The sequence below is a fragment of the Eulemur rufifrons genome, chromosome 15, assembly GCF_041146395.1.
Source record: "Eulemur rufifrons isolate Redbay chromosome 15, OSU_ERuf_1, whole genome shotgun sequence".
NCBI classification, from domain to species: Eukaryota; Metazoa; Chordata; class Mammalia; order Primates; family Lemuridae; genus Eulemur; species Eulemur rufifrons.
Window position 1 is genome coordinate 40,395,902 of NC_090997.1, and position 144,179 is coordinate 40,540,080.

Sequence of the window (144,179 nt, forward strand, 5' to 3'; positions counted from 1 at the left end):
ATTCGATGCCGGATAATCTAAGGTGGAGCCAAAGCGGTGATGCTAGCGCTGGGGAGCAGCTTCAAATACAGATTATCATTAGCAGAGAGTTTTGCATAATTATTTCATTATATATTACAGTGTAATAAATAGAAACACAATCAATGTAGTGCGCTTGAATCATCCCCAAACCATCCCCACTTCTAGTCTATGGAAAAATTGTCTTCCATGAAACCAGTCCCTGGTGCCAAAAAGGTTGGGGACTGCTGCCCTACAGGAAAGCAAGGTGGCTTAAAAAGCATCACAATACAAATGCATTGAGCTGTCTCATATTTTTGACCATGTCAAATAATAAAGTATACTAAAAAGCTGTTCATGAGACAGCAGCTTAAATTATTCAACTATGGGGGAAAATGTTTGGTAGAGATAAAAATTCTAAAATATATGTTCCTCCTTTTTTACAAAAATGTTTAAAAGTAAACACATTTCTAACAAAGGTGCTCAGAAAGCTTTTCCAGTTGTATATATGTTTGACGTAGTCCTTATATGTTGTTCTTTTTAGTGTGCCAAGTAGAATTTTAAATGACAGTGTGGGTTATGGTATTTGCATTTGTGCTTGGACTGTTAGAAATCTGAGTCACCCTTTCCTTCTCTTCCTCTTTGGAAGATATGTATATTCCTCTAGCGAGATACCTCTGAGGTAACATGCTTATGTTCAGTTATGTTTTAAATCATCTGTAGGAAAAAGGATGTGAGATTGGAAAGCTGTTGTGTGATACTAGGCTAGTAAATCTTAGATGTCCAAATCCTCCCTTGTCTCAGCCCCCTCTCCTCCAAGTAAGGTCCCCAAGGGAGATATAAATACAGGGAAAATGGTAGAGCAAAATTCCACTTGCGTTTTGTTGAGAAGTGACCCAAATTCAAACATAGCTATCATTAAAAACTGCATGATTTAGGCCTAAAGAGGCTTCCTTCCCTCTTTTCCTAAAACTTGAAACCTAAATCTGAGCATTTTAACATCTTTGGGCCAGGACATATGGGACAGGATAATGAAGAGATGAGACTGATGAGCTCACTAATGATAAATGGCCTGGTGGTCCCCTAGGTGGGAGATATTCCCAGCCTATTACCACAGGGAAGGGGTCAAAAGTTAACTGGTAACTCTCTGGGCTTCTTTGTAGCTAGATGAAGGGAGAGGATAAAGCCAAAGAGAAGATGTTACCATGGGAAGCAGAAGGAGGCAGGGTGTGTGTGAACTTCAGTAAGACCAGTAACCCAGCCCTTCTGGAGGAGTGACAGCTGGAGGGCTAAAAGACGAAGCCTCTCTGGTGAGAGAAGCTAGCTCCACTCTACTCTAGAGGCCTAAGGGCTACAATTTACTGGGACCTTGCTAAATGGCAGGCATTTTTCATTAGCCACTTACGTGGAAATAAACAAAGACCAACCAAATGAGAATAAACAAAGGCTACTTATTCAGAGCTTTCTATAGCAAAGGGAATCAGCCACTATCTCTTGCATTCAGCAGACTAAAAGGCAGGCTGAGCAGTGGGGAAGCTTTATATTGAAAAAAAGTGTGCAAGTATGCCCCGATTGGAGGCTCTTAGCATACGGAAGCTGTAGGTGGGCTAAACAGAAATAAGGCATCTTATGTGATCAGTTAGGAAATACATTGGCTTTCTCTGGTAGGTCCAGAGTTGGAAGTGGGGACAAAAAATGGAGAAGCTGTCACTTATTAATCAAGTCCTGGACATGTGGGGTTGATTGCTACAGAGGTTATTGTTTGGCTTCCTGGATTATTGTTAGAGATATCAGTCTGACTTCCTACAGGTCTGATGGAGCAGGTTGGTTTCCTGGGCTAGTTATATAATCAATAAAGGCTGGCTTCCTGGGCAGGTTGCTACAGGTTTTGAATCAAAGTTCTCTTTTTATATGTGGTCTGCCATTGTTTGTATATTCATTCTCTCACTTGTAATTTTGCTGTTCAAAGAGTGATATATAAACCAGTGGTCAACTGTGAGCTTGTTAAAAACGTGGAATATCAAGTTCCTCTGCAGATCATTGTATCAGAATCTACCAGGCGATTCTTATGCACATTAAAGTTTGAGAAATACTGGGCCATAATTCACTCATTGTACCATAAGCAGGTACTATTCCCATTTTAAAGACCAGGAAACGAAAACTTAAAGGGGTTAATGATTGGCCCAGACATGTGTCTAGTAAGTGGAAGAGCTAGGAGGTAAACCCAGCTGACTTTCAAGTTCTACGTTTTGTGCTCAACTGAACAAAATCACTAAATTTTCTCAAGAGAGGAAGGACTAATCAGTGTCATAAGATGATGTAGAAACATATGCCAGAGGAAGGCAAGATAAACTCTTTGGAAAGCACTGGGCAACATAATGAAGTATCAGTGCTTCATTTGATAAGGTTTCATTCAGGGGCATCAAAATTAGTGAGCATTGGGTCCCCAAGCCAAGGACAATCCTACTGTTATGTGTAATCTTGAGAGAGCTCTCATTGGACCAAGGACTATTGAGCCTTGACCCAAGACATTACTTCCTTCTCATAGGAAACAAATGGATTAATAATCTATTATCAGTATTCTTAAGCAAGGCATGTGCCTTCAGAGAAAATAAAATCATACAGATTACAACAAAGGTGGAATCATGTAATGTATACAAAATTTCTGAATTTTTATTCCCTGCTTTAGGGAATAGAGGAAGACTCGCCCTTGATGTTGCAAAGAGGTAGAAAATTGTGATTATAAATTTCACCATTGAAATTGCCTCAAACAAAATTAGGAAGTTATAAAAGCATGTCACCAAGGAATACAATCGATACACACAATGAAGCTATAAGAGGGATGAAAACTTTTATTTTATTTTATTTGTCCTCTGAAATAGTGACATGGCCATGCCTAAGAAGCTTAGCTGTGGATTGTAGCAGACCCTTTCAGGTTCCCAATGGCCAAGTGAGCTACAGCAGCTCCTAGAAATACCACAGGTGACAGTTAAAGGTTAATTAGCAAAGATTGCCATAATTTGAAGTTTAAATTGAAAGTAAGGGTCATTGGACTTAAATTAAATCTTGATTCTTTCTCTCCTTGTCTATGTTCTACCAATAGTGACACAAGTCAGATTAGAAATGCAATTAATTAATTGACAATCTTCTTTGGATAAAAGGTTATATGTTTTGTAGAAAAAATGTGTGGCTAAAAGAAGGTCTTTTTCTCTAATTTCTGTTAACCACATTGGGAGAAAAATAAAGCTTTCTATCCATTCATATTTTTTTCAAAACATTTATAACCAAGGTACCACCCTTCACCTGATGGTAATTCTCACAACACTGGAATATAAAGACTCCAGAAATAAGCAATTTAAATAGGGAGTGATCTCTAAATCCATCAGATGATGGCAGATACAAATTTTTTTTATTATTTTTTATTATTCTCTACTATAAAAATATAATCAAAGACATTTAAAAATTTTTTTTTATTTTTTAATCCCAGTAGAGAAAAAAATATGATTTTGTATAAATACATAAAGATCCAGATGAACATAGCTGAAATATTTAATAAAGAAACACAATACATTCTGTTGGGTAAACTTTCATAACAAAACTGAAATTCATCATAACTAATATACCAATTTTAAGAAATAATCCTTCAGTAAGAGTAAAAAAAGAGGAATGTTCTAATTTCTCTTACTCTTTCTCTCTCTCTTATAGACAAGTGTGGTTATATGTATATATACACACATATATGTCTTATGCAAATATATGCATATGTATTTGTCTTTTCCTGAATACAATTTTAAGTTTTCATTATTTTTCCATGGGTTGTGTAGTCTCACACTTTACATACAGGAAAAGACATTAGGAAAAAAGAAGCTATTTCACTTCCTCTGAGACTAGAGCCCTTCCCTAGGACATTGTGTTCAGTCAGGTTCATGTTTTATTTGTACAGAAAGCTCAATACTGTAAGGTCATGGAAACTTTGGTGATTAATTTTCACGCATTTGAATACCAACCTATAGAGATGACAAACCTCCAGGTGAAAGAGTAGAAATGATTCTGTTGGTCATGTCTTTCAAAAGTCTACTAGAGTTTCAGGAAATCCCGGCGCTAAATGGAACTTAGTTTGAAAGTTACAAATCAATGTGGCAGCAGAATATAATTAAGTACGTTTCATGTCTTTTTGGTCTTTTTGTCACATGTATTCTTAAAAAATGTTTGTTTTAAAAGTTGTAAAAGCCTCCAGAATATTACAATTTATGTATTTGATATACTTCTACTTAACATCTTTTCTGTAAAAACTTAAATACTTTTATATAATTATATTAAAATTATAGGTAAAATATTTTTCCAAAGCAGATAGAGCAGTAATGATACTGTAATACAAGACACACAGGGAGCCATAGGGAAAAGCCTTAGATCCTGGAATTCCAAATGACACCCAACAAAAGTTGTGTCCACACACATCCCCAATTGGAAATGCTTTATTATTAATGGGAGAAAAGTAAACATACATATAGCACAAACATCATCCAACATGTAAAATCCCCAAAATGACAGAAAGCATTTTAATTTCAAACTCAGTTTGTATCACTTACATTTATTAAAGAAGTCAAATTGCAATGTTATTTTTACTTTATGAATTTTCCTTTTGGTATTCAAACCCACAGAAGGCATCGTATTTCCACTTTGACTGCAAATTCGGTAGTCCTAAGGGATACTTAATAGGTGCTTGTGGTGGTTTCAGGGTAAATTCACAGAAAGTAGAATCTTGGATGAGTCACAAAGACAACAACTTTAAGTACAATGGAAAATGGGTTACATATGGTGAGCATTTTTCGCATTAAGATGATAGACATTCTAAAGTTCAGTAATATAGAAAATAACTAGATATAATATTGCTTCATCTGTGACTATAGAACAATAATTCATTCATCCTGCATTTAAAATGTCCTTTGCCCTAAGCAACAGGTACATAGTTAATTGAGCTAAAAGGTTATATATGATAAGGACATAGGTCTAATTTGGAAAACACATGTTTTGTAATGCTTATGTTTCCTTCTAATTCTCAGAAGAATAAAGCAATCAGAATTTTGGGAAAAGGCTCTAAATGAGAATTTCTCATTGTAGCATCTAAAGCTTAACCAGACCCACAGCTGATATTGGAATGAACTAAATACTGACTATCAAAACCCGAGTGCAATGGCTTCAAGTGGTACAAGCTCTTTTCTTTTCAACTTATTTCTCAATAAGACTCCTTGTTGAACTTAGAAGCAATGAGACAAAGACGGGAAAAACGCTGGACAGAGAGTCAGAAATCACAAGTTCCTGCTACTAAAAATTTATGTAGTTTAGGGCAGGTCACTCACTCTACCTTACAAGTTCAGGAAAGGATGGCATCAGTGTTTAAGTCATATGTTTTATGACGCTATTTAATTTCTTGAATGCTTCATCTTTACCATAATGGTAACAATAACAGCAATAATATCAATAATAACAACAATAAGTTAGAACAACACAACAATGGAAGTCAGGCAATTTATGTTCTAACTACTTCTCTGTTAGTAGATTATGGAATGATCAAGCATGAGTTACTTCTCTGGGTCTTAATTTTTTGTTTTTTTTCTTTTTCTTTTTTTCTATTCTTTCTTTCTTTCTGGTACGGGGGACAAGAACAATGCTTTTACAATCAAATTCTACTTAACTGTAAGAGGCAAATCTTCAAATATGCACTCATGTGCAGGCCCACACACCCATACCTAGATATATAATAGTTGAAAAGCAAAATGAAGCAACATGCCTACATAAATATGTATTTTTCCAATTATAATATCCTGGAACCCATCAATGTATTGAATAGCCCTGAAAATCAATTATCTTGTTTTGTGTTGACCCCCAAAGGAAACATGACCTGATATTTCTATTTAATTGAAGAATATCCTGAGATTTTCAGGAATTTGATTTTAAATATATCTTCCTACAAATACTTTTTTAACGAACCATAAGGAAACGAATTGCATGATTTCCAATATTTGTTTTATCAATCTATTTGTTTTTACTGAATGACTTTCCAACAAATAAATTATAGAATCAAACATAAATCATGCTAATAGCATTGCCTTTTTTGTTTTATATACTGAGATTTCATGGAAAATTTTATGTGACTAAAAGAGTCATATTTTTTAAGCTTGAAAATCTTGAATAAACTGTTCTATAAATTCTCTTTTACCTCTGACCTTGAATAACTTTAAACAATGGGCCAGAGAAGAGATCTAAAAGTTATCTTAAATTAGATGTGGAGAAAGCAATTTTATATTCTCTATCAAGGGTAACTGTCTGATGAGTTTCTTCTATGGAAGCTTTGAATGTAGAGAATGCCATTCGAATCACTGGAAAATCCTGACAGGAATCCAAAGTCTTTGTTGGTAAAAGAATACTTTTTAATCCATAAGAAATTCTGAACTAAGCTAGTTTCTTCTAGTGGAAACAGAAAAGAACTGACTGGAGGACACTTTCCTGGGAAAAGAATATGCCCATCATGGAATTAGTAGAACCAACTTCTTTACAGTAGCAAAAGGTGGCAAATGCTTTTCTGGCTACTGTTTTACTGGGGAGAAATGGCATGACCTTAGTCTGTTTTAATTTGGTGAAAATTATCATGCGTCATTTGTGTAAAGTTTTGTGCACATTTTATTTTGTCACATTATATTAATGGTTTTGGACTACCTTTGTCTATTTAGTAGTCAAATTCTCATGAAATGGGACACAAGTTTTAAGGTAGAATGGAAACGGAAGTGACAGGCTGGATAATGGAATTATTTTTCTCTCTTTTCTAAAGAAATTGGGAAATTGGGCAAGACAATTGACAAGTTGCCAGTTTAATACTTGATTCCTCATTGGATTTGTTCAATCCTAGGAATTCGTGAAGGACACTTATTTGCCATAACTTTCTGAAACAATTAATATTCTTCTTTTAAATTTCATTACTTCTAAGAGTTTCTCTTGCTAAGCCATTCTGGGTCTATCCATCTATTACTTTTGGAATGTAACCTTGTTTTCAAAGCTCAAATCAAGTGCCACCTCATCTACTAAAGCTCTTTTGATTCTCCCAGTGTTCTAAATTTGCCTCTTTTTAACACCAATCAAAGCTCTAGCAGTGAGATTAATAGGCTTTTAATTCTGTTACATATTATTATTTTAGGGCAAAACAGAGGTGGTTTTTATTTAAAAATGAACAATTTATGTTTTTATAAAATATGAGCAACTATAATGTAGGTAGTGAAAACAGAAGAACTAAAAATACATTTATACATGCAAAGGAAGGACTTTAAAGAGAGAAAGAAAGATAATGAATGAAGGCAAAGAATAATCTGAGTAGTTAAATAAAAAAATTAGGATTCAAACATGTGTAAAGTGACTTCTAAAGAGTACATCATTAGAACTATTTCTGGTGTCCAACAAGGATCAAGGAATTGTGTGCCTTGTGGAAGAGTGGTGACTGCGGCTAGGAAGGAGCCTCCCTGTGACTACAGCCCTCAGCACACCTGCTCCGTAGCACTGTGCACATCTCTCTTCTAAGTAGACTGAGAGCTCTTCCAACCAGGGCAATTCTTGCCATAGGAATCCCACACAGTAAAGGAAAAAGAAATGAGTGAATAAAGTAATGCAAAAATGCTCATTATTCTTAGTATTTTACTTTACAAAGAGTTCACAAAGTTTCAAATACTCATTCTGAGTTATTTCACGAAATACTTTGTTTTTACAAGTTATTTGTTAAGTGATGTCCGATCCAAAACATCCCTTCACATCTGCTATCCTGTTAGTAGCTCTATAAAAAATTTTCCGGTTTCTGTGGGATTAAGGCCTAAGAATGATTTCTGCCTTCAATCCACTCCCGTAAAAATGGAGCTGCAGTCAAGCATTGCAAACCTGTATCTATCTTTCTGAGACAGATGAAGGCAAAGTAAACCCGATGAACTTCTGGCTGCTTTGACTCAGTCTGTTTTGCTCGGATCTTGGTATCCAGGCTATCTTTGAGTGCCATGATTCAGGCTGAAGTTCTCATGGAAGTTCACATATGAGTTTCTTCTCAGACTTGAAAGTAACAGCGTAGCAACATGAAGACAATAATAATTACTGATGGGGATTCTGACAATAGCCTGTTTGCTTACATATAAACGAGAAAAAGAGTCCTGTCTCCTTTGTGATCTGTATTATTAAATACAGATATTCCAGTAAAGGTTGAGAGGAGGTGAGTCAACCCTTCACCAAAATCTATAGAGGTAATCAGTGCAGAAAAGCTGCATCAAACATTATGAGATTGTTTTCCTTTTAATATTCTCTGTTTCCCAAGATCACTGGTTAGCATTAGAGCAGTAAGTGGCTGCAATAGCAATGTGTCCCCTTGTGCTGGTAAGACTAGAAGTGCAATAGCAAGGGTAATGGTCTGTCATCCCAGCTTATAGATGTTGTTAACTCCTAAGCAAATTGTGTAGTCCATATTGCTCTGAGTTCTTATGTGGAAGTTTGACATTTAACCCAAAGCAAACTCTGTAACTCTATCCTACTGTTATTTCTTTAAGGTTGGAATTAAATATTATTCTACTTTCCCTATTTCTCAACATCTAATAATTTCTCTTATCTATAATAATCCACAAAGCATATTTCAAATACTTGATGGTCACTACCCGCCTCCCCACCACACACGTACATGTTTGACACTTGCCATAGCTCTTTGCCCTAGCAACTGTTTCTCAGAGAGACACCTGGAAAATATAAATTTTTTTTATATTTCATTTTTGCCTAAGGCAGTAGTTGTTTTCAATATGAGGTCTGTGAACTATGTGCCTGAACTTCACTTGGGCTGCTTATTAAAAAGGCGAATTTCCCAAGCCCAACCCTTAATTTACTGAATCAAAATTGCTAGACTGGTTCCGAGAAATCTGTAGTCTCTAATAAATCAATTTCTTCAGGTGATTCTTACATAAACTGTATTTTGAGAGGCACTGAATGATACGAAACATAAAATCTTAGCCCTGAGTTTCCTTTCATGCCTGTTTATGAAACCAATCAAGGTTGCATAAGCAGTGTCAAATCATACACTCTTGTGTTTCCTGATGTCCAGTCAACAGATGTCCCCACCAGCGCTCACTACCTCACCTGGCCACCACCATCTTGTCTGCTGCTAGCTGTTGAAGGTGTGTTTCTACCTGACTCTGTGGCCAGGGGCCATTGAGAGTGGAAGCCTTTAAGTTGTGCGGTAAGAAGAAAGGATCCCCGCCCACCCCCCATCACTGGAAAGAGAGATCATAGGTGACTCAACAGGGGCTTGATCACCAGGTATTAATTCTATGGGCCCAATTCAGGTGATCACATTGTAGCTTGCACAACTCCCTATAAAGTGAGGCAGAGGGTTAGAAGTTGGAAAGTTCTGGTAAAGGAGGGAGGGTGTCAGCAGCATCCCTCAGGTCAACGTGTTACCCTTTTCATTAAAAGTCATAATTCCCTTCTTGTTTAAATTACAGGCCATTAACATAATTGCTTATACTTTTAGTAAACCCTGTAAAAGGAAAGATAAACTCACACGCTCTAGTGGGTGGGAGAAAATTACTAAAATGATGAGATGATCTGACCAAGGGTTAATGGAGGAAGCCTATGATTTTTTAATTGGAACCATTTATGGATTAAAGGATTCATTATGTTAGCTATTTATTCAATTTTAGAACACTATAGTTGAAAGAGTTTCCTAGGTTATTAAGTAAATTTCTCCTCTGACTTCTACTCTCTCTTTGAAGATCTTGGGATTCATGAAATTCATAATATTAAAAAGCATCCAATTCCAACACTTTGATTATTTCACTACAAAATTCTTCCTTAGGTTGGGTCAAATTTTTCCACTTTCTAAGTTCCACAGCTTGTTTTGGATCGGCTCTCTGGTGCCCTATTATCAATGCCAGTCTCAGACCTGCCAGATAAACCCACCATATAATTAAAGATAATGTTTATGCCCACACCCTAAGATACAGCACAGATTCCTCACCCTGTGACATTCTCAAGTTCCCTGTGTCCCCGCTGTTTACCTCTAGAGAAGTACATGTTACCTAGGTGTCTCTTAAAATTGAGACTCTGAACTGAACAGAACATCTTAGGTTTGGCTAGAGAGATAGTTTATCATTTGATATGATCTGGACACTGTTTTTATAATACAACCTAAGATACCATTAGTTTTATTTCAATCATTATGATAATATTCACACAGAATGTAGAGTCTGCTAAAACTTTCAAGTCTCTCCCCTCACCACACACCACCCACGTGCTGATATTTAGCCAAACCACCCATATTCTACACTGGTTCTTTTTATTTTTTAAAAAAATGTAAATGTAAAACTAAATGAATTCACTGATATATCTTGTTTTATCTTGTTTGTTTTAAATAACTTAGTTCACAGAATAAACGTTGATTCTTTTATCTGGTATGTAAACTTTCCCTCTCAACACCATGTCATCCTTAAACTTAATAGATCTGTCATTTTTGGTGGAAATATTATGTGAAGCAAACATTATTGCTAAATTTTCAGACTTTAAAACCATTTTCAAAATCTATTTCTTACAAAAAATTAATAGACCAAGATTTATTTACCAAATCATTTCTACTTGTTTTTAAACATATATATATGACATATACATATATCATGCATTAGTCTATTTAAATTTATTAATAGTCATTATCTATTTTAGATTAGATCTAAAGAGCAGGCTTATTTAATCTCATTTTAATACATCACAATTGGACATTTATCAAAGGCTTGTAATTAATATATTTAACAAATGTTTATTCCATATTTAACACAATGATAGACATTGGTGCTAAGCATATACTAGTCATGATGAAATAGCATAAAATAGTCATATTATCTGGTCTCGTGGAGCACATAAGTTACATTATTGTAGTGAAGACAGAAAATCAGCATGCATGAAAACAAGCACATATATAATTCAAATGTGGGACTGATGTGATAGTGGAAAGGAACAGGTAGAGAAAAGCAGGATGGATGGCCTAGTTAGGTAGGGTGGTCTGTATAACATTGTTAAATCCACCCAATACAAAATATTCATTATAAGAGAAATCACTTCCATTACTGAAATAGTTTACAATGGCTATTTGGAAATATGCATCTGTTCAAAGATTTTTGAGGCTCTTTGAGTAAGCCTTAAAACACCATTATTATAGAGTTTTGAGATAATGTATTTTGTCTGAAATATGGAAAAAATGATAGCTGAAATTATTCTACTACCTTACATAGGGTTTGGAATTTTCAGTTTTTCTGTGGAATCCCTAAGAGCAAACCCATAATTCATAATTGTAACCCTTTTTGGTTTGTCATAAGTGTATATATATTGCCAAATGATATCAATTTAGGAAGTATATTACAAATTCTTGAAAAGAGGTCTGGGAATTATGTGTTTGTAGTTACATCCCTTGATATTAGGTTTGCTAGGAATTTCAAAGCTGTGAACAGCAGCACCAGTTTGCTGTAATTTCTTTTTTTCTTTCTTTCTTTTTTTCTTTTTTGGCTGGAATTTCTTATAACTATCATTTGGCTGTATAATTCAGACCTTGTTCTCAATAAAATAAAATGAAAGAAATAGTATTAGCTAACTCCCTCTATTTTGATCAATGAAGATAGATGTACTGTGTCTGTTCTGTTTGCTACTATGGAGCAAGTGCTTACTCTGAGCTTAATTTCACCTGATCAATATCAGAGTTTGGGAAAAGCCAAAAGTTAGATTTAACTCAAGGACTGGTAGGTGACCTGGTAGGGAAGAAGCTAATCAGAGTCCAGTGAAGTAGGCGAATAACGAATTCTCAGAATTCAAACAATTATACCATGTCAGAGTGTAGACAATTCAGACCAGAATCACAATGAGGAATTTCTCTAATTCCAGAAATAACAAATGGGGATAAGATTTTAGAAGTGAATACAGAGAAAGGGAAGTTATCAGATATAAAGCAAGTTAATTCTAAGCCATTCCAAAAGACCATCAAAAACAGAGATTTTTAAAAGTAAATGAGGCCAAACTCATAGAAAATGGGCTTGACAATAAAATAGGTCCCAAGGTAGTAGGTTGAATTTAGGATTGGTCTCCCTGCTTCTTCTTGGCATAGGCTGAGAAAATTCCTGTAAGGAAAAGACACAAGCAGCAGAAATTAGCCAGGTGAACTGCCTTACCTTGTACCTGGCCGAGCAAGGTGGCAGTACGTAGCTCTTACTCTCATTAAGTTGCTAGTAAAGTATTGGTATAGACCAGACCACCCAGCTGCAAAACATGTTGGGCCCTGGGAAAGTTGTACTCATGGCAGAGACACCTAGGGGAATTCCTGGGTTTTAAGGAAATGAGTTAAACAGTAAAGCTCGAGAGAAGGACCAAAAATCTGACCAAGTCTGAACAAAGATATAGCAGAATCATTCCAGGAACTAACTTTTGGGGGTAAGTGGATGGGAGAGGGACAGTGAGGTGGGGGCCAGGGTGGCAGGGAGATCTAATTGGGCCTGGCGAAAAAGTAGAACATTCCAGAAGGGGGGAAGGAAATGGATTAAAGACTAAGTTCCAAGCTCCCTCTCCCCAGGACTTCTTTCCAGGCAGAAAACAGAAATATCAGGGTCAATTGTGCCCCAATTCCTGGTGATTAAACTCTAGAAGGAATTATGGGTTGTAACCTAGTCTGCTGACTGTATCAGGCCACTGGTTAAAGCTGGAGGAGGAAGCTATGGTTATATTCAGTTGGGGTCCGTAGCCTAGACATCCACAGAAGTATTCAAAATTGGCTACTCCATTGGAAATATTGTAGCAAATAGGGCACAGTGCAGACAAAACTAAATCCAAAAGCCTTCTGAAGCAGAGTTGAGGACAATCAAGAACTAATGGCTTAGAGAGTCCTTGGGGTTATAGCAGGCAGTGTACACCTCGACTAATGCACTAGTGCTAGGGGTCGTGGGGGTTGATTTACTGATCCATGGCCTTATCATTGTCTGGTGAGGAGGGAAAAGCAGCCCAAATAGCTCATTTACCTAATGGTACCCTCTGACACAGGCTGGCTGGCAACAAAGGCTAATAGCGTAAGCCCTGAGGTGTGATGTGGTTGGAGTCTCAGGAACTTGACATTTACGTAGAACTAACAACTGCATCATTTACCACACTCTCCTAGTATGCTGGGTATGTGCAATTTGATAACTTGGTGGCAGCGGTGTCTCCAAAGCACAGGTGAAGCATAGATTTTAAATTTCAGCTCAATGTAACCAAGCAGCTCAACAAATCACAAAGATTATGGCAAGGAAGCACAATTACTCCCATACTTTGGGCTGAGGAAGCATATTCCAGTCTTAGAGATGTCCTTGTCTACTGAGACAGGGACAGGGATGTGAGAGAGGAACGAGCAGCAGCCAAATCAGCTGGATTAGTACAAATGCTCAAGGAGGGGCAGAGGCCGGGCACAGTGGCTCACGCCTGTAATCCTAGCACTCTGGGAGGCCGAGGCAGGAAGATTGCTCGAGGTCAGGAGGTCGAGACCAACCTGAGCAAGAGCGAGACCCTGTCTCTACTAAAAATAGAAAGAAATGATTTGTACAGCTAAAAATATATATGGAAAAAAAATTTAGCTGGGCATAGTGGCGCATTTCTGTAGTCCCAGCTACTTGGGAGGCTGAGGCAGAAGGATTGCTTGAGCCCAGGAGTTTGAGTTTGCTGTGAGCTAGGCTGACGCCACGGCACTCTAGCCAGGGCAAAAAGAGTGAGACTCTGTTTCAAAAAAAAAAAAAAAAAGGAGGAGCAGAAATTGCAGAGGGATCACACACAACAAATGATGTAAAAACAAGCTTATGATAACAAAATCATAGCTTTTTCACAAATTCTTCACATCCACCTGCACACAACCAAGTGAAAAATTTAGAAATCTGTGTGTACATAGATTCTTCTAGATACTCAAATTCTGTACATTGCACATGTAAATCCGTATTACTTTGGCTTAGGAGAATTGTTTAGTTTGAGGTGTGTTTCCACAATGATGGAACCAAGCAACTGATTGGAAAGTAAAAGGGCAAGTCAACTACTTTTATCCAAAGAATAGAAAACTGTAGATTAAACCAGTTTTTTTCCCCCTCCAATGACATTAGTTTTCATTCTATTAAAAGGATTTAAAAAACACACAAAGATGCTTGATAAAGAAAAGATACTACTTTATAATCTAGTCTTGTTATATCACTTTTTGAAATAGATTTTGTTTATTTTTTCAGAAGTTAAATGAGGAGATAACCATATTTTCCAGAGTAAATTCAATTTTGGAGAAAAATAAATATCATCATCCCACGGTACTAGCGGGGGATTGGTTCCAGGACATCACTCCCTCCTCACAAATACCAAAATCCATGAATGCTCAAGTTTCTTATACAAAATGGGATAGTATTTGCATATAACCTATGCACACCTCCCATATACTTTAAATAACCTCTATATTACTTATAATGCCTCACACAATATAAATGTGATTAAATAGTTGTTATACTGTATTGTTTTTTATTTGTATTTCAGCTCTATTTTATTACTCTTCATCATATCCCCCCAAGTCAGTCTCTGGTTTTAATTTGTTATTCTTCCTCTAGACATTATTAGTTTATTTTCTAATGAAATCTGTTATCAATTTTTCAATATATTACTATAATTCTCATTATTTATAATTTATATAGAATTCCATAGTATAGAATAATATATTTTTTTATAAATCTAATTCTATACAAAACAACTAAAACTAGGCAATGTCATATTAAGTGGTAAATGTACCACAACTGCGTGAAAATTAATCCATTTCAATTAGGCAATTGTGAAGCATATGCTCTATTGATTCTCTATATGGTTTCAATCTTAACATTATGTTCTCCAGACTTTCTAAAATGTGTTTAAGATAATGAAATAACTTCATTTCTCTTTTTTTATTAACTTCCCTTTTATTAAAAAACAGGAAGAACCAAGAAGTCTTGAGCTTGCTTCCCTTTAGTTGAATAAAGATCAGGCTGCTAGAATAAGAGCTCAATATAACTTTATGTGACATTTAAATCAATCTATTTTCTACATAAAAATACTGGAATGTGTATATTTGTAGATTTTTAAGTGCTTGAAGAATACAAAATAGAACTTCTCATGCTTATGGACCACCCTTTAAGAAAACTGAATCTATTCCCAACAGCTGGTTATCAGGATGCATCACACCTCAAGCATTCTCAGCTTAAAGAAATATCCTCACATTTTGATTACATTTCATAGGCTTTATTCATGCAATGCCCCCGGAAAAGGAAAATAATGCCAGAATATTGTCCTAGCTTTTCTAGTGAAATAAATCTCAAGAAATGTAATCAACATGTTGTAAAAAGTTATTTTCTTTTATTTTTTAATTTTTGAAATTGATATGTTTTTGAGACCTGCTCTTGTTTTCTTAGTATCAAAATATTAAGGAGGTACAAATGTTTTTGTTATGGGGAAGTCAGGGCTTTTGGTGTGTCTGTCACCAGAATAGTGTTCATGATTTTTTTATTGATATGTAATAGTTATACATATTTATGGGGTACATGTGATATTTTCTTCTTCATTTATCTTTTCAACATTCATTTTCTTCTTTAGAATCATGATTTCATAATGGCTATATGTCATGCTAATCATTAGAAATAGAAAAGGAAAACAAATATATTAGAATCCAAATGTAATGTTTTCTTCATCTTTATCTTATCTACCGCTTTTCTTGTCTTTTCACCTACTACCTCCTTTTCATAATCTTTTTACCTACTACTAGCTGACCTTTTCTTTAATCTCCTGGTATTATGTGAAATTCACAGGTAAGGTTCAGACTTGAGCTAAGCTTGGGCTATAAAGCAGAGGTTTCAACAAAAAGGGTAGAATCACTCACAACAAAGTGGATAGGCAACAATTTTTCCAGGCTTCTCGTAATATTTCCTTTCATATGAAGAGAATTCTAATAGACAAGAAGGTGGAACTTAACCTGAAGCTATACCTTTAGAAGGAGAAACTGTGCGTGTGTAACCTTATGCATTTTTTTTCCTGGAGGCCAAACTGCCAAGAGAGAGCTCTGTTCTTCCAAGTTGTATGACCTCAAAGCTGTGAATATGCAGAAGTCTACATTGGTCAGCATAGCCTGACCCAGCCAGCAAGCTGTTATGGTGAGCTTTGATGATAAGAACCTAATGCTATTATGTGCTAAGTCGTGTTCTTCAGTATTACTTTTGTCAGTATAAAGCTAACATTTTGCCTCATTTATCAATTGATAGAGAACTTGAGTGGATAAAATGAGTGGACTATATTGAGCCTCCTCAAGCAATATATTTCTCTTTGACCTTCAACCTCACCCTGTTCCCACCCTCATTCAAGAGTTTAGAACAAAGAATCCAGAAATAATCTTCATTTATATTTTGGGAATAACCAATTAAAGTTTCAATTCTTCAATGTGAGATTACATTACATTTCAGTACCAAATTCCCACTCACCACCACCCCAAAACCATAAATATACCAATTACTCTCTCTTAGTTATAAAATCAATGGTGTCCTAGTCAATCATGGCATCTCATGAAAGAAAAATGGAGTTCCAAAGATTACTATTGCTTGGAGCACTCAATGAACATTTATCTTGCAGAGTTGACCCAGTCTGTATATATCCAGGTGACCTTCTGAGATGTATTAGTTCTACCTGCTGTAGTTTGATACTGAAATAGCAAGCCCATTAGAAAAAATTGCAGGCAACTTAATATTTATTCTTTTCTGTGGTATTTATTTTTTCTTATTTCATTCAAACATGTCCTGCTCTAGAGATAGTACCCAGAATCTCTCAACACAGGTATTGGAACAAATAGACCACAACCATAATTGGGGGATAGAGATGGATAGAGGCCAGAATCATCATTGCTTCTATTGCGGGCCGTTTAGACCCAAACCTATGGAAACTGGAAAATGCTATCTATCTACAGGTGTAATAGGTCTGCTCATTGGTAAGCCAATATCTGTTTCTCTTTACTGCCATAAAGATTTAACAATAACACTTTTTAACCAAGAGGTGAGAAATGATAACAGAGGTGTCGAGAAAAGTAAAAGATAATTCCATTCCTCTGGCTTGAGGGTGGTTATGGAGGTAAAAGCTAAAAAGGAAAAAAAGAGAGAGAGAGAGAGTGTCAGGAATGAGATATTACTTAGTGTATTACTTGCCCCTCAGACTTAGATCAGAACGAGCGAGGATTACTAGCTAGTTAGGAGAAACAGGGCAAGGGTGGGGGCAGTTGGCAGGGAGAGGAAGTTGAGGCCTGCTGTAAATGTGGGAAGCTGGGATGAAATGGCCTCATGGGCTGCCTCTGCACTCATTTATGGCCAGGCAGGAGGAGGGATATTAGAGCAAACTCAGAGATAGAGTTCATTAGGAAGTTGTAGGGTCTGAATTAACTTTCCAGTCTCTCTTCAATCCAACGTGGCACGGATGAGACACTAAACTCTCTCTGTTTCCTACATAGATGCACGGTGCCCACAAGTTGTATTTTGTATTTATTTGTTATTTATCTACCATCTGTATGTTTGATTTTACTGGCATGCTAGTTTAATGTCCACATTTTGAATAATTGTCATGGAATTTCTACCATAACAGGCAAATCTTGGCTTGATAGTAGTTCAACAATGTCTTTTTTCCCATGTCTTCTTCCCACTTGAGGAAACAGCTGCCTATCTTTAATTCTGATGACAATACTGAAAAAGGAAGAGAATTCAATCCCAAGGCCTCCTGGATGACTCTCTGGTGACTTAGGCACTTAAGGCCAATTCTTTCTGAGCAAGGGCTCCTCTGTCCCTTCTAAAACAGGCAAGCTCTCATGTGCCCTTGAGATCATTCATCAGTGAAAGGCATAACTAGAAATTTTGGCATTCAGAGTCATCAGTCCCTCAAATTCATTTGGACACATACAAGTGACTATAGTTCATAAACCTGATGACTCAGTGAAGGCCCTTGGGATACAAGGAGTCACATCATGCTCCATCTGGACATTGGTAACTCAGCTGAGAACCACTTGCCAGCAACAGCCCCGAGAGGGAAGTACCAACTGAAGGCTACTAAGAATGAGGGATCCTACAACTTCCCTTAGACAAATGCCATGCTCCCAAGGGCTCAACAATGCCACATCTTCTCTTTGTCATATCATCTCTTGACAAGGATTTTTAACATGCATATAAATATGCCACAATATTTTTAGTCCTTGTTTAGCAAGCACTTTGACAAATTGTTCTGAAACTTCCCCGTCAGCTGATACTTGAAAAATTCTCTATTTTCAGCAAAATCTATGGAAGTTTTTAAAAAAGCAGAGTATTTCAAAATTTTAAGTACTTATTAAGAAAGGCTTTGAATGATTTAAAACACTATTTCCACAGGATAAGTTTTTTTACTGGGAGCAGGTGGAAGTTCTTATACTGTCTTGACTATTCCAACAACCTCCCTGCTGCTTTCTGTGCTTCCACAGAAAGCTTCACACTTGCCCTACTCCCGACTGTTTTCAACATGGTAGCCAGAGTGTTCTGTGTTTAAAATACAAGTCAGATTGAGTTATTACCTTACTCAAAACTACTTCATGGTTTCTCATCATATCACACTTAAAATCACAAATTCTTGCCACAGCTGACATGGTTCTACATTAGCCCCCTTGACAATTCATCTCCTGTGTTCTCTTGCTCACTCTGTTCCAGCCACATTGTCTCTTTGCTGTACCTTTAACACATCGAGCACACTCCAGTCTCGGGGCATTTGTACTTGCTGTTCCCTCTGCCTGGAATTCTCTTCCCTCAGAAAGGGTCATGCTCACCCTTTCATTTGATTTGGGTCTTTGTCCAAAATCACCTGCTCAGAAAAGAAGACTCTGAACAATGGCCTTAAAAATACACTCTCTAGTCACTGTGTTTTCTTACTTTGCTCTATTTCTTTCAAAGCACAACCACTATCTGACCTGACATTATACTATATATATATTTCTTAATTTGCTTCATCCCCTAAAACAGGATAAAAATTCTATAAGATCAAGACATTTATTTAGTTTCCAGTGTATGAAATAATGCAATAGAAGCCACTCAATAAATATGTATTGAATAAATAAATTTTATTTTACCCATTATTGTAAATAAAGACAGTATACTTATGTGATATGATCTTGTTCCTTTTTTTTCTTTTAACTTTCAGCCAGGTGTGTCATTGGTGGACATAACTTTATCAAATTAGTTTTATATCATAAATGTCAAGCCAATTTGCTGACTATTTTTCAGAATTTAAACTATGCTAATTTCTGTGATAAAGTCAATGAAGAATTGGATAAGTTGATTTACACATAGATTTTCCATGGAGAAAGAATTTAATTACATCATTTGTTATAAAAATCATGAATCAGAGGTTACACATGATACTTACCAGTAGAATACAAACTGGAGAGTACTGGAAAAGATTGTTCCTCTTTGACTTTAACATAAATTATCTAATATATTTTGGTGGCAGATTTCCTTCTCATTTATATTTTATTTAGTTAATACCAAAAATAAATATTTCCCCAACAGCTTTGCATATAGAGAGCCAAGTCTTTGGAGAAAGACTGATCCTCTATCAGGGCACCAATTCCAGCACTCAAGGGTTGTATATTTCCATGTTCAACCAGTCTCAGTTTTCTCGTCTTAAGTGGGTATCACAATACCTACATTGCAGTGTTGGGGGTAGGGTAGTTATTAAATTAATAATATATAATGGATATAGCCTACAACTTGGCATATGGTAGACGTTAGACAATTTCCTTCCCTTTCCTTTCCATTTCCCTTCTCCTTACTTGTGCCTAAATTAAAACCTTGTCAGGAAAATAAGGACTGACTCACTCATATTTCTTCAGAGAATCTAGAAAAGTTAGTACATTTGTTTGAATAATATGACAGTCACATATCCCTCAATTAGCCGAATTCTTTGTTCAACTTATTGTATGTTTTTATAGAGTGAGAAGGTTAGCAAGTTGATATCAGCACTTTTTTCCTATCCCCATCTTCACAAATACAAAATTTTCTATGGCATTAAAGTTGTCAGTTGATGTTACAATAAGACTTGATATATTGGACACATTTGGTGACCTTAGCCAGAAAAATATAATTCTAATGAACACATCCTGGCTAGCCCCTTTCTCTCCTCACTGCTAGAACTCTAAATCCAAGGACATACCATTCCATTGTTTCTTTCCAAAAGATTCAAGGGCTTATATTTAATTACAGGGATCATAAATTATTGGTGGTGGTGGAGGTGGTGTTCTTAATCTGTTGAAGTTTTTCAGACATTTTGGATCAGTTGCTTTGTCTATGGATTTGAACATATGCAAACTTAAACTAAATTAATACAAATGAAGGCCTTTAAGTATTAATCAGTTATCTTCCTGGTTCTACAAAAATAATATCTGCTTATAATGAATTAAAATTGAACTAGAATACTTTGTGCATCTACAAAATATGTTATAGCAGTTCTCCTAGCCTGTCTTTATTAGCCTACATTACTTAAAATTTCAGGGTAGAGAAAATTGAACAGAATAAATACTTTTGGTGATAAAAAGGGAATTCCTATTCAAATTCCAATAGTGGCCCTTTAATTTTAGGTACTATGATTTCTTTCATCAATATTTTGTAGTTCCCCATGGAGACATCTTTTTCCTCCTTTGTTAAGCATATTCCTAGGTATTTCATTTTGTTTTTGCAGTTATTGCAAATGATATTGAGTTCTTGATGATTTGATTCACAGCTTGGCCATTATTAGCATGTAGGAACACTACTGATTTATGTACATTAATTTTGTAACCTGGGACTTTACTGAATTCATTTATCAATTCTAGGAGTCTTTTGAAGGAGTCTTTAGGATTTTCTAGATATAAGATCATATTATTGGCAACCAGGAATAGTTTGACCCCTCTTTTCCAATTTGGATGCCCTTTATTTCTTTCTCTTGCCTGATTGCTCTGGCTAGAACTTTGAGTAATATGTTGAATAGAAGTGATAAAAGTGGGTATTCTTGCCTTGTTCCAGTTATTAGGGGGAATGCTTTCAACTTTTCCCTATTCAGTACAATGTCATTTTTCACAGAATTAAAAAACGTAATTTTAAATTTCATATGGAATAAATTAAAAAAAACTCAAATAACCAAAGCAATCCTAAGCAAAAAGAACAAATCTGGAGGCATCACATTACCTGACTTTAAATTATACTACAAGGCTATAGTAATTAAAACAGCATGGTATTAGTATAAAAGCACATAACATAGATCAATGGAACAGACTAAAGGACCCAGAAATAAAACCATATACCTATAACCATCTGATCATCAACAAAACATACAAAAATATACACTGGGGAAAGGACACTGTATTCAATAAATGGTGCTGGGAAAATTGGATAGACACGTGGAAGAATGAAATTGGATCCTATCTCTTACCACATACAAAAATTGACTCAAGATGGATTAAAGACTTAAATATAAGACCTGACACCATAAACGTTCTAGAAGAAAACCTAATAAAAACTCTTCTGGACCTTGGCCTAGGCAAATAATTTATGATTAAGACCCCAAAATCAGATACCACAAAACCAAAAATAAATACATGGGACTTATTTAAACTAAAAAGCTTCTTCACAGCAAATAATAATAATAATAATAATCAACAGAGTAAATAAACAACATATAGAATGGGAGAAAATGTTTGCAAACTATATATCTGACATAGGACTAATATCTGGCATCTACGAGGAACTCAAACATATCAGCAAGAAAAAAAAAAACAAATAACTCATTTAAAAACCAGGCTAGACATGAGCAGACATTTTTCAAAAATAGATATACAGATGGCCGACAAACATATAAAAACCTGTTCAACATAAATTGTCAGGAAAATGCAAATTAAAACCACAATGAGATACCACCTTATCCTTGTCAAAATGGCCATTAATAAAAAGTTAAAAAACAATAGATGTTGGTGCAAGTGCAGTGAAAAGGGAATGCTTATACACTGCTGGTGGGAATGTAAATTACTAAAACTTCTATGGAAAACAACATGGAGATTCCTTAAAGCAATGTCCCAACCTTTTTGGCACCAGGGACCAGTTTCATGGAAGACAATTTTTCCATGGACTTGGGCAGGGGATGATTTCAGCATGATTCAAGTATATTATATTTATTGTGCACTTTATTTCTGTTATTATCACATTGTAATATATAATGAAATAACTATACAATTCACCATAATGCAGAATCTAATGCCACTGCTGATCTGACAGGAGGTGAAGCTCAGGCTGTGATGCAAGCCATGGCGAGTGGCTATAAATACAGATGAAGCTTCCTTCACTCACCTGTCACTCACCTCCTGCTGTATGACCAGGTTCCTAACATGCCATTGACCTGTATTGTTCCCAGCAGGGGGGTTGGGGACCAGAGCCTTAAAGAACTAAAAATAGACCTACTATTCAATCCAGCAATCCCACTAGTGGGTATCTACCCAGTGGAAAATAACTCATTTATATTTAAAATACACTTATACTTGCATGTTTATCACAGCACAATTCACAATTGCAAAGATACGGAATCAACCTAAATAACCATCAGCTGATGAGTGGATAAAGAAAGTTTGGTATGTATACACCATGGAATACTACTCATCCATAAAACTGAATGAAATGTCTTTTGCAGCAACTTGGATGGAACTGGGAGCCATTATCCTAAGTAAAGTATTTCAGGAACAGAAAAACAAAGACTGCATATTGTATATTCTTCCTTGTAAGTGGAAGCTAAGTGGTGGCTTAGCATGGTATTACAGAGTAATGTAATGGACATTGGAGACTCAGAAGGGGGGAGGGCAGGATGGGGTGAGGGATAAAAATTATTTATTGAAATAAAACAAGAAAAAAGAAATTAATTGAATGTTTAATACAATAAAACAAAACTCAATAGCTAAACATTTTAAGTTGAATGCCATCAAGATCTTTAACAAAGTCCTATACGAAGAAGAGACTATGGCCTATATAATTATACTTGCCAACATAAGAAGGGACATGATTAGGGATCATTACTGTACTTTCTTGCAAGGTCCTAAGATTAAAAATAGAATGCTCATGAAAAGAATAATTAGGGATTCCTCTTCTCTTATTCAAAAAATACCACAGAATATTGTTATCCTTTGAGAATTAATATATTCAACTAAACTAAAAACTGAGAGAAATTGAATAAATAAAAACAGGATAGATACATGATTCAATTCAAGGTTTAACTTTAAATAAAAAGAGTCAACTTAAAAACAAAAATGACAGTATACCACTAACAGGTAGCATCTATCTCAGTTTAAAAAAAAAAGTCGGAATTAAAATTCAGAAATATTTTACCAAGGTAGAACATATCAAAGTATTAAAAAAAACCCCAAAACTTTATTGGTAGTCATAATAAATACCACAAGTTACCTAATAAGATATGACATTCATGAATATAATCACAACTGTTTAAAAATTAGGAATGGAAATATATTTTAACATATTAAGGATCTATATTTAAAACCAATAATCAGCATTTTTCCCAGCAATGAAAATGCTAAGAATGTGATGAAACACTTGATATTATATTAATATTAAAATCAAGAACCAAAACCCAAAACTGTCCATCATGGTATGAAATAGAAACTAGTTATACGATTCTTGAAAACTACAGACATAAATATATGAGAACCCTACCATCACCCACTAAGTAAAACTTTTTAGAATTAATAAAATAATTTAGTAAGTTAGCTGATTATAGAAAATACAAATATCAGTAGCTATCTTCTATATCAGCAACAATCAATAAGGCCCATTTCACAATGCAACCATAATCATAACATCTAAAATTAGCTTTCCTTAAAGAATGGTAGAGAGAAAACTACAAATTCTACTATAAGAGATAGAACACTTTAATAATTAGAGGAATATGCCAAGTTCCTAGAGAGTAAGTTTGAATATTTTGAAAATATCATTTTACCAAATTGATTTTAGGTTTAGTATGAGTTCAATAAAAATTCCAATGGGATTGTTTTTGAAACTTGCTGGAATTCTTCTAAAGTTCACAGGCGATAATAATGGACAAGATATTCTAAAATATTTTTAAAAGATGAGTAACTAGGGGGAACTTGCCTGTAGATATTAAAAGATACTAGAAATCTATATTACCTTTTATGGCTGCTCTACTTTTGATATTTAGAAATAATTCACATATTTTATAGTTTTGTTTTTTTAATAAAAATCATATTATCTATGAAAGCTTGACTAAGTTACTTATATATGTTAAAATAAAATGACCAAAGAACCAACACTAAAAAATAAGAATTTCAGGCTTATTGACTCACACAGATTATAAATATATGGCACTTGGGAATACTATATAGGGATGGGTCAGGGCTGTTTTTGCTGCTGCCAGAATTCAGGCATCTGTCATCTTCGCCTCACTGTTAAAACAGTTATCTAACTTGTCTCTTCAGTTCCTTCAGTACATTGTCCACATAGCTGAGAAAGTCATCTGCACAAAAATAAATATCACATTGCTTCCAACCATCAGTGATTCCCTATTAACTACTTAGCTTACATTTATCAGGATACATTGCATGGCTCTAACCTCAATCTCTACCACCTTTCTGCCATGAACCTATAGCCCAGGTGCCCAGAACATCTCATGCACATTCTCTTATTTATGTCATAGTCACTGTTGTTTGCACATGATTTTCTTTCTGTCTAGAATGCTATTACAGTATCCTATTCAAACACATCCTAATGGTTCAAGTCTTAAAGGTCAATTTTTTTTTTCAATTTCATGAAATGTCCATGAAAGCAGGAGTCCTGGTGGCCACTGCAGTCCCAGTATCTAGACCAGTTTCTGCCACATAGTGGAAGCTCAATAAATATCTGTTTTATGAATAAATAAATGAACATCTGCTATAGCTGTATCACATTTCATTACAATTATTTGCTTATTTTCTTTGACACATTTGAGATCAAGAATGTGCTTTGAAAAGATTTGTTTGTTCATTTGTTTTAGTGCCTGAACACATGGTTAGCGCATAACAAATATTGGTTAAATGAGTAAATAAAGATATTTAAAAATATAATGTTACAGTAAAGGATATGGCATTGCTTATAACTTGCAAACACTATATATAATAATTACTTGCTAAAAGAGCCAATGAAAGAAATATATTTATATATTGCTTTATAATTAATTGATATTTATTGATAGTAGAAGTAGCAGTGTTTAGACAGTTTTGGAGTCAACATCCTTTTTATATATTACCTTACAATGAAATGACAACTTTGGCTCAATCAGTAGTCATTTTATACCATGATGCAGATGTTCTAAGCACTGCTACTAGAGGATGTATGTTTCATCTCTTGAATTATCCATTTGAACCTAATAGGGATATTTCTGGAAATCAGCTTTCCTAAGCAGCCCTTTATTGGACAGAATCTTGAGCTTCAGAACCAATTTTGATATTATATTTTTTTTTGTCAGGCCCTTAGCATTACTTGCATATCATACCACAGGAAATTGTTTTCTGAGTAAACAAAAAGTATAAGTGAGAAATTGGGGAAAATCCTAAAAATAACAATTTGTGAACATTCTCAATCATTTATCATCTTTGTCAACAGTAGACAGTCTAATTGCCAACCCCACATATCTCCTTTGTAATAATTTTATCAAGATCTCCCTGTACAGAAAGGTGAGTATGTTTGGTTTCTGTCTGTAAAGTCACTTGAGAGCAATAAGTCAGGCTGTTTTTTAAAGAAGTCTGTAATTAAAATTTATCCTTAATTCAGACTATTCAAATCAGTTCAAATTACTGAAATTTATTATACAAGCATGCCTTATTTTATTACACATCACTTCATTGCACTTTGCAGATATTGCATTTTTTACAAATTAAAGGTTTATGGAAATCTCATGTCAGCAAATCTATCAGCACCTATTTTTCCAACAGCCCGTGCTCTCACTTCATATCTCTGTGGCATATTTTGGTAATTCTTCCAATATTCCCATATTTCATTATTATCATATCTGTCATAGTGATCTGTGATCAGTGGTCTTTGATGTTACTATCGTAATTGCTTTGGAGTGCAACAAACTGTGCCCATAAAAGACAGTGAACTTAATCAATAACAGTGTGTTCTGACTGCTCTACCAATTGATCTTTTCCCCATCTCTCTCCCTATCCTTGGGCCTTCGTATTCCGTGAGACACAATAATATTGCCATTAGACCAATAAATAATTCTACAATGGCTCCTAAGTGTTCTAGTGAAAGGAAGAGCTGCACATCTCCCACTTGAAATCAAAAACTAGAAATGATTAAGATTAGTGAGGAAGGCATGTTGAAAGTCAAGATAGGCCAACAGATAGGCCTTTAGAACCAAAAAGTTAGCCAAGTTGTGAATGCCAAGAAAAAGTTCTTAAAGGAAATTAAAAGTGCTACTTCAATGAGCACATGAGTGATAAGAAAGTAAAACAGCCCTATTGCTGATATGGTAAAAGTTTGAGTGATCGGCATAGAAGATCAAACCAGCCACGATGAGCCCTTAAGCCAAAGCCTAATCCAGAGCAAGGTCCTTCAATTCTATGGAAGCTGAGAGAGGTGAGGAAGTTGTAGAAGAAAAGTTTCAAGCTAGCAGAGGTTGGTTTATGAAGTTGAAGTGCAAGGTGAAGCAGCAAATACTGATGGAGAAGATGCAGCAAATTGTCCAATATCTAGACTGATAATTGAAAAAGGTGGCTACACTAAACAACAGATTTTCCATGTAGACAACACAGCCTTATTTTGGAAAAAGATGCCATCGAGGACTTTCATAGCTAGAGAGGAAAAAATCAATATCTTGCTTCATAGTTTCAAAGGACAGATTGACTCACTCTCTTATTAGGGGTTAGTGCAGCTGCTGACTTGAAGTTAAAGCCAATGCTTATTTTCCATTCTGAAAATTCTATGACCCTTAAGAATTATGCTAAATCTACTCTGCCTGCGCTCTAGAAATGGAACAACAAAGCCTGATAGAAAGCACATTTGTTTATCATATAATTTACTGAATATTTGAAGTCCAATGTTGAGACCTACTGCTCAGAAAAAGAGTTTCCTTTCAAAATACTATTGCTCATTGACAATGTACCTGGTTACCCAAGAGCTCTGATGGAGATGTACAGGAAGATTAATGTTGTTTTCTATGCCTGCTAACACAGTATCCATTCTGTAGCCTATGGATCAAGGCATAATTTTGACTTTCATGTCCTATTATTTATGAAATATATTTCATAAAACTGTAGATGCCATAAATAGTGATTCCTCTGATAGATCTGGGCAAAGGAGATTGAAAATCTGGAAAGAATTCACTGTTCTAGATGCCATTAAGAACACTCACGGTTCAGGGGAAAGGGTCAAAATATCAACATTAACAGGAGTTTGGAAGAAGTTGATTCCAACCCTCATGCTTAACTTTGAGGGGCTCAGGACTTCAGTGGAGGGAGAAACTGCAGATGTGATAGAAATAGCAAGAGAACGAGAATCAAATGTAGAGCCTAAAGATGTGAAAGAAATGCTGCAATTTCAAGATTAAACATTAATGGATAAGGAGTTGCTTTTTATGTATGAGCAAAGAAAGTTGTTTCTTGAGATGAAATCTACTCCAGGTAAAGCTGAAATGCTATGAACCTTGTTGAAATGATAACAAAGGATTTAGAATATTCCATAAACTTAGTTGATAAAGCAGTGGCAGGATTTAAGAGGGCTGAATCTAATTTTGAAAGAAGTTCTACTGTGGGTAAAATGCTGTCGAAGTGCATTGCATGCCACAGAGAAATCATCTGTGGAAAAATCAATCAATGAAGAAACTTCATTGCTGTCTTATCTTTAAAAGTTGCTGCAGCTATCTCATCCTTCAGCAACTACCACCCTAACTAGTCAGCAGTCCTCAACATGGGGCAAGACCCTCCATGAGCAAAAAGATGACATCTAAATAAAAACAGAATGTGAGTAGACATACTGGTGTTTGCTTTCCTCTATCTCATATTAATATGGAGTCTCCTTTGACACTTCCTTGATTATAATCAGTAAAATGTCCCCAAATCATTACTATCATTGTATAGCAGTTTTTCATCTAAAGTTGAAGAAGCTGATGCCTACTAAAAACGAGAGGAAAAAAAGACCTTCTAGAAGTAGCTCATGTCTAAGAAAAGATGTAATGGAATGTCACATACTGTCCAGCAAAACCCTTGAGAATACTAATACCTGGTGTTTATTTTATTTATTTTTCCTTTATCTTTATTAATTTAAAAAAAATTTTTTGTTCATGTGACAAACAGAAGTCTTGGACTTACCTATATTTGTTACAGTAAGACAAACCCATTTGGTCCCTTTTTCTAGTCATATAGATTAGACACTCTAGATTTAGCATGAACACACACACGTACCACATAGACAACAGTAGCTACAGAAAATGTTTATGCTAAAGAGAATTTCACTGAAGGCTTCTATTTGCTTTTTAAAAGTACAAAATGTCATAGAAATTATTGTGTTCAGATGTTGCTAATGGTAAACACTTCTTTGATTACTCATCTCTTTAAGAAAATGAAAAGTACTAGGACTCTTAGCTTCTGAAATTATGAAATGCCATCCCCATACTTCCCTGGTGTCTATGCCCTGGCCTATATTTTTACTGCCATGAGAGATTGCTATGCCTAAAGCAAAGGATCACCTTAGCATAGGGAAAAAACAAAAGCTACAAGTAGCTATCTAAACCAGAAGCCCTGGTAACAAATTAGAAAAGTGCATCTGTTAATGATCAAAGAGGAACTTCTACTATTATGCCAAAAATGTCTCAAACTATAGTAAAGATTTCTTTTGTTTATGTTTCTATTTGCTTGTAGAAGTAGCCAAATTCCCTAATTGGGCTGTCTTCCTGGAATGAGTTTAAAGTCTAAAGTGTTCATATTTGTCTTGCCTCTGCTTCTCTTAATACTTGCTTTGCTTCACACCAGTTAAAAGTGGAACTGGTGAACACAAGGATAATCCAATACTTGTTGCATTGATGAATCACATTGATTTCAAATGTTGCCAAAGGGGCCAGAAACAAGAGAGCAGGTGAAATCATCCAGATCAAGCTGATAGGATTGATGAATATGCTTCCGGGATGGAGTTACATATTCAGAATTTATCTATGATGGGCCCAGGTGTTCTACCCCACTTATTACTGAAGATGCAAGACAAAGAGATTGGGATTGTTTCAGCTGGAGCCTATACACTTAAATGCAGTGGCCACAAACCCCTGTATCAATTTTGAATAGTGGCAAATTAGCAGGTTTTAGAACTAGGCTAAGGACTAAGTTATCACTACCAGCTGATTCAAGACTTACATGTGTACACAAACTGATATAAAAATCAGATTTAACTCTGTGTGAAAGAGCTTTTAGGATGTAATAATAGCTGCTTCTAAAAGATAGGAAAAAAGTCCCTGGACACAGCTTCTGAAGTAGATGATGAGCATCAATGTTACTAACAGTCAAACCCAAGGCAACTTGAACTTGGCAAATAATTTTGTTGAGAAAATGAGTATTGCTGAAAAGAAGTTTTGGTTGCTGATCAAGTTTCTTTTTATTTTTTTCCTCTTTTCACTTGATACATTTTGAAAATAGACATAGAAAGCCCTTGGTTGAACCAAATAAACCCTGTATGTAGCAGATTATTAGTCTCATGGGTTACTTCTGGCTACATTTTTGAGGATAGCATCCATCTTAAGGCATTTTAAAATTAGGGCTCTCTCATGAATGTGGTAAAAATGGAATTTATAACAAGGTCACTAATGGAATGTATTTGCATGACTCATTTATCCTTTTATAGGATATGCATGGCCAGACACAAGGGTGTTATCTACAGTGTTTCTAAAATTACCTCTCTGGAACTTTCGTCCAGCTTAAGAAACTTCAAAGAAAGAGTAAAAGAAACATATTTCTCCTGGGTAACTTTAAAAACAGGTAAATAATTTTTAAATGAAAGAGAGGATCTCTTGGGAATTGTGTGCAAGAATCTGTACTTTGACAAATACTTATACTGGGCAATGCAGAAAAATTGGGGAAAATCAAATTTAAATGAAGACTTTCAAATTATAAAGGCTCCAAAAAGATGCTCTATATATTAGGAAAATATAAGGAAATGTTTCTTACATATTTTATATTTTAATGGTAGCTACAACTGGAAAACACAAAAAAATAAATACAAATAGAAACGTTTCTTCAACTTTAAGAAAGAAGCAATTTGAGCTGGCAATGGCTACATATAAAGGAGCAATTTATTTTGCCCTCCCGGTGAGTTAGTGATAAGAAAAGGCTTGAGCCAAACATATAATCTTTTTACAGGCTACCTGAACATTCTATAAGTATTAAAGAATTTATAATTTTAAATCTATAGTGAACAAAAGATAGCCTGTTGGTGCTTTAATTCTTCGGGTGTAATGCTAGTCTTCCTTTGCATTTTGGTGTTTCATTTGCAGCTGGACATTTGGTCACCACCAACACTGGCCCTACGTATTATTATATCATCCATATGGAGAAAATTTATTCATTGAACAAATTATAGAAAAACTGCTTTGTCAAATTTGGGATTATATTTTATTTCTTTTTTAGTATGAAAGTTCTGTTGCTTTCTGGTTATATGAAGTTCGAGGCAGGAAGCCACATAAAAAATAAAAAGAAGTGAAGTTGATGGTCAAGGTCAAGTTTGCCTTTTCTTCAAAATGAGTGGGCATATGCCTCTGACTCTCGAGTACCTGAGAAGCCTATAGTAAGGAACTTAACAAGTCCTTCCAGGCCCTCAAGACTCCTGGGGCAACTCTCTCATAGTTGTGAACAGCCTTGACACACAGAGGTCACAAGGAGAGAAGGAGATCCCTTTAGCCTCACCTCACAGACTGCAAGACAGAACCCCTGCAGCATGTTTCTTTCCCAAACTAACTGCATGTAGGAAAACGAGGATAAGGGTAGATAAAGCTATAAAACGGAGAGTGGTAAAAGGCAAGGCTGGACCCCATCCTGCAGTCCTTCTTCTGTGTACGCCAGTTTCCAAATGTTCATGGCATCAACTTTGCCATCTGCATCTCTGGGATATAAGACCTACGGCACTTCCTTTTATCCATGACAGAGAACTTTGGTACACTGGCCCTGGGAAGAGAGTTCTAAAATAGTCTGCTCTTCAGTCTTTGCCCGAAACTTGGTTAAAACATTTGACATTTTAAAGAGTTGGTTTAAAGGGTAGGTTAAATATCCATTTCTCCAGCTTTAGCTCTGTTTTAAGTTATATCTTAAGAAAGCAATGTTGTTAGATTATATTATCTTAGCTGCTTACAGAAACACCTGATAAAGTTTAAGATTTCATGTTACACCTTCAGCTTTTATAAAGGTGGAATTAAAACCTTGGACAAGAAGACAGAATAATGGCCAGCAAACATATTAAAAAAGTGATCAACATCTCTAATCATTAGGGAAATGTAAATCAAAACCACAATGAGATGTCACCTAACTCCAGTGAGAATGGCCTTTATCAAAAAGTTCCAAAACAACCAATGCTGGAGTGAATGTGGAGAGATTGGAACACTCTTACACTGCTGGTGGGACTGCAAATTAGTACAATCTCTGTGGAAAGTAATTTGGAGATACCTCAAAGAGCTAAAAATAGAAATACCATTTGATCCAGCAATCCCACTACTGATGAACTAGCACCTCTCATATTATCCTGGATAGAGTTTGAGCCCATTCTTGGAAGTGAGTTATCACAAGAATGGAAAAATAAGTACTACTTGTACTCACAATCAAATTGGCACTAACTGGTCAACACTAGGGTGTTCACATGGCAGTAATACTCATCAGGTGCCGGTCAGTTGTGGAGGCCAGGGGGGTGGGTAAACTCACAACTAACGGATGCAGAGTGCACTGTATGAGGGACAGACACACTTGTAGCCCTGGCTTGGGTGAGGCAAAGGCATTATATGTAACCAAAATGTTTGTATCCCCATAATATTCTGAAGTTAAAAAAAAAAAAAAAGGAAAAAACCCACCTTGGACACCTTAGACATATAACTGCTTACTAATTGTTTCTTTTGTAAGAATCCCCATGATAAATTCCTCCTAAGCTTCAGTTGGGAAAAGTATTCTCTTCAGAGAGATTTAAATATTACTTCTGTTTGGCAGGGAGAAATTGAATAAATCATTTTGTTTCTCATTTGAATTTGGCTGCCAAATTCACTATGAAGCTACGGTAACTAAGCCATTTTAAGTTTCTATTATAATAAGCTAGCTTTAGCACCCTCTATTTTTTTCTAATCAGTGTTATTCATACTTGTGATCTATAGATTACTTGTTTCAGAATCATATAAGAAGGCCTTTGGAAAGGACAGGTCCCCAAACCATACCCCAGAGATTCTGAGAAGTAGTTTTCGAAAGGGACATGGGAATGTGCACTTTATTCAAGCAAGCCCCATCCTAGTTATGGACCTCTGAGTTTGAAACTATTCTAAGTGGTTCTGATTGGTCTTTTAGTGGTGGGATTCAGACCATGATTTATTTTAATTGAGTCATATGACTGACATCAGATATTCTCACACACACACATATGTTCTTTTTTTTCTCAAAGAAGTAAGATGTTGAGGTAACATGATCAGAGAGAAGTCATAAACACAACAGAAGATCTTATACCTTGGAAATGTGTACGATTATCACTAAGGCCACATTAAGTGGAAAAAAAAAAAAAAAAACATACATAGGGAAACCAAGAAGTTCTGCAAGGAAACCTAGGAAGTCTTTTTTCAGAAAGGGATAAAACTTCAGAGTTCTAGTTTCCAGGTACTAAAGCATAGGATCTCAAATTATTTAAAACTTTCTAATGCAAAAGGTTTGGTTTGGGTTGTAAACTAACTTCAGGAGTTTGATTGCTAGATACTTTTAGAGCTTGCCTCTGCAAATGTTTTTTACAAACATTAGAACCAAGGTATAGCTGCTTTATAGTGAATGCCATTGGTAGAAATCTTAGACATCTATATGACGTCATTGTTTTTCTAGCACAATTGTTGATTCTATCCAGTGTAGACACAAGCTATAAGTATAGAGAGTTAGCATACAATTCAGTTGACCCAAGCAAATTAAAAAAAATAAATCATACAAAACATTATTTTAAAGAAATGGTGGGTACTTTACAGCATAATAAAAATTACACAATAGGTAATATAGACTAAATTTATTTTTAAAACTATGTGAATGCAATCTTATATATTCTTTATCAAATGAGTCTTTCCTTTTTGTAGAGTTCACACAGCAAACTATCTCACTCTTCTCACTCTTCCATGAAGAATTATACAGAAACAAATGTCACTAACCTGTGGTCACAACTTGTCAAATAAGTTTGAAATGAATACAAAATAAAAACATTGTAGTTAAAGGTTTTTAAATCTCTATTTTGACTTTGGAAAAACATAGCAGGATTAGCACAAATATTCAACCTCCCCTTGACTATAACTGAAAAAAAATAACCAAAATGGCAAAAACATAGTAATAATTATGATTAAAAGAAAAATTCAAATGGCTCTAAAAACTAGGGAAAGTGACACCCATGGGGCACAAAATTTAAGAAACGTCTGCAAGTGGAATCAGAAAGAAAGGAGATATTTAAAGGAAACTCAAAACTCCCTTTCCTAAGAAAGCAATACAGTGTCACAAAAAAAACAGCAGACAGACTAGGAGAACTTCATTTATATTTCCTATTTTTAAGAAGCAAAAGTTGGAGAGCCCTGAAAAAGGGAGGGACTCCTAGCCCTGCTATAAATCAGAATCAGCTGAGTAAGGAAGTACCCAATGAAGCCCAGCTATGCCTACAGGAAAGCCAGCTCTTGCTGGTTTGGTCAATGGATTTTTATGGTTGGATGAAGCCATTTCCTCACACAGAAAAAGCTAAGACCTATAATCAGAGACTATTTAGAAAATAACAATAATGAAAAATGTTTCACATAAAAATGTTGAGATGCAGCCAAAATTACTCTCCAAAAAGACATAGTAACTTTTACTACTTTAATGGTTGAACAGGAAGGAATAAAAATAAATTAACTAAATATCCAACTCAGTAAATTAGGACTAGAGCAAGAAAATAAACCCAGAATAAGAAGAAATAAATAGAGGCTAATATTTGAGTTTTTACTTTTCTAGTTTCTTTGCATGGAGAATTTTATTTAATCCTCCCTACCACCCAATGAAGTAGATATTGTTTATAACACTATTTTACAGATGAGGAAACTGAAATGCAGAGCGTTTCATTTAAAAACTGCAAAAGTGGGATAATTGATAGATAAAAGCAATGCTTAGTTACTAGCAAAAATAAATGCAACACACAAAAAGAAACTATATACACCCATTATTAGGCATGTGTATGTAGACATGACTACAGATACAGGGATATTCACAAAGTTTCAAAGGATATTACATTTGGCTCTCTTAATATTGAGAATGTCAAATAAATTGATGAACTTTCAAGTAAAATGGAAATCACCAATTTTGGTTCAAGAAAAGGTATCTGAACATCAAAAAATTGAAAATATTGTCAATAAATTCCTCAAAATGTAATAGGCCTGGATGCTTTTAAGGATGGGTGAGTGAAGAATCAAATATTACATGTTCCAGATTTCAATTGGCCTTCCTGTAAATAGTCTCACTACTTGTTGCTCCCCTCTGTTGCCTCTTCCAAACTTCTTTCAAATTTTAAAGAACAAAATATTTCCAGGCTATAATTGTGTAATTTCCAGGTCAAGATATGAGACTGAATATATGAGGCCTGTCTAGAAAGTATCCTGCCATTGTTAACATAATGAGCACGGTTTGTGCAACATCCATGTAGCTGGCAGCCAAGGCAAGTGGACTGGAATGTGCGTGCGTGAACACTGACGACGTCACCGTACTAGTCAGTGGGGCGCTAGACACTGTTGAGTGCTGAGTGAGCATGTGTACTGTGTGGCCGTGGCATTCACAATGACTCAGCGAGTAGAGAAACGAATCTGCATCAAATTTTTCCTTCAGCTTGAGCATTCCTCCGCAGAAACCATTTGAATGATTCAGAAGGCTTTGGGGAACAATTCAATGAGTGCAGCGCAAATAAAAGTGTGGTAAAAATGTTTCAAAGACAATCCAGAATCTGTTGAAAGTGATCCACATTCTGAAAGGCCTGCAACAAGCAGAACACCTGAGAATGTTGAACGTGTACGGATGAGGTTAAGAGACGCTGGGAGAACTGTGCGAGGTCCCAGGGTGCCTACTTTGAAGGGCACTGAGGTGTCATTATCCTATGTACAATGTTTCTTGTATCTTGTATTTTCTTCAATAAATGTCTCTATTTTTCATATGACATGGCTGGATACTTTCCAAAGAAACCTTGCATATGTGAACTCACTCTTTCTCCAGGGGCTAGATTAAATGGCAATAAAGGAATGCAGAATATTCCTAAAACAACACACAAAATAGGAGGGAGGCTAAAAGTAGATGACATTATTTTTCCAGAACTTATTTCTAGAAGGTAGAAGATAATCGCGTGTTGACTAGTGAGGCAAGGTTTGGCAAAACTGGCCTGAGGTAGGTGGCACAATTGAGGAAGCCACCCTGCCCGGAAGAGCCCAGAGGGTACAACCTCCTGGAAGTCAGGACCAGCAGGCAGGCAGAAGTGGGGCTACTTATAGCAGAACTAATTGAAATTCAAAATATGTACAAATTGATCCCTCTACCCACCCATTCTTCCTCTATTCCTATCGCCTCTACACACACAAAAGCTGGGAGCCAGAAATTAAAATAAAAATAAAGTTTATGAAAGCAAGACTGAGAGGAGAGAGAGAGAGAGAGAGAGAGAAGAAGAAGAAGAAAGAAAGAAAGAATGAAAGAAAGAAGGGGGAAAGGGAGGGAAGGAGGGAGGGAGAGAGAAAGGAGCGAGCCTGGGGAGAAATAGGGCAGGTAGGATAGACGTTCATGCCCTAAAGCGCTCTCTGTCCTAGCGCTTGGGTGTCATCAGTTTAATGGAGCAAGCCCTGCCTGCCCACCCTGAAACAGCTGCTGTCCGTTGACAACCCACGCAGATACACTAGGCTCTCAGTCAGCCTTTCTGCTGCTTTATTCTTAAAACACTAAGGGATAATCCAAAATCATTGGCTATTTGAAGAAAATCAGCAACATGAAAGAGAAAGACTGAGAGACACAAACTGAAAAATTATGGCAGAGGGAAGAGCAGTTGTTTGGAGGACAAGAAAGGAAAAAAAATAAACCATTTGCAAAATCAGATTCTCCCAGATTACCTGTACTGGATGGAAAAAATGCTATCAATTGATGAAATTGTGATACAGATGGTGGATTCAATAAAAATTTTACATCAATGATAAATTTACTGAAGTTGATAACTATACTGCAATTATGTAGTAGAATATCCTCATTCTTAGGACACACATGCACACATATTTAGGGGTAAAGAGCTATACACATATACATAACAGTCAGCCCTTTGTATCTGCAGGTTCTGCATCCATGGATTTAACCAACTGTAGATGGAAGTATTAAAAAACAAAAAGAAGGATGGTTGTGTCTGTACTGATGAACATATACTGACTTCTTTTTCTTGTCATTATTCCCTAAACAATATGATATAACAACAATTGTAGTTTTGTTTACATTGTATTAGGTAGTATTATAAGTAACCTAGAGATGTTTTAAAGAATGCCAAAGGATCTGTGTAGGTTTTACGCAAATAGTATGCCATGTAATATACAGAACCCGAGCATCCCTGGATTTTGGTATCTGCAGGGGATTCTGGATCAAATTCTCCACAAATATCCAGGATGACCACATATATGTACATATGCATACACACACACACACACACATAAACATACACACACAAATACATACACACAGAGAGAAACAGAGACAGCAAATAAAAAACAAATTTAAAAAGTGATGGTAACAATAAATGATTCTGATTCTGAGTAGAGGGTGTATGAATGCCCTTTGTATTTTTCTTGTTCTTACAACTGTTCTACAACTGTATTTTTTTGTTTTGTTAAATTTAAAAGTTAAAGTTTGAAAAATTTTACTTCCCATGCAAGTTTCTCAGCAAGGTATTGAAGTATACTCTCCCCAAAAGTAAGAAAGTAAACTAAGGAAAATGGAAACATGGGATACAAGAAACTGGAGCTTTGTTACAGGAAAGAGGTAAAGAAAATGCCCAAATACAGAGAAAGAAGATTACAGATTGAAGGAGATCAGAAGTCTCAGAAAAATATTTCCTTTAAGAAATTAAAACTCATGGAATGCTTTATATGAATACATCCAAATCTATTGAAAGAAAATTTAGAGAATTTGTGGATAATTTAGTTTCTGATTAGCAAGTGCATGTATATAGAAAACTAGGTAAAGAAAAAACCCAATATCATTAATAACTAGAAAAATAAAAAGTGTCTTGGAAAGCATAAGTTATCTTAATTTTCTTCTACATGGCTTTGCTATGAAAAGTGTTTATATAGCAAAATAGAGTACGTGAAAATTGATCTCACAATATTAGGAAGACAGGAGACATATGTTATATAAAGTGTGAGCAGGGAATAAAAAGAAGCTCAACCCCTTTTATCCTTTTTGGAAAATCAAAATGGAAAAACCCATGAAACAGCAAGATAAAGATGTTAGAGATTTTTGATGTAAATAACAAAAGAATCGGCCAAGAGAATCAAAACCAGTGGCTTCCAAATGGTGAAATTAAAAAGGAGGTAGCAGTCAAGCGCTAGTTTGCATAAAGAACATCATAAAACTACCTGATTCTAAACTTTGCATTTGTATAACTTGAACAAAAAAATAAAATGAATGAAAAGACAGCTGGTGACTGGGGTATGGGGAGAATGAGGGGAGGAGATACAGAATGATGTGTGTACTAATATCCACAGTGTAAGAGTGGGGCCTAGAGGTGGTATCCACAGCTGACAGAACAAGAAACAAGAAGTTTCAGTCAATGGTTTAAGAATGCATCCGTGCTCTGGAACAGAACAGGGGCTACAACTACACTGAAAAGAAGGGGTGCTGTATGCAAGAATGTAGTATGTGTGGTAAAATCTACCACAAGTTAATAGATAGTATCCAAGTTAGTAAATGAAGAAATATTATTAAAAAATATAAGGGAAACTTACAGAACCTATGGAACAGAAATGGATAAAAGAGCATACCTCTGGAGAACAAGACTCAGTGTGAGGAGAGACAGAAAAGATGGTTCAATTTTATTAAGAACCCTTCCTCACAATTTAAATTTGTGTCTGTGCACTTGTACTACTTTGATAAAAATGCAATTTTTAAAAACCTATTTTTAAAGCATTAAACAAGATAGAAAGCTTTGCAATGCATTTTGAAGCTAGAATAACCCTGATATGGATAAAGATGCAATAATAATTAAATTACACATCAATATGTCTATGAATATAAATGAGAAACTTCTAAATACAATATAGTACTGGTAAATTGGACTCAAAATTGACTTGTTAAAGTTAATATAGTGTGACTGTTTTAGTCTGTTTAGTTTGTTTTCTGTGGCTATAACAGAATATTACAGACTGGGTAATACATAAAGAAAAGAAATTTATTTCTTATAGTTCTGGAGGCTGGGAAGTCCAAGAGCATGGTGCTGGCATCTGGTGAGGGCCTCCTTTCTGCATCATAGCATGGCAGAAAGCACCACATGACAAGAGGACAAGCACATGCTTGTCAGCTCAGATCTCTGTTCTTCTTCTTGTAATGCCACCAGTCCCATCATGGGGGCCCTACCATGATTACCTTCTTTAATCCTAATTACCTCTCAAAGGCCCCACTTCTTGTCAGCATATAAATTTGGGAATTAAGTTTACAATACATGAGATTTAGAGGGCACATTCAAACCTTAGCAGTAACCATGCATAGTTTCTTCTTGAATTGCATTGTTCATTTAATATTTGAGAATATATTAACACAGTATAACATATAAAGTCATCAAGAAAAGCCAGGAGATCATTGCACAAGATTATAAAATGACATTTGATAATATTAAATATCCTTCTTATTAAACAAAAAGACTTCTTAGGATAGCAGAACAACTCTAACATCCCCTAGCTCAGGTTAATACTGTGCCCCAAAATTTGTTCCTCCAACAAATACAATTGAGTGTAATACCTTGCTATCGTGGTGGAAATTTAGCAGTGAACAAGACAAAGTTTTTGAACTTGTGGAACTTACCTTCTAGTGATAAAGTTGGTAAATAAATAAAAAGCAATATAAGTTTAGGTTGCATTAAGTTAAAAATAAAACAGAGTGAGGGATAGAAAGCAATGAGATTTCTATTTTAGCTGAATTGGTGAGGGTCTGATTTGCTGATGCAGTGACATCGGAGGAGGGAGTTTGCCGTAATCCAGGTGTGAGCAGTTCAGGCAAAGGCACAGCATAGGCTCTTGGGGGTGAGTGAGAGGAAGCGTGGTAGTGAATGGAGTTTGAGAGGGAGCCGGTGCCAGAGCATATGTGGTCTTGCAGGCCACAATCAGGACTTGCTGGATCCATTGCCCCACATGCCACAGGGCAACATCTTAGTCCTGCTCCTGTTGCTCCCCGTAGGTCTCTTGATTCCCAGTGAGAATTTATCTGTAAAAATAAGTAAATAAACAACACTTTTGTCCATGCTTCTGCTTTCTTTCTGCTCCAGATGTGTCTCTTACTTGTGTCTCCCAACTGTTCCTGTCACCTTTCCACTGTATTATAACCTCTCATGCTGTTAGCCCCCCACCCATACCCCAGCCATTGCCTGATCTAAACGCAGCTGTGCTGACCCACATTGCCTAGAGTCCTGCCACATCACAGTTCAGCTCTGCAGGGCATTGCTTTGCCTTGCCAGCATTAGTCCTGTTCCCAAGAGACGGCATCAAAGTTGTTGCCTTCCCTCATTAACTTCCTTAACTTATAATATTTGCAGACAATACCTTCACTACACGGGAAGCCTAAGAAAATCAGCCAAAACTATTAGAATTCTTTAGAAAGGTCAGCAATCAGGCTAATTTAAAAGCTCAATATTCAAAATCAGTGATTCCTGATGATAGTAACAAGCCATTCAAATAATTTCATAGCCATAAACGCTACAAATGTATCAGGAATAAATCCAACAATAAATATACATTTTATTGAGAAGATCTGCATGAGTGAAGAAGACATGTATTTTCCTGGATAGAGAAAGAAAAAGCTCAAAAGTCTTTTTGAACTTGATTAACTGAGTTTAAATTTTATTTGAGGGAAAGAAGAAAAAATGAGCAACATAGGAAAATATTCTTACAGACTGTCACTCTCTCTCTCTTGGGGTATATATATATAGTGTGTGTGTATACACACACACAAATACATACATATATTTGTATATGATATATAAATAAACATATATCATTTTAGTTTAGTAATTAATTAGTAAGTTAAACTGTGTAACTGGCAAAAGAATACATTGACAGATTTGTGCCATGGAATATGAAACCCAGGAGTACAACTGATAATATAAAACATGTTAGAAGTTATTTCTAATTACAGGTATAGAAATAATTAATTGATAAACTAGCAGATTGGTTGGATTTTCTGAGAAGTAGAGATTGAAATGGATTTAGGAGTGCAAAAGTTTATTGGGGAGTAACACTTGGAAAGGAAAAAGTAGAAAGCAGGATTGGACACGAGGGACTGTCAGACCATGATGCAGACCTGACCAAGCCTCTGTCAGCCCAAAGGGGAGCAACAGAGCATACATTGCTCATTGCAGGAGTCTCGCATTGAGTGGAAAAAGCCAGGCAACTTAGACAACTGCTTTGCCCGTCATTGGCCAGGGGCCATCCCAAGAAGAGTATGACCTCGCCTTGAAAACTGAGGTAAAATCTGGAGGAGCTACCAGCCGGAGGCTGTCAGCTAACCACACTCCTCCCAGCTAAGCAGTGAGTCCTCTCTTAAAGGGGGATACTGATAGTGTGTCTCTATGTCTATAGAAACCAGTGAAAAGAAAAAGTTATATTTCTACCTCACTCCATAGGCTAAAATCAATTACCAATGGATTAAAGCATTAAATGTGAAATGCAAAACAGTGAAAGAAACAGTAACTGTTTTTCAAGACTTATATGATATTCATCTGGGAAAAGATACAACATAAAAAGCAGAAAATGGAAAAATAATAAATCAATTACATAAAACCCACAAAACCTATATATCTTAAAATAGCATAAACAAAATTTAAAGGCAAATGATAAATTTGAACAAAATAATTAAAACATATTAAAGATAATGATCACTTATTTTGTATAAACTTTTATTAAAACTCAGTGAGAAAAAGATAAATATTTCAATAAAGATGGCTAAGGACATGAATAAGTCATTGTTAAAGTAAAAACCCCAAAATAATAAATATGGAACAAATATAAATGTTATCATAATAAAACAATGCAAATCAGATTAAGACACCTTTTCCTACCAGATTGGTAAAATAATATCTAGACTTGGCAAAGATGGCAAAATGAAGATTTGTATATGTCATTTAAAAATTATTTTTTGGTGATATTGTGCCCAAACTAAAACTCTACATTTTGTTCATAACATAATGTGTTTATGAAGATACAGTCATGCTAATAGTTTTCTGATAGCTAATGACATATCATTGACTAAAAGATATTTAAAAGAAAAAATAATTATAAAAAGATAACATAACAATAAATAATATGTAGTTTTAAAAATAAATAATCTTGAAGTTTAGATTATGCTTTTACACAATGATTATAACCTAGTGACCTAAAAGAACTGATCCTAACAGGCTTTGAAAAGGCAGCAACAGACAGAAAACACCAATTCTCCTTGCAAACTCAGAATGGCTAAAGATGGTCCACAGGAATTAGCTGAGAAAAAAAAATTCTTCATTAGGAAGAGCTAATGCTGATGTAAAGGGTAAAATTAATGAGAGTAGTCAACCAGGCATTCTGGGACCAGGAAGCAGTACTTCCTGGAGTGACTCTCTGGAGTCTTCCAGTTCCCTCCGTCATTGCTGCCTAATGCCCCAGTGCCCACCCCTTGCTTTTTTTCTTATCTTCTCATCAATTATTCTTCATATAGCTGCTAAAAGCATCTCCCTGATTTCTCCAAAGAAGAAACTCCCTCAGTACCCTGTATGCACACTGAGGGGCTCACATGCTGAGACCCATGGGAGTGACTACTGTGCCCAGAACATAAAATGTGATGTCCCTCATATCCCACTGTGGCCTGCTCTGCCCCTCTACAAATTCTCCTGGGTCATTAACTCCCTGGTGATTTCAGCTGTTCAAAATATTACTTGTAAATTGCTTTTAAAGGTATTCCTTATCCTTGGAACAGTTGAGAGAGTATCTGGTTTCCCGCTTCTTACAAGGGCTATCACTTCTATGAATCTTCCCAACACAAGACACATTTTCTTTTTCGGTTCCTGAGAGGCAGCTTCTAACTTCTTTCATTAAAGAAAAAAAAAATCACTAACTTAATCTCAGGAAGGGCACCCTGATGTGACACTTACGTGGTATAAGTTCCATTCAGAGACTGTCTAGAAGGCCTTTGTGACTATTAGAATAACAAGGATAGTGTAAACAAAAATGGTGATGGAAGTGGGAGGGTGGTCAATGTAACAGAGATGGTGGTGGGGGCAGTGCCCACAGCTGTGAGATGGCACACACAGTTTTTCTTTCTATTTTTTTAAAAGTTGCTTCCTTGGGGGGAAAATGCTATTTTTTACTTAGTTGTCCAACAAACTGAGCCAACAAATTATACTGATTATACAGATGTTTTTATGTACTGTCATTATTTCTTGTGTTGTCTGAATTACTACATACCTTCTAAAACATCATGATGTGATGTTACAAGAAAACTAAGAGAAAGTGGGCTCTGTGTGTGTGTGTGTGTGTGTGTGTGTGTATGTGTGTGTGTGCTGCGGTCATTATAATGAATAAGAGTGGAAATATACTTCCTGTTACTCCCAAAACTATTCCTTTAGTGATAATGCTATTTCTCTCCTTCACATACTGGCCCAAGATATAAACCAAGGAAAGAGAGTGTTCAATTTCTCCTCTATAATATCTGGATCTAATTGCTTTTCACCATAAAGAATTATTCCTGTTCTTCTCTTGCTCACACACTAATAAAATATAATTCTTCAATGATCTCCCCACTGTCCCATGTCTAGAAGTTCTTTGAGGTCAAGGACTAGCTTATTTATCTTTGTCCTGATGGAATCATAGTGCAACATTGGAAACCCAATAAACATTTATAAAAGCTGGACAAAATTTAAAAACAAACTACTTATAGGCAATGAAAAGCATCCAAAAGCAGACAAACCAGGAGAAGTGTTTATTCTTTAAGAAACTGCTACTGTGAAAGGCAAGAATTATAAATTTGAAGCTTTTTTCTTCAGAGATCCTCCTCATGGAAAATTGCAACCTTACTAGCTCAGGGTGGCAGGTAAAAAGAGTGCAGGGAGATTCCACAGATAGTAAAAAGTAAGCATAGACTCTAAAACTGGACTCCACTAGCAAATGAAAAGATGTTCAACATTATCATTCATCAAGGAAATGAAAGTTGAAACACAATGAGATATCATTAGACACGCATTAGAGTAGAATGGCAAAATGAAAAGACTTAAACTGGATCTCTCAAATACTTTTGTTGGGAATGGCATTAGTACTTCGGAAAACTTTGAGAGTTTTTGATACAGTTAAATATAAACTTACCATATGACCCTGCAATTCTACTCCTATTTATTTACCTAACAGAAATGTATACGTTTATAAAAACACTTTGAATAGAACGTACATAGTAGCTTTCTTCATAATATTCAAAACTAGCAAAATCATGTCCATCCGGAGGTCAATAAATAAAAATTTGTATGATTAGAGACTTCTCAGCAACATAAAGAGCAAATTATTGATTAATGCAACATGAATGGATCTAAGTGTACATTTGGGAATAACACCAATTGGGTATCAGACAGAGGTGGGGGGTGGGGGAGGAGATGGGTGTATACCTACATGATGAGTGCCATGTGCACTGCCTCGGGAATGGACATGCTTGAAGCTCTGACTCGGGGGGATGGGGGGGCATGGGCAATATATATAATCTGAACTTTTGTACCCCCATAATAAGCTGAAATATAAAAAAGTAAAAAAAAAAAATCATGCTGAATAACAGAAGCCACACACAAAAGAGTATATACTGTGTGATTTCATTCATATAGAATTCTAGAAAATGCAAATTAATCAAAAAGAGAGAAAGTAAATCACTGCAGATCACTGGAATCCCAGACTTAAGGGGCAGAGCTGGAAGGACAGGGGTAGGGGGGCACATTGACTTCCAAGGTGCACAAGAGATTTTTTTTTTGGGTGCTGAAAATCTGAACTTGATTGTGGTGGTGGTTACATGGTTACCTTTGTCAGAACTCATTTAACTACATGCATAAAGTGGGTGCAGTTTACTGTATATAAAGTATACCTCAATGGAATTTCATTTTAAAACAAAGAGAGAGGGAGAGGAGATGCGAAACATAAAACTATAATGGTTCTGAGTAGATATAAAGTATCTTCTTAAAAATGGATCAATAGGGCCTCCTCAGACCTTCCAAGAATCCCAAGAGCTGAGATTCCCAGGCTTAGGCTATAACCTTCAGAAATAAGTCCATAAACCCCGCTCTGTCTGTTACACTGCTTAGAACTTGGTGAGCAAAAGTCAGAGGATAATTCTGCCTGCTGTCGGCCAGGAAAATGTGTTGTTTTAGTCTCTTCTTTCATATGTTGAAGATTTAGACATAGGGTTAAGTATAGGAATACTGATTCTGGCTTCAGATCTAAGCTCATTTCTTCATCCCAGCTTTACCAGTTTAAAAAATAAATAAATAAGGTGGTGCTTGACTGAAGCCAGACTCGATTTAAACTGTTTAAAAGCCATGGGGACTCATGGGGAATAACGGCTAATTTTATGTGCCAACTTTACGGGGCAATTGGGTGCCCAGATATTTGGTTAAACATTATCCTGGTGTGTGTCTGTGAGGGTGTTTTTGGATGAGATTAGCATTTGAATCCATAGACTGAGTAAAGCAGATCGCTCTCCCCAATGTGTGTGGGCCTCGTCCAATCCATTAAAGTCCCGAATAGAATAAGAGGTTGAGTAAGGGAGAATACGTTCTATCTGATTGTCTTTGAGCTGGGATGTTGGTCCTCTCCTGCCTTTGCACTCACACAAGGACTGGCACTTACACCATTAGTTCTCCTGGGACTCCCACTTGAGGACTGTATGTCTTTGGACTTCTCAGTCTCCCTAAGTGTGTGAGGCAATTCCTTATAATAAACCTCCATAAATATATACACATACACACATATATTTATATATGTATATCATATAAAATAAAAATATTATATGTAATATATAATACAAGTAACATGTATATTGAAAATCAGTGGCTGGACTAAAGTGCTCTGAAGCCACCATCTATGTGAATTTTTCATATTCTGTATTTGATATTCTTTGGTATAAACACTAAGAAAATAAAATCTTGAATAATATGAACAAAAAGTAATTTGAAGTCCTAAAACCAAAAGAAAGGGCTGCCTTCATATAGTTATAAGTTGGACTTATTCTCTTCCTTGGGATTAATATATAATAATATATTAGGATAATTTCTAATTCAGGAATATAAGTAGTTCAGAGAGTGAAGATTTGGCCTAATCAAAGAGCTATAATAAAGAATTTTAGAGTCACAATTTTAGGCTCTTCAGCACTATGTGGTAAACTGGCTCATGTTTTCTGTTTCCTGCTCTTCCCCCCCCCCACACCCACCCTACTTCACACAGACTCTAGGAGGTAAAATTCTCAGTTCCAAAGAGTTTTATATATTGTTCCCATTCTTCCTTTATGGGTTCCCTTATTCTTTAATACACTCCAGAAAAGTGTGAGTCAAAATGAAAAACATCGTGAAGTGGTCCACCTGAAAGAATAAACATGAGTTGTGAAGTACATGTATATTTAGCTCAAAATGTGTAAAATAAATGAGTAAATCTTTACACTAGTATATTCTGTTCTAAAAGTACATTACCATACTATAAAAAAAATCACATAACTTTGATTTGGACTTATCTTTACAATTTTTAAACAATGCTGGGTAATATATCTTTTATAATGCTTAAATCAAGCATAAATTCTCCTAAGAATTGTAAGCAATTTTTCTGTTACTCAGTATGCCCTTTCTACAGGGTGTTAGAGCAATAGCCTTTTTGATGACTGATGGCCAACTGCAAACAGACTGTGCGTGTGTTAAGATGTGGGAGCTTTTGAAGGACCCCCGTAGGCTTTATGTCTCTTTGTTAACATTCGTGAAACTGGAAAATAGCTCCTTCTAAAGTCCCTTCTTGGTAGCCAAGATGACTGTTTTTATTGGTAAATTCAGAAATAGTAATAAAATAAGAAGATCTGAAAATCCTCAAAAAGAACCAGAGTGAACAGTCTCCCTGATTCAACCACTGTTTGCAAATATTTATTTTTCATCTCTAAACCTCAGAGTGTGTTTGATTTGAAACACTAAAACAGCAATTGCTCTGACCCACAGAAAATTTTTATGCTGAATGAACCACCTCATAAGCTGAAACTTAAACATTTAGTGTGGATGTCTTCATAAGCATTTCCCTTGTGAAACACCTGGAATTTTGGTTTTCAATTGACTTGCCATGTCAGTTCAGAACACTTCCTAGGACCTTGAGGAATTTAGGCCTTACAATTTTGTAACAAAAATTTCCAAATATTTCTTTATTAAAAATACAATTAGGCTTTTCACATAGCCCCAGATTTTCATGTTAAAGCTGGAAGAGGCCTTGGAGATCATCTCATCCCACTTTCTTATTCAAAGAGCTTCTTATTTGTTAGTCCTTTTTTGTAGGAAGAGCTCTGGATAGTGTTTTCCTAACATACTTAGCTTGACTAAGTGAAGGGAACAGTCCCCTGTGAATGAGAGACTCCACAGATTTCAGAGTGTTGGCAAGTAATGGACCAAGGTCTTACACTGGACTCTATAAATCCCTCCATCCACATCCCAGCTCTCTCCTCCATCCTAGACACAATCACAATTGTGCGGCCCTAGAATACTTTGACTCAATTTTTGACCCCGGGCTGTACTCCAAAAACATTTGTTTTCTTTCCTTTCTTGTTTTTTAAATGTATTTATTTTTATTGAGACATAAGAATTGTTCATACTTATGGGGTACCTGTGATATTTTGATATATGCATATAATGTGTAATGATCAAATCAGGAAACTCAGAATATTTATCACCTCAAACATTTATCATTTCTTTATGTTGGGAACATTTCAAATCTTCTCCTCTGGCAAATTTTGAAATACACACTACACTGTTGTTAACTGTAGTCACCCTACAGTGTTATTGAACAACACATCTTATTCCTTCTATATAACTGTCGTTTTCTGTTGTTGTTGTTGTTGTTGTGTCCTTGTTTGGTTTTGGTATCAGAGTAATGTTACAGGCCTTACATTTTTAAGGTGCAATTCCTTATGAGATGAATAGTATTATGTTTATTTCTCTGAAAAATGAAATTGTTTGCTCTTGATGAAAAGTGAATTGTTTGCTCTTTCCTGAGCTAATTTTAAAAGATGATGTAGAATGTTGATACCTATTGGATATGCCATTACTCTTCATTTACAAAAGACAAGGAAAAAGCTGGACAATTCACTCTATGTCAGTTTATTTCCCCAAAATTTAGTTTTTATTTTTTTAGAGAGCATATTTTCCTCTGGTCATTATATCCTCCTCTACAAATTTAAGAATAAGAAGATATTTCCATTTATACTTTAGAATCAACTGATTCTATACACTAGCTTTAATCTATTGAAAAATGCAGCTTTTTCATTGTCAGTATTCACAGTACATAGATAGCTAAACTAACAAGCTGTGGTGACTTAAGAACATGCCTTCTCTCAACATTACATTTTATAACTTTACCTTCCACCATTGCAGCAATATTCTTAATTCTGTTGATATTCACCTTTGTGACAACAGGTATATTTCACGTGAGTGGACTGAAACTGGATCAAGAGACCAAACCAAAAATAGCACTTTCAGCCATCTACCAACCAACTTGCAAGGTAGCAGCAACACATTCAGGAGATAAGGTCTAGGGAACCAAACAGGTATTACTAGGCATAACAGAATCAAAGGCAAACACTCAAATATCTTTATATGAGCAAGTCACAGCTTGTTTCCATTGCCTGAAATGCTCTTTTTCCTGCTAATCTTATGATTGCTGTCTTATTACCCTCTGGTCCTCTTCTTCATGTCCTCTCCTGTAAGACCTCCCTCAACCACACTGACCAAGTGGGTCTCTCTCCAATCCTGTTATTCGCAATTATGGCACCATTTTTGTTTGTTTGTTTTATATCAGTATCACAATTGGCAGTACTAAATGTATCTTTGTTTATGTTTTGATAACCAGTGTTTCCAACTAGCCTGCAAACTCTATTAACAAAGAAACACTTTCATGCATCAGAGTAGATATCCAGCATGTTAGTATCTGGCTCGTAACAGCCGTATAATAAACATTTAATAAATGAGAGAACAAATAAGAATGTTCATTAAAAAAACTGAAAGGATGGATAACAATCTTTAATTGTTGGAGAATTTTCGTTTATTTTATTTTTATCTTTATCTATTTCTGTAGTTTTCCAGATTTTCTATATGAAGATATATATCTTGACAATTTTGTAGACTTTGCAAAATTTAGGGAAAAAATAAACGAAAATATTTCCATAAAATACAATCTAATTCCTAAAAAAGAAGCAGAATTTAAATAAATTCTTTTGAAAACAATTCTTATATACCAGTGAGCATAAATTATATATTTGCTGACTAAGGGATTAAATCAATTATTGGTCTCAACCAAGAGTCGCATTAGAGTGATGATCCATTTCTACACATTTTCTATATTGCCCTTTTTGGCTCCTAGGATAAGATAATTATTCCCTGCTGTTTTACATTTATAAAAAAAGAAATTGTCTCAAGGTAAAATGATAAATATTTTAGAGGGTGCAAAGAAATGATGAACTTGGCTTCACATTTTCAACTTCCTATACTTGGTAAGAGGACAGTTTAGCACACATTACAAATGAAATGATTAAAAGTCAGATTCTCATTACTTTAACATTTTATACTTAAGAAAAGTTATATATCATTAGGTGTATCACAAGCAATAAAAGCCAGTTAGCAATAAAAGCCAGTTAGCACTAAAATTGGATGAAAACAAAACTCAGTTTTGTTTTTTGTAATTTAAAAATACAGATAGTGATTATATATGGTACAGAAAACATTAATATATGAAGCTTATTAGATAAATAAATATAGGTATGTGGATTAAAAATAAAACATACGATTCCCTGAGGAAGAGAAACATATTGGGTATAATTGATAGTTTCATGGCCATTGTCTGGAATAGGAAGGATTATTTTGAGGAAAACACTGATCTTTTACTTATCAAAACTTAAATAAGAGAAAGAGAGTATAGCCACAGGAAATTTGATCAGATACAAGGAAGACTTTTTTCCCTTTTATCTATCATCCTTGATATTTACTTTTCAAGTTGTTTTAGGAAGAATTTCCTATTGTAGGATGGGTCAACACTGAAAGGTGATGCTAGAAAAGTCATGGTGCTACAGTCCTTGGAAATCATTTAAAATTTAATCGTTTATTACTAAAGCACAAAAGCTAAAACTCTGCTGTTGCTGTGTCAAGAAAATCAACACAGTGAACACTTCCAACTCTAATATTCTATTATATCCTGCTAATATGTGATAAGGCTAAAAACATAGAAGAATCTAGGACAAACTGCAACTAAATCCCCACCCAACCACTCTCCTCCACACATTTCCCATAAACCCTGCCCCAGGACCACTTTCCGATTTTCTTCAAATCGTTTGTCTGACTCTCCCAGTGAACTTCTGAGTATTTGAATGCTCAAACATGAGAATGATCAAGAAAATCTGGTTTTAATATTGATTTGGCAAATCATGTACCAAGAAAAGTAGAAAGGGTCATTCTGAAAATTAATCACAGATTGTTGGGTGATAAACATACAATGCCACACTTGCATTAGCTGAGCCAGACAAAGCATAAATGTTTGACTTTTTACATCTACAGTGACATAGAACTCAGAGATATAGACAAGAAAAATTTCCCAGTTTGTGGTCCCTTTTTTTTTTTTTTTTGTAATATTACCTACTATTGCTTGCAGGGCAAACGCTTATGATTTGTTTTAAGCTGAATTTCACTCACTCTGCAAAAGGCCAGAAATTTAATGTTAAGATAATACACACTACACTGAGTAAATTACTTTCAAATCAATGAGATCAATAAGTATGTTGTAATTCTGATACGTTTGAATCATCATGATTGCTGTTCATATCTCTTTTAGTTATCCATTACATACCGTAAATCTTATTTTCAACCAAACACATCTTAAGTCAAGCTAGAAATATTTAAACCTTTTAGGATAAGTGTTTACTCATAAGACTTTCATCAACAAATTACAAGGCACTGAAAACTAAAGGAACCAAATCCATCTGTACTATGTGTATATATTTGATATACTTCATGGCCATGAATATTTTCTCATTAGGTCATTGTGTTTTTGATTTTCAAGTTTCTTTACATTCTAGGTCAGCTCTTACAAGATGTTGAACATTGCCAAAGTAACTATAGGCCTGCTATTCTATGGAGGTCTTTTTCTCCTACAATGTGAGCCAATGGTGATTCTGTGGTCCTTCATGATGAAAGCATCACTGAGAACCTTAATTTATAACTTGTCTCCAAGAAGAAAGGAGAGATAATATATGACATAAAAAAAAAAAAAAACACTGAAGTTCTGTAAACCAAGTAATCTTTTATGATGAGTTCTACTTGGAATTAATTAAGAGAAACTCACACTAAAAGGTATCAAGGGGGGGCGGGAGCACTCTTCTCACTTGGAAATGGAGTCGCCTTTTATGATCGATATATAAGTAATGTATTTTCTACCAGGAGAAAAACAAACTCAGAAATTCTCTAGTCATTATCATTATCTAACTCTACAGTGGATCTCAATCCTCCCTAAGAAGGATGTGTTCTTTGTATCCTCATACAGTCAAATTTATTCCTACTGGGTCTGTGGTAGCCAAATTTTGCCTTTTTAATTTCTAAAATAGGATATAATAAATATATTTTTGAACTTTCCTAACTGCAGAATTTCATTTTCTAATGCTAGAATGTTCCCATTTTAGGATTGCCTGTTATTTCATCTTTACCAATAGTAGTTCAAAATAAAAACATATTATTGTTCTAAAGTCTCTGACTGAAGAAGAAGAAATGTCAAGAAAGGAGTATAATATTTACATCTGATGTCTCCAAATTATCAAAATGAATTTATCTTTTACTTACATATTACTATAAGCAAAATATATCAATGCACAGTTGATCAGAAGACTGATAAATATTTACTTTACCAAGATAAACCAGGATAAATACTCTTTGAGTATAATATTGGCTCAAAAACATGTATTTTGAAATAGTTCCAGGTTTGGGAGGAGATTAATGCATCAGAAAGTATCTCTGATAGGTACAGATTTTCATGAGGAGAAATTTGAAAGATTCTAAGAGAGTTTGTCCCCTATCAAGACTTACATATTTTGGCATGGATTCTCATGGCTCTCCTCAACAGACACAGAAAAGACAAACAGTTCTGTAACCCTTGTACCACTTAGTAGTTACCCAATGAGGTTAGAGCTGATTGTTCTCTACTCAAAGACCACAAAAACCAAAGAGGAGATTAAACTCTCTTATAGATAAAAAACTGGAATGACAGAAAATCTCTTGTGTGACCAATGTTACACAGTCTTAGAGCTTTTTACAGCAGTAAGCTTTAATGGCAACCCTCCTCCAAAAAAAAAAAAAAAATGTTAGATTTCTTACCTGCTCAGTTCACTTTGTTTAATGCTAAATTCCCACCATTCAAATCAAACTATTGTAGTCACAGCTCTTTTTCTCTAGTTAAAAACTTTACTTTGTTCCCATTAGGAATTTGTAATGTGTATATACTAACACTTCAACTGTGATTTCCCTTTACTTTGCCCAAACTATTTCTTTATTTGTGTCATAATTCCTTCCTCTGAATGAGAAGACTCTCATAGCAGGTCCCTAGGCCAGTGCCCCACATTTCCAGATGGACTCTGAAAGCCCTGAGCATTGTGGGAGTCATAGTCTCACCCGGTACCAGTACCAAATGTCATAGAAAGAGTCATTAACTAACCACAATATAGACAGGCCACAAGAACTACTTACATTTCACACATGCATTCAATGAATTATTATTGAAGTCTTCCAGTACACAAGAACTTAAAAATTTGGATTCAGGCCCCAGTTTGACACTTATTAATTTATGAATATGAGCAAGTCATTTGTCTCCATTGTTCTGTTTTCTTCATTTTGTAATTATTAAGAACTGTGTGTACTGCCTGGGCTCCATAGACATCCAGCATGTCTGGGCCCCTGTATCAACCCCTGGGCTGTTGTTAACTCAGGAGGAGATCATGTTCCTAAAAGTACTTGGAAAGTAATTAAGTGCTGTATCAATGCATGTGGAATTGCCTCCCACAAGTCACTGTTCTAGGCACTATGATGGATGCAAGGAATTTACAACCTAGTGAGGGAGAGAATGCGTGCATTCAGGGATGATACAAAACAATTAGCACCACATGGGTAGCAACCCGTCAGATAGTGCCAGAGTATATTGCCTAAATATCAGTCCTAAATGCAAAATCAAAACAACATGTTATACAGTATATAGAGGAAGGTCTTGATTTTCACGATCATCTTTGTGACCCATTCTTTTATACATTGTCACTCCTATATTATAATGGCTGAATTTAGACTTTCAGACAAAGGGTAAAGAACTAGTATTTGAAGCTATCACATGCTACTCAATGGTCTAATTCAGCAATGTCCCTCTTTGTCCGTATAGCAATGCCTACTTGTGGAGTTATCACAATATTAATTCCATTTTGACTTACCATTTCATGATAAGTGGTAAAGAAAAAAGTGGAGACAACCAAAAATTCAGAATTACTGGTCATAAATTCAATAAAATTGAAAAAAGACATTATCAGGTGTGTCCAAAATTTCAAATTGTAACTTATACATCTATAAAATTATCTTATAAAATTAAGATAATAAAACATATACTCCACCTTAAGTAAAAGATTAGCATGCTTGGAAAATATTAAGAATATCACTATGTACTAAAGAGTGAAGTAGATATTTAGATTTACCATTTATAATATGTTTAGCACACTGGAAATGAAACATTTAAGCCTATTATTTGATTTCTTTTACCTTTGATTTTTCCAACCTGTTTTCAAGTATGCATTGGGTATGAAAGCAGGAGAAAACTGATAGAAAAGGACTGTGGGAATTGGTGAAAGAATGAAATTTCTAGATGGGAGGATAAGAGCTGAATCCCAAAAGAGAACTAGAATTGAATTTATGAAGACAGGGAGAATATTCTAGAGATAGAAATCTACTTTCTTCGAAGCATTAAGGTGGGAAAATATAGGGCATATTTGAGGAACAGTTAATCCTGGTTCCTGACAAGAGAAGGGGATGCTTTCCAGGGGGCAATATTGTGAACTATAGTTGGGAAGTTAGAAATAGTTGCAAAATAGCAAATAAGTTTTCATAAACTCAACCTATATTTTTGCAAACATCTTCTTAATTCTGCCTAAGTAGGTATTCTTTTTCCATAGCAAAAGACACTGATTATCAAATGCATGCTCAGATCTCCACTCCCAGTTTGAAGATATCTCCTTAATCTGAGCAAGGGGAATTTAAGGCACTCAAATCCAGAACACTGGGAGCAACAGCAAGTGACCTTTGCTGTCAACACATAAACATTTGCCATTGGTAAATAAGCAAAATGTGACTCTTAATTTTGGGCTTCTGACATAGTTGGGTCTCAATTATAGTAACATGGTCATCTCTTATTCCATGGTCTCAGTCATGATGGAAAAACTCTTATAGACATCAGCCAAGGCAAGGAATTTATGAAGAAGACACCAAAGGCAATCACAAGAACACCAAAAATAAATAAATGGGACCTTATCAAATTAAAAAGCTTCTGCACAGCGAAGGAAACTATCAGGAGAGCAAATAGAAAACCTACAGAATGGGAGAGAATATTCACATGCTACACATCTAGTAAAGGGCTGATAACTAGAATCTATTTAGAACTCAGGAAAATCAACAAGAAAAATTAAATGACCCCATAAAAAGTGGGCAAAATACATGAACAGAAACTTTTCAAAAGAAGATAGACTAATGGCCAAAAAATGTGAAAAAATGGTCAACATTTCTAATCATCAGGGAAATGCAAATCAAAACCACAATGAGATATCACTTATCTGCAGTGAGAATGGCCTTTATCAAAATGTCCCAAAACAATAAATGTTGGTGTGGATGCAGAGAGATGGGAACACTCATACGCTGCTGGTGGGACTGCAAACTAGTGCAACCTCTTTGGAAAGCAATATGGAGATACCTTAAAGAGATACAAGTAGACATACCATTTGATCCAGCAACCCTATTCCTGGACATCTACCCAAAAGAACAAAAAACATTCTATAAAAAAGACGCCTGCACTCGAATGTTTATAGCAGCACAATTAACAATTGCAAAGCTGTGGAAACAACTCAAGTGCCCATCAATACATGAGTGGATTAATAAAATGTGGTATATTAATAAAATGTGGTATACCAGGAGTACTGCTCAGACACAAAAAACAATGGTGATCTAGCACCTCTTGTATTATCCTGGATAGAGCTGGAGCCCATTCTACTAAGTGAAGTACCACAAGAATGGAAAAACAAGCACTGCATGTACTAACTATCAAATCGGTACTAACTATCAAATCGGTACTAACTGATCAACACTTACATGCACATATGGTACTAACATTCACTGGGTGTTGGGAAGGTGGGGGGGGGATGGGTATATTCACACCCAGTGGGTGGGGTGCGCACTGTCTAGGGATGGGCATGCTTGTAGCTCTGACTCGGGTGGGACAAAGGCAATATATGTAACCTAAATATTTGTACCCCCCATAATATTCTGAAATAAGAAAAGAATAATTGTGTATCAAACGACTGGAACAGAGTTGGAATGGAGTTGTGCTTTCCCCTTTGTGCAGCTCAGTGGTTAAGATCCTGCCACGTCATCCACATTTTTCCTGCTACCCACAGCCTTTCTATACCCAAAGATCTCTAAATATCATAGATCCTTAGTTTCCAACAGCTTTCCTCTGTGCATCTATTGAACCCCAATTGCCTTCACTTTCTTGGTCATTGTGACCCCTGCCTAGTCTTGAGAATATCATATTCTTCCTGTTGATCTGGCCTCTATCCTGGGGTGATCACAGTTAACTGAGTCCAGTACTAGGTCCTACTGCCCTAACCTACCATAATTAATAGGGTCATTCTCGGTCATGAATTGACATATGATACTTTTCTTCCTCCCTTTTTCTAACTTCCTGTAGTTTATAAAATATAGCCAACACATTGTACCTTTTTTCAAGGCTTTTTTGTACACAACAAATCTCTTGCTATTTGTAATGTAGGCACTAAAATAACTCTTACCTTTAAAAAAAAAATTCTTGAGACATGTGAGCACCTGTATATGATTCCTCCGTAATAGAATCAGAAACGTAGGTGTTCCGATCACTGCCACCGATCGGCATTTTGCTCTGTCCGTGACAGAGCAGTTACTGCACTTGGTTTTCTGGGGCCCGTCCTTGCTTAGAACGCAGAAGTGAACGGTAATTGATCACATGTGTTTTATAAGTACATGAGCATATAGCAGGGAGCGAGGGTGGATCAGTTGCTCAGACAAATCCCTGAACCTAACCCTGCTGAAGGACTGGTAGCAGGCACTGAGAGAGTGGCAGCAGAAGTAAAATGCACAGCCTCCTTCCACAAACATCCAAGAGCAGTGGTGACAGTCCTGGCTGGGGATCAAGATCAGCGGGGAAACTTTGAAAAGTAACAGATGCCCAGGATACCCCCAGTGTCTTGAGGTAAGAGAAGCCAGGGTTGAGACTCACTGCTCTATGATGAAAGTGGGGAGTAGGCAAAGATTTATGTAACCAACATCCAAAGACAGGTTAATAAGCACACCAGCCAGTAATGTCTGCTTTCAACAAAGATAAGGCATGTGGGGATTTAAGGAATTCTATTATGTTACAATTTACCATTTGTTCACTTCCTGTTTTTCATATCAGCTCAGAATTATCCAAACATTGTATAAATCAATGAATCACAAACAGCACAGATGATGAAAAGCACCTGGAGTTCTCTTTAAAAACACAAATTCCAGGGCCCTACTATGATCCCACTGAACCAGAAATTCAAAAAATAAAAGATCCTGGGAAACTGATTTTTAGCAAGTGCTCCAGGTGATTCCCATCATCAGGGAAGATTGGAAAACACTGATCTGGACAGTGAAGATGCTGGTGCACTTTGACCCGGGCTGTGATGTGGGGCCCGTGCACCCACGGCAGGCCCTCCGTGACCCACCTCATTGTGAGCAGCACATATCACCCAGACTTCTCACGGTCCTCTGACTATTCCAAGCCCCTTCCCACATCAGGGACATTGCACCTTTGCTTCACCAGCCTGGAAAGCTCTTCCCTCAACTCCTCAACTGATGAAATCCAACTCATCCTTTGCTACTTTTTCAAAACAGCCTTCCCAGCTCTGCTCAACTAAAGCAGGTTCCCTATGAAAATTTCTTTATGCCCTTTACTTTCCTTCATGATAATCATTAGTGTTTGTGGTTATCTATCTCTTGTAATAATGTTTTAGGATATGCTCCTACAATAAACAGTACGCTCCTCTGGGGTAGGGCATGACTTACACATACATTCACAACCGTATTCCCAGCCTGTCGCATCATAGATCGTATAAGCACCTTATAAGATCGGATTGTGTTGAGTAAATAAATAAACAAATGCATAGAGCAATAAATTAATATATGAATGAATAAAAGTGCTCAGTGGTAGCATGTAAAAATAGAGCAAGGTTGTAGGGAGATTTGCTGGAGTAATAGAGATGAACATGTGCAGAGCTGGAAAGCCTTTCAGGGAGAAGCCAGGCTTGTGCTGGGCCCTGAAGCAAGCAGCAGGGAGAGTGTCATAGCAGAGAGGAGCGGAAACACGCCAGGTGGGCGGCAGGCTCTGCAGATGCCCTGGAGACGCGAGACGGCGTTTGTGCGCCTGAACAAGGAGCCAGCCAGCTTGAATTAAGCAGAGAGAACAATCAGACTGTGATGAAAGTGGAGGACAGTTAGATAAAGAGTGACTCATGATCAGTTTTGATTTGACGTAAGCAGAAACTCAGAGATCCTGCAGGGTTCACGGAAGGAGAGGGATGATCAAAACAGTGCTTGCGCTTGCCGGGATGACTCATGCTCTTTGTGTAGGACTGAATGAAGGGACAGGACTAAAGATATGTGAAACCAGCTGAGTGGCTGTAGCCATCAGGTTGCAGTACAATTAGGAATCGAAATGTATGCTTTATTTTCTTTGGGTATGTCCTGCCCTGTGCCACAATAAATTCGATGCACCTGGGTAGAAATAGGATAATAGCTGTAGACTAGAGGAAGGGCAAGAAGAGGTCCAAAGAAGGAATCAGTAAGATTTGGAGTGATTGTCATAGATGAAGAGGGAAAAGAATCAATGAAGATACTAATTTGTAGACACAAAAGTCTGCATGCTGACTGCGTACAGAATGGGATGAAGAATTAGGCAGGGAAGTCTGAGAGGCAGAGGAAATAATAAACCCTGTTCTTAGCATGAAGCCACAGTATGACTTTTAAAGGAAGGTTATACTTTATTGCATGAGGATTACAGGACATGAAAAGGGGGCTGAGAATAAGAAAACCTCAGTTACCCAATGACCACGATCTCTGAAACTTGAAGAGACACACGTCGCTATCGGGGTGCTGGAGGGGATAAAGATGAATCCCAAAGGCATTTTCTAGAGTGCCTTATCTCTCTAGTGTGTTCAGTTCCATTTGATGCTCTTGACAACTACCCTCTTTTTATCATTATATTTTTGGTAATTGCTGAAATCCTCCCCTTCCTGTTTTTTTCTCTTTCTCCTGTAGAATATGTTTAGCTTTAATATATTTAAATTCTTTTAATAAATTCATTTAATATCTCCAGCCTGACTAATCAATGTACATTCAAATAACTCCATAAAACCCTCTCTTTCCCTGCATAGTTTTTCTTCATCCAGACCATCCTGACGTTCTTACCTGTCTTACTGAAAACAGTTTCCCAACTGGTCTCCCTGCCTTTCCATTTCATATTCGCCCAGCAGCCAAAGTGCTCCTCTGTCATTCAGATATCCTCATGCCTCTTCTCTGCTTAAAATCTTTAAGCAATTCCTTAAAACTTTCAGGATGAAGGGCAAATAGATTTGTTAGCACAAAAGGCCTTTGAGAATGTGTCCCCTGCCTTTCTTTGTCTCTTGTCTCCATCGGCAATTTGCACTTTTCACTCGAGTCACACCAGTAATATTTTTTTATTTCCCTGAATGAGACATGTTCTATTATTCCCTCCCTGCCTTTGTAAGTAGTATTCTCTCTTTCTATGTTATCTTTATCAGCCTTTTGTTGCAATCATCACCCTCTCCAGGAAGCCCTCCCGGGATTCTCTCCATAGCTGACCTATGTGCTCCCACAGCTTACTCTAGCTTTCTCCAGCAGAGAGCCCTAATTTGATATATATTTTTTCCATTCGAACTAAAATATTATCTTTTGAAGCCAAAGATGGTGTCTGATAGACCTCTATTTTCTATGCCTAGTACAGTACCTGGCACATTGTAGAACCTTATATACTGTTTGACAGAGGAAAGTAGGAAAGAAGGAAGGAAGGAGAAGGGGAGGAAGGAAGGAAGGAAGGAAGGAAGGAAAAAAAGAAAGGAGGAAGGAAGGAAGGAAGGAAGGGGAAGTAAAAACAAAGAGAGCAACTGATAGAGGCATGAAAAAAGGTTGGAAGAAAGGAAAAGGCAACTTCCCTTCAATCCAAAAGAATAAAGTTCTTCCAAAAGAATGAGAAGAAAGGAGAGAGCAAATTCCAAGTCAGCTGGTAAAACCAAAATTGAAGAAGATTTAGTGAATTAAATGTTTGGCAGCCCTCAAACAGCAGGAACTAGTTTTTATAATTCCTCATCATTTCAACAATTACATGTGGAGCACCACATTGATGCCAGATATTGTGCTGGTGAAGGGAGGTGGTACAAAAATGGATGAGGTTCAGTTTCTGCCCCAAGGCCCTCACAGTTCATCTGAGGACACATTCAGACAAGCATTACATCAATGCCTGGCCACGGCACCATGCAGCACAGAGGAGAGAGCAACCAAACATACCTGAGGGGTGTAGGTCGTGGAGGTTTCATAGAGGATGTGACTTCAAAAGGATGAGTAGAAATGTGCCGGGGATTGAAAGGGAGGGAGATCATTTAAGAGAGAGGACCAAGGCATCTCTGGGAAATAGAAGAGAGTTTGGAAAGACTGGACTTGATCAAATATTCTTCGTTTGTTGTTTTTAGGAACGTGGCAGTAGAGAGATATTAAGATGTCACTTTATCTCCTTCTCCAGATATTCTCAGACATGTTAGTTCTGCCACCTCCTCCATGGTTTGCAATGACACCTGCTTGCCCTACTCTGTGTTTTCGCCATGTCATGTTTGTCCATTGGGCTGAGCAATTCTGTTTCCTCTATTCTTTCTATTCCCCTTGCTGCAGTGCCCAGATAAAGAAAAGTCCCTGCATTTAATCACTCCTCATCTCCAGGAGACCGTTCATAACCATCCACTGTCATTAAAACATGTCCAGAGTATCATGTTCTCACTATTCTTTAAACTCTCTTAGTATGCACACAATGAGAGGCATTCTCATAAATAAGTTTTCCTGTTATCTTGTTACATGATTCATCATAATTCATCAATGGTACTAAAAGATTCTTCTGGTTATTTTGAAAAGAAAAATGCATGCCAATATAACTGATGGAACATCCTGGTTAGATGCTGCTAATAGTTTGCTACCTTTTGCCATCTAAGAGGAATGTTTGGAAAGGGAGAGAATACTGTCACAGCACATCTGTAGACCTGTTACCACTGATGACCCTGAGCCTCTCTTGGGCACACCACTGGTCAAAAACAGCCTATGGCTGCTCATATTTGAAGGCTCTTTGTGAACCTGGAGACCCCTTTGTGGGGCTGTCATGGAGCTAACATTGGCTAAGCAACTATGCACCAAGCTCTGTGCTCAATGCCCTTGTAGTTTCACTCATTCGCATAATAAAAAAAATGTATGGTAATTATTCCTGTATTCCACGCAAGTTATTAGAAGGGAAGGTATCTGAATTTTTTCACTCAAAATAACAAGTATGTCATAAATAAGTGGGGCAGCTAACATTTGAATACAGGTATATGATATGAAGGATGTTATTTTCCTGGTCTGTTTGTAGACACTTCTGCTTTTCTGCCCAGCAAACACCACCAATAAATCATGGCAGTATTTTCCCCATGGTTGCTGCAGCCTCAGAAGCATTAGAGGAGAAGGGAGGGCTCCAGGTTCCCTCCCTCTCCCACTGACAAAGGCCATGCAGGCTCCACATGATTGTTTTATACAGACATTGTTTTGACCCTACTGACTCATCTATAATATAGGAATGGGGACTTCGAGGGAGCAAGAAAGTAGATTTACCTAAATTGTAGGGACTTTTCAGCCTAGAGTGAAAAGAGATTTAAATGGTCTCATTCCTTTAGAAAAGTGCTCCTTCTACCAATCACATATTATTACTCTGCTCACATTTTTCATCTTGTCTCTCTCAGATTAGTCATACAACTATGAGCTGCTCGTGCATCCAAATGAAATTGCCAATCATCAGTCCTACCTTAGAGTAGCATTTCAAATAGTCTCTTCTCTTCAAAAGCCATTCATTCAGACATACTAACTTTATACTTGAGAATAATTGCTTTAATAATCCAACTATCCCTGTTTACCTCTTTGCCATTTCCTTTTATTATGGAAGATATACACAAGGAGAAAGAAAGTAGTAGATTATAACATTTCCATTTACTAGCAGTGATTTCTTTCACCTAAGAATTCCGGAAGCCTTTCTCTAATAATGATGAGAGATGAACATACCTGGAGAGCTGCAAGTTGAATGCTCACACACGGATATGCTTATTTAATTCTCAAAACAATTTTGTAAGGTTGGTGCTGTTATACAGATGAGAAAATTAAAGCTTTTAATAGACAAAGTGATTTGTCCCCAAATTCCAAACTGAGCAAGGAATGGTGTCAGGATTTGAACCTGGAAAGTCTGTCTTTAATCCTTTCAAATAGTACACTACACTGCCTCCCTCCAGTCACCACAGACCCAGTCCACTCAGGTTCTTATTGAGACACTTACTGCCTAGCACATAATGTGGCCACAAATAATAAAGGAGACTGCTATCAGGACAGAAAGACTTGAGTTATTAAGTCATTCAGAATCACTTGAAGTCTCCACCCCAGCTATAGAACTTCCCTATTATCCACTGTGTAGAGATCATGTTCTGCACCCAAAGCATAGAGAAGTCTGCCTCTGGGGCCCTTTTAGTTCTTTGGCAACCAAATCCCCTTCTAGGCTAAAGAAAGGCAGGATGTACCTATATCTCTTCCCTTTTTGGATTTGATGCCCTATGATAGATTTAGCTCATTGCACACTTTAAACTAGCCCTGCCCAAAGCTCCATTTTAAGGTGCTTTTTCGTGGTTTGATTAAGATCTGCTGCTGGTTTCATTCCAGGACTGCAGTCTGGGATTTCACTTTGTCCTAATGTTTTACATTAGGTCTGCAAATTTTCTCATAACAGCCCACAACGGTGATTGCTCTGAATAATACCTCCAGATCAGGTCTTTAGCTCATTTATATGTAAGTTTGGTTCCATTACTACACAGCTATAAGAGCATGAAAGAGAATAATTTAAGCCGATATGATTATATTCTGATACCTTAGTGGACCTGACCAAGAGTTTTTATCATCTCACACTAGTGCTATTTTATCCTTAATAATTTTTCAATATAAAGAGTTAAAATAACTAAAAGAGTGAAATAAAAATGTTACTAACACAAAAAAATGAAAAATGCCTAAGATGGTGGATAACCTAATCACCCTGACTTGATTAAATCACATTGTATGCCTGTCAAAACATCACATGTACCTTATAAAGATATACAACTATTACATACCATAATACTTAAGAATCAAAAAGAAAAAAACTTAAAATTAACATTTTAATCTTGAAACTTCAGACAATGATAAGACTAGCCTCATAGATATAAGCATACTTTAGACCATAGTAATGTAACTTGTGATGAGGGTAAAATTGGCTACTATTGGTACAGTAAGCTACAAGGTAATTTATCATGTATATGTATTAAATTACCCAAACTAGAACTATTAGTTTTTCTTATCTGTAAGTCTATCTAGTTTTTATCACCAAAACTTCCCCATCACACTCTCTAACCAACAAATTAAGAGGTTGAATAGTTATTTAACCATTTTGAAGAATCCCATCAAGCTTAGTAAGCTCAAAATTCCTAGCACCTGCCATTTGTGGTGGTAAGTGTTCATTCATAGATTGATTTACTGTGGCAAGGACTCCAGGAAGGAAGTGATCCTGTGCTTCACAATTGGGGATGCAGGTTGACTCCCTCATGTAAGTTACCTCTCCAAGGATTCACTGTATGAGTGTGGCCTGAACCACTCTCCAGTGATCCAGGCTCCCATCTGAAAGTCTACAGACAAGAGAGATTGAATAGACTCCATGAACTTCTAACTCTTAATAGTAGCTAGCATCTCAATCATCAGTTAACACCTTGAGGGAATACCGTAGGAGAACTCTTATAAAACTTCTTTACTGGATTGGGCCTAGATGAGGCTAAGAAAGAAAGAGCTGCTTTTATCAAAAGTAGGAGAGGATCAAAGACCACTTCATCTACTTTATAATCTTGCCTGAGGCTTCTCCATCTGTGGGGCTCCAACACATCTTTAGCATGAATGACTTATGTTGCCAACCACCTGATTTGACATAAAGAAGCAGAGAATGGCATCAGACTGCTGCCATCTGGTATGATTGTTCCTTTTCTGAGAACTAAAAGTAAAATTAAAATATAAGGAGGAAAACAATGAAAATTGTAGTTGGAGGAAAATGAAAAACACATTTGAATGTTTATTCCACTGGTCTCATGAGGCTAACTTCATAACAAACAAATGGATGCAGTAGATTAAAAACTAGCATTAAAATAAAGAAATAGAGAGAGGAATCAAGTATTTAGGCATGAAAATATACAGATCTTTAATTTTAGTTTGTACAGCTGTTTTTTTTTTAAGCATAGAACTGTTCACTAAAATAGAGTTATAAACCAAAATTGTCTTAGAAATCCATGAAATTCCTTTTCTAAAATGGCTCCATTTTCTTGGTCAAAGTTAAAATTATTCTAATCACATTAGTTTGTCTTACTTAGATAATTGGTTCAGTTGGATTATTTAATCATTTTTTGCCATCTCACTTGCAGAATTTATTTTGTCATATTTGTACATTTTAGAAATCTTTTTAATGTCCATAGTGTTGTTTATAAAAATAAAGGTCAAGAACATTTTTATAATTACTTAATCCAAAGGTTTACTTGCTTTGGAAAGAACTATGGGTTCTAATCTTGGCAAATCTACAGAAAATTTCTGGTAACTCAAGAGGATCCTTTGGCTTTTCCCTGTTTTCCTAGAATGTTGTGATAAACAAGGCAGACAGGTTGGCACTTATTTTGACCTTACTATGGTCTGAATGTTTGTGTCCCCCCAAAATTTATACGTTGAAATCTTAAGGGCCAACGTGATGGTATTAGGAGGTGAGACCTTTGAGAAGTGATTAGATCATGAGGGCAGAGCTCTCATGAGTGCAATTAATGCCTCAGAAAGGAAGTTCAATAGAGCTTGTTCACCACCTGCACCACATGAGGACACAGTGAAAGGTACCTTGCATGAACCAGGAAGCAGCCCTTCACCAGACACCAAATCTACCTATGCCTTAATCTTGGACAACCTAGCCTCTAGAACTATGAGAAATAAATTTCTATGTTTATAAACTGCCCAGTTTATGGTAACTTAGTATCTTGTTACTCCAAATGGAGTAAGACATATAGGAGGGCAAATGACATATTCAAAATAACAAAACCTGAACAACACAATATTCAGTTAAGTTCCATGGGGGTATTTGCTGGAGAACCTGATGCAACTTTGAAAACTCCTGTGAGGAACTGGAAATGACATTTCTCTGCATGTTTCTAAAAATTATTTATTTATTTGTTTATAATAAAAAAGAATACCTTCTTCTTAACAGTTTTTTTTTAAGGGGGGGGGGAAGCCACAAAAACACCCTATGAGACCAGGGTACACAAAGTCTCAGATCATGGCAAGAGAAATACAGTGTCAAGGTAGCTGACTGCACTCTTTGCTGATTTTAAAGCTAATCGGGGTAGTTCATAAAGGTCCTTCAGAAAGTGAAAGTAAACTTCTTCATTTGACTTAACCCTGGTTCATTTTAAATATGACCTATACAACTATTGGCCAATATCAGTAAGTGACTTGGAAATGTGGGAAAAAATTTTAATAAGTGGAAAAAAATGTTATGACCAATTATAGACTTGAAGATCTTTTTGTAGGTTGAAAAGAAGTATATTCCACATTAAAATCTTATTAGTGATTTCTAAGGCACATCCCTGTGAAGGGAATGCACTTATGCAGTTTTTGTCAGGGGCCTTTTCATTAATAACAATTTCTGGATTTCCTTGAAAAGTTTTTAAAAGGTTAAATTACTTAGTTGAAAATTTCTATATGTGATATTTTATGGATCTAGAACTTAAAAGAAAGGGGGTATGTGGAAGGTAAGGAACTCATTTCCATAGTAATCCCATAAAAATACATAATTTAAACATAGCTTGTTGGGATATCCTAAATTTATGAAATTATGAAAAAGAGAAAGGTCATAAGTTGAATGTATATGCTGTTTGTGTTTTTTTTTTCTTTTTTAAAAAAAAAACAAACAATGAGATAGGCAAGGATGAAATAAGTTTGTGGATTGCATCCTGTAGTTGGGTAATAAAAATAACAAAGTATTGATAAGTGAATGTGTATTTGTATGTGTTTGTGTGTGGTTTTGTTGAACACTATCTCTGATCTTTTTAGAAATATGATATAAATTTATAAACACACAAATAACTAGGTTGAATAGAATTAAAGGATATCATATTGATAACAGTAACAAGATTAACATGTTAAATTCTTTTAAATTTAGCTATAGCTAAAAAACAAAAAGATTTTGTTATTAAAAACAACACAACATTTAAGCATCTTACACAGCCTTAGTGTGAACAGGGGCCAAAGGAAACATAAACTAAAAGGATTGCCAACACCAAAGTTTCAAACTCTATTATTAATAAAAGAAAAGAACAGTGTTGAAACTTCATGGCATGAGATACAATGATGAATCCAGTTGTTTTATTTCATAATTTGTAATTAAACTGGAATTATCAAGATATATTTTGGCTTCCAAATCTGATGAATATTAAAGACCTTGAAATGTCAATCATTGCAAATAAAATTAGTTATGTGGAGATTATTTTCAGAAAAAACCTCATTTGATTGTTTTACTTATACTGAACCATTCTTGGAAAAGCTGTCTTAAATGGCAACAGTTCCTTCAGTCTGCTTGCCTTTAAAGCTCACATGTAGTCATTAGATTATTTGGCCTTTTAAACTAGGTCCTTTGGAGTATAATAGCCTTACTGGAAATTCAGTTAAAGTAATTCCTTCAACTTCCAAACACTCAGAAGATAAACCAATTCTTGCCTTTCACTTCTTTTCTCTACAGCGCCACAAATGTGGTATTTACGACATTGAAAATTACAGCTTTGAGCAGGTTGATGAAAAACAATCATCTTCTATCATTTGATATTTATATTTTTCTCTTCACGTTTTTCATCTACAGCAATGATTGTCAACCTTGGCTGCTCGTGTGAATTATCTGGAGAACTTTTTAAAACACTTACCTTCCCCAAAAGATTCTGATTTAAGAGGTCTGGGGTGGGGCCCAGATAGTGTTTTTCAGAAACTTCCCAGGTAATCCTAATGTATAAACAGAACTGAGAGGTACTTGTTTACAAGAGTTAGAACGGAAAGTTGAAGCTGGGCTGGAAATGTGAGGCGCCCTGATGACCAATCAGGGTGTTCTGAAACTCCTCTTGGTGAGCCCATCAGGATTCTCTGAGCCTCCCCTCAGTGAAACAATCAGGATGCTCTGAGCCTCCTCTCAGTGACCCAATTGTCTAATCTACACAAATTAGACTCTAAGACAGTGCATCTCCAACTCCAATGTGCACAGGAATCCCCCGGCCATCTTATTAAAATATAGGTTCTGATTCGGTGGGTTTGCACTGGGCCTAAGAGTCCGCATTTCTAACCAGCTTCCAGAAGATACTGGAGCTATGTTCTACAGCCACAGTTTCAGTAGCAAGTATTTAGGATAAATTTGGTCCCATGATAAATATGTGGCCAGTTTTCTTTCAAAAGTTATTTAAAATGGAATACTGATACAAAAGTGTTAAACATACATTTATTTGTATATTGAAAATTTAGAAATAACTTAAACGTCTAATGACAGAGCTAATACGAAGGGATAGTATTCAATCTAACTGTATATTTTCAAAGAGTTTTTAATTACGTAGAAAAAAAATCACTAAAATATGCAATGAAAAGAGTAAACAATAAAATTATACACAAACTATATAGAAATATGCCAATTACATTAAAATCAATGGAAATAGATGGAAAGAAAGTGATCCAGTATGTTTACTATGATTATTGCAGATTTTGCAATTTTGAGCAAATTTACTTCCTTTTTAATTTTGTGGATTTTCCATTTTATCTAATTAATATGTTTTGTCTTTATAATAAGTTAAAAACCTATTTAGAAAAATAGTGTATTATATAAGATCACACATTCTTTTCTGATATTTTTATCAAGGAGCATCTTCAAGATTTAATCCCCATTGGTTTAACGTTAACATTCCCTAGCTTTATCAAAATTTTCTTTATATAAATATATTGATATGTATCTTTTTCAACAACTTCTTATGATTAATTTCATGTACTCATTACTCACTGTGCATATGCAGAGAATCTCCTTTGATTTATCCAAAAAGTAAAAGAATAAATCATTTCAATTTCAAGAGGAATAAATATTAAGAATTGTGAACTGAATAAAATTACCTTTGAAAATCTCAGTCTCTTTTTGGGAGATTACAGGACAATCACACACATGAAAAATGGATGCAAAATCATAAGCATCATAGTAACAGTCAAATATATGTATATACTGTATATATATGCACATAATCTTGCATTGTGACCAAGCTATACTTATTCCAGAAATGCAGGTTGGTATAATATTTTTAAAAACATAATAAAATGTTGTGATTCACCATAAAATAGGATCTAATGAGGCAAAGTACTTTATACAAATTAAATATTTAAATAAAAGCCTTCACTTCTCCAGTATCGAATTCTCTTCAAAATCCTTGTCCTCAGTCACTAAAGATCCATTCAACAAAATATAACACACTTTTCCTGAGTAATCAAGCCTATGGAAAGACATGCACAAAAATATACGGATGGATGAGGACTTAGCATTCTCTTCCATTAGAAAATGGGTCTTTCTAAGCACATCTAGAGAGAGCAGAAGGACTCTCCCTCTCAGCAGTGGTTACCAAAACTATACAAGGTGTAAGAACAACTTTAATTAAGATAAAACTTTTCTTGAACAGAAAACACCCAGGGATTGCCTTATAAGGATACCTAAGACCTCAAACAGACTTGGTTTTGTGTGTGTGCTTGCCTGGACAACTCCTTAGTTCAAACATAATCTTTTGATGCTACCGAACAATTCTCTTTTACCCTGCTTATTAGGGACAGGTGGAGGTTGCCAGCGCTAACCACAGGAAAAGAGGAGGGGGGCAAAAATGAGGAGGCCAATAAGCATTTAGAACCTAACCCACAACAGCAGGAACTTGAGGTTAGGGACTTTTCCAGGCCGGTGACAGCCTGGTTTGTGATTCTTCCAAGCCAGGAGCCAGAGAACCAGAACCGAGACAACACCTCTCAAAAAAATCAACTCTGACATGCTGCCCACAAGTACTCGAACCAATGCTGCAACAAACTAATACTCAATCCTGACTATATGTAAAAATCACCTAGTGAACTTTTTAAAAATATGTGATGCTAGGCCCTACCTAAAAAAACCGAACCAGTCTCTGAAGATGGAGGCAGGACATTGTTATTTTTTAAAAACTCTCCAGGGAATTGAAATCCCCAGTAATAACCTACCAACTGGGCTCACCATTGCCTTGAACAAAATAGAGCACTTTGGTGTATTGGTGTTTTAATAGTGTTCAAAAATTAAAGCCAAGGTAATGGGAGTTCAGGCACCAATAATGACCTAAAGAGAGGGAAGGTGAACGAAAGGAAAAGTAAAACATAATTTTGAAAATAATAGAGAATCCTGGGGGCCTCTGAGTTTAGGAAGAATAAGCAGTTCTCTGCTTATCTATTTATAATGGTAATTCTCTCTTATTTTAATGTTCTGGGCTCTTTAAATTCATTTTATCTGACCTCAATAAGCATATGACTTTCTAGTCTATCTAAATGTCTCAGACAGACTGAAACTCTGGTTTAGGCTGATCAGGATGTCCAAGAATGGAGCTAGAAGGCTATATATTTGTAATATTTGTAACATACATTGCCACAATTACAGGTTAAAATGAGGAGGTTTTAAGCATAAGCATCTTGTTCCTGTCAGGTGTTGGCCCCTGTCCTCTCTGTAAGATCCAACCCAGAGGCCCTACAACCTTCCCCTCACACCCTGAAGTTTATCCTCATGTAAATACTAGTTCTTCCTTAAAGCTACAATTTTTTTCTCTATTCAACTTCATATTTCACCAAATTAGGGTTATCAGACAATATTCAGGACTCCAGTTAAATCTGAATTTCCAATAAAGAACAAATAATTTGGTACACACTTATATTAAAAATTATTCATTTATTATCTGATATTCAGATATAACTGGCATCCTGTTTCATTTTTGTTCTTGTTTTGTTTTGCTAAATCTGGTTATTGTATACCAAATATGTCCTGAAATGTAGCAAAGTATTTGGGAAATTTGCTTGGCATCAGAACTATGGCAGTAGTGTCAGATTCCAAATTAAACTTAGAATCAAACCAAGAAAAGAAGAATTCCAATTGCTAACTTCTTAATTCAAGACTTGTGGAGAAAATAGATAATCGAGCAATCTTGATGGATATACCTCTGAGTTAGCATTTAAAAGATCAATTAAAAACTTTTGATTTTGAAAATGTTATTATCGACATGACATTTTTTTGTAAAGGTTCTTGTAAATGACGTTCCCAGTCAGTAAATTTTTTTGGATTAAATGCAAAAGTCATCTGTTAATCAATGAGATTTATGTTTAAAGTTAAACCAAAAGGAAAAATAACATTTCATTTTACCTCAGCCTGTTTTCCACACACACACAAGAACTAGAATTTCAATCTTTAATCACTTAGAATGTATAGGTTTTAATTATTTTATTAAATAATTTGCATAACAATGCAATGTATAGGCCTTAACTTATTTTCAGTTTTACTTTTTTCCTCATAATTTCAGATCTTTTAGTGAGAGACTGAATTCCCAAGAAGATTGTAAATTGCATGCTGGCATGGAGTTAAGTCATTCATTTCCTTCCATCTCAGCCCCTGTGGTAGTGCAAGCTTCTTACCCACTCAGGAAGTACTATGGTGGATTGCATCAGAGGTGTGTAACCTGTGTAAGTAGTAACGTGAAATTTCAGCATTTCTTTACTTTATAAGTGTATAATAAAGGAGAGAAATCATGCTAAGATTAGTCATCCCTGGGCATACAGTCAACTATGCAAAGACATACTTGTCATCTATTAATAAAAACAAAACTCTCCCAGAAGACTTGTGCATGTATAGCGAGAGATTTGTTCAAGAATATTTACAGCAGCAGTGTTAGTAATTGGAGGACAAACAAAACAAAACAAAACTGAAAACGCTAATAGCCATTATCAGTAGAATACGTAATAATCGCCATATATTCATATGCTGAAATACTGTAAAATAATTAAAATGTACCACTGTGCAAGAGGATGGTGATAATGAAGGAACCTATGCATGTGTCAGGGTGGCGGATATGTGGGAAATCTCTTTACATTCCTCAATTTTGCTATAAACATAAAACTACTCTAAAAAATAAAGCCTATCAAAAAGAAAAAATTAAATTTTATATATACATAATGTGTTTATAATATTGATCAAATATAAGCAAGACACATAACATAATTCCATTTACATAAATCTCAAAAGTATACAAAATGAAACAATATATTATTTAAGTTTACAAATAATTTAGTAGAAGATAAGGAATGAAAAGTACAAAATCCAGATAACAATTACCTCTTAGGGGAAGAAACAAAATGTGACCGTGGAAGGAAACATAGTGGGCTTGAATTGATAAATGAAATAAGAAAGAAATGCCAAAAAAAATAGAAATATTAAGAAGTGGGTTTGATGACCTAAGTTATTATAATAAATTATAATGACACTATTCTGCAAAATAGTAAGATTTTTGCTCAGAAGTTTAATAAAAGAGTGGAAAAATTTTATCAATGCCCAATCTTATTTGGTAATGAGGATATCTGTGAGGGAGGGTATATCTATAGGTCAGATTATCAATCACAACATATATACAGAGTTCAGGCAAAAGTTATTAAGAAAGTAAGAAAAGGGTCTCATTGAATGAGAAAATTGAAGTATATGTGGAGTCAAAGACCAAGCATAGTGGAGTAGGATAATAAAAACTCTAGAAGAAAATGGCATCAAATATCATATTCAGAGAACAAGACATTAATATCTTCAGTGGTGGAACAACTTGAGCTTATGACCGGGTTTGTGGGGTGCCTGGGGAGTGGATGGCTGAAGTCAGTTGGTAGATAAGTTTGTTGGCATTAAAGAGATCAAGGAATCATGAAGCTAAAACCATCCATTGAGAGTTGGAATAGTCCTTCAGAGTTTTCCCAAACTGATGCAAGAGGGCAGGCCCCAAAATGACCAGTCATTAGATGTGGACCACTCCCAGAGAAGGAGCATAACTTTGTGAAAGGCAGATCCTTTGGCCAAAGGAAATTCCTAGACATAGATTCAACGGGGAGTAATCAATCAGCTTAGAAAATGAGTGGCTGCCTTAATGTTAAATGGGGGCACAGTGGTGCATCCAGTATAGCCCACTTCTCATGCCACTCAGATTCATTTGCTTCATATGCTAAGTTGACCCCACCTGGGGACAGCTTCTCCAACTAGTTTGCTAGTTTGCTCTTCTGGTAGAATAAAGAGGATAGCTAATGGAATGAACTATAATCCCTGCCACTGCAGCTGGACTCAGACCACAGCTGATACTAATTTTCTTTTTCCTCTACGACCCATTCCAGATTCCCCTCACCCTTAGCCAGCACCTCTGTGGGTCTAGGTGGCTTACCTGATAGGGTGACCCAGACCCTAAAGATTTTCTAAGGAACCTAAATTCCCTGATATTCAAACTCTTCTTAAGCTGTCATACTGTGTATTTACTGTCAAAATTGGGCAGGGAAGAGATTCATTAGTGAATCACACAGGCACCAAGACTACTACTGATGATCAGGGCCAATTACTTCTGCCAAAGTGAGGTCTTCTCTTCCTGTGTGCTTGTCTTTTGGAGCCTGAAGCGCTGAGGCAGCAACCATACCTTCAGATTTAATAGGATTCTTATTTTGTCCTGTGGTGGAAGCATTATTCTACGGGAATCAGGACATCTAGACTCGCAGAAGTACAAATTTCCCAATGGGATGACTAGACATGATGGGACATGGGGTTTGGTTCTTGGTTCTTAAACCTGTATATTTTACCAACTAGGGAAACAGCACCATATAATGGCCATGATTTAGGACATATACTGCTCCCTGGAGAATGGTGCCTCATCCACCCAGGGTATTATATTTAAGCTGTCACCTCAGTTACACCTTTAAAAAACTATTCCATCTTTCCAGCAGCTTCTAGAAAGTATGGTATGTGATAAGGCAAGAAGAGCCTATGCTTATATATCCACTTTCATAGATCCTTTGCTATAAAGCAGGTCTCTTGATCTGAGGTGATATTATAAATATACTTTGTTATTGGTTCAAACATTATATAAGCTCCTGAATAGTGGTGTTGACTGAGGCCCCAAAGGTAGGAAAAAGAAATCATCCTAAAATATGTATTGATTCCAGGGAAACAATTCCTCCTCCTTCCAGAATTGTTTCAACAAGGGATAGACAGTAGCATACCAGGGCCTCAACCTTGGTCTTTGTTGCTAGTGGTTTGAATCTTTAGCATCATGGTAGCTAGATCAGTGTTGGGTGTGTTGTGGTTTCAATGTATCTCTTCCAAAATTTATGCTGAAACTTAATCCCCAGTGCAATTCTATTAAGAAGTGAGGCCTTTAGAAGGTGATTAGGCCATTAGGGCTTTGCCCTTGTGAATGGGATTAGTAACCTTACAAAATGGCTGGAGGGAACTAGCCAGGCCCTTTTTCTCTTCTGCCTTCCACCAGGTGATAATGCCTTTCACAGTATTCAAAACACTGTCTTGGGCCGGGCGCGGTGGCTCACGCCTGTAATCCTAGCACTCTGGGAGGCCGAGGTGGGCGGATCGTTTGAGCTCAGGAGTTCGAGACCAGCCTGAGCAAGAGCGAGACCCCACCTCTACTAAAAATAGAAAGAAATTATATGGACAGCTAAAAATATATATAGAAAAAATTAGCCGGGCATGGTGGCGCATGCCTGTAGTCCCAGCTACTCGGGAGGCTGAGACAGGAGGATCGCTTGAGCTCAGGAGTTTGAGGTTGCTGTGAGCTAGGCTGATGCCACGGCACTCACTCTAGCCTGGGCAACAGAGTGAGACTCTGTCTCAAAAAAAAAAAAAAAAAAAAACAAAAAAAAACACTGTCTTGGAAGCAGAGACCAGGTCCTCACCAGACACCAAACCTGTGTGGGCCTTGACCTTGGACTTCCCAGCCACTAAAACTGTGAGAAATAAATTCCTGTTCTTTGTAAATTACCCAGTCTATGGTATTTTATTATAGCAGCAGAAACAAAGACAGGTGAGTTGGACATATTGCGTACGTGCACAGCCTCTATATTTGCCACCATGGGTAATGTGTCCAAGAGCTCACTGAGGCAGCACCAAGTTGACCAAAGATGATGTTAGCTGAGGATCATTTGACAGTTGGGCCATTCTGTCTCCTGGGTGGTTTTATGTCTCTTATGTCTCTGTTTTGGTGAATGCTCTCTTCTGGACAGGTATTATAATACAAAGATCATCATACTACATGCAGATTCCTATAGGACCATACTATTTGTCTTAAGCAATTTGGAATACTGTAATAAAATGCCATAAACTAGATGGCTTATAAACAACAGAAATTTATTTCTTACAGTTCTGGAGGCTAGGAAATGCAAGATCAAGGCTTCAGAAAATTTGGTGTTTCATTAGTGCACACTTCTTGATTCATATACAGCCATCTCCTCACTGTGTCATCACGTGGCAGAAGGGGCTAGGGAGCTCTCCAGGGTCTCTTTTGTAAGGGCACTAATCCCATTCATGAGGGCTTCACCCTCATGACCTAATCACTCATCAAAGGCCCTACCTTCTAATGTCATCCTATGGGGGGTAAAGATTTCAGCATGGGAATATTGAGGTGACACAAACATTCAGTCAGTGGCACTGTTTTAAAATATAGGTGTTATTATTATTCAGATATTGTGACTGCCATTGAAAAGATGTTATATTCACAGATTCCAACAGAAAGGGGCATGCCATACCATAGGGGGCTATGGGAGAAAGTACTGGGGTCAGTCAGAAGGCAGGAGAGAGGGGGAAACCGTGCAAGAACTTTATTGTGTTATTGTGGTTTCCTTGTAAAGGAACAGGTGAGTCAGGATAAGCAGGTTGAGAATTGGCTATTTTGAATAATGAGAGTGGGCCCTTGTCTACTACCTAGCCCTGGGAAATTAGGGAAAAGGAATAGTGGCCCAGACTGTAGGAGTATAAGATCTTGATAAAGAGGTGGTTGATTTATGGGCTCTGGATTGACTTGTTTTCATGTGACAGCCTGTTGCAAGCAAGTTGTTTGCTACCTGGTGGAATTAGCCAGCCCTAGGAGGAGTAGTCCCTCTTGGGTCAGTAAGCCCCAAAGATGTCAAAGCATCAAAAATACAAATAATAAGACACGATTAATACACATCCATATGCCTCTTCCTCATACCTCCTGATCCCTGATTTTTCAAACTATCTATCCAGGACCCTAAAAAAACAACCAAGCTATTCACCTCTGCCAATGAGTCAACATGTATTTTAACCTCAAGCCACTTCTTTCCGCAGAAAATGGATGGCAAGGTCAACATAAAGGCCCAAATTCTCATAGGGTTTACCTTCACCTTCAGTAAGATCAGATGTCTTATTAAACCCTTCATACTTGCCACTGCTTACTCATCTGATTATTCTGATGCCATCAGTATAATAACAAAAGCATAAATGCATATTCTTGGCTGTTCCACACTAATTCAAATGGGTTCTCTTTCTCCTTCTGGATACGGAAAATAGAGTCACCGGACCAATATACCTAAGGCTGTGTTGATCTGCTTTAGAAGAGACACCACATCTAATACAGCAGTTGCAATGGGGGCTACTATTTGTGTAAGTTTGTGGACCACGTCCATGTCCCTGTCTTCTGCCAAGATCCATCTGTTTTGTAAGGACCAGACTAGTGAATTAAATGAAGACATTATGGGGACCACCATCTCTGAATCCATTTATATTTTTAAGGGTAGTGCTCTTCTCTAACATTCTTAATGGAATATGATTTTTGAAATTTATTATCTTGGCCAGGAGTGGGAATGAGAGGTGAGAGGGGAGTTGGTTTCAGAGCTTCCATTTGGTCTTCCCTACTATGTTAGCTCTTACTGTTCAGGATAAGGAATCAATACAGGCATTCTGCCAAACACCAAATATGTCCATCCTGATTACATATTTGGGGAATGGGGAAATAACAACCAGATGTATTTGTGGACTTATGAGATGAACCTGGGCCAGGATTCCAAATCTTAACCTAATCCATGTATGCCTCCCTTTTTAACAGAGTTTTGGTGACATTTTGTATCCCAGTGTATCAACCTCAACCTAAGCCCCATGTCCAATAGTCCTCAAAATATCTGAGTATTTCCCTTACTTGTGTAAATGGCCATCGGTTGCTTGATAAGGATTATTACATACACCTGTTATGGTATTGCAAGATACTTTATCACAAGGAGCCAGCCTTTCCTCAGGCAGTAATCCAGGATCTAAAAATAGGGTGAGGTCAGAAAATTGGACAAGGGATCACAACGTTTTATTGGAGTGACTTTTCAATAAAGCTTTGATTTATTTTGGTTGTATACATTTTATAAATTGAGTGGTACTCTTATTGGCTGCCCATTTATCTTGCCCCTAGGACTACCATGTTTTATAATATCTCCACAGTTCTCTGTAGGTCAGGTCCTCCAGGCTGCACCTCAGACTATACTGCCAGTTATGATCATTATACCTATATTGTTTCTGATGTTTGAGTTTTCTGTCACCCAGCCTCTTTTATTCTGGAAGCCATCATCCCCACTGCTATTGGAAACCCCAATACTGTACCAGCATCTCTTATGTCACCCCTGTCTACAAGGACAGCCATCCCTGAGCGACTCAGATGTGCTGGTGGCCCTCGCCAGAGCATCTCTAGTCAGTTTGGTAGGTGGAGTTTCCTCCAGGTTTGCCCACAGTGAGCTGGGGTTTTCCAGCCTTCCATGGTGCACCTCTGCCAGCATGCTCCCTGCTCTGAACCTCTTGATCCCTTGCTCCACAGCCTGCCACAGCAATTCCAGCATCTCCAATTTATTTATTGAGGCCCATCAGTTTTTTCAAGTTTTCAGGAATGATGGCATATTGTCACTGTTTCCTAAGGTCCTCGGTAGGATAATAAATCTTATGTCATAAGATAGGGCTCCCATATTGATGAACTCTCCTTTATCTAGTATTATGTTCCACCTCCCCACCTTGACTCAGCACCATCAGAATCCAGCAATGTACACACTCTGCAGGGTCCTACTGGTGCATGTTAGCTGCTCCCACAGCTCTTCTAGTTCGTCCCAGCATTAGCATTTCTTGGGCAGAGCAATGTTGTAACTTGGCTCTAGTTATTTTACTGATGGCCAGTAGGGGAAGTAGGGATGGATCTTGAAAGGGTGCACATTGTCTTGTAAGGCAGAGTCCTTTGCGTTGTCTTAAAGCAGGGGAGGAATGCTAGACTTTAACAGAAAGGAGTGGGCTGCTTCTACAGGCCTGTGTCCAGGGGAATCTGGAAATTCAAGATTTTCAAGTACAGTGGCTCAGATGTTTCCATCTCACATCTTAGTGTGAAATTCTTTGCAATCAAGATCCTGAGCACAGTAGTCTCGCTTAGGTTAAAGATCAGGCATTCTCTGGAACTTTTCTGCCCTTATTAAGTATGCCCTGTGCCTTATCTTCAGCTACTCGTTGCTCTCTAGCTGCTGGAGATAAAGAGTTGCCTTATATGCTGCTTAAGAGACCCTTTGGCTTTCACACATCACCTTAAATTAGTGATTAATCACCTTCTGCCTTTTTTTCCCCAAGTACTAATCAAGCCAAACCCTGCTTAGCTTCCGAGATCAGACAAGATTGGGCACTTTCAGGCTGGTATGGACGTGGACAACTTTCTTCAAACTTTCTAATTTCAAAAAGATTACTCCTTTATAATATGTGTTTAAATAGATATTTAAACTCTATAATAAATAATGTTATAACTAAAGTGGTTTTCACTCTTCCTCATTATAAATTACTCTGATGAGCTCCATTGTACATCTTTCTTTCTTTTTTTTTTTTCCATCTATTTCTTTGAATTAAATTACTCAAAGAGGAATTTTCTGGTTCAGTGGTATATCTGCCTTAAAAGTTTTTGGTATACATTGTCAAATATGTGCCAGAAATGTTAGACCAGTTTACTCTCCTGCTAGCAATGAACAGATAGCTCTTGAGTCTTTAGCGCCTTCTCAGCCTTGGTAATATCATTCATCATAATTTTTGCTTATATGGTAAGATAAAAAGATATTTACATTTTAAAAAATTTTGAGCTGAATTTTAAATATTTTACTGGCTATTTATGTTTTTTCTTTTGTAAATTGTCTATCTAAATTCTTCAAAAAGGTCAAGAACAATGCTCTGAAGAACAATGAAGGGTATTTGGTGCAGTGTTTTGCAAACTGTTCTCTGAATATTCCTGTGCTCTGGTACTGAGAAACTTTAGGAGTTGGAGGGAGGGAGTCATTATGGGGAAGAAGCCACACTGTGGAGGAGGAGAAGGTAAGTAGGTAGCACTGCTCGTGCTGCAACCCTTGTTTCACAGAGAATATCTATATTTATTTTTGTTCTGTCTATTTGGCTTCTCCTTAAGATTTTATCTGAAGCAAAGGGTCAAGTAGAGCAACTTTGAAAACCATTCATTCTTGCCCAAGCTCTCAATGTTTTAGATGAGGAAGAAACTGAGTCTTAGAAAAGCTAAGGGCCTCTGGGCAGCCAAGTGAAGACCAGCACCCCAGGCTACTGTCATCAAAGCAAGTGCCCATCTCCACTCTCCTGTTTCAAGATGTTTTCTTTTTTTGACTACTCAGCCAGAAAATAGTTCAAGGTGATTCAAGTGTGAAAAGTGCAAGAACTTTCTCCTTAAAACCAGTTACTTCCCTTGAGGAAGGGGTGCAACTCTTTTAAAACTATTAGCTGTCTCCAGCAGCCAGCCTGCATGTTCCATTGCTCTCCAAATGCAAAACAGTTTCATCAGGTAGATTTCTATAAACACTTTAATTTAAATGGAAGATCAAAGATTAAATAGACTGCCTTGGCTTTCTAGCTATTGTAGTAGGATTCGCATTTCCCCTTATCTCTCCTAAATATATGATTGATAATATTTTCTAAGCAGTGGTTAGTACATAATTTACCAAATCATATTAACAATTTATTGATTCACCTTGGGTTTGAGGAATATTATCTTAGTTGTTCAGTCCTTGGACATTACCAGAGCTGAAAATATATTTCTGTTTCAGGTTTTACATATTTTAGCAATTATTTTCAGTTCATGTACTTTTGCCCTAAAGCAATTTCAGGAGAGTGCAGTTTTGAACATCAAAAAGAGAATAACTATAAATACTTTACCTGAAATATGAACTTTAGGACTACCAGAAAGTTAAAAATAACCTTAATTATTTCTAGTTTTTCTGCTTTTTCTATTATTAACTCTTTATCTTCTTATTCAATATTTTATATCCTATGATCAACACTTGCTATTTACTGTGTATCTTCTATGTGCTAAGAATTTTTTTTTGTATTATTTCACTTAATTCCTACAGTAACAAATATTTAAGTGGGTTAGGGCCTGTTACTATTTCCATTTTATGGATGCAGAAATAGAGTCTTAAAGAGGTTAAGTGAGAAATCAGACTTTAAATCATGGTTTATCTGTTTCTGCAGTTCAAGTTTTAGTCAATATATTTTATACTTCCCATGGTACAAAAAGAAATTCCACAGTCATTTGGATAGTTCCTTTAGTTAAGCCTTAATTTCTATGGTCTCTATAGGCACTCTAAGTCATATTTCAAATTATAGAAATTTTTTTAGACAGTAAAATATACTTTACACTCACAGATGAATCTGTCAAGACTCAGAATACTGAATGCATTTTATTACAGATATGAATAGTGGTTTGTAATCAGACTCTTCAATATTCAGTAATTCCCTTGTGCATTGAAATAAAAGTGAAGAATCATTATGATTTGATATATAAAACTCTAAGCCTCTGGATGCTAGGGCTTTATCTAGCCAAAAGTATGCATATATATTTGTAAAATGGGAGCCTAGATCCTTGAATTCAGAAAGATTAGAGACAAGTTTGCTAGATTTGTCTCCTTTCAGAAACCACATTCTAAATCTATTCATGCAGATCTTCAGTTCATAGATATGAAGTGTTAGAAATTATAAGAGCTGTACTCTTGAATTTATCTAAACATAACCTAGTAAATATATACTAGTATATGCATTATATAAGTACTAGACATAATTTTAAAAAATCATTAAGTCATAAAGATTCACTTTGGCCCAATAACTGTGTTTTTATTTTATTTTATTTTATTTATTTCAGCATATTACGGGGGTACAAATGTTTAAGTTATGTATATTGCTTTTACCCCACCTGAGTCAGAGCTTCAGGCATGTCCATCCCCCCGATGGGGCACACCACACCCATTAGATATGAATATATCCATCCCCTTCTGCCCCCTCCCATTTGCCCTGTGAATGTTATTACTGTGTGTGCACTTAAGTGTTGATCAGTTAATACCAATTTGATGGTGAATACATATGGTGCTTGTTTTTCTATTCTTGTGATAATTCACTTAGTTGAATGGGCTCCAGCTCCATCCAGGATAATACAAAAGGTGCTAGATCATCGTTGATTTTTGTGACTGGGTAGAACTCCGTGGTATAAGTATATCACATTTTATTAATCCACTCATGTATTGATGGGCACTTGGGTTGTTTCCACATCTTTGCAATTGTAAATTGTGCTGCTATAAACATTCTAGTGCAGATGTCTTTTTTATAGAATGTCTTTTGTTCTTTTGGGTAGATGCCCAGTAATGGGATTGCTGGATCAAATGATAGTTCTACTTGTAGCTTTTTTAGGTACCTCCATATTACTTTCCACAGAGGTTGTACTAGTTTGCAGCCTCACCAGCAGTGTATGAGTGTTCCCATCTCTCCACATCCATACCAACATTTATTGTTTTGGGACATTTTGATAAAGGCCATTCTCACTGGAGATAAGTGATATCTCATTGTGGTTTTGATTTGCATTTCCCTGATGATTAGAGATGTTGAGCATTTTTTCATATATTTATTGGCCATTAGTTTATCTTCTTTTGAAAAGTTTCTGTTCATGTCCTTTGCCCACTATTTGATAGGGCTGTTTGATTTTTTTCTTGCTGATTTTCCTGATTTCTATATAGACCTCTACAGGGTGAAATACGAAACACTGAGGAAGGAAACAGCAGAGGACGTAAACAGGTGGAAAACCACACCATGCTCATGAGTTGGCAGAATCAACATTGTTAAAATTTCTATACTACCCAAAGTGATATACAGATTCAATGCAATCCCTATTAAAATACCAACATCATTTTTCACACATCTAGAAAAAATAATTCTATGTTTCATATGGAACCAGAGAAGACTCCATATAGCAAAAGCAATCTTAAGCAAAATAACTATGTTTTGACCATATTTTAGACTTAACAAGGGTACGTGAGAAATGTTGATGAGATTGCTACCATCATTCATAAAGAATGAAAGTTGTCTAGAATTCAGTTTGACATTTTATATCTGACAACACTAGAACCTAAAACAACGGAGTATTCTGCTTGCTTTATATTTTTATATGATTGGCAAAGAATTTAAACTCTTCTTTAAATGTATCCCACTAACAAAATTTTTATGAGATGACGAGTAGGCTTGTTTGTATATCCAGTTTGGAAAATTAACCCTATAGGGCTAAACAAATTCTTTTAAAGTTGACACAGAACACATGACAAGTCATAAAAAGTAATGTGAGATTACATTTTTATATGCCATTAAAAATTCCATTAGCCTCATTGTTATGTTAGTTACCATTTTGAATGCTGGCTCTGCATCTGCTTATTTCTATCCAGCTATTGACTGGCATGGTTTCTCCTGTATATTGATGTCCTACTTTAAATTTTTGAGAACCAGATGTAATTGACCCAGCTCATCTTTTGATGCCAGGTCATGGCTTGTGCTAACATCACAGCAAGTGGGCAGCCGGGTCGTTGACAATTCCACAGAAGAGTGGAAGCCCATGAACTGTTCCTAGGGCCACCAGAACAACCCTGGATCCAGCTACCCTAAGGGCTAGTGTCTGATTATTTTAAGACTTTTTTGAGACTTCACTTTAAATTTACAATTAAGCACAAATTTTCTTTGAGCTAGTTTGAGTGGTTTGCGTTCTTTATAAACAAAGAGCATATTTTAGAACAGTTTGTAAAAAACTTGTCAAAATTTTTCATTTCCACGTTTTATGTCTTAAAATGTATGGTGTAACTAATATACATTTTATAGCCTTGAAAAATTCTCTCTTTTTTTTTGGAGAAAGCTAAAAAATAAGGTTAAATATTGTCTACTTCCATGGAAACGGGTAGCAACACCAACATACTGGAAATGAACAAATGAAGGCACTTATGAAAATTGGGAAGTAGGGCCGGGCGCGGTGGCTCACGCCTGTAATCCTAGCACTCTGGGAGGCCGAGGCGGGTGGATCACTCGAGGTCAGGAGTTCAAGACCAGCCTGAGCAAGAGCGAGACCCCGTCTCTACTAAAAATAGAAAGAAATTATCTGGCCAACTAAAAAACATATATACAAAAAATTAGCCGGGCATGGTGGCACATGCCTGTAGTCCCAGCTACTCGGGAGGCTGAGGCAGTAGGATCGCTTAAGCCCAGGAGTTTGAGGTTGCTGTGAACTGGGCTGACGCCATGGCACTCACTCTAGCCTGGGCAACAAAGCGAGACTCTGTCTCAAAAAAAAAAAAAAAAAAAGAAAATTGGGAAGTAGAAAAAAGGGAAGGAAGGAGAAGTTTTTGCCTTTGTTGTTGTTGTTGTTGTTGCTGTTTTCTCCCCAGAGATTTAAGAGTTAGATTGGAAAGTTGGTCTAAACTGAAATACTATGTGGTAGTTAAGTGGGTATCTCTGAAGCTAGACTGCTCAGATTCAAATTGTAGCTTTGCTAAATTTAGCTGGATGACATAGGAACAACTGTTTGGAACAACCTAACCTCTCTGTGACTTAATTTCTTATTCTTAAAATTGGTAGAACTTTCAGTATTGTATAACTTTCAGTTTTTAACTAGTTACCTTCGGTTCTATAAAAATAGTCTAAACCCTTTTATATATTCATAGTAACTAAACAAATATGTAGCCCCAGTGGACATTTACTGTATCCTTCTATTGGACAAGAACAGGATAGTAAATCTAAATAACTTTATGATATAACTAGGGTGTCTGAGGGCAAGAAGTCTGAAACTTCTTGCTCAGTTGCCCAAGACAGGATAGATCCTGGGCACAGTTTGGGGACCACAGTACTCCTAGAGTAGACCACCACACGGGTGTTATTCCTCCATCAGAAAACCCTATAATCTCAATCTCTTTATCTCTTTATTCCCTTTCTAGTGAAGGACAGCTACTTAAGTGTGCAATAGGCTCTGTAATTGAATAGCACCTGGGCTAAAGTGTGTGCAATGATCCATGACAGATGGAAATTTGATCTTGGTGCCAAGATCTCATGTGGCTGGTGCTACAAATCTATAATCTAGAATTGCCTAGGTGTTTTACCATAGCTTGACAGCTTGTAGGGTTCTGAGCTCTAAAACCTTGCCTAAGACCTCACCACTTTGATCAGTAAATATGTGACTCATGGCACATTCTTGGCTGCGTAGGTTCAAGCCCCTTACTTTGACGACCTAAAGGAGGTACTTGGTTTGAAACATCCAGAGTTTGCTGTTTGGATTTCAGCTATTCCTCTGTCCATTGAGTTTCCTTGACTAACCTTTTGGTAGGGTTTGCTTAGTCCTGGGCTCTTGGTTCCTGCCACTCACTGTCCTGGAACTACTGTACCCAACACTTGCCTCTTTGGGAACAGCAGAATAGGTGGGTATCAGGACAAGAACGAAAGCTAATATCTACAGAGTGACTACAATGTTTAGGAAGTACACTAGATATTACAGATGTGTATGTGTCTAATCCTTATGAAAAACTGTAATATTAGGATTGTTAGCCCCATTTTAAGAATGAGAAAACTGAGGCTCAGAAATCACATAAAACTTTCCAGAAAAAAAAAAAAAAACATACATCAGCACACAGTGGAATTTCTGGCTCCACATCACCACTGAACATGGCAGAATTACATCTATGATGACACCATTAGTAGTTAGATGTTTGCCTTCATTCTTGGCTTGCTTTTCTTCACTTCTTTGTGGAGAGAACTGCCCATGTGGTTTGTTTGTTGTTGTTTTTCCTAAATAAATCTTAGCTATTAAAATAAATCAGAGCTTCCCGGAACCAACCACACACTGGAACCATTACACAGATTTTTTTTTCTCTGAACTTGTTGACTTTCAGTTAAGCCAGAAAAGGAAACAGTACAATGGTTAATACACAGGATTTGGGATAGATAAATGTAGATTCAAGTTCTGTCACCAGCATTAACTTATATGTAATCTGGGTTTAATTCCTTGACATCTCACCCTGAGACTGTGCATGTAAAGGTCTCCACAGGACCTACGAAGTGAGGAAGAGGAAGTGTTCAGTAAACACTAAGTACAGTTGTGCTACTATTTCACAATTATCCATTATAATTATGTTCTTCCAATGTACGCTCCCAATCCTGTGCTCTGGACTGAGGTCAAGCAGAAGGTAGGGCAAATAAATATTAAGTAAACAGCACAGAAACCCAAGACTTGAAACAATAGTTCTCTCTTTTCTTTAGCATCCTGTTCTCTCTCAACCGCCTGTCAAGAGAAGAAAACACACAGAAATGAAAGGTTTAAAGCTTAAAAAGGAGGAAAACATGGTCATACTCCAATTCTTCCCTGAGAATTCAATTGCTCTATTATAGTAAGTAATCGCTTTGAAACTAGGGAGGACTAAGAAAGAGTGAATGGTTGGTGGACTTTTAATAAAGAGGTTGCAAGAAATCAGATTAATGAATGGAAGGTGAGCCAGAATTTGCTAATGAAATGCAGAACCTTTCCCCCCAAAGCAATGATCCAGACCTGGCTGCGTTGTCATAATATTTCATACCATAATAACTCTAACCACAGTGCTGTGGGCACTTTGGACTACATGATTTTCAGGCAGACACTAGTCCAAAAATACTTCTTAAGATTTGAGTATGTATTCTCCTAATGGCCAACTGCCTGACTCTGAATAAGCTTCTCAAAGTGCCTTAGTTCTGTATTTGATCATCCACAAAATGAATCCCTTTCTTACATTGACTGCCTCTAGCATCACCAGTGAAAGGTGCATGCAAGAAACCAATACACAATTTTAAGTGCCAATCAGTTGACCTGTGTTCTCATCATCTCAGGGTTTTGTGATCTGAAGCAGATCATGTAGTGTCTCTGGCCTCCATTTTCTCATCTGTAAAACAAGAATCTTAGTAGTATTGTATGGTTTTACAGCTAACAAGTCACTCTTTCATACATTATCTCATTTGCTATAACAGCCTCGTCCTCGCCTACCTCTTCGGTTGCTATGGAGATAAAACAAGTTAATAGGTCTGAAAAGCTTTTGAAAAGTTAAAGGGACCAGTCAAATGCATGAGTAATAATGGTTTCACAATATAATTAGAAAATACTACAGGGGGAAGCCATGTTTCCAATGTTTAATTAGACAATGTTCTTAAACTATTAACACAGACCTCCACTGCGTTTTTTTTTTTTTTTTGCTAGTGAGCATTTAATTTGCACTGCTGAATTCATCAGCAAGCAAGCCAGCCAGCTCTCCGTAACACAGCAGGCGGAGCAACCAATGGTGGAGAGCCTCGTCAACTCCAGGCCAAATGCAGCCTCTGATTGGCTCATTCTGAACAAGTAATTTGTAGCTGTTATTCCAAGCAACCCACACAATGCAGAACTGCTTTTCCTTTAGCACTTCCCACTGGTGTAGTAAATAGTAACTTTTTGCCAACCATTCATAAAACACTCTGCCACACACATCTAAAGTGCTTATTTTGAGATATACTAAGAAATGTGCAATCTTTAAAATGGCTTAATGTTTTTCAATTCTCATTTTTCTTTCTAAGCTCATGATTTCAAAGCATTTACATAGTGAAAAACGCATTTGAAAAGCACATAATTATAAGCAGTTTTCTGAAAATATAGCATAAAAATACAATTTGAAAAAGTCCTAGACTGAAATTTGAAAAAGTCCTAGACTCAGGAAAGCAGCAATTTAATTTGAATGCTTGTAAATCTAAAAAATATTAAAAAAAAAACACACAGTGAAACTGTCTTAAAAGTCAATATCATTTTTGATAAGCACTTAATGAGATACTGGCATACTTTCTATTTATTATCATGTTTAATGTCTTTTAAAATTAATAAATGCAAATTGTTACAATGAAGAAACCTATGAATAAGATTATTTAAGTCAATCTTATATTATCCATTTAAAAATATAAGTGACTTTTTATTATTAAAATTTAATGATAATATGTAACATAGTGTATGCAGTATAATATTTTAGATATAGAATTCAGCATTTCACTTAATTAGACACCAGAATATCACTGATGAAAACTTAAAAGATATATTGGCAGCTCTTAAGATCTCTGTGAAACTTCTCAGTTGGTGAATAGGAACTTGTTGACGACTTTTAAAATGTTTGTTAAAAGTCCCTTTGTTACTTTTAATGTTTATGTAATATAAAGCTATAATAGTAAGAATATGTGAAAAGAATCTTCGGTAGAACCAAGCAGGTGAACCATTACTCCCCGTGCTTTGCCCAGTCTACCAGCAGGGCTAGACCACATGGAACTCCATTTCTGAAAGCACACAGATAATGAATGCTACCAGTAGTCAGTCACCGTCATGTTTAGAGACACAAGATCTATTTTATACCCCTAAGAGATATAGATACATTTAAATCTGAGGATTATGCTAAACTGTATAAAATAGGGGAGCTCTTAACAATACATAACAAATTTAAGCATTATAAAACCCTTCATTCACTTATTTGTGACCTGAAAAGTTTTGTATTTTTCTCTCTTAATTTTAAGCAGATAAAGAAAATAAAACACTGATTAAAAGTTAAACAACATAGAAATATCAAAGATTGATTTCCTCTGTGAGATAGAGAATAATGTGTTTGGAAATGATACTAAGATTAACTCTTAGAATGTAATAAAGGCTAACTTTAACTGCTTAGTTGTTATATTTTAAAGTGAGTAGGAGACAAAAAGCATGGATCTTTAATTATAAATTCATGATCCCTTAGGGAAACTTGAACGTCCCTCTCTTATTTTATATATTTTCTCTGAGTATTTTAACCAATCCTATAACTTCAACCAACATCTTACATTGTACTCAAGATGTTTTCCTCATTTCACAACTTGTTTATCAAATTCCTCCTGTTGGAGGTCCCATGGTATCTAAAACTCATTACCAATCCATCAAAATCCTCATCTCCAGAAATGTAACCTCCTTCCACCTAAACCAGAAATCTTGGAGTTAACCTAAACTCCTCTCTTTTCATTTCTTGCCATAGCCAATAAAGCCATGTTGTTTCAGAGTATGAAAGTTACTCAAACAACTCAAAATAGAATTTCCATGTGATACAGCAATCACACATCCAGGTATATATCCAAAGGGATTGAAATTAGTATGTTGAAGGAGATGTCTGCACTCCCATGCTCACTGAAGCATTATTCACAATAACCAAGAGTGGAAACAAACCAAGTACTCATAAAAAGACGAATGAATACAGAAAATGTGGTATATATACACAATAGAATGCTATTCAGCCTTAAAAAAGCATGAAATTCTGTTATTTGCGAAAACATGGATGAATCTAGAGAAGATTAAGTGCAATAAGCCAGACACAGGTAGACATATATCACATGATCCCACTTATATGTAGAATCTAAAAATGTCAAACTAATAGAAGTAGAGAGTAAAATAGTAGAGAGGGGAAGTATTGGTCAAAGTTTCAGTGAGACCAAAGGACTAAGTTCTGGTGACCTGCATAGCAAGGTGACAATAATTAATAATAATCTATTATATATTATATATTTCCAAATTGCTAAAAGGATATATTTTAAATATTCTCACCACAGAGAACTGATAGGCATGTGAGATGCCAAATATGATAATTATCCCTATTTGCTCATTCCACAATGTATACATGTATTAAAACATCACATTATACCCCATAAATATATATAATTATTTGCCACTTAAAAATAAAAATAAAATTTAAAAAACGGAAAATGCTTATCTATTGATTTTGATTAGTTAAGATAGACAGGAATCCAAAACCCAGGAAAAAAGCTGAGCATTACACAGAAAGAGAGCATCTCTCTATAACAGGAGGAGAGAAGGAAGAAAGGCAGAGAGTGGATGCAGGACAAGTAGGAGAAGCTGAAGAAGCTCCCATCAGATGGCTTTTCTATTCCTTTGAAATCTCGTGCTTGGTATGGAGGTCAAGGTAAGGGAAGAGAACGTTTGAAGAAACTAAGAAAAATTTGAAGTTGCTGCTGCGAGAATGGGAGAAGAAGCTGATGAGGGAATCTTAGAAATTTTGCCTCTTGGCACTGACACCCTATTGAGGTTGAGACCATAAATTTTTTAGGGCCAATCAGGGATATTGCATAACTCCAGTAGTACTTAGGCTGAATGTGAGCAAGGGGAAAATACTCAACTATATTTATCTGGGTTGTGATTTTTCCAGGTAGATGTGACAGAACAGAAGTGAGGCAAGAATGCTGAAAGTGTTGCTAATAGGGATAGAGTTTCAGACTTTAATGAAGGCACTGGATATTTTAGTTTGAGGAGATAAATGAGAAATGGTGCAAATGGGGCTTTGAGAGCTTACATACCAGCTACTATAGCAGTCTTCAACATATACTACTTCATCCATGAGCCACAACAAACCTATGTTGTGAACTGTAATATTATTTCCATTTTACAAGTTAAGAAGTTGAAGATTTCAGAGAGGAGGAGTTATATACCTAAGGTCATACAACTAGGACTCAAGGACTTAGGTCTTAACCAAGATCAAAACTAAGGCCTAGCTAACCCCAAAGCCCAGGTATTAAAAATATGCCTCAATTAAAGTAGTAAGTAGACAGGTTCTTTCCCTGTAAAATTATATCTTCAGAAAATGTACAAATAATTTGAAGATGCAAAGAAGAATTCAAATGACTAAAATGCATAGATCAAGATAGAGTACATTATTAATTCCAAATGGAATATTTTCAAACAACAATATTTGACAGCTGTGTAAAACCTTAGAAGATCCAAAGAAGTTTCATAAATTTTATCTCAATAATCAAAACAATTGTATGAAGTAGATATTTTGTCATTTCTATTTTATGAGTTCCAAGAGTTAAGGGGGGTTACATAGCTTACTAACCAGCGGGTTTTGCCTTTTCATTTTTGTGTGTGAAAGTCCCTGGAAAACTCAATATGATTATAAGTATGTTATTAGCAAGTTTATGCATTACATATCAACCTAAGGCAGTGAAAATATAGAGTAAACCTTAATCCTTTTTTGACTATTTTGTTTTTGAAACTATGAGAATAGAACCAACTTTTTTTTTGAACTCTTAGAAAATTTGCTTACTTCATGTAAATCAGATGGGGTTTACATTGGAAAATAGTCCAATATCTCTCTCATATGGAGATTTGGCTACTTTTCATTCTCTTTCTCTGTAGAGGTCACAATTTAAAATTCTTACAGATTGTCTTCATTCTGAAAGCATTTGACATATGCTTGCCCAGTTTCCCCAGATTTTGGACACTTCCATTTTCTTTTTACTGAGCAAATAGAAAAACATAGGAGTAAGCAAATAGGGAAAAATAAATTTAGAAATGCTGGTCTATGAAAAAGTTTAGTATATAAAATATAAATCAAGAAAGAATGAATTAAAAAGAAAACCAAAAGAGCTGCCTGAGTGACCAACATGTTAGTCCTTCTCACTACACACTTTGGCTTTATTCCCTATCTCTTTTCTTCCCTTCCCTGTATAGGGTCTCCTCTTGACCTACTTCCTACCTCTTAGAAGAACATTTCTGGCTTCACTAAACTGAAAGGTCTAGGCAGATTATTTTAATCCTCTGTATCATTCCTTACAGCTGAGGCACTTTTGATGTATTCCACTCTCTCCATACCACTGGAGTGGTTTACACAGGTATTAACAAGAAGCCTTATTTTTATAATTGAATTTATAGAACCAATACTATCTAAAAGAACCCCAATATTAGTGTGTTATTTTGGAATAGAAATTGGTTGGCCTTTGGAAAGATGCAAAAACATAACATCTGAAAAAATATTTTGTGAAAAATATTTCATTTCTTGGGCTTAGTCCCCAAATTGGAAATAGAAATTATGTCAAATGAGAAGGTTAAGAATTTGACAAATAATAAAGATAGAAATCCACAGTGTTAAAATTCTAGTACTGACTATGCCAACTTCTGGATTATATCTAAATGATGTTGGGGTAAGATTGTAGTTTTGATTTAAAGACTAAAATCTGTTGGTTTCTACATATTCTATGACTTTATCTATTAGTAGCTGAAGAAGAAGAAAAAGGAGGAGGAGGAGAGGAGGAGAACGAGGAAGAGGAAAAAGAAGAAGAAAAAGAAAAGAAGGAAGATGATTAGCAGTAGTAATAGTGTCAGTAAGGGGGAAAAGAAGAAGAGCAGAAGCAGGAAACAAAGTATTAAATAATTTCCTTTTCTCTCAGTGAAAATGGAAATTATGTATGTATGTATGTATGTATTTACTTATTTACAGTCATGCGTCACTTAATGATGGGATACATTTTGAAAATGCATCATTAAGCAATTTTGTCATTGTTCAAACATCACAGTGTGTACTTACAAACACCTAGATGGTATATCTTACTATATACCTAGGCCTTGTGGTATAGCCTATTGCTCCTAGGCTACAAACCTGTTCAGCCTGTTACTGTAGGCAATGGTAGCATGATGCAGATATCTCTGTATCTAAACATATACAAGATATAATAAAAATATAGTATTATTTTATAGAACCACAGTTGTATATGCAGTCCGTTGTTAACTGAAACACCATTATATAGCTCATGACCTTATTTAGTTAGTTAGCTAGCTAATTAGTTATTTATTAGTTGGGGTCTTGGATCCCACAGGGAGGAAAAGGTAATCTGACTTACACATGGCTGAAAAACAAATTTAAATGACATCACTACAATGTATATCTGTCAGCCAGAAATGGAAGCCATCTCCATAATTTAAGGTGCATTCTCAGTGTCCATATAATCACATGTGGGCTATCTATCTGATGGCTGTTATTAGTGGTTTTGACAATGCAAACAGGCAGTGTTTTCTGCTAATGTCAAGTGTGTTTTCTTTTGTAGACAGATGCTAAGATCTGGATTATTAATGTTTATTTCTATTTTGATGAAAGTGTCTTCCTAAAAAATAGCCAAGAAGTTAAGGATTCTGTCAAGAAATTACTGAAGTATTAATTCATGGAGTCTAAGCTGGTTTCAAAAGACATGTAAAGCCATAATTGAGTAAAAATAAAAGAACGTGTGTGTGTGTGTGTGTGTGTGTGTGTTTGGAAAAAAAAAAAAAAAAGAACGGATCAAGGTACTTCATGTCTTGCTAAGGCCACAGAGCAAGTTTTAAGGAAGGAAGGAAATTGGAAGCTAGGTTAAAATGATATGTTTAAAAGTGCTTTAGGTTTTTTTAGAAGTAAAATTGTAAAACTACTTTACAGTTTAAAATGTATGTGATTCTTCAAGTGGCACACTGTCTTCTTTCATTCCCAGTTCCTCCCATTTTTTCTAGATAAGTTTATTATTCATATGGACAACCACTCATAACTCTATCTTCAATTTTTTTTGACTTTTCAATGTTCATTAACATTCATTTCCTTTACAACCTTAATCTCATATGAAATTAAGAGGTGTGATTGAAATACAGATGAAGGTTATTGGAGATTGGTCTCTTGGAATACTCATATTCGGGACACTCCTCAGAACCCAGCTGCCATGCTGTGAGAATCCCAAGCCCCATGAACAGCCCACATATAGATCCCCTAAGTGACAGCTAGCATCAACTGCCAGCTGTAAGAGTGAGCCATCTTATATGTCCAGGCCAGTCAAGACTTCAGACGATTGCAACTCTAGCTGACATCTGACTGCAATTGCATGAGACTCACCCCAGTCAACCCACACAACCATGAAAGAAATCAAGTTGTTATTTTAATCTATTAAATACTGTGGTGGTACATTATGCAGTAACCGGAACAATCTATTTCATGTTCAATTTCTGCTTTGACTAAATAAAGTTTTAGTAATTACTTAATATCAAGATTCCACTATAATGAGTGGTTTCATATCTCTTATGTAATTCTTTATAGGAGGATTAATTTCAAGCAGTATTTTTCTAAATTAGACACCATAACTCTTACTTCTTAAAATGAATATAAAATAAGCTAGCAGAACAATGTGAAGAAAATTGTTGGTTATTCAGAACTACTGCTAAAGAAAAACATATTTAAACCTTAGCATATAATTGGATTACAATAAACCAGGAAGGATCTTTTAGTATTTTTCTAGAATGACATATTGTACCTTTGGGAATGGAGTATTTAATTAGTGTGGATCTCACTGTATTATTACCCTAGACTTAGGAAGTAACCACACTAAAATTAAATGTTCATATTTAAATTCACTTGTCAGCACCAGAATTATGAGAGTTTCAAGGAAGTTGGATTTCTAAGACAATATTTAAGTCTTCTTTCAACTCTATTACTTTTCTCATTCAAATTAAAGGTATCTCAAATGCTAACCACAAAGATGATTGTAATGAGTATTTTTTAATTATCAGAAAACAACTATTCATAAAATTACATTTTTCATTTAAAGGACAAAAACAGATATATAGACTAGCATTTAACATAAAATTGTTAAGTTGGTCTTTAAAGGTTATATTTCTGAACAAATTAAGAAAGATATTTGGTTTAACTAAGATTTATGTTGAAATCATTGCTTCTCATGAGACAAATGACATTTAGAACTCGTTGAAAGGTGTTGATAGCTCATTAATGACTAGAGATATGATAGAAATCAATATATCAAAAGATACCTGCATTTGTCTATCACAGCACTATTCACAATAGCAAAGGTATGGAATCAATCTAAGTGTCCATCAATGGATGATTGGATAAAGAATATATTGCATATATACACAATGGAATACTAGTCAGCCATAAAAAAAAAATGAAATCACGTCTTTTGTGGCAACATGGATGGAACTGGAAGTCATTAAGTGAAACAAAGTCAGACACAGAAAGACCAATATCTTATGCTCTCACTCATAAATGGAAGCCAAATAATGTGTACACATAGACATACAGAGAGGAATGATAGGCAATGGAGATTCAGGAAGGTGAGGGGGTAAGAGGGGAGTGGATGATGAGAAATTACTTAATGAGTACAATGTATGTTATTTGGGTGATGGATACATTAAAAGCTCTGAGTTGACCACTACCCACTCTACACATGTAACAAAATTGCACTGTACCCTATAAATGTATACAAATAGTGATAAAAAAGAAAACCTAAAATTCACACAAGGAAGATTTAACATCGCAGGATTTTTCTTCCAAGTGTAGTCCTGAGAAATAGCATCCATAGGCCTGCTAGCTTTTCTACATCAGATATGCCCTCAGTTTGGTGCCATATTCTCTTGATATTATCAAAATAATTTAGACAGAATGAGATTAATAAATATTTTCTACTTTCTCAAAGAGAAATAGATTTTTTTATTCCTTCTTTAAATATCAATGAACTGAGTTCTCAAGAGAACTTTATTTTACTTTAGTAACAGGCTTCTTTTTTAAATAAATATTTTCTATAATGGCTATTGCACATTTGTAAAGAAATAGCTAAAGTTGCCCACTTTATTTCTCACCAAATGTGAATTACAGAAATGCAGTTATTATTGGCCCAAATAATGTGCATTGCAAGTAACATTTCAACAGCATACAAATAATTGAAACTACCCAAAACTATTGACATGATAGATTGATTTTATTCTTAATTTCACTGAAATGTTTGTAATGTTGACTTTTTCACTTATTTCTCAAATTTTTCACTCTGCATCACTGATCAATTTTTCCTGTATCAAAAGGAAAATCATTTTGACTTAACTCGAAATTATACGAAAGCATAAGGGCATTAATAAACCATATGTGTATTGGATAAACAGACCAACACCTTATGCTTACCAAAAATGCAAAAAAAAAAAAAATGCACTAAAAGTGGTATTTAATCAAGTATCTTTGATAGTTGCTTTTCTTCATACCATAGTTAAGAGATTTTTCTGGTGATTTCTAAATGAAAATATTGATTTAATATATTTTCCTGCTGGATTTTTATGCAAGTACCCTGAAATGTTTGGTATATAGTTCAAACAAACCATTTCTATTTCTCCAGTTATGCCGTGTTTTGGAACTAGTTCACAATTGGCTATGTGCTTTCTCTAATGTCAGATCATTATAGCTATGCCATTTCTGCCTGCTTTTCAGATAACACTTGTATATTTGAAGACTTCACAGGAACCAAAAAGCTAAGAGACTTAGCCATAAATCTAGAAAAGCTCCATGGGCACACCTCACCCCTTATGCAGAATACTCTTCATAAAAGTACAAGAAAAACACCTCTTTAAGATATAAGCAACTGGAAAGTACATATAAATTCTATACCATGATATTATGGGGAAAAGAGATTTAAATGTACAAAGTAATACACCTCAGACAATGAAGCCACACCAGGTAAATATGTCCATAGTCAGATGAAAAATATAACTTCAGAGTATAGAAATAATAAAAAATACAAAAATTAGATACTCAGAAGTAACATAAATCAGAACTAGAAGGCCAAAAATACTATGACTTAAAAAAAAAAAAGATTTTAAAAGAGAACTGAGAGAAAAAAAAATGGAAGAAATTTATTTCATAAATAAAGAAAAAACTAGAAAGAACACACAAGTGACTACAAAAGCAAAGTAAGAAATTAGAAACCTAGAAAGACACTTAACCAAAATATGTATGCAAAAAAAACCCTCAAGAAAATGAAATAGAGGTCATCTAAAAAATATAAAACATATATGTAATAGGAATTCTCAAAATAGAAACTCAAACCAATGGAATAGAACAAATACTAAAATCCATAACTCAGAAAACTTTCTTTTAAAAAGTCTTGTTATATTTAATTAAAAAGTTTATTTCAAAAAAGGTAGAGGGGGAAGTTTAGAACATACATATTGAAAAGGTATGTACTATATTTGGAAATATTAACCCAGAACAATCAATACAAATAATCATTCTAGTGGAATTACAGGATTTGGGGTGGAAAGGGGGATCATTTTGCATCCAGTCTTTATAAGGGAAAAACGATTAGATGAGCCTCAGCCCTCTTAACTGTAACATTCTATATTTGAAGAAAATTTAACACATTTACTGAAGAAAAAAACTCAAGAAACTAAGATATCATATAAGAAGCTCTGACATGGGGTCTGGTGGTAAACATTTAGCATATTTAACTGTAAAACATATAAGAAGGGCAGAGATTATAAAATAATCTATAAATTTTCTCTGATTATATAGATATAATGTAATTAAGGACATAGAATTAGCTCACTGATTACCTTAAATATTTTTGGGGGAGTAAAGGATGTCACTCTGAATTAGATCCTGAGGAAAATGAGAGAATCAATAAGAAAAGGTTACCAAATAAACTCATTATAGCTTATAGAAGGGAACTAAGAGATGATATCTAATTTTTAAAAAGCCAAAGATATTAATTTTAAGAGCAAAAATTTCAACAAAAATATAAGCCTTGCTACATATTAGAATACATCAAAAAGAAAGAACAAAAGGCTACATAATAAAAGTACACACATGTATACATGAATTAACAAATGTACATATAAAATATATATACATATGTAGTACAAAATGATAAAACATCAAAGATTAGTAATGTCAATAAACATAAATGAATTTAATTTATCCAATAAAAGATAAAAATTATCAGATTGGCTAAAAAGCAAAATCTAAATCTATAATATATAGATCTAAATCTAACTCTATAAAAGTTACTTCTAAAACAGAGACTCAGAGAGGTTAAAAATATACAGATAGCTAAAATATGCTATACAAATGACTTTTATTGTACCCTCTCTCTTGGTATTGTGTACCAAACAAGAACACAAAATTATAAGAGGCTTAAACAACCTAATCATCAAAGTACAACTTACAAATATATATCAAACTCTGAACCTCAAAACAAAACAAAATACACCATATTTATAAGCATACATGTCTTGAAAATTTATCATATATTAGGCCATACATACACACAAATCTGAATACAGTATATAAATAAGTTGGTTTTTTGACCAAAATAAAATAAAACATACATACACCACATTTTCTTTATCCATTCATCTGTTGGTGGACACAGATTGATTCCATATCCTGGCTATTTTGAAATGTTGCAATGAAATGGGAATCCAGAAATCTTTCTGAGATTCTGATTTCAATTCTTTTGGACATATACCCATAATTGGGATTACTGAATCATATAATATTTCTATTTTTAATTTTTTAAAAAATCTCCATACTGTTTTTCATAATTACTATGCTAATTTACATTTTCACCAATAGTGTATCAGGGTTCCCTTTTCTCCACATTTTGACCAACACTTGTTCTCTTTCATCTTTTTGATAATAGCCATTTTAACAAGTGTGAGGGTGATAGCTCATTATGGTTTTAATTTTCATTTCTCTGATGATTAGTGATGTTGAGCAGTTTTCATATACATGTTAGCCATTTGTATGCCTTCTTTGGAGAATGTTTATTTAGGTCCTTTGCCCATTTTTAAATAAGGTTATTTTGTTAATGCTCCTGAGTTGTAGGAGTCTTCATTCATTTATCAGATGTGTGACTCGCAAATACTTTTTCCCCATTCCACAAATTGCCTTTTTACTCTGTTACTTGTTTTCTTTGCTGTGCAGAAGCTTTCTAGTTTGATGTAATCCTCTTTGTCTGTTTTTGCTTTTGTTGCTTATGTTTTTGGTGTCATATCATGAAATCACTTCCCTGACCAATGTCATGAAGATTTTTCTCCATGTTTTTTCTAGGAGTGTTCCAGGTTCTATTCTTATGTTTAAGTCTTTAATCTACTATAACTTGATTTTTGTGTATAGGGTAAGATAGGCATCCAATTTCATTTTTTTTTCATATAGATACACAATATCATTTATTGAAGAGACTATCCTTTCCCCATTTTGTGTCCTTGGCACACTTGTTGAAGATCAGTTGACCATATATGTGTGGATTTACTTCTGGACTTTCTATTCTGTTCCATTTGTTTATATAAGGGGATTTCAAAAGTGTGTAGGAACATGAAATTAAAAGATAAAAATAAAAAAATATAAACTTTATTCGCAACATAAGCTCCATCAAGTTTGATAAACTTTTATAAGCAATGATACCAGCTATTTAGTTGATCCTTTGAGAACTGAGGGTCCTGGGAATTTAATCATGTCAATGAAGTCTTTTAAACAATATTAACTAAAGAAAAATGGGTGCTTTTTAAATATTTTTTAAGATTAGGAAACAGACAGAATTCTGAAGGAACCAAATCAGGACTGTAAGGTGGATGCCTAATGATTTCCCATGGAAACTCTCACAAAATTGCCCTTCCTTGATGAGAAGAATAAACAGAATTGTTGTGGTGGAGAAGCCAGGAACTTTTCTGCTAAAGCTTTGGCTAACTTTCTCAAAATATTCTCATGACAAGCAGATGTTATCATTCTTTGGCCCTCCAAAAAAGTCAATGAGCAAAAAACTGTTACCATGACCTTTGCTTTTGACCTATCCACTTCTGCTTTGACTGGACCACTTTCACCTCTTGGTAGTCATTGCTTGGATTGTGCTTTGTCTTCAGGATCACACAGATAAAGTCATGTTTGATCTCCCATTAAAATTCTTTGAAGAAATCCTTTAGGATCTTGATCCCACTTGTTTAAAATTTCCATTGAAAGCTCTGCTCTTATCTACAGCCTATCTGGGCACAATAGTTTGGGCATTCATCGAGTAGAAAATTTGCTCAACTTTAATTTTTTAGTCAGAATTTCATAAGCTGAACCAGTTGAGATGTCTATGGTGTTGGCTATTATTTCTGCTATTAATTGTTGATCTTCTTCAATTCAGACATACATAAGATCATTTTTTCCTTAAAAATTGCTGTAGCTGGTCTACCACTGTGGGCTTCATCTTCAAAATTATCTTGTCCCTTCTTAAAATGAGTTATCTATTTAAAAGGTGAAAGATTTATGCACTATGAAGAGAAACCAGAGTATCGAGTTATCCATTTATAAACTACTAATTTCTTTGGGCCATCATCTCCATAAAATTTGTGTAAAACATCAGTGGTCTCACCATTCTTTCAACCGAGCTTCACCATAAATTTTATGTTGTTCTTACTTCAATTTCAACAGAATTCATGTTGTTCGGATAGGGGCTCTTTTCAAACTGATGTCTTATTTTTCTTAGTGCCTCAAACTAGATCATGTTCAAACATATTATAACAAGTTAGTAAAAGTTTAATATGGTGCAAGTAAATTTTGAAGTCCATGTATAACTCTTTCATAATATGCATTGTCCATGAACAGTTTGAAGACCTTTTTTCTTCCTTCTTTATGCCATTCATAAGGAAACTCTAGAGCCATTCTCAGAAAAGTCAAGAACAAGACAAAAGTCTTTAATATTTACTACTATTTTACCATTTTACTATATTGGATCTATTTGTCAAAATATTTAGTTATAAATGAAATAACAATTAATAGCATAAGAATTAAAAAGACATGAAAAACTACTTCCATTTGTCTGTGGCATGATTAGATATTTAAAACAAAAGCACCAATGAAAATGGTCACAAGATTGGAAAGAAAATTAATATGCATAAATCAATAGCCTTCGTAGATGCAAAGAATAATTAGAGCATACAACAGAAGATCCCACTTACATATTGAAAATAAAAATAAAATAGATAAGTATAAACTTAATAAAATATGTGAAACTTATGTCAGAAAAAGTATAAAACGTATTCAAAGACATAATAGTATGCTTAAAAAAATTGAAAGACATGCCATGTTCTTGAATTGGAAGACTCAATATTTTTTTAAAAATCATTTATTTTCCCTAAGGTAATATTATAAATGTAATGTGATTGTGACAAAAAGAAAAGCCATCACTTTTTTTTCTGGGGTTAGGCATATTGATTATGAAGTTTATATGAAAGAATGAATAAGCAGATATAGCCAGGAAATCTCTACAATAAAAACCAATGCATATAGAAGGTGAGAAGAGAGGCTAGCCATACCAAATATGCAAATATATTGTAAAGATGCTAAAACAAAACTGTCATGGAATTTGCACATGAATAAACAGGGTCAATGGAACAAAACAGAGAATCAATAGACTCTATACATATAAAAATTTAGTAGACAATGAGGGCAGCATCTCAATCAGTGTAGAATAATATGGACTTCATAGCGAGTGTTGTAAAAATTGGACAAATTAAAAAAGTTAGACTTATTCTTTAAACCAAAACTAAGATAAACTATAAATTCAAATTTGGAATCATAGAAGTATTAGAAGAAAATATGGGCAAATTACTTTATAAGCTGCAAATACTTGCCTAGCAGAAAATAGGAAACTTTTTAAAACTATAATTCAAAATCTAGATTTAGTACAAGAAATGATCAATAAATAACATAGCAAAACACAAAAGCAATGTAAAAATACCCGGGTGGGAAAAAATATACATAACATAACACAGAGGTCTAATATCTTATATATTAAGAATTCCTAAAAATGAGAATTTAAAGACCAATAGCTCAATAGAAAAATGGAGAAAATACAGGCAGTCCCTGGATTACAGACGACAAGACTTACGGTGTCCTGTGCTTAGGAACGGGTTCACAGGGGTCCCCATGAGGATAATTTATAATTAAATAATTAAATTAATAATTTGGGAACTAGTTTCTTTCACACATGTAAACATGGCATAAGTGGTTTGCAGGCACAGTATCTTCACACTAGCAGCTAGTCTCATTGTTTATATGGTCGCTTACACAGCATCATTTTTATCTTAATTTTATTTGATTTTGTGCATCTGTGTTTACTCTACGACCATGCTTTCAAAGCAAAAGTCCATTGCAAGTCCAGGTGAGCCTCCAGTGAAGAGAAAGGTAATTACAACAGAAACAAAAGTAGAAATAATTAAGTCTTTGGAAAAAGGCCAGACACCATCATTTATTGGGAAAGCATTAGGCTGCAGTTGCTTGACCAATATCAGAATAATTATAAAGGATAAAGTGAGAATAATGGAACATGTGAAAGGCAGTGCTAACAATGAAAACATCAATTATTAGTAAGGAGCATAGTGGATTAATTATTGAAATGGAAGTTATTATTGATTTGGTTAGAAGATCAAAATAAATGTACCATTCTTATTAGCCTAGAGTTAGTGCAGGAAAAGGTCTGAAGCATTTTCAACAGTCTAATAGCTGTGCATGTAGAAAGTGAAGGTAGATGTGATGAAGAATTAGTTACAAGTAAAGATTGGTTTAATTGTTTTTAAAACAGGGCAAATATGCATAATATTAAAGTGCAAGGGGAGGCAGCAAGTGCCCATGTAGCAGCAGCAACTAAATTTCCTGAAATGTTGAAAAAAAATATTAAGGAGGGGGATTATTTTCCAGAACAAATATTTAACGTAGATGAAAGTGAATTGTTCTGGAAAAACATGTCTGGAAGAAAACTTACGTCTCACAAAAGGAAAGCCCGCCCGGGCATAAAGCAGCAAAGGGCAGACTTACTGCTTCCGGGTAATGCATCCAGAGATGTTATGCTCAAGTGTAAAGTGGTTTACAAAGGCTTACTGTGCAGGTAGTGGGAACATCAGCTCCTACCAGGGCATTTGTGATGAAATAAAGAAAAAGACCATGCAAACAACCCTAGATACCTTTTCAAGAAACTGTCTTCAGTGGTAAGCTCCTCTCCACCAGCAACAGGATCAAATCCTCATTCTCCGGCACTCCATCCTCTCCAGCACCATCTCTTCTAATTAACGTTAGCCTACCTTCTTGCCTCAAAAATGTCCCTTCCAGTAAGCAAGACATTGACACATCATTAGGTGAGTATTAACCTTTAATATTCTTTTTTGAAATTTCTGCAATCTCCTATCTAAACTATTTGTATAACAAGTTTGTTTTTAGGTTCTGTTTGTTTGAATTAAAAGAAAGAGCACAATAGTTTCTGTAAGTTATTAATATAGTACAGAGGTATTATCATTATTATAACATTATACTGGATTATTATCACATAAAAGCCTTATAGTATTATTGTTATTATTATTATTACTACCTTATATGCACTGTTCATCAGGAATCCAAGTTACATAAAAATCCAACCTAAAGACATTCTCAGGAATGTATCTCATCTGTAACCTGGAGGGACCACCTGTATATGAAATGTGGCTAATATTCAACATATGAAAATGATCATTACACATATGAAACATGCCTATCTTCACTCAAAATTACAGAAAAGCAAATTAAATTATACTGAAATAATGTTTTTAACTCCCCAGTTGTTAAAAATATGAAAGACTGACAAAATGCTCTACATTGGCAGTTCTAAGGAAACAAACTCTCTCATTTGTTATTAGAGTATTGCAAAATGATGCATCCTAGGAAAAGAGTTTGAAAACATTTAGCTTAATTATCTATGTACCTATCCTTTGACTTGGTGATCCTATTTCTAGATTTTAGCCAATATGCAAAATATACTATAAGAAAGGCTATTAATTTTGATGTTAATTAAATATCCATCATTAGGTAATTGGTTGAATAAACTACCGTACTGCCATTCAAAGCAATGCCTTGAAGCTGTAAAGAGGAATGAAAAAGATTTCTATGTCCAGATAGATAGATAGATAGATAATACATAGAGATAGAGATAGCTCCAGGTATATTTTAAGTGAACAAAAGAATTACAGAATATTATTTATAGAAAGGTACCATTCTATAAATAATATGTGTGTAAGAAAGAGGGGAACTGTGTGCGTAAGCATTTTGTTAAATTTTCAAAATAAAAACTATGTAAATATAAAAAAACCATGTAAATGTTAAAAAGCTAATAAAATTTTGCCTATGCATTGAGTAGGGGAAAAGGGTCATTGGAAGAGAAACAGATATAGGACTTCCGTGAATTTTTTCCTAGCTTGACTTGGAATTATGTAAATATTTTATATAATTTAAAATTTTACTTCAAGAACCACAAAATACTGAAAATTACAAAACATATTAAAAGACCACCTATCACCACCAGTGAATTTCAGTTTATGCACCAATTGACAATGTAACTATCTGTTTAAGTTTTCTGCACCCTCAGTTGCGATCATGTGTAAACTTTCCATGTGTTCCTGCAAAATCTTCCTATTACGTATTACCAATTATGGGCTTTAAAAAAGAAAAAATACACATATACATGTGAAAAGCCACGCTTCCTCTAACTTCTCCCTCTTCATTTAAACGCTGAGGTGAGATTCATCTTGCTCCAACACTAATTTGATCCTATCACTCACTGTTACTCAAGAACCAACAAAAGGCTTAGTGGGTTACACAGATATAAAAATTCCACAGATTGTATTTCATGGGGTTCTTCCAACTGCTTTTTATCATCCCAGCTTCACTTCCTTCCCATTATCCTCACTGGTTTCCACGCTGTTCCTCATCCCTCACAGCAAATTTCACTTTGTATCCAGCAGGACGGCTTTCCAGTTCTGCCCTCCCCATCTCTATTCCATCACAGGTCCTTGGTCTCTCAAGCTCTCCTTATTTGGTACCCATTCATGTCTCTTCCTTCAGTGAAACATCCTTATTCCAATAAATCTCTTCATCAAATGCTGTAATTGCCCCTCTATTACTTTGGAAATTAATTCATTACCCAATATCCCTTACACCCTACCAATGTAATTTTTCATTTAGTTAGTGCTAATTCTAGTTTTTCTTTATGTCAATACGTACTATTCTTCCTTTCACAGTAGAATCCCCACCAGTGCAGAGAATTGTTTCTAGTGAGTTACTCAACAGCATCAAGTCTACCATGAGTTGAAGAGATTTATACCAAGATCCCAGAAGTTCTTTTCTGGTAAAATATGAGCCATATCCAGGCGTTAATTAGCCGAGGGAATTTGGCTAACTGTATTCTCTGACTGTTCTGGAAAAGATTGCATAATATTCATGAATTCTTCTGTGCATCAAAATTGCTTTTAAAGCAAATTATATAATTAATAAAGAATGTATTTGCACGTGACTAAGAACAAAATGACCTAGAAAATGAGGATAGCGTGAATATTTTAAAGAAGGTCACTTAGTTTGTGCCAAACCATTATTATTGGAATCCAATGGTGACATAAGTTAGAGGCGGCATGTCAGCCTGAACACACAATTTCCTGGCCAGGGTAAGTCTGCATCACACTTTCAGCAGACGCTTCTAATAATTTGCACTCAGAAATAGGCATGCCACTTTCTAAATATCTCCCCAGACACAGATGCTTTGACACCCTGGATCAAACACACTACTTGAAGGCTTTTCTGAGAAGAATGTCATCGTTATAGTGATACCTAAAATCTGACATACTGCTTTTAATAATTTTTATGGTTTCTTGCATAATACTGTACATTCTGCACTAGTTAGAATTTGTCACGGAGAAACAAAATTTTTTTTTGCAAAAGAGTACTTTCAATTTAAGACAGAATTGAGGAGAGCACAGAAAAAAATAGTTCATGAAATGAAATGACTCCTTTTATGGCATAAAGACCACGATAAGTCATTGAAGTGAAGAATATGACGTAAAGAATTTGAAAAGAAGAAAGAAATGTCAACATAAAAATGATAAGAGGTGTATTTTGAAGTATGATTTTTATAGCTTTAAAAGTTTAAATATTTCCAGAATTTGAGGTGTTTTATATAAAAGTAGTTACTAGATTAAGATTAAAAGTAACTTTGGTGATCTCTTGACCCTACCAAGCACAACAGATAATCTAGAAATGGAGGAGCTCTGTGGTTAAGACCAAAACATTCATCCCCACACCACCCTGGCTCCAACCCTAACCATAACCACTCCAACATACCCTGCCCCCCCCACACACATCCACACTGTTATCCACTAGGAAATAAAACTAGTGGGATGGAAGAAAATGGATGGGGCTTATGGAGAAGGAAAAGGGGAATGAGGTAGAATTGGAAGAGATGATGAAAAGGCCGTTAAATCAAGATTGACTGTGAAATTTTAAAATAAGAAGGACTAAAATAAGACTTTAATTATTAAAAATATATACAATTACACAATCAAATCAAAATATCATTCACCACCAAAAACTGAGAAAGAGGGTTTAGTGTACAGATATCTATTGGGGGCAAGATAGTAAAAAAAATAATAAAACTTACTTATGTGTCTGTCACAGTGAGTTATATACACTGTTAGATTTACACATTCCAAATCAACTTAACATTTGAAAATTCAACATTTTCACTTTGTCAAGAAAAGAAATTAATTTAGATTGAGAAAAGAATTAGATTAAAAACAACAGGAATAAACTCTCTCTAAAAGTGCCACCTTTGAAATTTTATGCCTAGAAGTTTTGTGCTAAAATTTGAATAGGACTTTAAGGATCCTATTCTTTTTCAGTAAGAAAATCAAATACATTCCTCTGAGACTTTTAGCTCGAGTATTGAAATTTGGACAGAATTAGTTATTAATGATCAACAATATATTCAACTGCCACCAATTAGGGACTCTTGGAACAGCAATCTTTGAACAATAACAACAAAAATGAATCTTGGGAGAAAAGAATAAACACAAGTACAGTATCACTTTGTAAGTTTCAATAAACATTTGCCAAGAGCCTTGAATGAAAACAGAACCCATCAGTTCAGTAAACATAACATCAAGCTGAAGAGCTTTTAATACAGACATCTGTTAGCTAGTTACTGATGGACCTTAGACATATGTACATATGTATGTAAGAAAATATACACAGAGCCCTCTTGCATTTCCCTCATATATCATCCCAAAAGGAAACTGTAAATTTTATATCTTCTCATATGTACTGCCATTTCTCTCAATAAATCTTTACTAGCTTGTCCTTGAAAAATGCCTTATCTCAATTGTATTTTAAAGAAATAGTTAATAATAAAGGAAATGTATGAAATATAAATTGAAGGATATACACTTTAAATTCTACAAATATATGAAACATAATAAATACAAAATAATAAATGAAAACACAAAAAAATCATCTCCTTAAAGCAAAACATAAAAATTAATTGTGTGCACCTATGCTTAAATTAGTCCATAGGATCCTTTCAGGATATAAAATCACCATCTTAATTGGCAAATTCCATTCTATTACAGTAGAGTTTTTTTTTCCAGGGAAAGGTAGGGGAGGGGGACCACATCAGATTATCTTTGGTGCTTTACCAAAACATATGCCTTGCGTCTAATAGAATCTCAGATAAGAGAAGAGGAAGGAGATGTTGATTTTGAGAAAGCACTCAGATTTATTCTGCTATATCTGCTTCAACCCACATCACCCACATTTGAGAATCATGGTTTTGAAATTTCCCAAATTGCTAAAAGATATATTTAATTAGATTTAATACATATTTGTGGGCATTCATAAGGCCTGCCTGTGTTTCTCCTGAAATTTTCAGCTCAAGGAAGCCTTCACTCACTGTCATCTGTCTCCTCACACCTTTCCTCCCCACTGTCTGATTAGGTGCCCCTCTTGTCTCCTCTTAGAGCCCCTGGAGCACCCTTCTAACAGGGCAGTTATCATACCCTTTAGTCTTTAATTCTTTGCTTGTTTGCGTGCAAACATTCTTTACATGATGAAAACAAAAAAAAATCTAAAAGAATGTCTAATGTAAGGAAAATGCATACGTAGTGTTTGATGGGGCAAAGAGTTAATGCATTCACAGATTCAGTGCACACTTCCTGAATGTTTATTATGTGTCAAGCACAATTCTAAGTATTGGGAATACTGTCTTACACATGTACACACACACACAAAGAACAAGTAAATGAATGAGGAAGGAAGGAGGGAAAGAGGGAAGGAAGGTTAAATAACAATGAATAAACAGACCACCTACAGAATGGGAAGAAATATTTGCATACTACACATCAGATAAAGGATTGATAACAAGAATCTATTTAGAACTCAGGAAAATCAGCAAGAAAAAATCAAACAACCCTATCAAAAAGTGGGCAAATGACATGAATAGAAACTTCTCAAAAGAAGATATAAGAATGGCTAACAAACATATGAAAAAATGCTCCACATCCCTAATCATCAGAGAAATGCAAATCAAAACCACAATGAGATATCACTTAACCCCAGTGAGAATGGCCTTTATCAAAAAAACCCAAAACAACACATGTTGGCATGGATGTGGAGAGATAGGAACACTCATACACTGCTGGTGGGACTGCAAACTAGTGCAACCCCTGTGGAAAGCATTATGGAGGTATCTTAAACAGATTCAAGTAGACCTGCCATTCGATCCAGCAATCCCATTATTGGGCATATACCCAAAGGAAAAAAGGTCACTCTGTAACAAAGACACATGTACCCTAATGTTTATAGCAGCACAATTCACAATAGCAAAGATGTGGAAACAACCCAAATGCCCATCAATACATGATTGGATTAGTAAACTGTGGTATATGTATACCATGGAATATTACTCAGCTATAAGAAATAATGAAGATACGACATCTCTATGATTCTCCTGGAGAGAGTTGGAACCCATTATATTAAGTGAAGTATCCCAAGAATGGAAAAACAAGCATCACATGTACTCACCAGAAAATTGGTTTCCCTGATCATCACCTAAATACACATCTGGAAACAACACCAATCGGATATCAGACTGAGGTGAGGGGTGGGGAAGGGGATGGGGGTATGCCTACACAATGAGTGCATTGCACACTGTTTGGGGAATGGTAACGCTTGAAAGTGCTGACTCGGGAAGGGGGGTGGGGAAGGGAGGGATATATACCTACATGATGGGTGCAACGCGCACAATCTGGGGAACAGACACGCCTGGAGCTCTGACTTGGGGGGAAAGGCGGTACATGGGCAACGTATGTAACCTGCAATTCTGTATCCCCCATAACAATAAGATGAAATAAAAAAAAAAAAAGAAAGAAAGAAACAATCCTTCTTCTCAAGGACACATAGTTTAACAGGGAACACACCATCTCTTAATTCCATCAGTCAGCCAGTGAGTGAGTCAGTCAACAAATATTTATTCAGCTCTGCTGTGCGTTAGTCACAATGGGAGACACACACAGCAGGGAACAAGAAGCTCCAGGTACTTACCTCAGCGATCATAAGATCTAGGGCAGTGAACAGACAACAAACAAATAAACATACCAAGGCGTAATATAATATTTGGTAAGTGAATAAGCACTGTGAAGAAAACAAAAAGGATGGAAACTAAAGGGCAGATGAGACTGCTACTACTTTATACAGGATGCACAGGGTAGAACATTCTGTAACATTAGGTTTAAAAGATCCTGAGGTTCTTATCCACTCATGTACGGGATGCTGATAGTTGGGGAGGTTTGCATGTGTGGAGACTAGGAGTGGAAGTCTCTTACTTTCCACTCAATTTTGCTGTGAACATAAAACTAATCTGAAAAAATAAAATCTCCTAAAAATGCATGCATACATTCAAACATAAGGATCAGAAATGAAAAAGTAGACACTGAGAGAATACCACAATTTAAATTCTTTGGCATCCTTTATTAAATTTGTTATATTTGCAAAATTTGGTAACAGAAGTTCTTATGAAGAGAATTTATGATAACAGACACACTCTATCATTCTCTGCAAAGCCACATTGTACCACCTATAAATTTTACTGCAAAACCCAAACCCATTCCGCTGCCAAATGATGCCTCAAATTCCACTATAAAGCCACCAAATCAAACAGAAGACATGTAAGATTAAACAGTTCTCTTTAGTAATGACTTTTCTATTCACCCCACCCTAAGCCCATCTGCTTTCCAGCTGTTCAGCCCCTCCCAATTCCCATTTTTAGAACCCCTTCATTAGGTTTTTTTAAAGAGACCTAAATTCCCCTATTATTTCTTAATATATAAGTAATTTTATCCCTAAATACACCTCATGGCCTCAACTACAACTTACTATATTAAAAAAGTTACCCGTATTATAATTATTTCTAATAAATTTCTTCTAAAATCACTGCTGTCTTCTGCCCTGTTTGTTTCCAGGATCCACATTTGCAATCAATACTCTTAATACTAGTATACACTTGCCAAAATCTCTGGTCTTTGTCATAAACTCCACCCATTCATATTATCAATTCCCCCTGTTAAACAATAAGTCTCTCATATGATGTCAATTTTCAGGACTATAAAGGAAAGGGAGGAAATACAATTAAACATTGATTTTTTATTTATTACTCTTTTTATTCTTACTCTCTCCAGCTGTATAATTTCACCATAGTGTTAATCCTTCCATGGCTTCATCTACCACCCTCATAGCAAGGTTCCCAAATTCATGATCTCTACCCCCCACCCTTCTCACCACGTTGTTGCCAACTGCCTACCCACCTCTGACACCTGGTGTTCAGCCAACACCAGAAACTCCACAGGTCTGAAACAAACCTTATCACTATGCTGTCACTGCAACGAGCTCTTCTCTGACTGTCCTATCTATCTCCATCTCATCACCCTTCCAGTTATTCAAGTTCAAGACCTTGGAGTAATCTGTTACTTTTCCCTCTCACTCACTTGCCAGGTCCTGAAAATGTTTTATTCTGCAGTGTGTTACTCCATATTCCCTTCTTTTTCATTTCATCAGCAACTACTTAAGCTGATGGCTCACATCTGGGTCTTTGCAATAGGAAGCCTAACTAGCTACCTAGCTCCAGATCCATCCCTCCTAAGCTGTCACTAACCACCACCACCAAAACCAGTACAAGATGGCCTTTCCCTGATTCTACAGGAATATATTTTAGTACTTCAGTCGGGCATTCAAAGTCTTCCATGCTAAAAATCAAATCTGTGTTTTCAGTTCTGAGCAACTATAGTGTTACTCATTTGTCAAACTCCCCACTGTTCCCAACAAATGTTGTTCTCTCTCCTCAACTTTGCCATAATCTTCTCTCAGCCTGAAAATACCTTTCCCTTGACAGCTCTTCCTTCACGTAAAATTTTAATAATTTTATAAATTGATGTGAATTTTTATCTTCTATATGGATTTTTTTCCTTGTTACAATTTCTCTACCATGGGCTTCTCTTGCTGTTTAAGTCATCTTCAATTTTTTTTTAATTCTATAAATCAATTTGGGCCATCTCAAACTCTCAAAATGCTACTTCCTTACTCTCAAAATGCCTTTCTTACATGAAAACATTGTATTCTTCCTCCTTAGAAATTCAATAAAATTACACACTTCATAAATACTTACAGTGTTTTACCATATAGTAATTATTATTGTTATCTACTCCACTATCCCCAAATTAAACTCCCTAACCCCAAATTAAAACTATCCACTGGGCTAGGATATGTGTCTTAATTTATTTATGTATCCATTATTCAATTTGTCCATTCATTTACTTTTGCATGCAATATTAACCATTAACCTATAAAGGATTTACCATTGCTTATGGAGTTACTTAAAGTATAATGATTAAGATAATATTAAAATAAATAACAAAATGTTATAAAACAAAAAAGGGTAGGAGAATTAAATGTCAAAAGCAGAAAAGTAAAAAAAAATACATGTTATTAAATACCACACATTTCCTAATTGTTGGCCATAAATAAGTTATTTGGGATCTCTTACATGCTTTATCACAATGCCTTGTGTCTAGAAAAGGATTAACAAATGTTTGCTAATAATTAACTGAATTATTCTTTCTACATTTTTTGAGAAATAAGTTAAAATTCTTATTCAGAAGTGTGTTTTTTAGCAAATCAACTTTATTATCTCTGAATATTAATAATAATGACATTATAAACAAATAATGTCCTAGCACAGATTTTGAGAAAATGAAAAACAATAGAAAGAACAGGCTCAAAGTAACCTGGTAAGACATTATAAGAAATATATATTTAGTCTTTGCATCTATTTCCTGGCATACAGCTCCTAAAACCCTTGGAATCTCTGAGGTAATAAGTGTCTTTTTGTATGCTAGTGAGATGATTAGCATGAGTGGGGTTTATTGGATATGAGGGCTGGTTGATCCAGGACCAGGACTAGTTTAGAGGTTAATCAACCATGTCATTAAAGGGCTGGAACTTTCATCCCCAAACCCTGACCTCCAGGAAAGAGAGAGGGGCTGAAGGTTGAGCTGATCAACAATGGTCAATAATATAATTAATCATATCTATTAATATATCATGAAGCCTTCATAAAAACCCAAAAGGACAGGATTTGGAGAGTTTCCAAGTGGCTGAACACATCTACATGGCAGGGTGGCACACTTCATCTCCAAATAGAGGCTTCTGCACTCAGGATCCTTTTGAACCTCACTCTGTGTACCTCTTTATCAAGCTATTCATCTGTATCCTTTAAAATATCCAGTGTAAATTGGCAGTAGTAAGCAAAACATTTCCCTGAGTTCTGTGAGCCATCCAGGAAATGATTGAACCTGAGGCGGAAATTGTGGGATCCCCCAATCTATAGCCAGTTGGTATGGGGGACTGGACTTGGGGTTGAATCTGAAGTAGGGTACAGTCTGTCTTGTAGAACTGAGCCCTTAACCTATGGGATTTAACTCTCATTCCAGGTAGATAGAGTCAGAATTTTATTGAATTATAGGACTCCCAGCTAGTGTTGGGAAATTAGTCAATGTGAAGAAAAACCCACACATCTGGGATCGCAGAAATTGTCTGTGTTTAGTGTGAGCAGTAGCGGACAAAATAGTTTATTTTTTCCTAATATATGCCTGGCCTGCAAGAATCTACATATTTATACTAAGGTGTATATCTATTCTCTCATTTAACATTAATTCAGGACCCATTCTGTGAAAGGTACATGCTGTCAGGTTCTTAGAAATACAAGGAGGAGAGTTTTTCCTCTAGGAAAAAAAAAAAATTTTTTTCAGGAAAAAAGAAAGGCAAAAAATTGAGTAAAGCACTATTTCCTTAGTCAAAAATCACAGAATCTCTCACTTTAACAAGAACCTTACTCTTTCAGGTTCTGTGCCATCATCAATCTTTCCTTTTCTACTTTATCATTCCATCAGTACGAAGCAATCTCTTATAGCACCCATATTTAAAATAAAACAAAACAAATACTTTTGCTTGTTTCTGCAAACCTGTTCAACTATGTTCCCATTAATAGAGATAATTCCTTATATTATTTTTGTCTTTACTTTCTTATTTCCCATTCACTCTCCCACCATGACCTTGTTTCTGTCCCAGTCAGCCCATTGAAACTAAACTGCTCTCTCTTACTGGAATCACCAAATTCTTCTTGTTTCCATGTCCCACAGGCACTATTTTTTAAAAAAGAGCAGCAAACATCATTCAATATCATGAGCTAGTCACTACTTCTTTAAACACTCCTCTTTGTCCACTCCTAAGTCTACCTTTTCAGTTTCTACTCCTTGACTCAGTCTTAAAATGTTGGAGTTCACTTAAACGCAAGGCCTGAAATTATAAAACTACCAGAAGAAAGCATAGGTGAAAATCTCTGACATTGGTCTTCGCAGTGACTTTTTGGATATAACCCCAAAAGCACAGGCAACGATAGCAAAAATAAACAAGTGGGATTACATCAAACTAAAAAGCTTCTGCACAGCAAAGGAAATAATCAACAGAGTAAAGATACAATCTACAGAATGGGAGAAAATATTTGCAAAATATACTTCTGCTAAAGGGTTAATAACTAAAACATGTAAGGAATTCAAACAACTCAATAGAAAAAAATAATTAAAAATGGGCAAAAAATCCAAATGGATATTTCTCCAAAAAAATACACAAATGGCCATATGAAACAATGCTCAACATCACTAATCATCAGGGAAATGAAAATTAAAACCAAAATGAGATATCACCTCACACCTGTCAGAATAGCTATTATCAGAACAATAAAGATGGCAAGTGTTGGTAAGGATGTAGAGAAAAATAAACCCCTGTACACTGTGGGTGGAAATGTAAATTGATACAACCATTATGGAAAACAGTATGGACGATCCCCCCAAAATGAAAAAGAGAACTACCATATAACCTAGTAGTCTCCTAGGTATATATTCAAAGGAAATCAATATATCTAAAAGATATCTGCACTCTCATGTTCATTGCAGCATTATTCACAATAGCTAAGATACAGAAACAAGCAAGGTGTCCATCAACAGATGAATGGATAAAGAAAATGTGGTATGTATACACAAAGGAATACTATTCTGCCCTAAGAAAAAGGAAATCCTGTCATTTGAGACAACATGGATAAACCTAGAGGACATTCTGTTAAGTTAAATAAGCCAGGAAAAGAAAGACAAATACTGTATGATCTCAATTATATGTGGAATCTACTCATAGAAGTAGAAAGTGGAATGACATTTGCCAGGGGCTGGTGGGGGTGGTAATGGGGAAGATGTTTCAGTTAGACAGGAGGAATAAGTTCAAGAGATCTATTGTACATCATAGTAACTATAGTTAATAACAATATGTTGTACACTTGAAAATTACTATCAGAGTAGATTTTAAATGTTCTCACCATAAAAAATTGGTAAGTGTATGAGGTAATGTATATGTTAATTAGCTTGGTTTAATCATTCCACAATGCATATATATTTTAAAATATGTTGTACACAATAAATATATGCAATTTTTATTTGGCAACTTAAAAAATAATCATTATAAAAATATAGGAGTTCTATAGTGCTTAGCCCTTGGTCATCTTCTTTTTGCACTCTACACTCTTTCCCTAGGTAATATTACTCAATTCAATGGCTTATACATGAAATATTTAACTACTCACATATATATTCCCAGCCTAGATCTCTCCAAAAAGCTCAAGACTCATATATAAAAGTACCCACCAATGTTTCCTGGATGTCTGAAGTGCATCTTAAATTCAACACATACACAAGTGGACTTTTATCCTCACACCAAAAACCTGTTCCTCCAAGGTCTTTAGTAAATTGCACCACCATCTACCCAATGGTTCAAGCCATATTCCTGATAGACACATTCATGCCTTCCTCTCCATCTTCTCATGCCTCACATTTAATCAATTAGAAAATCCTGCCTGTTCTACTTCCAGGATATATCTCTCATCTATTCTTGTGTACTTCTCTACTAGACTATCCTAGTGTAAACCATTATCATTGATTGGACTCTCTCCTTCATCTCCTAAATGTGCTCCCTGCTTTTTTTTTTTTTTCTCTCCCTTGACTCTTCAGTTCATTTCTCACACAACAGCTAGATGGGCAAAGAAGAAGTAAATTTTATCCCTCTGTTTAAAATTATTGACTGGCTCCCAAACTTCTTATCTTGTCCTGCAGTGCCTACATCATCTGACCCCACCTACTCTCTCTACTCCAATCACACTGGCCACCTTTCAGTTCCTGAAGTACACCTAGATCTTCCATGTCTGAAATATGTTGTTAATGTTATTCTTTCAGCCCAGAATACACTTAATCTACATCTTTGCCTGGTGAAAACTTTTTCCCTTTAGGTGCCAGTTTAAGTGTTATATAAGAGAGTCGCTGATACTCTCAGCAGCTCTTTTGTTTTCAGAGAATTTGACATTTTTATTATTGGTTTATATATTTAGTTCTGTCTCTCTCTAATCTATAAGCCCCATGTGGGAAGATGTTCTTTCTGTTTTGCTTAGTTCTGCCTGAATCACCTAGCACAATGTCTAGCACTACAGTCCCCAACACCTGGGCTGCAGACCTATACTGGCCCATGACCTGTTAGGAACTAGGCCACACAGCAAGAAGTGAGTGGCAGGTAAAGGAGCGAAGCTTCATCTGTATTTACAGCCACTCCCCATCGCTCACATGTCGGATCAGCAGCAGCATTAGATTTTCATAGGAGTGTGAACCGTACTATAAACTATGCATGTGAGGGATTGAGGTTGAGTGCTCCTTATAAGAATCTAATGCCTGATGATCTGAGGTGGAGCTGAGGCAGTGATGGTAGCCCTGGGGAGCAGCTGCAAATACAGATTATCATTAGCAGAGAGGTTTGATTGCACAATAAATGTAATGCACTTGCATCATCCCAAAACCATGCCCCCACCCACCACCAGTCCATGGAAAAATTGTCTTCCATGAAACCAGTCCCTGATGCCAAAAAGATTTGCACATAGCTAACAAAATTAATATTTTCCAAATATATTGTTTAAAAAATTAATGAATTGAGTATATGCTACCATGAAGAATTTAAATTGATTTTTCTGATTTGGGGGCCAGTTTTCTACTATGATAAAAGTCAATATTTTTTAATACTAAATAATGAAAGCAAGGATTGGGTAGAATTAGAATCTAAGTCAACAAAAACTAAAAAGAGAGAGAAGCTAACAATAAAATATTTGTTATACCTGATTCTTCAGCCTATGAAATAGCTTGTGTTTTACTTATGTGAACTCTTTCTCTCTAGATTAAAAATCAGAAGTAAATAACAAAATTTTATGGGGCCTTTGCTTTCCTTGTAACTTCAGGACATCATTTGGCATATTTCCATTTTTTAAATCTGCAAATGCCTGGGAAGATTCAGGCTTTCATGGGATTATGGTCTAGAAATCTCTGTATTCATTATTTCTTTAAAGATCTTATCATGATTAAATAGACTAAATGATAAAGACATCTAATGACAGAATTCATACTTTTTGCTCTTATGTTTTGTAGTCTATCTGGAAGCCCCTTAAGCCAAAACCATAAATTGTTTATTACAACCTAGCAAAGGGCCAAACACAGTTCAACAAAGCCTGGTGTCTTGCTTCAGTCTAACTTGCACTTTTCAGCATGAAGTAGGAAACCTGAAAGACAGCAAAGCAGAAAGTAATTAAGCTTTTTCTCTCCTGCAGAAAATAAAAGTAGTGATTTACACTTTATAACTTTTCTGAACTCCTATTTCAATAATAAAACCTCAGCATAAATACTAATCAAGACAATTAAATGATTCTTGAACAATTTGTATCAGCAGCCTCTATCATGAAGAATCAAATAGTGACTATACAATGATACTCAAATAGATATTAATATTAATAAACAACCTTGACAAATGCTGTAAAATGAGCTCAAAATTAAAGATAAAAAGTATTTATCAAAGGTTAACTTTGAATGATAATTATTAATAGTTGCCAAACATTTATATTAAGAATCAGTCCAATTATCTCCTTTTTTGCTCAGGAAGGAAGTGGAAAATTTCCTTAGAAATCAAAAATTCAGACACTAATATTTACTTAATACAACATAACTTTCTCATATGGTAGAAGGAGACTTCTGAGTGAGCTACATCTAAATTCAAACATAAGCCTGAGATCTTCCTGATTATATAACTGTGTAAGCTTTCTATAAATCAATTGCTTTTTCTTATCTTTAAAATTAGAAAGATATATCTTCCTCACCAGAGGATTGAGATAATTATTATAAATGAGATATTATTAACATACGTAAAGCTAAAACAGTAGGCACTTGGAGGTGTTCAATAACTACTATTTCATATGATCCTAGAGAGAGGTGAAAAGATTAAATTTTTTCAAATGTTTGCTAATATTTCACAAACATTTTCATAGAGGGTAGGCAAACCTTACGTCTGCCCTGTAAAGCTGCTAATATTATCATTATCTCTACAGACTTGATACTCACAATTTGGTAATTAGAAAGGTAAATATTAGTAATTTGCACACTGTACCATCCAGTGCATTAGACTACCAAGGGTTTCAATTCATATCTCAGAAATTTTCAGAGCCATTTGCTTTGTCAAAAGCCATTTGGTTGACCCATAAGGGAAGTTTTCCAAAACATAAGGATTGTCTGAACTGCTCTACCAGCAAAAGATCATATTGGTTAGACTACTTAAGAGAAAGTAAGAGTAACCCAAGAAGACAGTCATTAAGTAATGATTCACTGAGGGCCACACAGTTCAAATGTGTCTCCACATTACCTCCCACTACTCCCAGGACCAGATCAGCAAGTGCCCCAGGAAGCAGAAGACTTCATAGAGAAGTCCAACTAAATAAGACATATCAAGGGGTGATGGAGAACCTTTTAAATTTATCACTATTGCTTTTAATAAGCTATTAACTCTTTCCTAATTTTTCACTCCAATAGATTAGAGCAATAGTGTTGAAAGATGATGAAAGCTATGGATATACTACAAAATAAACTATTTCAGTAATTCCCTCTAACCCAATCTCCAAACCACACTTTATATTAATAAGTAGCAGAGGATGACACCAAGGCTGTACCAATCCCAGGGAGAAGCTGCCTGTTGAAAGTGGAACCATTGAAACCATCCATTGAAACACCTGGAACGGTGATGATATAACCAACTACAATCAACTTGTTTCTTATCCATAGCTTAAGAACTACAGTTGCAGAAGGGCCTGGCTGATGCTTTGCTCTCAATGGGTGCTCACAATATAGCTGAAGTGGTCAAAACTAATTGATTTGACTAGAAGAGAATTCAAAAATACTAAGCTCTCTTCTCCTAAAGCTAATACTATTTCTCAAAAGCACCAACCTACATTCCAGAGGATATCTGTTCTAAACATTAAATGTAACTATCTGTTCTTAACATTAAAATTTAGTTCATGACTATCTTAAAACAGTTGAGAGTATTTTAATTTTGCCTTTCAAAATTTTTTTCCAATCAAAATTTGGCTAGTTTTTTTTTTTTTTTTAAAAGAAAAGTCTGGCAATCGTATATTATTTGATAATGATGATGATTGTCCTACTGACTTTCATTCTGCCCTTGGAACCGAATTTGGAGAAAATTCCTATTCAATTTTTTTGTTCATTCTTAAAACATCTGGCCATTTAATTTTTAGCTCCCTTCTCAATTAAGTTCAAAATTGGTATAACCCATGATTAGATGATAATCATATTCATGGGATAAACCAATGCATTTATTCCAAGTATGAGATACCTAGTGGGAAAGTAGAATACAATAGTTGAAATATACACTGACTCAGAAAATCTGCCGCATGTGGTTAAGTGCACGTGGTGGTTGCTGATAATTATTTGTTTTCCTGAAGACTTCACTATTTTCTGTTTGAATAAAGTACTTCAAAAGATACTAACAGTTTTCTTTTTCCAGTGTTTCCTGGTAGCTGAGATGTTTATAAGCTATGTCTAATAGATGCCAACAGCCCTGCCTATATTGACAGAGCAGAAAATAAAAGATACTGGGCCTCAGAGCTATGGGAGGTGGGGCATTTTCATGAAAGAAGTTGTTCTGAAGGAGTACAAAATGACTAGACTGATTAAAAAGAACTCAGCAGCCTCTTATACAGATGCTTGTGTCTCCGAAGTGTCCTAGATGTCTGGGAAAGAACTCATTTCAGGAGGGAAACCAATCATTTAACATAGAGGACAGCACAATGCAGGGACACACAGAACCTGGGGAGACAGAGAAAAGGTGGTGTTCTTCCAGCACCCAGGCTTGCAAGCAGGATGTGTGAGCAGAGATCTCTTGGATACCTGCATGGGAAGATACACACACACACACACACACACACACACCCCTCTCAGGGATTTGTGAGTTTGGGAAACACAATTTTGAGACTCCAAGTTAAAATGTGTGAGTTGGCAGCATGGTGAAATGTGTCTGTATCTTAAATAGATTGTAGCTATTTTTTTTTAGTTATAACCACATTTTCTCCTAATGATAGTGAGGGTCCTTGTAAATAGGAATAATCAGTTTGTTTCTGTAGAGCAAATTTTCCAGTTATTTTGATGGTGATTTGAGTAAACAAAATAGCATAAAAAGAAAAAGAAAAACATAAAGCATCCCAGGGTGTAATTTCTAAGGTTATCCCAGTACAAGGGTTACATCAAATTAGATAATTTTAAATGTACCAGGTACAATTTATCCATTCATTTACACTGTCATTTGTGCACTATGTATTAAACATCCTCTATATGAAGATTATATGTTCTGAATAGACATATCATGCTGTGCTCTCAAGAAGCTTACAGACAGACAAATAAAGAGATAATGCCATTGAGACAGATGGAAATAGAAGGTGCTACAATGACATATAATTGCCAAGTGACTGGCAGCTGTCCCCAACTAGAGAGGGGGCCATACAGAGGGGGATGGCAGAAGACACTTCACAGATGTCATGCACCCTAAGCTAAGATTGGAAGCAATTGAAGATAGCCACCCGGAGGGTAACAATAAGTGACAGTCATCTGACTTAGTCCAGAAATGAGATGATCATTACCTTACTTACTAAAGAAAGTCCTCATTCATACACTTATAATTGTATTTACTAAACATGGTGCTGATAGATGGTGTAGCAAAGTTGGAGGGGAGCAGGAATCATACAACCGAGAAATTAACTACAATGACCGTTCTCCCAACAGACATGACACCCACCTCTAATCACACTGCTAACTCAAGGGCTTTTAGTCTAATTCAAGTACCGCAATCATAAACTTCTCAAAATAATTCATATGTTAAAACTAGAATTCTGTATTTTGTTGCTTCATGGTCATGTGAATGGCAATTTTCTCAATTCCAGGCATGCTCTGTGCCCCTGTATAATTGTTTTTCTAGAGGATGGTGGACAGAACTCAGAGAAAAACTGTACAGCAAGACTTCTCTTTAGTCCATCTGTCTCTTTAGTCACTGATTAATGGCTCTAACCTTGGAAATTTTCAAATGCTTTGGAAAAATAGCAAATGACATAAATCCAGAATATGTTAGTAGGTAGATTTATGCTTTGCTTCCTTTACTTTGGCATATTTAAACAAAACATCAAGACACTATAAAGTCTAAGAAAACAAAAATCTTGGTTTAAAATGTGTCTCCTCTCTTTCTGGTCTCCATTTCTGTTTTCTTCCAGCCCCTCTCCCACAATCTCGTTCATGTACATTTTTTGTGTCTCTAAACTGGAAAACCATACCATCAACCTATGTATATCCATGTGTGTGCGCACACACACACACAAACACACTTTTTAATTTTTTTCTACAATATGTTTCAGTGGATCGGGTGCTCAAATCAAACAAATAAGACACGGTCCTTTCTTCCCCAGGAGTTCTAGTATAAATTAGACAACAGTGACACAAATAAGCATCCAGGCATTTAGACAGCTGTGCAAGCACTGACTAATGAATATAGATATCCATTTTTAAAATTTTAGTAAATATAGGTTATGTGGGTGAAAATAAAAAGTGAACTGAAAAACCTTTTGACCATGACAGCTTGGTAAATAAAATTTTATAGGAGGTCATTGATTTGGACTGAGCTCCTGAGCTAGGCCCAACAGACCAAACCAAAATGGAGTTACTCTTACTAAAGTTCCACATCACCAAGCCGAACCTAAGTTGCTTATCTGACCTTCTGAGAAAGAAGCAGAATGAGAGATAATAGCCAAATCCCCAAACAAGCCAGTTCTAGCCAGCATGTTAAGGAAGTCCCATTTACTTGAACCTTTCCGAGACAGTAACTTTGAAAGAACTAATCCACTTTTTGTTTTCTTTTTCTGCTTTCCTTAGCCCCTTTCTGTCTATAAAACCAACCTCCTCTGCTCAGCTCATGGGAACACTCATGCTATTTTGTAGGATGAGGTATTGCCCGATTCTAGAATGACAAAAGCCAATTAAGATCTTTAAACTAATTTTGTTGTAATTTTCCCTTTTGGCAACCTAAAAGAGGTTTTGAGACCCTCAAAGTCAGCAGCCTCATTGTACAGAAAGGAAAACCACCAGCACAGTGGGTGCGGGGAAGGAAATCATAGCATCATCTTTCACTGATGGAGTGAGACTTTTTGTAGGAGGTCGTATTTCCTGTATATTCTGAGTAGAAGGGATTGAGCTTTCTGTACAAATGATTAGAAAAAATTATCAACTTGAAAACAACAAGGTTTATTTAAACGGTAACAATTTTCCCTTGTTAAGTGATAAAACTGAAAGGTCTTCTAAATTCCTGTTTGGATTCCAAATCCTCCTCTGGTACCTTTAAGCAATTCCTTTTCTCAGAATCAGATGCCTTGTGTAAATCTTTCATTGCCATCTCACACAAGCCTCCCTGCTTTTTGCCAGAGACACAGAAAACAGCCTCCGGGATGGATTTCAAAGTTTTCTTATGGTCCGACTAATGCTGTTAGGTTTCAAAAAAGATACCCTTATTTCCAGGCTAAGAGTTGAAGCTATGCAGCACCTCTGCCTCCAGACACTCGTCTTTCCTTCTGTTTTGAATGATCATAAACCAGTTCTGTACCATCAAAGTGAAAGACTATGAAAGTCAATTTTAATAAGTCTGACTCAATTTAACTGGGTGCAGAGGACTCCCAAATATTCTGTTTTATTATAAGCTGTATGCATATTTGGACAAGTTATATTATAAAATTAATATTTTTCCTGCCCCAAAGGTAAATTGCATTATTAAAATATAAGCCCCAATTTCCAAATATTGTGATAATAAGAATTTGAAAAGTACATGTTATAGGAAAATGTTGAAACAGGCTTGGCTTTATTTTGGAAACTCTAAATGTCATCAGTTTAATCTCAAAGGTAGTCATCAGCATTGATATTGACAATGTCTTCCTTAAAATAGCCAACTAAGAGTTCTGCATACAAGGTGTACTCATTAAAGCTTGCTCATCAATTTACTGACTCGCTAATAGATTTGTCACTGTTTTGTGTCATCAATTTAAAACATCTTTATCTGAAAATAATTTATGGAAATTCATGGTCCTTGAAAATGAAAAAACACACCATATTGTTTGCAGATTTCATCATCCTGTTTTCTTTTCACTTATAAACATTCAAATGACAAATTAGGCTAACCAGAATTGTCACAGCTATATTGCAGTCTCTTTTAATCTTTCTCACACGAGATGTTCTTTCTTTATCTTTATTTATCTCTCCTGTTTGAGCATAAATAGAAAGCCTTGTAACTTGAATACTTACTCTAGAGAAAATTTCACTCCTTGTTAAAAAGTCTTGGTTGATCATGTTCCTCCACTAATCATACCATCTAAGTGACTCCCATAAAGAAATTGAGAATCACATATAATTATTTTTACTTAGTTCCCTGGAAAATATAAAATCTTCAGCCTACCTGCTTTTTCACATTTAACTAAGAAATCAAATGTTTTTATTTATTTAAGCTGTTTACTACAAGAGATTTGAAGTCACTTACAATAGAATAAAAATACAGCATAAATAAGACAACAGGAATAAAATAGAAAATTTTGAATAAGAGGCAAAATAAGTGAAAATTCCTAGTAACCTAAAATGAGCAGATTATTGTATTTGTTTCAGATTTTACGACATTTAAGGCAAACTCTTGGTTGTGCTTCGAGACTTAGGTCAGATGGCGCCTACTCTGTGAAGTCTCTCCTGATTCCCCAAGTTCTTTCTCCTCCAGAGTTCTAGCAGCCTTTTATATTTATGCTAATGTGAGTTCTTATCTCCTTTGTTGCAATACTTTTCTTATAAATCCTTCTTTGCTCACATTAGGAATTCCTCGATGACTCAAAATCAGAGACCAGTGCTTTTCCTTGGTTCCTGTTGTTAAATGAGTAGTTAGCATCCTCCAGTAGCCTGTTTTCCTTCCTCTCCGGAAACTTTTTCAATTTTGTCATTATCATTTGAGTACGGAAATATCTCGAATCATTTTGCTCCTTCAGTTTGAAGACCTACATGGCCTTTCTTTGATTAAAACAAATTTCTTTTGTATAATTTTCCCACAAACTCTTTTTCTAAAACTTCTGGAAAGATATCAGAGTCTGTGAATTGATTTTCAATGCCTCATCACTGTTCTATTCATATTTCCCATCTTGTTATATGCTTTGTGTTCACCAATTTTATTTTTCCGAATATATCATTAATTTGATATGTAAATTTTCTAGTAATTTTCTTTATACATTTTCAGAAAATATGCTTGAGTTCCAAACATTCTTGCTTGGTATTATTAGCAATCTGGCTTTCCTTTGTTTATTTTTATATCTTTTTTAATGTATATAATGTGTACTCACAATCTTTCTGAAGATATAATCAGAATATTTTTCATGTTTTCTTATGTTCACTGAATGACTTCTGTTTTCTCTAGAGTCATTTGTTCTATTTCTTTAGTTTGTTTCTTTGCATTTAGGTTGCTGATTTTCTTACACTCCCTGATAATCTTTAGTTGATGACTCACAATTATGAATAAAGGACTTGATTGATGGATTAGTGTATATGTCAAAGTCTTTCTGCATAGGTCTTGATCTATTTCCCCAAATGCCCTTCCCTGGAATGAGCAGGCTGTTTTCCTCTTTGTGTAATGTTAAAGAAAAAATTACTCTCAATGATACTTGTTAAAATACAGAAGTACAGTAAGGAAGACTTTATTCAGGACTATTGTGATAGGTGTAGGGACCACTGAAAGGGTGGAGAGAGATTGGACTCAACTCTGAATATAGCACAGGAGAGTGAGAATTTATTGCCAAGGAGCAGAGAAGGTGTCAGTGGGAAGAAAATTACCAAGAGTAAACATCTGGGATAAGGAGGATTCTGGCTAAACTGACTTAACAGGATTCTTGGTAAAGACAGGCCAGAGTAATCAGATATCACCTGGGGGATGGTGGCTGATAAGGAAGGAACCTGATCAGATATGGAGGATGATCAGATATAGAGGATGGGGGTTCTTGCTAAACTGACTTAGCAGGGCTTTTTGCTAAAACTGGATTTTACAAGGAAGTGCATAGTTGAGCCTACGAGAGGGTTCAGAAGCCTGACTATGAGATGGTTCAGAAGGTTCAGAAGAATCGTTATAGGTAAATAGGTGAGGACCTGCCAACTGGTAGGCATCATTTTAGGATGTGTGGCCAGGGATTAAGCAGGCAGGGTACCCAAATGTCAAAATAACAAGAGTATTACTCTGGGAATAAAGCATTTCAACATATTTTTCTCCCAGTGTGAGAGGCCTTACCTTTTAAATTGCTTTTTTGCATTTGTAGAGCTTTAATGTACCCAGAAGTCAGTTCTGCTTCTGTCTTGGGTAACAAATGTCACGCTGCATATGCTCGCCAATCCCACCCACCCAGTCTACTTAGTTTCTCTAGGAACAAATTCTCTGGTTTAACATAGGGAATAAATGCCCCTGCTGTCATTCGCTCTGCAGGGAGTTTGTAGAGGGCCATGTTGGTCCTGTTAGCCTGCAGACAAACGTTTAAATCACTCTCCTAATTACTGTTCTACACTCACCCTTCCCCCAGGCCTGCTAATCAAACTTAAGACCTCTCCCAACATATCTAAGGCATCTCCTTTGACTATGCTAGACTCCCAATGGTTTCCCCTAATCTGGATTATCTGTCAATAGAATCTTGTTTTCTAGAAATTATTCACAATATCAGCAATTATGCTGATAGTATCACTTCCTATTTGCCATACAGCTGGGGATTTTTTTCTCTATGAAATAACTTTCTGTCATTTCAATGCAATTAGGAAGGAACAAAAAGGCAAACCTACTTGCTGTGGTCCCCATCTTTGAACTATAGGCTCTGTGCATTTGGAGTCTCAGTTGGAGTTTAGACATAGCTCTTCACTTGGACTATGGACCACCAAAGGTATTTGTTATCTACTATACACTTAAATGTTTATTTAACTGATCTAACATCCTTTGAAACATTTCATAAGTTTAATTATTAACTTTTAGAAAGATTCTACTCTTATTGAGAAAATTACAAAAGCTGATCTCATAGAAATTATGTTTTGGGCAGTAATAGCCTTCAAAACCATGAAGGTTAGTTAAATTCATGCTCAGAGCTTAATCTGACACCTGAGTCACAGGTTTCGGTAGAGCTATTAATATTGAAATGATAAAAATGCCCTGGATACTTACCTGTTAACAACAACAACAAAGTAGTCTTCTTAACTATTTTTTAAATAATCTAATCAAAGAATACATCCAATGTCAGAGTAAAATCTAAACATTCAATATCACACATATAATATATAATATATAACATATGTTATGCTTATATATTAATTTGCCTAAACAAAAAGCAAAAGTAACTCTCAGTCTTGCTCTCCATTCCTTTACCACCTGTGATAAAAAATATTTTTCTAAAAAATAAGTATATCTAATTCTTTTTCCTCTGAAGTTTCTGGCCATGTATTTATTAATCTCACAATTAGAACAAGTCTTCTATTACTTTGAAGTCAGTGAGAATGACATGCACTGACCTTCTCAAATTGCTCTGAAATCACAAGAAGTGCACTTTGAAAAGACAGTAGCTCCAGCTTCTCTCTCCTATCTGTTATTTAGGTTCAATATTTCTTAGTAATTCAAAAGATAAAGTACGTTTTCTATTTCCTTTGTGTTCTTTCATTCTGAGTCAGGATAGAATGTGCGTGTCTGTCCTTTGTTTTCTAGTGAAATCTATCTATTTCATTAAAGTTTGTTTTTTTGTGTGTGTGTGGGTGAATAAGGCAAAGCAATATATTATTGAAAATTTTTCCAGATTTTTTTTCTCTCTTTCTAACACACATTAAACTTCCTTTTACATACCTCAAAATATACTTTAGATTTTATCTAAGTACAAATCCACTGTGAAATTAAATCTAATCCTCCACGATCAATGAGTAAAAAAAAAAAATTCAATATGGATCATTAATAATTTTTAGTTTTTCTAATGAAAAAGACCATACATGTAAGATCAGACAATAAAAAAATTTTATGTCATAAGTAATTCATTTCACTGAATAAATTAAATAAAACTGCAAATGAAAGCAGTGACCAATACTACATATGAAAGTATGTGCATGTGAAATATGGAAGAGCTTAGATGGATCCATGTGGGCTCAGAAACACATCAACACTGAAGTAGGGACACTTTAACAGCTAGTTTTCAGTTCTGAGCATTTGGGAACTTGATTTCATTTTTTCATCTAGAATAATCAAGCTAAAGATGATTAGTTCACATTAATCAATTTGGCAGGGTTGTGAATAAAACCCCTGCATGCTGACATAACTATTTACTCTGAAAATATATCATTGCCAAGTAGATCACAGTACTCCTATCAACTGGTTAGCATGTTCTCTTCCCAAAGAGAAAACGGAAATTCAAAAGGCTGCTACATGAATATAGATTTAAATTAAAGAAATAGTATGGCATTGATATTACTTTACAAGGACATAATAAGTATTGAATAAATATTTGCTGAAATAATAAATTAATTTGTTAATCTCTGATACTATCAACTTATAAGAGCTTGATGAAATCATTTCAATAATAGGATTGTCCCTTTTAAAAGAATTGGATCTAATACTGTGAATTTTTATTTACTTGTTTATTTATATGATTTCTTCTCCTATTAATCTAGGGGATCCCTGAGAGCAGGGACTTTGTCTTACTTATTTTTGTATTACCAATGCCCAGTAGAGTGCTCGAATTTTACACGTTCAGTAATTTTTATAAACTAAATTGAAAATAAAAATTTATATTAACTAGACAAAATAGCCTCTTCCATTTCAGATGTGTAGGAAAATTCCTAGCTCTAAGGGGCATGGGCTTTTAAAGATGGGATTTACTGGGGGAAAAAAAAGCCTAGAGATGCTAACTTCATAACATTTCCCATTTTCAGAGGATGAGACTTGATCAGGACACAAGCTGGCATCTGAGTCTTATGCATTCATATATTGCCTGGTGGGTCTGGCCAAGTTCTCTAGAATTGTGCAAGTCATATTTTTCTGCTCCTTTAAATTTCTCACTCAGTTCCTTAACTGTTCTTGCGTTGTCGCTGCTGGATATGTGTCATTGACATTGCATCTCTGAGGACCATCATCCAGCCACTGGACACAATTGCTATCTGTCTCAGCGCTATTCTCTTCCTAGAATTTCTATTGAACCAAGGTCTGGAACACTATATTTGCTCAACCAGCACCAACATAACTTTCAGTTTCTAATAAAAAAAAGTGATTCAATGGGTTCTCCAGCAGCTCTCTGCTATCTCAGTTTATGGCATCCCCACGGGACTTGGCAGTAATATTAGCAGTAAAAATAGCTAACATTCATTGAGCACTTGTACCTCTATTACAGCATGTGCAGAAATTTATTTTCTCCTGCTTTTTTATATGCCTAGCTCTCCACAAAACTCCATATAAAAATACCTCAATCAATATTTGCTAAATCATTCATTAAATTAATAAATAAATTGACCAAATAATTAAAAAAAAAAAACATGAATGAAGAATGTTGTCTGTTCTTGGCTGAGACTCTCACTTGGACAAGCCTGCCTTGCTTCTTTATCTCCCTTTCCCCCAGTACTGGCGAAACCACCTTCTTGCCTTTTCTTTTTCTAGGTCTCACACAGACTATCTTCCTTCTGTTCTGATACATTTAGTGCAATGATAGATGTTTTTTACAGTGGACATCCCAATGGCATTGTGGAAAGCATCTATTTTTCCTGGCAATATTTTTAAAACTATATTTTGGATATAATCTGATAAAAATTGTTCAAACTATCTGAATACACATTTATCAAAAGAAAACAAACAAATGGCCAACAGGCACATAAAAAAATACTTTACATCACTAATCATCAGGTAAATGCAAATCAAAGCCATAATGAGATATTATCTCACCCCAGTTAAAACTGTTTTTACCAAAAAGATAAAAAGTAGCGGGTGCTGGTGAGAATGTGGAATAACGGGAATGCTTATACAATATTGGTGGGAATGTAAATTAATGCAGCTGTTATGAAAAGCAGTATGTAAGTTCTTCAGAACACTAAAAGTAAAGCTGCCATATGATTCAGCAGTCCCACTGCTGAATATATATCCAAAAGAAAGTAAATCAGTACATCAAAGAGATACCTGTTCCCCATGTTTATTGCAGCACTATTCACAGTAGCCAAGATATGGAATCAACCTAAGTGTCCATCAACAATAAATGGATAAAGAAAATGTGGTATATGTACATAATGGAATATTATTTAACCATAAAAATAATGACAACCTGTCTTTTGCAGCAACATAAATGGAACTGGAGGTCATATGTCAAGTGAAATAAGCCAGGAACAGAAAGTTAAACATTGCATGTTCTCACTCACATGTGGGAACTAAAAAAGTTGATCTCATGGAGATAGAGAGTAGAATGATGGTTACCAGAGGCTGAGAAGGGGACCAGGGGTGCAAAAAAAATGCAATTAGAAAGAAAAAGAATAAGATCTAGCATCCTACTACAGTAGGGTGACTATAGTAAACAACAATGCATTGTATATTTCAAAATAGCTAGAAGGGAAGATTTGAAATGTTCCCAACACAAAGAAATGATAAATATTTGAGGTGATGGGTATAGTAATTACCCTATTTTAATCATTATACATTGTATGTATATATCAAAATATCATATGCACCCCATAGATATGTACAATTATTGTAATATGTATCAATAAAAAATAAATAAATAAATAAATACACTGTAAATAAATGCTTAAACCAGCAAAAAAAATATTTTTAAAGATTTTTGCCTCTGGCATGACAACCCAAACAGTTGAATAAAGTATTAAATTATCATTATTGTTGTTTTTAATCCACCAGAGAGCTCAGAAGGTTAAGAACCCTAGTTGAACTAAATTTCAGAAAGTGACAAGCCCTTCATAGGGAAGAACAAAAGCATGCCCACTTTCATTTTTGGTGTAATGAAAGGAGAAGAAATCTGCCACTAAAGGAGATAAGAATAAGCCAGCCAAAATTTTAATGAACTTCTAATGGTCATGGGCAGGTTGGCAGACTGATTGCAGTTTTTTAAGAAGACCCAGCCAAAGAGCAAGTCTGCACCCACCCTACAACTCTTTCCCCCAGGGCTCCACATGTAATACCCTAAAGGCTGACAGCAGAGCTGACAGAGATCCTTCCCAGGTATATGAGGCACCCTAAAACTTAAGGCAGGAAACTGCGGAAGGCTGGAGGGGAAAGAAGCAGAGAGAAATCCTTCCAAAGCATTCCAAGCTTCAAAGGGAATAATGCAGCACCCCGCCTTATGCCCCCTGCCAAGTTAAAGGCTGAGTGGGAGGGCAGAGAAAGATTGCCTATAATGCAAAAGTTGGTAGTATCCCAAAAAAGCTAGCGGCTGACCTGCAAACTAGAGACAGAATACGTATGGTTCAGTAAGCCAGTAAATTTGCTGTAAAACACAGAGATATCTGTGGAATCATGCCAGTATGTAAATATTAGAATTATTAGAGAGGGACTATAAAATATTTGTAATAAAAATACTACAGGCTCTAGTGGAAAAGATGAACCACATGTGTGACAAAATGGGTAATTTTAGTGGAGAAATAGAAACTCTGAAAAAGAACTAAAAAGGAATGATAGAAATGTAAAATATGTTACCAGAAATGAAGAATTCATTAAAATAGGCTCAACAACTGGACACAGAGGAAAAGATCAGTTAATTTGAATCTAGGACAATGGAAAATATCCAGTTGGAACATAAAGAGGAAGCAAAAGAACAGAACATTTAATATCTACAGGTCAATAACAACATTCATGTAATAGTAGTTTCAGGAAGAGAGGAAAGAGAGAAAAGTAGAAGAAATATTTGAAAAAACATTGGATGAGAACTTTCCAAAAATTTAAGAAAATCATTATTTCATAAATAGCCAAAGTTCAATAAAACCAAAGCAGATTAAATACAAAGAAAAGCCATATTTAGAGACTTAATATACAAAATACTGAAAACCAAAGATAAACAACAGATCTTAAAAGCAATCTGAAAAAAAATGATACATTACATAACAAGAACAAAAATATGTATGGTGTCTGACTTCTCACCAGAGAGGGAAATAGGGAGAATTGTTCCTTTAAAATACTGAAAGAAAAAATACATTCAGCAAAACACATTTAATAATAAAAGAACCCTGGATTTGTAGAACAGAATAATGAATATTAGTAACAGAAAATATTTGCGTAAAATATAAAATACCTTTAAAAATACATATATATGTGTATCTTTAAAAACTTTTTACTGTTTAAAACAAAAAAGGATAACCTATTTTGGGTTTATAACATATGTATAAGTAAAATACAATTAAAGCACAAAAGTGGGATTATATTGTTATAAGATTCATGAATAATTATATAATTATTTGAAGACTGAGATAAATTAAAGACACATATTATTCTGTATTTTAGAGTAACCCCTGAGCACACACACACAAACACACACATAAAGAGGTATAGATAAAAAGCCAATAAAAGAGATAAAATGAAATATTAAATTGAAAATATCAAAAATTCTAATTTAACCAAAACAAGATAAGAAAGGAGGAGCAACTTTAAAAAATGCATAAGTAGAGAACAAACAGCAGTATTGTATATTTAAAATCCACAATATCAATAATTAAATTAAATTAATATAGCCTAAACATGACAATTAATAAAGATTGTAAGATTGGACTAAAAATACAAGGCCCCCTAGATCCTACTTACAAGAAGTACATGAAAAATATAAAGAGAAAGAGTAAGGTTAAGGGTCAAAAGTAAAGGTGTAGAAAAAGATATGCATGCAAACACTAAGCATAATAAATCTGATAGGGCTTTATTGCCATCAGGCAAAAGAAGATTTTAAGACGAGAAGATAAGGGAGGTAAAGATAAAGAGGGATATTTCAAAATGATAAAAGAATCAACCCATCAAGAAGACATTGCAATTCTAAATGCACAGGCACTTAATAGAAAATTTGAACAATTCTAACCACCTACTTGAACTAATAAACACTTAAGCATTATACTCAATACACATTATGTTCAGGGGCACATGGAACATTGATAAGAGATCATATGCTGGGTTGCAAAATAAGTCTCAAATATAAAAATATTGAAATTGTATGGTGTATATTCTTTAGCCACATAAGCCTTAAGTTAGTAATAAATAATAATCAATTATCTGAATATGGAAAATCTCCAAAATATTTGAAAATTAAGCCACATAAATTTAATAACCTATTCTCAAAGAAACACAAGAAAATCCAAAAATTATGTGAACTGAAAGAACAATATTTTAAACTGAAAGAATGTAAATACAACATATCAAAATGTGTGAAATATATAAAAAGAAGTGCTACAGGACAATTCTCTAGCTTTAAATAGTTATTATTGAAAAAAGTTGTCAATGAAATATGCTTCCATTTAAGAATCTAGGATAAAATGATTAAATTAAACCCAAAATAAATAGAAGGGAAATAACAAAAAGCAGAAATTGATGGAAACATACAAATAATGATTTAAGTATTAACTTTAATTACTAAATTTAAGGGACTAGATTCTCAGGATATTAATGAAAGTTCTATTTAACATCTAAATATATTCCAGTCATAGAAATTTAAGTGCATTATCTATATTATGTCTTCATTTTACTATTAAAAATCATCTTGTGCAAATATAAAAAAGAAAAATATTTAAAATAACAGAAAATTAACAAAACCAAAGTTTATTTTATTGAGAAGATTAATAAATTGGTTAATCTCTAAATTTATCAAGAAAACAAATAGAGACAGCACAAACTGTCTGTCTCAGGAAAGCAAGAATTATCATTAAAGATCCTAGTAGATATATTTGACATCTTAGCTGTCATTTGACACATTAGATAAAATGTCCTTTAAAGACACAAAGTATCAGACCTAACACACACAAAAAAATTTTAAAGTAATTTTTTAAAAAAATTAAATAAATCTATATCTGCTAAAAAAAAAAAAAAAAAAGTAAATTTGTGATTAAAAACTTTTCCACAATGAACACTCTAGGCCCAGAAGTCCTCACTGACAAACTTCATCGCGAGTTTAAGAAGGAGATAATGCAGGTCCTATATAAACTCTTTCACAAAAAAAGAAGAGGAAGGAATATTTCCCAATTTAATTTAGGACATTAGTATTATCCTGACACCAAAAGCAGGTATCACAGGAGAAGAAAAATACACAGACTAAAATTCTTCATAGATTCAAATCCTTAACAAAATATTAGCATATCAAATCCAGTAACAAATAAAAAGAACAATACTTCATGATCAAGTGAAGTATAGCCCATGAATATAAGATCAGTTCAATATTCAAAAATCGGTATAATTTGTCACTTTATATAAAATAAAAGAGAGAAAAAAACTTTAAATTTATTTTAATAGATACAGGAAAGTATATAACAAACTTTAATACTCATCTATGATAAAAACTTTTAGCAGACTAGGAAGAAAAACGAACTTCTTCAATCTGATATAGCTTATATATGAAAAGCCTACAGTTAACTTCAGAGTCAATGGTAAAATAGTAAGTCTTTTTCCTCTAAGACTGGGACAGGAAAAAGATTCTCCATTCTTGTCCATGTGCATGAAAAGAAATAAAAGGAAAACTATGAGTAGGGAAGAAATTAAATCTCATTATTCACTGATGACATGATTATATATGTAGGAAACCCTATGTAATCTACTAAAATACTACTAGAGTGAAATGAATGGTATTTTATACACTAACAGCAAACAATTGGAAAATGAAATTTTTTAAAATACCATAGTATCAGAGGCCTCAAGTATCTATAATAAATCTAACAAAATATGTGTAAGACTTCTACCTTAAAAACTACAAAAGAATACTGAAAGAAATTAAAGAATATCTAAATAAATAAAAAAGATAATATAATAGGTCAACAGAACAGAGTAATGATGACAAAGTTAGACCCACATATGTATGGTCAATTGATTTTCAACCAACATACCAAGTAAATTCAATGGGAAAAAAATTGTCTTTTTAATGAATGGTGCAGGAACAATTGGATAGCTATGGAATCTCAATCCCTATCTCATTCTAGACATAAAAATTAAAAAATGGGCCAAACTAGTAGCTGACTTACAACTAATGTGAACCAGGAAAATCTAACTATTTAATTAAAATAAAACAAGACTTCCATTTCTGACCAACATGATATAAGAGACAAGATTTATCCTTCTAATGGAATCAACCAAGACCAGACAAAATATATGAAACAACAGGTTTGAAGACACTGAATATTAGGCAATGAAGAACAGCGATCCCTGGGAGAAGGTAAACAAAACAGGTGAGCTCTTTGGTTGGCCTACCTTACTGCCTTGAGTTTCCAGGGTGCAGGATAGAATGGAAGAACTCCTTTATAAACAGGAGGACTCTCTGAATTGAGGAGACCAAGGGAGATAAGAGTTCAGGAATGTAGGAATTGTAGCAATGTATATGACAAAAGTTATCAAACATCTATCATGACTTGGTTTCCCCCCCCTGCTTCCTCTATAAGAGTTATTAACCAAATTTGGGTTATTTATTACTCTTCCTTGAAATTTTAGTAGGACTCCAAATTGGTTGGCTGAAAATGGGTTAGTGTGGGTATTTTATTATAAATCATGCTTTACTTTAGGATGTTAAATGACTAAATGTGCATTGAGCATCACAAATACTTGTGATGGTTAAGCTTTAAGTATTGAGCCTTTTCTACATCACAGGACAGACTCTTCTCCATGTCCTATCCTCAACCACAGAGTAAGCACAGTTACATTGGTATTAACAGCTGCTTTATTTTACCCTCAAACTGACTGAATTTTAGCAATGGATAAAATAATTTTGCTGACAAAAATGTAAAGGGTTTACTCAGCCCTTTACAACTTGGGCTGGAAACTTCAGAAAGAATATGATAAACACCCACCCTCTCTTTACAGGCTACTTCAAGATTAAACAATGTCACATCTGTTTGTGAGTTAAAAGGCTTACTCTATGGCTTTTACATTTTATTAATATCTTCATGTTTCCTCCTCTTATAAATAATGTACATGTGACTACAGCTAAGTTGTACTTTACATGAGATTATTACATCCATATCATTATATCTCCATTTAAAACAACACTATATTGTTTACATATATCTCTCTAGATCATATGTGGAAAATATTCACTGTATACGATAAGAGAAACTAAGTGCTTTTTCATGGAACATCAGTGACTTGTAGACATCAGGACTTCAACTATACAAAGCACACTTTTATCCAGTGGGCTTTTTTATGATCCCCATGGAGAACAGAGAACATTATGTCCATCCTCCTCAAACACATCCTATTATTGTTAAAAATGTGGTTAAAGGATTTGCAACTAAGGATATTGGAAAACAAACAAAAGCTAGAAGATGAGGTGAAATGCCACAGATAACAGAAAGAATTTATCAAGAGCAGGTCAGAGTGTAGCCACAAGAATACACAGAGCCCGCAGGAGCTAAAACTGGGACAAAGTGCTCAAGAGAAGAGACCACTAGGTTGTGCTAGGGTCAGAGATACAAGATGGCAGCTTTACCCCCAGTGGGAAGGTAATCTAAGGATTTCTCCTGTTTGCTCTAAACCATAAATATTTCCCTGAAACTTGTACATATCTTCTATTCACAAAGCAGGGATTCCAAAAGCCCTTTTGTGCTAAAGCCTGGAATGACTAAGAGGGCTTTGGACTCACAGAGTCCATTTGCATTTTCACAAAATGAATGTGAACTCATTTGAGCCCTTTGAAGCTTTAAAACAAGGTATACTTTTCCCCTCATTGATGATTGTCTTCAGCCATTTTTTTTTCTCCAAATAGACTAGTTTTTATACATATGAAAATCTGTTGATGAGGCTAATGCCTCTCTTGATGGGGACCACAGCAAGTCTCTTCCTTGTCAGCCAGCCTGCACCGCCACCCAATTTGATGATGTGCAGGAAGGCAACTGGCCTTGAGTCTGAATCATCCTGGTTTTCCAGAAAAAAAAATTTCACTGGTAGCTCTTTCATCTCTACATTCTCAAAGTCTTATCTTCACATGCGATAACATTAAGTCAACAGGCATTCCACATTGATGCTGATCTTCTCGCCATAGTCAATATATTTTATTTCATTTATGACTATTCCCTATCACTGACTGCATAGATAACATTTATCACATTTTCAATGACTTGTTCTTTGTCCTGAATTTTTCCTTTGATTAAATAACATTTCACTTCTGATGAGCTCATTTTCTGTTTCCATCATAATCACAATGCCTCTGCTTAAAACCCTCCTTGCTTTTGTATCTGCTGCTCATACTGGAATTAATAATGGTCAACATCTTCATCCAGACAAAGAGCAAACATGAAAAAAATCATAGTAATCTAGCAAAAAGGTGACAAGGACTAAAATATTCATGCTTCACTGCTCATGCCAACTGTCAGGGCAGGCAGAGTTAGATCACTCTTCTTCTGGACCGTAAGTTGAAAGATGCTATACATAAAGTGCAAGAATTGTAGGTAGTTGCTTTCCCTCTGCCCTTCGCATTAGATTGTGAACCACCTAAAGGCAGAATCCATGTTTAATGCCTTCAGTATGTCCTATCATAATTGTTGAATAGTAATAACAATTCCTAGGATACATTTTTATACTCAACAAAATAAGTTTATAAAAAAAATCTCTGATTCCAAAGAGGAAATAGAGAATTTTCTTAGAATTACATTTCTATATCTTAGTTTGAACAGCAGAATCATATGGGAAAATTTGTTTAAACTCACATATACCATCTTCTCCACACTGAATATGTATTATTTGAGAAACTTTCCAGAATATCCTTATATGTATCTCTGACTTAGAATCACAGCAATAAAAGATTGAGATTGCTTTCTTTCTTATTTTTACTGTGTTACATCCACAAAGGCAATGAAGAGTTAAATATATATATGTATGCACTCATATGTATACCACACACATATGTATATATTATACATATATACATACATATATTTGTGTGTGTAAATAGATATATAGATGTGAGACATAAGCAGTAGTGGAACATTTAAGCTGGCCTAAGTCCAAGAAATATGAATGTGAAATTGCAAATGATAAAACAATATTGAAAATATTCAGATATGTGCAAAAATGATTTGCTTACAATAAAAAGAACAAAATGAAAGAACAGGCATTTCTGAAAGCATCACATGAACTGCTGTGCCAATTTAAGTGTTAGTCTGATGTTTTGATAAGTGAAAACACTTCTATGTGTTATCCTGAAATATTTTTAAATAAACATGTCAGGTAATTTACCACATTTTCAAGAAAAATGTTATAGTATAAAGACATGTTTTTATGTCATAAAAGCATTTTAACAATCACAGAGTAAAATCAAAGCTCAATTTCTATTTTCACTTTTAATTCTGTAGTTCCAAAGATGGCCTTAAGTATAGCGAAAACAAATGAGAGAATGAGAGCTCTCTAAAAATATTTCTGTTTATAAAAAAATTATAAGCTATGACTTTCAAAAAGGTAACTGAGTAACAGAATAAGTTGTTTATGCTTGTCCAGTATCAGTCTTTATAAAAAATATATTAAACAACTATAGCAATATACACTTAGCATTAAGTAAATGTAGGTATCTGCTTAAAATCTGCCTCCTTTATCAACCGTGTTAGTGATTTGCTGTTGCATAACAAATTACCCAAAATTTAACACCTTAAAATTAATAGACATTTATTATCTTGCAGTGTCAGGAGATCATAAATTCAGGCACAGTTTGGCTAGATGGCTGGACCTCAAGTTTTCTCATGGGCATCAGTCACACTGAATCAGGTGTGGGGGAGGGATCAGTGAGAATCCACTTTCAAGCCACTCACATGCTTGTTGCAGGCCTTGGTTCCTCACCAAGTGGCTCTTTCCACAAGGCTCCTTGGGGCTTGCAGCTCGCTTTCCCTAAGCTGTGATTCAAGAGTAATGGGAGAACCTAAGGACCCCCAAGATGGAAGTTGCAATCTTTTATAACTTAATCTACGTAGTGGCATCCCAGCACTTCTGCTATATCCTATTCACTGGAGGACAGTCACTGAATCGAGTCCACACTAATTGCCTGCAAATTACACCAGGGAGTTATAGGGAGATCATTAAGTGTCATCTCAGAGTGTGTCTACTATACCACCTTAAAAAGAACTTTGAAAGTAATTTTGTTATTATCTCTAATTCACAGCTCTGATGATCCCAGCAATTAAACTAGGTAGAGTTGTAAAGAAAATAATCAAAATCCCTATCAAGGATGTAACAAATTAGTTCTACAAATTATGATAGAAAAATTCCCACCGTTTCTCATCATTTCTGACATAGAAACCTAATGTTGCCCATTCACTGCCTCTTCAGACTTCCACTAGATATATCACACACCCATGGAATTGCAGGATGGGTCTAGTAGACTCCAAGGTATGGTTGAAAGAATTACAGCCCAGGTATCAGAAGGTTCCAGGCCTGATAATAAATTTTCTGGGTATCAGTTTCTCTATGTATGAATTTATTGCTTTAAAGTATTCCTCATGCCCTCCCAGTATTCAATAAAGACCAATTGGAAAAGACACTGAGTAATATTACTTTCATGAATCACATACCATTGTTTTTCTACATACATAAAGGTAAATCTAAAAGTCTTATTTGGGCTGCTTAAATTGCTAATACAACTAAAATCTGAAAGATACTCTGTCATCAAGCCCACATTTAAACATCAAGAAGCTAGTAAAATGTATAAAATGCTATTTTTTAATATTTTCCATGAAAAGAGAGGCCCCATTGCTATAATAGAGCTTCCTTATGCTTTTCAAAAAAATTTAAGATTGCAATTAAGTCTTGATGTGGGGGGAGGGGTGCGTGTGTGCATTTAATTATTTTTTTTTTATTTTGAGATAATTTTGTATTTGTAATAATATAAAATTTGCAAAGATAGCACAGAGTTTCCATATACCTTTTACATAGTTTTCCCTGACGTTAACATCCTTCAAACCATAGTATATTTATCAAAACTAAGAATAACATTGGTACATCACTATTAACTAAACTACAGACTTTATTCAGATTCCACCGGTTTTTCCACTAATTTGCTTTTTCTGTTCCAGGATCCAGTCCAGAATACGTGTTTAGTCATTGGGTCTCCTCCAATCTGTGATGGTTCCTCATTTTTCCTTGTTTTTCAGGACCTTGACAATTTTGAAGAGTAGTGGTCAAGTATTTTACAGAATGTCCCTCAATTTGAGCTTGTGTGATGTTTTTCAAATAAGACTGAGGAAATGAATTTGGGGGAAGAATCCCACAGAGGTGAGGTGACCTCATCACATTATTTCAAAAGCAGCATGATGTACACATGAATTATTACTGACAATATTACCTTTATCACTTGGTTAAGGAGCTATGTTCCAGGTCCGTCTACTATAAAGTCCCCTCACCTTCTATACTCTATTGGTTATATGCAAGTCACTATGTCTAGCTCATACTTAAGGAGATCCAGGGTATGTTTCATTATGACTCTTTTACCCAGAGGCAAAATTCATTTTGGCAATTTCAATATGAATATGCTTCTTCTCTAAATTTAAATCTCTGTTACTTTTTAGAGAAATTCATTTCTCAATAAATGCTTCTTTACTCCATATTGCTCTCTCATTATATCTATCCAGGATAATGTTTTAAACATTAGAATAAGGTAAGAAACATTTAATGATTGTAAGCATAATGGGAAAAATGAAGAACAAAACAGAAAACAAACTACTGTTAAAATTGTATTAAATGACATCAGTAATTTATCCTCAAGTCAGGGAGTGATGGTTCTGATTATGCTATGTATGAGGAAACAAGGAAAAGCAAAAAAAAAGAAAAAAGAAAAGAAAAGAAATGGAATTTTTGCACATATTTTACTTAATCGCAGAATTGGAAAATGTTCCATATCTACATTTTTATAGCAGAAGAGTACTTTCAATTATTCTTATTTTTAATGACAGATATTTAAACTAAATATTCTAAAGCCAAATGTTACAAAGGACCTGCACTTGCTTGGGTTCTAATGCCATGATATCTGGGATTTTGATCTTCCTAATTAGACTGCATGAACCCTGACCATAACGCTGAAGGTGATCTTTTAAAAATGCTAAGGGCTGCAGAGTGATTGTTTGCTTAACAGAGCATCCTCTTCTCTGAAAATTTAAAATATCAACATTCCTGTTCATCCCCTTCATTATTTAAGAAGTTGGGGCATGATTCTCTAGGTAATGATTTGTGCTATGGAATTTCGAGACTGGCAGAAAAGTCTCCCTAAAAAGGAGTTCTACAGCTGCGAAAAATGTTCTCCCCATGACACAGTTGAAGTCTGGAGGCATTTAGAGCATGAAGTAAGAGACTTCACTTTTATTGGCTGTGTGTGGGTTGTTTGGTTTCTTGGCAGGCATGTTTTGCATGTTGAATATTTCCCATGAATACTTTCTTTTTGTTTAGTGTTTAGGGGCCTCTTGTTCTAGTAGGTAACCAAAAATTAAGCAAAACAAATTAAATATCCCTTTTTTCATGCTTTGGTTATACGCCTTTAAGAGGAAAGTGTTTGGGGACCTAAATTTTCTACTTAATTGACTAAATTTTAGATTTTTGTTTTGCTTGTTATAAATCTTCAACAAGTTTGTAATTTCCTTTGAGGGTAGGGATTATCTTGTGTTTATTTATTTCCATGGGCTTCATACAGTGTTCAGCGTGAAATAGGACTTCAAAGAAAAACTTTTTTTTTTACGTTTTACTCATTCTTAAAAATATTATAAAACGTTTGGTAACAACTTAATACTGTAAAATTAAATTAAGGAAATGGTTTAAATATCTAGTTACCAAAAGATCCTCTAATATTTTATAAATATTCTTTTATATAATATCTATGTTAAATGCAAGTGGTTCTTATTTATTTATACAACAGTTTTTTGCTTATTCACGTCTCTACTAAGCTCCTCATATTTACTTTGAAGAAAAACTTAAAAGATTCTTTGCTCTTTGGCCCATTCAGTTGTCCACCTTGTCAGGCCATGAAAGCAGCCTGATGAGATGAATCGTAAGAGCTCAGGCAAATTGATAAGACCTTATCTTATATGTATCACGTATCACCTCACTGCATCTCCTTTCCTACCATCCTACCCAGGTTCAGATCCTCGTCAACATTGCAGGAACTACCTACTGTAGCCAGTTGCTTCAGTTTCTAGCTCCTTTCTTCAGTCCATTTTTCAAATTGCTACAATATTCATCCTAATACATCACATCCAGGTCTTGTCTCCGACTTACTATTAATCCAAGGTTTTCTTCTTCCCATAAAAGAAAATCCTAAAAATGTGACTTCTAATAAATATTTCAAGAAAAATACAACATACCACAAGCCAAGCATTCATGGAAAAGAATGCATAAGATGAAAATAGACAAGATTAGATAGGCAGAAAGATATGTAAACAAAATAGATGTGAAAGGACTGTTCTACAATTTTAAGGGCCTTTTTTTCCTGTTTGGCAATGAGGAATAACTTCAAGATTTTAAGCAAGAAAGTGATGTAATAATATTTGTACTGTAGGGGCGCCTTTCGGGCTGCAGCGCCGTGAAGGGAGAAGGAAGGGTCTGGCGGGGAAGTTGGACAGGATCCTATCTCAGTAAAGTCCAGGTGAGAGATGGCAACGGGGTGGAGAGGAGGAGATATAATCAGAAGCAGAATTGAAGGTACTTGATGACTGATTAGAGAAGTAGGGTGAATAAGCCAAAAAAGCAGGAAGTGACTTTGAGCTCACTAGTTTAGATGACAAAGAAATTGGTTTTTAGCAGTAGCAAAAATAGGAGATATTGGTGGAAAAACAGACTTGACTGGAGGTGGAGAGAGCAGGTGATTCGTGATGGCGCCTGGTACAAAGGTCATGCTGAGCTTAGTTTCCTATTTGCTGAGGCCCATGGGCCTGTGGAACCCTCGGAAAAGGTATTTAAGGCGGAAGCATTTGAGCAAGATCTTGTGTATGAGTTTTTTAAAAAAAATTGCAGTGCCCAGCACATTGCCTTTAGTTTTCAGTAAATACTTTTAAATGGATGAACAGCTGTAAATGAGGGAATGAATAAGTGGAGGACTGCATTCAGGTCCCCAAATAGCAGAGAGATGCTTTTAATGTCCCCATCCTCTAGACCGGTTCAGGAGCACCCCAAGGAGAGCAAGGTCCTACCAGAGTCTCCTGCAGAGGGTCCCCTGGACTTACCAAGAAGCCATGGGCCACATCTCATTTACTTTGACCATGGATCTTCACCGATCAGCCTCCAATTGTCAATCTATGCACAAGACCATGCTAAGAGATGCAGACAAACGTTATTTTGTAAGCTGCTCCTGCCGTTCCTTGTGCTTGGACTCTATTATTACTCTGTTGCTTCTTCACTCTTCCTCTCCTTTATTTAAAATTTCTTTTTTTTTTTTTTTTTTTTTTTGCTTCTTTGGGCATTTTCTTTTCTTTCTTTCCTTATTTCCTGTTTATTAACTTTACTTATTCTCCATCTGATTCTTCTCATAAATATCTCTGGTCATATTTCAGAGACTGAGAAAACCTGTAGAGCTATTGAGTGGTCCCAGTGGAAAGATTCAAAAGCAGTTTAATTCCATCAAATTGAAAAAATTTTTAAAAAGACTCTTAATTTAGCTTAAGGTTAGAGGATATGAAATGAAAATGTGCTGTAACATAACTATTATGGAATCTAAGTGTTTTGTTAAGTTTCAAAATATTTCAATAATGATGGCTTTAATTATCTTGTGGTAAGAACTAAGAATTTCGGTCTTTAAAAGGTCTTCCTCAAAGAGAAGTATAATACTTTCGATACATACTCAAGTCTGAAAGGAAAAACAGAATGTATCAAAGATTTCTAACAGGCTAAATGTTCCAACAATTGGTAATAGATGAAATCACTATTTTTGATTTCGGCTGCACAAACAAGTGTCCACATTACTAAAACTGACAAATATTTGAAGAAAAAAGGATCACTTTTTTACTGAGTGAGAGTACAGAACACTCAGTAAATATTTGTTGAATTAATAAATTTATCCTCAGAGTACAAAGGTGAATGAATGCTAAATGGTCACAAATTCTGTTAAGCAGTTTCAGAATTTGTACAATTCTTCTTTTCTGAGGTGGTAAAGTCGGAAAGAACAGGGAATGTGTAGAAGGAAAGCCTTTGATTCAAATGACTCCCTCAGTTCTTATTAGCTGTGCGATGATAAATTGTTTAACCTCAGTTTCTCTCCAAGAAGTGGAGACTGCAGCACCCATCTCTTTGAGGGAAGATCAAATATGATAGCGAATTAAACCACTTAACATAGTGGTGACCCGGTAGTACATGATAACTACTGCTATCTTCTTAAACATTGTTTTAATGATTTTCAAAGAAACAAAATAAAAATACAAATGTATCACAATATCAAACTTTTGTTAAACAACAGCAATAGAATAAATTCAAAATTTCTCATGACACACAATGAATGATGCTGCATGCTACTGTCTTTTCTATCGTTAACAAATCAAAAGTGGTTTGCTTTACACGTATTGAATTCCAGGGCTCCTTCCAGGGTACTTGGGGTCAGCATCATGTGTCTGAATTACTCAGGGGAATTTGACTCAAATAAGATCCTTGCCCAAAGGTAACCAGAGGTCTAGTGATTTCTAGGACCTTAACTGAAGAAAGTGCCATGTAGAATTAATTTTAGGGAAGCTACTAATGAGCATGAACAGCTAGAAAGTCCTTGAAGAGGGTGGGCAGCATGAGTCATCTCTCTCAGCGAGTGACCTTTCCTGCAAAGGTGGACAACAGGTATCGATCTCATGCAAATGATAGAGAGGGATGACTCACTGCTTTTTAATTTAGACGGCTTTAGCCAGTAGGAATGTTCCAATTCCAGAGGGAGACAAAAGCTTCTATTATTTCTTTGGCAGCTCTTTTTGTTTGTTTTTGACCCTGCTTATCTCCCAAATTAGATAAAGTAACAGAAATAGAGGAAAGGTTCATAGAGAGGCTCAGATAAGAGAAAGTCCTGTGAAAATTCTGCCTGAAGTAGGACAGAGAGCCTCCCAGACTGAGAGGAGTATGGTTCACCCCGTTACAAATTGGACAGAAGAAACAGGACATAGAATAGCTACTTTCATTTCAAAAAGATATAGATACATATTTTCTTTTCAATTTAAAGATTAGTAACGTACGAGTTTTTCAAAATATTTGCGATTTTTCTATCACCTAGAAAGCCTACTTAGAGACATTATCTTTTCCCCTTTCAACATATTACCTTACCTTTGGTCAAGAATCTTAAAGACAACACTAACTAAAAATGAGGAAAAATTTAAATACCAGCAAATAATGGTGAGCGATAAAGTGGCACAGTGATGTTCAGAAAGATTGCATTATTTTGTGAACCATAGAATAAAAACCATATGGCGCTGCTATGTGACAGCTCAAGCCCAAAGCACGCTAATACCAGTAGCTAACCATCATCATTGGGCCACTCTCTCCTTGACCAAAAATATTTACTGCTTGCAATCAGCTCACATATTTGAGTCTTATCACTTCTTGGAAATACATGACAAGGAGGAGCTTTTTCCCAGTTTTTGAAACTGAGTATTTTAGGAGGAAGCTGGAAATACCTTAGTGTTTCCCCCAAGTGATCAAAGTGTTGTTCAAATAAATAAATAAATAAATCACGATAAATAAATAACAGGAAGCCTGGCTTAGTTATGACTGTGAGTTCTCTCTTGTATGCATTCTCTCCCAGCAGCCTCCAAGTTAGCTGCAACGTCGTATAGCAATTTGAAGTTGTTTGCTCTCATCGCCATCATTTGACCCTTGTTTCTGAACTCAGTCCAGCATTTTTCTTATCGCTGCATGAGGCACCATAAATTATAGCTCCAGAAGCCTTTCAATGACCTGTTTGGAGAGGCTGTTTAAGGGGAGTGAGTCTAGTGTGGATTTCTGGCACCAGTAACTTGGTATGTTATGACTCAGTACACAGAAATCATAAAAGACTGCTTCTCTCCCAGTGATCTTAAAAGGAGCCCAAAGCCCATGTTAGGAATCTTCCTAATTCTGAAGAATGAAGAGATTCCCAAAATGCAGTTTAAAAAAAAATACTTACACATAAAAGTTGGTGTCAAATTTCTAGGATATGGGGTTTTCTTATGGTCTGAGTAACCACTGTGATGCAGTGTCCCTCTAACTACACACCACATAGATGTGTTTCCAGAAGTTTTCTGAGAATAGAATCCAACTGAGCGGAAGCGTAGCCAAAGCAAAGCTACTTGATCATATATCCTTCAAGTTTCTATGCTATTTTCACTAAATATCCATCTCTAAGGCATACCCTTCTCCTTCATGTCCTACTAGGGGTCATGAATAGATGAATAGAAGCAAAATAAGTTGTTTATGATAATAAGTCATATGGTGGATATATGTAGGCATAACTGATTTTAATTTGTAAAAGTTATTAAACAATTTTTGGAATTAATAACTGTGGCTTAAGGATTCTAAATATGATAAATTCCACTGAGAGTCCTGGCAAAATTTTGTGGCAGATTTTAAGTCCTAAGTGAAGGAGGATATTGAATGGAGTGAAACCTACCCTGATAAATTCAGGAATAAGCTGGTCGAATAAAGGAAAATAAGATTAGAATTAGGACATAGTCAACTCCATCTTTCTTGTGTCCTCCAACTTTTATTGGCTGTTTCAATAGTTCACAGATGAAAACTTTCTGTTAAAATAGATCACCGAAACATGAACTAAACATTCAGTTGACATCTAAAACTGTCATCCAATAAGACAGAATCAATAGGGCCCAAAAGATCAAGGTTATAGGAAGAGGCCAAAATAGTTTCTTATAGGTACAGCCTAAAAGCCTCCTCCAGGTGACCTCTGGGGAAAAAAAGAAACACAACTGGCAGCCTGGAGTCTTTCAGGTTAGTTATATGAAAAATTGTGTCAGAATGTGTAAAGTGCAATGATTTACCAAAATCCGTTAACATTCTTCCCATAGAATCTTTAATTCTATGGTGCAAGTGTTTAGGTGTTTGGGATTGTTTTGTAATTCTTTGAAAGTTGTAATCTCATCTGTAGTTAGGAGTTCCCTTGGCCCTATAAATGTCTGTTCTACAGAAATTGCACTCTAATGTTTTCTAGTTATGTTTCTACTTTCCCAAAAAGGATTTCCATTCAAATAAAAATGAACCCAAGCCACAATTTAAAAATTAAATTTTTTTTTTTTTTTTTTTTTTTTTGTTGAGACAGAGTCTCACTTTGTTGCCCAGGCTAGAGTGAGTGCCGTGGCGTCAGCTTAGCTCACAGCAACCTCAGACTCCTCGGCTTAAGCGATCCTACTGCCTCAGCCTCCCGAGTAGCTGGGACTACAGGCATGCGCCACTATGCCCGGCTAATTTTTTTCTATATAGATTTTTAGTTGTCCATAATGTCGTTCTATTTTTTTTTTTAGTAGAGACGGGGTCTCGCTCAGGCTGGTCTCGAACTCCTGACCTTGAGCAATCCACCCGCCTCGGCCTCCCAGAGTGCTAGGATTACAGGCGTGAGCCACCGCGCCCGGCCTAAATTTTTAATATATGCTATTTTTTCCTCTTGAAGCATTTCTGTATTTTATAGCTTTCTTACCATTATTACCTAGAAATAGTTAATATTATATA